Below are 144,179 nucleotides of genomic sequence, written 5' to 3'. Positions count from 1 at the left end.
TTCATTCATTCATTCATTCATTCAATCGTATTTATTGATCGCTTACTCTGTGCAGAGCACTGTACTAAGTGCTTGGAAAGTACAATTCGGCACCCTACCCAACAACGGGCTCACAATCTAGAAGGGGGAGACAGCAAAACAAAACAAGTAGACAGGTTTCAATACCATCAAATTAGAGTTATAGATGTATACACCTCATTAATAAAAGAAATAGAGTAATAAATATGTACAAATGTACACAAGCGCTGTGGGGAGGGGAAGGGGGTAGGTTAGAGGGAGGGAGTGGGGGCGATGGGGAGGGGAGGAGAAACAGAGGATAAAGGGGGCTCAATCTGGGAAGGTCTCCTGGAGGAGGTGAGCTCTCAGTAGGGCTTTGGGCTTCCTCCCTCCTCAGTAGATGTGTGGTCGGAGGGCATTCCAGGCCAGAGGTAGGATGCGGGCCTTCAGGAGTGGAGATTCTGCTGCTTGGATCTAGACTGGAAATCATTCTGAGCAGGGAAACATGTCTGTTAATCAATAATTGTGGTATTCATTGTAGTATTTGTTAAGCACTTACTTTGTGAGAGCTCCCCCTCTCCATCCCCCCCATCTTACCTCCTTCCCTTCCCCACAGCACCTGTATATATGTATATATGTATATATGTTTGTACACATTTATTACTCTATTTATTTTACTTGTACATATCTATTCTATTTATTTTATTTTGTTAGAATGTTTGGTTTTGTTCTCTGTCTCCCCCTTTTAGACTGTGAGCTCACTGTTGGGTAGGGACTGTCTCTGTATGTTGCCAACTTGTACTTCCCAAGCGCTTAGTACAGTGCTCTGCACACAGTAAGCGCTCAATAAATACGATTGATGATGATGATGATGATGATGTGTCAGGGACTGTGCTTACTGCTGGGATAGATATGAGCTAGTCAGGTTGGTCACAATCCATGTCCCCTGTGGGGCTCACAGTTCCACTCCCCATTTTACAGATGAGCGAACTGAGGCACAGAGAAGTGAAATGACTCACCCAAGATCGCATAGTAGATGAGTGGTGGAGCTGGCATTAGGTTATTCAGTGCTCACTATGTGCCAGACACTGAGGTGGATAGGAGTAAATCAGGTTGGATTTACTAATACCATGTCACCGTCCCATGTGGGGCTCACCATCTCAATCCCCATTTGACAGATGGGGTAACTGAGGGACAGGGAAGTCAAGTGATTTGCCCAAGGCCACACAGCAGACAGGCAGCAGAGCCCAGATTAGAACCCATGGACCTTCTGTCTCTCAGGCCCGTGCTCTATCCATGCTGCTAATTCTGTTGTATTGGACTCTCCCAAGCACTTAGAACAGTGCTCTGCACATAGTAAGGGCTCAATCAATATGATTCATTCATTCATTCAACCGTATTTATTGAGCGCTTACTGTGTGCAGCGCACTGTACTAAGCGCTTGGGAAGTACAAGTTGGCAACAGAGACGGTCCCTACCCAACAGCAGGCTCACAGTCTTGAAGGGGGAGACAGAGAACAAAACAAAACATATTAACAAAATAAAATTAATAGAATATGTACAAATAAAATAGAGTAATAAATATTAAGAGCTTACTATGAGCCAAGCACTACGGTGGATACAAGCAAATCAGGTTGGACACAGGCTGTCATTCATTCAGTCGTATTTATTGAGCGCTTACTGTGTGCAGAGCACTGGACTAAGCGCTTGGGAAGTACAAGTCGGCAACATATAGGGACGGTCCCTACCCGACAATGGGCTCACAGTCTAGAAGGGGGAGACAGACAACAAAACAAAACATGTAGACAGGTGTCATAATCCTCCCATGTGGGGCTCACAGTCTCAACCCCCACTTTACAAGGTGAGGCAACTGAGGCAGAGAAGTGACTTGCGTATGATTGATTGATTGGACCACTTTTCTAAAAATCTGTTCAGTCCATAACTCCCCACTGCTCAAGATCCTCCAATCCCCATCTACAGAAACTCCTTACTGTTGGCTTTAAAGCACCCCATCATCTTGAGTCCTGCTGGCTTACCTTATTGATTTTCTACTCCGACCCAGCCCTCTCTCTTTGCTTGTCTAATGCCAACCTACTCTTTTTACCTCAATGTCGTCTGTCTCACCATCGGGCCTTGCCTGCATCTTCCCTCTGACCTTCTATTCCCTCACCATTCATATACAACAGACCATCACTCTACCCGCCTTCAAAGCTGTATTAAAAATCACATCTCCCAGACTGAGCCCTCTCCCCCAGACTCAGCCCCCTCCTTCCTCTCCCCCCTCTCCCCTCTCCATCCCCCCTGCCTTACCTCCTTGCCTTCCCCACAGCACCTGTATATATGTATATATGTTTGTACGTATTTATTTATCTATGTATTTATTTATTTTACTTGTACATATCTATTCTATTTATTTAATTTTGTTAATATGTTTGGTTTTGTTCTCTGTCTCCCCCTTCTAGACTGTGAGCCCACTGTTGGGTAGGGACCGTCTCTATATGTTGCCAACTTGTACTTCCCAAGCGCTTAGTACAGTGCTCTGCACACAGTAAGTGCTCAATAAATATGATTGATTGATTGATTGATTGATCTACAAGAGACCTTCCCTAAGCCTTCATTTTCGCTAATAATAATGGTGGTATGTGTTAAGCGCTTACTATGTGTTGAGCACTGTTCTGGGGTAGATACGAGGCCGTCAGGTTGTCCCACGTGGGGCTCAGTCTTAATCCCCATTTTCCAGATGAGGGAACTGAGGCACAGAAAAGTTAAGTGGCTCTCCCAAGGTCACACAGCAGACAAGGGGCAGAGCCGGGATCAGAACCCACGTCCTCTGATTCCCAAGCCCGGGCTCTTTCCACTGAGCCACACTGCTTTTCTATTCCCTTTCCCTCTCCACTGCCCTTAGATCTATACCCTTTAAGCACTTGCTATTCACCCCACCCAGAGCCCCAGAGCACTTATACACAAAACTTGCATCTTCCCCGGAGCTGAGGGCGGTTCTTGCCTCCGAGTAAGAGCTTTTTATTATGACGGGAGGAGAAATGGGAAGCAGAAACTAAGTCCGACCCACCTCTGATTAGTCCCAAAGACGGGATTGAAACCGGACTGCAAGTGAGTCCAAGAAGAAAAATGTCTCACTGGAGAAGGACAGCTGAAGTATAAATAAAGTCAGATTTGAATTTTTCTTGACTGACTTGGTGGCAGTTCAAATAATAGTCGCAACTGAAATGGAGAATCCAATAGACCCCGGGCCATTAATTCATTTCGGCATCATTCGGCGGAGCAAATGACAGTAACGTTGTCGGGGATCGAAATCGAGTGTCCTCGGCTTGTCCCTGAAAGACAGGCAGGGCTTCAGGGGTGGCAGAAGGAGGGGGGAGAGAGGGGAAGGACGCAGATCAAGATTTAGCCCTCCGACTAATGAATCACTGAGATAAATTCAAGCGGCCAGGAAGCGAAAAGATAAAGGAGGATGAGCCTGGAAAGGGAAGATAATTGGGAGTTCTCCTGCAATTGCGGTAAATAGAAATACAAGTCTTGAAAGGGAGGATTTCCAAAAGCGTTGAGACCCAGATGGGTGAAGACACAGAGATGGTGGTTTACTAAGGATGGGTGTCACGGCAACAGTTATTCGAAGAATGTCAAAGAACCGTCTTCCGTCCTGAAAGAAGAATACCTCTCTTAGGTAGCGCTCTGACTTTCAGTTTAACACTCCACATCCAACTTGGCTTCCCCCGTAGGTGGCTGTCCCCGGGCTCCCCCAGGATACTACTCCTGCAACACAGGCTGATTAATCGATCCATTAATAGCATTTATTGAGCATCAATCAATCAATCAATCAATCATATTTATTGAGTGCTTACTATGTGCAGAGCACTGTACTAAGCGCTTGGGAAGTACAAATTGGCAACCTATAGAGACAGTCCCTACCCAACATTGGGCTCACAGTCTAAAAGGGGGAGACAGAGGACGAAACCAAACATACTAACAAAATAAAGTAAATAGAATAGATATGTACAAGTAAAATAAATAAATAGAGTAATAAATATGTACAAACATATATACATCACCTAAGCCCCCCGCTTTCCTCTTCTCCCACTCCCTTCCTCTTCACCCCGACTCATTCCCCTTCCTCTTCCCCCTTCCCAGCCCCACAGTACTTATGTCCATATCTGACATTTTATTTATTTGGATTGATGTCTGTCTCCCATCTCTAGACCGTAAGCTCCGTGTGGGCGGGGAATGTGTCAGTTCCTAGTTGTAGTGTACTCTCCCGAGCGCTTAGTACAGGGCTCTGCACCCAGTAAGCGCTCAATAAATAGGATTGAATGAATGAGTGTCAAGTACTGTACTAAGTGCTAGGGGAGAGTACAATAAGAGTCGGTAGTCACTATCCCTGCTTTCAAGGAGTTTGCAGTCTAGTGTTGTGGGGTGGAGGCGGACATTAATAATAATAATAATAATTACTATTATTATGATGGTATTTGCTAAGTTCTCACTATGGGCCAGGTACTATACTAAGCACTTGAGGGGAGAGGGGAGAATAGAAGCAAAAATTGCAGGGAGGAGAGGCAACAGAGTATAAGGATGGCTACTTAAGTGCTGGCGGGGGGGATGGTGAGAAAATATAGGCCCCCAGTTTCCCAAAATTCCCTCTGCCCTCTTCCTCCTCATTTGAGCAAACCGCTTTTTTGCCCTCTAATAATAATAATGATAATGGCATTTGTTAAGCACTTACTCTGTGCAAAGCACTCTTCGAAGTACTGGGGAGGATACAAGGTGATCAGGTGGTCCCACGTGGGGCTCCCAGTCTTCATCCCCATTTTACAGATGAAGTCACTGAGGCCCAGAGAAGTTGAGTGACTTGCCCAAAGTCACACAGCTGACAAGTGGCAGAGCTGGGATTAGAACCCATGACCTCTGACTCCAAAGCCCGGGCTCTTTCCACTGAGCCACGCTGCTTCTCACTGCCTCGGCTCTATAAAAGGAGCACCCAACAGGCGGCACAGCTAAATAGAATTGTGATAGACTGAAAATTGGAGAGAAAAGCTTCCCGTCACTGGCCGTAGGGGCAAACAACATGAACGGGTGAAAGAGATGGAGCGAGTGTGAAGGAAAAGATGACTGCTCTGGACCCGCTCCGCTGAGTCATCTGTTTTCACTTATCTTCACTGGAGCATCTGTTAGGAATTTAGGGGAGTTTATTAGTAGCTTTAGACATCCTTAAGCAGGTGAGCAGCTATGCCCCAAAAGCCATGAAGGGGGAAAAGAGTTAATGGCGGGGGGAAGGGGCTTTTGCTGTATTGTACTTTCCCAAGCACTTAGTACGGTGCTCTGCACACAGTAAGCGCTCACTCTCAGCTTCAAGGCTGTCCATCACCTCGCCCCCTCCTACCTCACCTCCCTTCTCTCCTTCTCCAGCCCAGCCCGCACCCTCCACTCCTCTGCCACTGACTTCCTCACTGGGCCTCGTTCTCACCTGTCCCGCCGTCGACCCCCGGCCCACGTCCTCCTCCTGGCCCGGAATGCCCCCAATCCCTCCGCCCATCCGCCAAGCTTGCTCTCTTCCTCCCTTCAAAGCCCTACTGAGAGCTCACCTCCTCCAGGAGGCCTTCCCACACTGAGCCCCCTCCCCATCGCCCCCGCCTTACCTCCTTCCCCTCCCCACAGCACCTGTATATCTGTTTGTACAGATTTACTACTCTATTTTACTTGCACATATTTACTATTCTATTTTGTTAATATGTTTTGTTTTGTTGTCTGTCTCCCCCTTCTAGACTGTGAGCCCGCTGTTGGGTAGGGACCGTCTCTATATGTTGCCAACTTGTACTTCCCAAGCGCTTAGTACAGTGCTCTGCACACAGTAAGCTCTCAATAAATATGATTGAATGAATGAAGCGAACGTCACTTACTGTGACTCACCTTCTGGTCCTGGACCAATCAATTCATTCATTCAATTGTATTTATTGAGCGCTTACTGTGTGCGGAGCACTGTACTAAGTGCTTGGGAAGTACAAGTTGGCAACAATCAATGACTGCCATATAGGGCCACAGCAGACATGCCTAAGCCAGATAAAAGGTGGTTGCTTTGAGGCTCTCATAGAGGTACCTGGATAATAATAATAATAATAATAATAATGGCATTTATTAAGCACTTACTATGTGCCAAGCACAGTTCTAAGTGCTGGGGAGGTTACACGGTGATCAGGTTGTCCCATGGAGGGCTCACAGTCTTAATCCCCATTTTCCAGATGAGGTAACTGAGGCCCATAGAAGTGAAGTGACTTGCCCAAAGTCACCCAGCTGACAACTGGTGGAGCCGGGATTTGAACCCATGACCTGGATCATAGGTATGCTGAGATGCAGAGAGAAGCAAGCACGGGAGTAGCAGAAGGCAGCAGCACTTGAAAGCAGAAAGAGGAAGCGTTGGCAGAACTAGCTCTTTTGACCACAGACTGATATTGGACCCTTGGGTGGTGGAGTGAGTGACTATATGCATGTGTCACTCCCTTGCATGTTGGTAAAAAACTTTTCACGATAACCTTGGTGATCAGCGGTGTGGTTTGACCTCTACTATCTGTCACTGAGGTGCCCCTGTATATATGCATATATGTTTGTACATATTTATTACTCTATTTCACTTGTACATATTTATTCTATTTATTTTATTTTGTCAATATGTTTTCTTTTGTTGTCTGTCTCCCCCTTCTAGACTGTGAGCCCACTGTTGGGTAGGGACCGTCTCTATATGTTGCCAACTTGTACTTCCCAAGTGCTTAGTACAGTGCTCTGCACACAGTAAGCGCTCAATAAATACGACTGATGATGATGATGATGATGATGATGATGATGATGTGAGCCCGCTGTTGGGTAGGGACCATCTCTAGATGTTGCCAACTTGTACTTCCCAAGCGCTTAGTACAGTGCTCTGCACACAGTAAGCGCTCAATAAATACGATTGAATGAATGAATGAATGAATGAATGAATGAATGAATGCCCCCTGTCCAGGAAGGTCTTGGTTGGTACAAATAGGGGGCTCATGACACTTAGCACATATCACTTATTATTATTGTTATTAATACTAATAATTAACTTGATCAGTTTTTGAAACTCAGCCCTGCGAGAAAAAAAGAAAAGATTGCCTATTTTTACAGGGAGAAGACCGAAGCAGTGTGGCTCAGTGGAAACAGCCTGGGTTTGGGAGTCAGAGGTTGTGGGTTCTAATCCCAGCTCCGCCACTTGTCAGCTGTGTGACTTTGGGCAAGTCACTTCACTTCTCTGGGCCTCAGTGACCTCATCTGTAAAACAGGGATTGAGACTGTGAGCCCCACGTGGGACAACCTGATCACCTTGTATCCCCTCCAGTGCTTAGAACAGTGCTTTGCACATAGTAAGCGCTTAAAAAATAGCATCAGTATTACAGGGGAAATATTGCCTTTTTCAGCAGCAAAACAAACCTTAAAAAGAGTATTAATAATTTCAGCTAAAAACAAAGGTGCCAAGTGTTGGCTACAAAAGATGAAAAATATGGTTCCAAGATAACCTAGATTTGACCTCGGGAGAGGGGAAAAAAAAACAAAGCGTTCGGTTGGATTCAGTATTCGGTTTTCTTCAGCCAGGGAAGACCTCCCCGCTGGGGAAAGATCCGGATCCTTTTCTCTCTTTCTTCTCGCGGGAGACACGATTGGGGAGCGAAGAAGCTAGTATCGCGTCCGGTCGGGTCCAGTGTTCGGTGGGTGGTGAAATGCTGAGCTGCTGGGGATGAACTGCAGGAAAGCCTCGTAAAACGGAGCCAGTGGACAGGCAAGTGGCAGATGACCTAGGGTGTGACGGAGTGTGAGGCGATGCAACGGGGGAAAATGAACAAATGGACGAATGCAGACTCCGACCGCATGATATGACGAAAGGCTCTGCTTTCGTTCATTCATTCAATTGTATTTATTCAGCGCTTACTGTGTGCAGAGCACTTGGGAAGTACAACTCGGCAACATATCAATCTCTACTCAGAAAAGATCTCAGGGTCACCTTTGATAATGATGATTGTGGCATTTGCTAAGTGCTTACTATGCACCAGGCACTGCACTAAGCGCTGGGGTGGATACAAGCAAATTGGGTTGGACACAGTCCCTGTCCCATATAGGGCACACAGCCTTCATCCCCATTTTACGGATGAGGTAACTGAAGCACAGGGAAGTGAAGTGACTTGCCCATGGCCACACAGTAGAGAAGTGGTGGAGATGGTATTAGAATCCATGACCTGCTGACTCCAAGGACCATGGTCTTTCCACTTTTCCATAATGCTCTTCCCTCTAATGACGGGCCAAACTGACAGTGACATTCATTCGCTCAATCGTACTTATTAAGTGCTTACTGTGTGCAGAGCACTGTACTAAGCACTTGAGAAAGTACAATACAACAATAAACAGCAGCCGTGACAAGGTCAGGGAAACTCTGGTTGCCATCGGGAAGGGGATAGGAAAGAAGAAGGGGGAAGAAAGCAGTGTCTGCCCACTTTATCATCATCATCATCATGATCAATCGCATTTATTGAGCGCTTACTATGTGCAGAGCACTGTACTAAGCGCTTGGGAACTACAAATTGGCAACACATAGAGACAGTCCCTACCCAACAGTGGGCTCACAGTCTAAAAGGGGGAGACAGAGAACAAAACCAAACATACCAACAAAATAAAATAAATAGGATAGATATGTACAAGTAAAATAAATAAATAAATAAATAGAGTAATAAATATATAATATAATATAATATAATATAATATAATATAATATATTATAATATAATGTATTATATATAATTATATATTCTATTATATATATTATATATGTATTATATTATATCATATATATAATTATATTATATATTGTATATGATATAATATAATGTAATATATAAAATATAATATATAAAATATATTTATATAATAAATATATAAATAAATATAAATATCCATGTTACTTCATTCATTCATTCATTCAATCATATTTATTGAGCACTTACTGTGTGCAGAGCACTGTACTAAGCGCTTGGGAAGTACAAGTTGGCAACAATTCATTCAATCGTATTTATTGAGCGCTTACTGTGTGCAGAACACTTCTCCCAGCCCTACGTTTACTGCGTGACTGGGGCAAATCACTTCACTTCCCTGGGTCTCACTTACCTCATCTGTAAAATGAGGATTAAGACTGTGAGCCCCATGTGGGACATGAACCGTGCCCAACCTGACTGTCCTGATTGAACCCCAGTATTTACAGTGCCTGGCGCCTAGTAAACGCTTAACAAATGCCATAAAAAAAAACTTACAGTACGGCCAAACTGGGAAAAATAAAATAAAAGCTTTTAAAATAGGCTGGGGGATGGAATGAAAATCAATCAGTTGATCAAGAGTATTGATTGAGAACTGACCGTGTGCCAAGCACTGTGCAAGATGCTTGGGTGGGAACAACATGGTAGAGTTGGTAGATGTGGCTTCCCACAAGGAGCTCCCATTCAAGAGAAGGAAAACATTCAGATTCTTAAACACAGAGACTGAGAAAACCGGTGTTAAGTCTCAAAGTCCTAAAAGGAGGACAGGACAAACACAGAGTTATTGTATTTATTGCACAGTTATTCCCTGTAGATGGGGAATGTGTCTACCAACTAGAGAAGCAGTGTGGCCCAGTGGAAAGAGCCCGGGCTTTGGAGTCTGAGGTCGTGGGTTCGAATCCCGGCTCTGCCACTTGTCAGCTGTGTGACTTTGGGCAATTCACTTCACTTCTCTGGGCCTCAGTTCCCTCATCTGTAAAATGGGGGGGAAGACTGTGAGCCCCACGTGGGACAACCTGATTATCTTGTAACTACCCCAGCGCTTAGAACAGTGCTTTGCACATAGTAAGCGCTTAACAGATACCAACATTATTATTATTATTATTATTATTATTATTACCAACTCCTTTGTTTTGAACTCTCCCAAGCTCTCTAGCACGCAGGAAGCGCTCGATAAATACCACTGACGGACTGATTGACCGATTGATTATTGCAAGCCACTGTAGGGAGCAGAACTCAGGGACCCTCACTAAAGCTTGAGTGTGGAGTTGAACCTGAGCAGATATCCAAATAGTCCTACAGAAACTTCCGAGTAATGGAGAGAGAGGCAACATTAACCAAAGCTGCTGCCCAGTGGCATTTTCTTAATGGCACTTAGTACATGCTACTATGTGCCGGGCACTGTGCTACGCACTGGGATAGATACAAGCTAATCAGTCAATCAATCAATCAATCATATTTATTGAGCGCTTACTGAGCGCTTGGGAAGTACAAGTTGGCAACATATAGAGACAGTCCCTACCCAACAGTGGGCTCACGGTCTAAAAGTCTAATCAGTTTGGATGCACACCATGTCCCACTTGGGGGCTCACAGTCTTAATCCCCATTTTACAGGTGAGGTAGCTGAGGCACAGAGAAGCAAAGTGACTTGCCCCAAGTCACCCAACAGACAAGCGGAGGAGCAGGGATTAGAACACAGAACCCAGCAAGAAGAGAGTCATGGTTAAGGGAAACCGTTCCTTCTGTCACCTGCCCGGCACTTGGGTTTCTAAAAGCCTGTTACAGTGTTCTTCATTAATTCGATAAGTGCTCGATCGATACAAATGATTGACTGGTCGATTGGTTCTCCTGGGAGTACAGCAAGAAGCCACCTGAATCATTCAATTGTATTTATTGAGCGTTTACTGTGTGCTGAGCACTGTACTAAGCGCTTGGGAAGTACAAGTTGGCAACATATAGAGACGGTCCCTACCCAACATTCATTCATTCATTCAATCGTATTTCTTGAGCGCTTACTGTGTGCAGAACACTGTACTAAGCGCTTGGGGAGTACAAGTTGGCAACATATAGAGACGGTCCCTACCCAACATTCATTCATTCATTCAATCGTATTTCTTGAGCGCTTACTGTGTGCAGAGCACTGTACTAAGCGCTTGGGAAGAACAAGTTGGCAACATAGAGAGACGGTCCCTACCCACCAGTGGGCTCACAGTCTAGACGGGCTTCGGGCTCACACCTGAAGCTCTGGAACTTCAGGTGACGCAACAGGAATTGTTTCTCCCCGGCTCCAGGCCGCAACTTTTGCTTCCTCGCCTCTTGATCTGGGGTGGGAGCGAGGAGAGGAAACAGTGAGCATCAGTCAATCAAGATATGTATTGAGCACTCACTGTGCACAGGGCTAGAAATTTGGGAGAGTACGTGCAACGTGCAAGGTGTGCATTCCCTACCCTCAAAACGCTTATGCTCTAATGGAGAAGACCCAGACAAAATGTATTTACAAAGAGTGGGAACAGGAAGAAAAAGCAGAAGTATATTCTAGGATGTAGCACAAAGGTAGCCGGAACAAATGAAACTCCAAAGCCAAAGTGAAAGTCCTGAACTAGGCTTGAGACACACTTTGTGCGGTCTCTAATTTAGACCACCTTAGAGTGTCAGCTTCCTTGTGGGCAGGGAATATAGACCTAAGAAGTGCCTAGTATTAGATTAAATTATTATGATGGCATTTATTGAGCACTTAGTGCACAGTGCTATGAATTTGGGGGAGAGTATGCGCAACGTGCAAGGTGTGCATTCCCCACCCTCAAAACGCTTATGCTCTAATGGAGAAGACCCAGACAAAACGTATTTACAAAGAGTGGGAACAGGAAGAAAAAGCAGAAGTGTATTCTAGGATGTAGCACAAAGGCAGCCGGAACAAATGAAACTCCGAAGCCAAAGTGAAAATCCTGAACTAGGCTTGAGACACACTTTGTGCAGTCTCTAATTTAGACCACCTAAGAGTGTAAGCTTCCTTGTGGGCAGGGAATATAGACCTAAGAAGTGCCTAGTATTAGATTAAATTATTATGATGGCATTTATTGAGCACTCACTGTGCACAGTGCTATAAATTTGGGGGAGAGTATGTGCAAGGTGTGCATTCCCCACCCTCAAAACGCTTATGCTCTAATGGAGAAGACCCAGACAAAACGCATTTACAAAGAGTGGGAACAGGAAGAAAAAGCAGAAGCGTATTCTAGGATGTAGCACAAAGGCAGCCGGAACAAATGAAACTCCGAAGCCAAAGTGAAAGTCCTGAACTAGGCTTGAGACACACTTTGTGCGGTCTCTAATTTAGACCACCTAAGAGTGTAAGCCTCCTTGTGGGCAGGGAATATAGACTTAAAAAGTGCCTAGTATTAGATTAAATTATTATGAAGGCATTTATTGAGCACTCACTGTGCACAGTGCTATAAATTTGGGGGAGAGTACTTGCAACGTGCGAGGTGTGCATTCCCTACCCTCAAAACGCTTATGCTCTAATGGAGAAGACCCAGACAAAACGTATTTACAAAGAGTGGGAACAGGGAGAAAAAGCAGAAGCGTATTCTAGGATGTAGCACAAAGGTAGCCAGAACAAATGAAACTCCGAAGCCAAAGTGAAAAACCTGAACTAGGCTTGAGACACACTTTGTGCGGTCTCTAATTTAGACCACCTAAGAGTGTAAGCTTCCTTGTGGGCAGGGAATATAGACTTAAGAAGTGCCTAGTATTAGATTAAATTATTATGATGGCATTTATTAACCACTTACTATGTGCAAAGCACTGTTCTAATTGCTGGGGAGGTTACAAAGTGATGCTAATCCTACCACTAATACTACTTCTTGTGCAAGGTACAAATTACCTATTTCAGGGTACCTCTTCCACTCTTCCTCACCCTTCGCATCCAGCAGACCACTGCTCTCCCCATCTTCAATGACCTTCTGAAATCACATCTCCTCCAGGATGCCTTCCCGGAATCATGGCTCATCTCCCCACTCCCTCTCTCCCCTACTACTATTTCCAGAACGCCCGTGACCCCTAAGAATTTAGTCTTCTAGACTACAAGCCCACTGTTGGGTAGGGACCATCTCTATATGTTGCCAACTTGTACTTCCCAAGCGCTTAGCACAGTGCTCTGCACACAGTAAGCGCTCAATAAATACGATTGAATGAATGAATGAATCGCTCATCCCCTCACACCCCAAACACACACTGCAGCCCTTTATCCATATCTTTTTGCCCCACGGCTTCTCCCTGAAATGTATTTTACTGTCTCCCCAAGTAGAGAAGCAGCATACTTAGTGAAAAGAGGACGGGCTTGGGAGTCAGAGGATGTGGGTTCTAATCCCGGCTCTGCCACTTAATAATAATGATAATAATAATGGAATTTATTAAGCGCTTACTATGTGCAAAGCACTGTTCTAAGCGCTGGGGAGGTTACAAGGTGATCAGGTTGTCCCACGGGGGGCTCACAGTCTTAATCCCCACTTTACAGGTGAGGTAACTGAGGCACAGAGAAGTGAGGTGACTTGCCCAAAATCACACAGCTGACAATTGGCGGAGCCGGGATTTGAACCCATGAATTCTGACTCCAAAGCCCGGGCTCCTTCCACTGAGCCATGCTGCTTCAGCCACTTGTCTGCTGTGTGACCTTCGGCAAGTCACTTCTCTGTACCCGTTACCTCATCTGTAAAATGGGGATTAAGACAATGAGCCCCACGTGGGACAATCTGATTCTTGTACCTACTCCAGGGCTTCAAACAGTGCTTGTCGCATAGTAAGCGCTCAACAAATTACATCATCATTATCATTATTATTAAATTTTACGTTCCTTGAGGACAGAGATATTACCCACTAACTCCCATGCGCTTTCCCAAATGCTTAGTATAGGGCTCTGCACAGAGTAAATTCTCAATAAATACTACAGATTGACTGATTGATGGACTAATTCTGATAAGGAAACATCAGTTTCCTAACCAGAGATGGCAGTTTATTCACTCGAGATTCCCGAAACACGAGTGCCTCTTTGCTTGTTTTATCAATTTTCCCCTTAAAAAAAATCACATGAAACATTCCTATAAAATTTTGATTGAATGTTGATCTATTTTCTTCCCTTCCATTTTTTTCTGTATTCATTTATAAGCTTTTTGGGAAGTTTTCATCAGCAGTCCATTAACGGTTACACTAACAAGTGTTACTCTAGTTCCTGTCTTCCCTCCTGAGAGCTTTAAAAGTGCAGTGCTTTCAGGATTAAGGCCCGGATATAAATCTTGGATCCAGGTGTTTTTAAATCACATCTCATAATCTGAAATGATACTCATCTTGGACGGCGCTGACTAAATTTCTTGAGAGCACAGTCCATGTTTGTGTTAAGCTAAAACTCTCTTCAGAATGCGCTTATAAAATAAAACAAGGCCCGACGACAAATTTGCTTTCCGGATGGCTGTGTCCTATGAACTTCCCGATCTTATTTGAAAACCCAGCTGTGAAAAGGCACGCAGAAGTGATAAACGCAATCTGAGGTTTATCCAAGTTTACAAATCGAGCTTGATCAGCGAGGAAAACCTCCAAAGCCAACATTAAAATAATTCAATCTACCCTTTAGAAGCCGTCACAGTTAGTCCTTCGGTGAGTAACAATGCCCTCGTTTACTTTTAATGCACATTTAAGGACAGAAAATCAATCAGTCAATCAATCAATCGTATTTATTGAGTGCTTACTGTGTGCAGAGCACTGTACTAAGCGCTTGGGAAGTACAAGTTGGCAATATATAGAGACGGTCCCTACCCAACAGTGGGCTCACAGTCTAGAAGCAATCCATCAATAGTATTTACTGAGCACCTACAGGGTACAGAGCACTATACTAAGCACTTTGGGGAGTTCAGTAGAGTTAATTAATACTATCCCTGCCCTTGAGGAGCTAATGTCTTTGTGATTGTTTTCTGATGAAGTGAGCAAAGCCCTCCGGGTAGTCAGGCAACATCAATGTCTGCTAGGGTAGCCAGTTGTCCAGTTTTATATCAGCCAATCCATTTTGCAGCTGGTCTGTCTACCTCCTAGGCCTGATACAGCACCCAACATTTTAAGTCAGAAAAAGTCCAAGACAGGGTGTTGGGAGCTACAGCACCCACCATTTTAACAGTCAGAAAAAGCCCAAGACACGGTGTTGGGAGACCCAGATTCTAATGCTGCTGTATGACCCGGGACAAGTCACTTAACTTCTCTGTATCTCATTTTCCTCATCCGTAAAATGGGGCTAAGAAACCCATTCTCCCTTCCCCGTAGACTGTGAGCCCCGGATATCATCTTTCTGGTATCTTCTCCAATGCTTGGCACATAGCAGGCACCTAAATGTCACGATCGTTATTGATTATCATTTCATCAACCAGGTTCCCTCTGGTGTCATTCCTACCCCTGAGGCATGGGACTTGTGCACATAGAGACCTGGGAGTGGGAGGTAAGGGGTCTCTAGACTGTAATCTTGTTGTGGGCAGGGAATGCATCTTTTATATTGTTGTATTATACTCTCCCAAGTGCTTAGTACAGTGCTCTGCACACAGCAGGTGCTCAATAAACACAATTAATTCAGTCACCTCTAGACTGTGAGCCCACTCTTGGGTAGGGACTGCCTCTATATGTTGCCAACTTGTACTTCCCAAGCGCTTAGTACAGTGCTCTGCACACAGCAAGTGCTCGATAAACACAATTCATTCAGTCACTTCTAGACTGTGAGCCCACTCTTGGGTAGGGACTGTCTCTATATGTTACCAACTTGTACTTCCCAAGCGCTTAGTACAGTGCTCTGCACACAGTAAGCGCTTAATAAATACAATTGATTGATTAAATACGATTGATTGATTCACTCAAATGTATTTATTGAGCACTTACTATGTGCGGAGCACTGTACTAAGCGCTTGGATAGTACAATTCAACAATAAAGAGAGACAATCCCTGCCCACACTGGGCTTAACTGCCTGACTGGCCCTGAAGAAAAGATTTAGGTCTGGGTAAAATCAATGCAACTGCTACATAATGGAGAGTGTGTTGGGGTGATGTGACGGTGGGAATTACATGGGATTGTTACATACATCAATTGATCGACAGTATCTATTGCGTGCTCGATATGGGCAATAAGTGTGACCGTTCATTCTGTGGTATCGTATTCTCTCAAGTGCTTAGTAATAATAATAATAGTAATAATGGCATTTATTAAGCACTTACTATATGCAAAGCACTGTTCTAAGCTCTGGGGAGGTTACAAGGTAATTAGGGTGTCCCACTGGGGGCTCACAGTCTTAATCCCCATTTTACAGACGAGGTAACTGAGGCCCAGAGAAGTGAAATGACTTGCCCAAATTCACACAGCTGACAATTGGTGGAGCCGGCATTTGAACCCATGACCTCTGACTCCAATTCCACTGAGCCACGCTGCTTCTCTAGTACAGAGTCCTGCACGTAGTAAGCGCTCAACAAGTACCATTGATCGATTGATTACTGTGCCCAGAGCAGTGTACTCTGCACTTGGGAGGGTTGACACAAGAGAAGCAGCGCGGCTCAGTGGAAAGAGCCCGGGCTTTGGAGTCAGAGGTCATGGGTTCAAATCCCAGCTCCCCCAATTGTCAGTTGTGTGACTTTGGGCAAGTCACTTCACTTCTCTGGGCCTCAGTTACCTCATCTGCAAAATGGAGATTAAGACTGTGAGCCCCCCGTGGGACAACCTGATCACCTTGTAACCTCCCCAGTGCTTAGAACAGTGCTTTGCACGTAGTAAGCGCTTAATAAATGCCATTATTATTATTGACACAGTCCCTGCCCTGAAGGAGCCCACGCTCCAGCTAAAATAAAATACAGGCAGAGGGGAAATGAGAAATAAATGGCTGTCAGGGGCCGCCCTTTGGCTTTCTAGTGGCACGATTAACGCTATCTAGTTTTCAGCCAGTGAAGATGTCCTCAAGCAGAACAGGAATATAAACAGTAAAGTCGAAAGCAGTTTTGGCAGCCAAGCTTGACACAGACTCCCTCAGAAAAACATTTGCCCGCCCCTGTCAGCTTCCCACCATGAGCAGAGTTCTCAAAGGGCCCTACACTAGGAAAGTCCGGCCTCATTAGGGTGACTGATTGCTTCAATTAACAAATGACTCCCTTCTCGAAAGAGGAATGGCCCTCCCGTCCTAGACCTTCGATCCCCAGGAAGGTAAAGGGTTCAGGGATATGTTTCAGGTCCGTCTAATTAGGAAGAAAATTACCTTTAATGCTCTGCTCCGAACAGAGTGCCCCAGCTGAATAATTGTCCAACCTGAATCTCGCCGGCCTAAGTCCCTGCTCTGAATCTGCCCCTGTTTACTTGGCAGAAAACCACCAGAAAAGTGGTTGTGATTAATGAATCTTACTGCCAGAAGTGAGGGTCGCTCAGAATGGGTGGACGCCCACTGCCATGATGAAGCCAACCGTAAGCCTCGCTCCTATTTTCCCGTTGAGACTCTTGAAGGGTGGGAGGGAGGGAGAGGGGGCGAGAGGCCCATTTCTGCTTTCCGGAGAAAGTGAGGAAAATGGATTTTATTTGGAGAGAAAAAGATGGCACGTAGTCACACGTTTTGACGAGCAGGAAGACCCATCCGTAACAGGTCTTTACAAACCTGTTTCATATCTTTGGCAAAAGACTGGCCTCAGGGAAGGATTATTAATAATTATGGTATTTGTTAAGCCCTTACTATGTGCCGAGCGCTGTTCTAAGCGCTGTGGTAGGTATAAGGTAATCAGATTGTCACACGTGGGGCTCACAGTCTTAATCCCCATTTTACATATGAGATAACTGAGGCACAGAGAAGTTAAGTGGCTTGTCCAAGGTCACACGGCAGACAAGTGGCAGAGCCGGGATTAGAACCCACATCCTCTGACTCCCCAGCCAGAGTGCTTCTCATTATTCTCATTATTATTATAATAATACTAGTGATGCTAGTATTACGAATTGTCAAGCTCTTACTCTGTACTACACTCTGTATTAATTAAGCACTGGAATAGATGACATGTAAATAGATCAGAAACAGTCGCTGTGGCACCTGGGGGTGGGGAGAGAGCATATATTTCATCCCCATTTTACATATGGGGAAACTGAGGCCAAGAGAAGTTAAATGACTTGCCCAAAGTCACACAGCAGGCAAGTGGCAGAGCTAGAAAAAGGCCTTCTGACTCCCAGTCCTGTGCTCTTTCCAATCAATCAATCGTATTTATTGAGTGCTTACTACGTGCAGAGCACTGTACTAAGCGCTTGGGAAGTACAAATTGGCAACATATAGAGACAGTCCCTACCCAACAGTGGGGTCACAGTCTAAAAGGGGGAGACAGAGAACAAAACCAAACATACTAACAAAATAAAATAAATAGAATAGATATGTACAAGTAAAATAAATAAATAGAGTAATAAATAAATAAATAGAGTAATAAAGTAAGCTGCCCTGCTCTTAGGGCTGCAGAATAGGACAAAATCCTTCCCCATTCGTTTGTTCTTTCAAAATTCAACGTGGTAGCAGAGTTAGCTGATGGGGATAGTGTCCGTTTTATACACTGTGCATTTTTGTTCTACATATTCATTCAATTGTATTTACTGAACGCTTACTCTGCACAGAGCACTCTACTAAGCACTTGGGAAAGTAGTACACAACAATAAACAGTGACATTCCCTGCCCACAACGAGCTTACAATCTCCACCGGGGGAGACGGACAACAATACAAAGAAATGAAATTACAGATACGTACATAAGTGCTTTAGTGCTGGGATGGAGGGAAGAGTAAATGGATAAATAAGATCACAGATATATACGTTTGTGCTTTGGGGCAGGGATGGCGGAACTGCAGAGGGAGCAAGTGATTGTGATGGAGAAGGGAGGGGGAGATGAGGGAAAGTGGGGCTTAGTCTGAGAAGGCCTCATGGAGGAGATGGGCCTTCAGTAAGTCTTCGAAGCGGGGTAGGGAGGTTGTCTGTCGGATTAGAGGAGGGACGGCATTCCAGGCCAGAGGAGGTAGAGCATTCCAGGCCTGAAGCAGGACGTGGGCTCCGTTTTCCCTTTTAAGTTCTGGTCCAAGGCAATAACTCACCCCTCAGGCGCTTCTGCAGCACTCGGTTTTCAGTCTTCTCTGCTGTCCTGGATATCAATCTGGTTTGGAGGGATGGAGAAGCACATAGGGGTGCTTGCACTTCCCAAGCGCTTAGTACAGTGCTTTGCACTCAGTAAGCGCTCAATAAATACGATTGATTGATTCTCCATCCCTTGGGAACCCTATGAAACCTCGGTCCACACAGGAAGCAGTGTGGCCTAGTGGATAGAGCGTGGGCCTGGATGGAGGAAGGACTTGGGTTCCCCCTCCCCATCCCCCCCGCCTTACTTCCTTCCCCTCCCCACAGCACCTGTATATATGTATATATGTTTGTACGGATTTATTACTCTATTTATTTATTTTATTTGTACATATTTATTCCCAAGGGGTGCTTGTACTTATACAAGGGGTGCTTGTACTTCCCAAGCGCTTAGTACAGTGCTCTGCACACAGTAAGTGCTCAATAAATACGATTGATGATTGATGATTTATTCTATTTATTTTATTTTGTTAATATGCTTTGCTTTGTTGTTTGTCTCCCCCTTCTAGACTGTGAGCCCACTGTTGGGTAGGGACCATCTCTACATGTTGCCAACTTGTACTTCCCAAGCTCTTAGTACAGGGCTCTGCACACAGTAAACGCTCAATAAATACCATTGAATGAATGAATGAATGAATTTTATTTTGTTAATATGTTTTGTTTTGTTCTCTGTCTCCCCCTTCTAGACTGTGAGCCCACTGTTGGGTAGGGACCACCTCTATATGTTGCCAACTTGTACTTCCCAAGCACTTAGTACAGTGCTCTGCACACAGTAAGCGCTCAGTAAATACGATTGAATGAATGAATGAATAACTCTTGCTCCACCACTTGGTCTCCTTTGTGACCTTGGGCAAGTTGCTTTGCTTCCCTGTGCCTCGGTTACCTCATCTGGAAAATGGGGACTAAGACTGTGAGCCCCATCTGGCATTTGGATTGGGTCCAACCCAATTAGCTCATATCTACCCCAGCGTTTAGTACAGTGCCTGGTACATAGTAAGCGCTTAACAAATACCAACAGCAGAAAAAAATAAGGCTCTGGGCCCAAGAACATGCACAGCTTTATTAACTCGACCCCTGGATGTCTGGGATTTTTCTTTGCTTTTTTGTGGAATCTGCTTCCAGATTCTCACCCACAGCCCAAACTGACTGCCCTCACTTTGAACAATACCTCACATTGGGGATAGAAAATGTAGAAGCAAAATCTTTCCTTGCTCCTAGCAGGGAAGCTCCAGCACCACAATTAAGGGACAGGGGAATCAGTGAAGGAGAAGGAGGTAACCTTCTCTGGGGAGTGCCATTATATTGTGTCATCCCCTGGAAATAGCAAATGGAGAGGAGGGGAGGGGGATGGAAGTGATGGAGACAGAGGGATGGGGAGAAAATCAAGACAAAGGCTTTTGGTGAAGGGTGACTCGCATCTTGGGAATTTTCCCCGCAGTACCATCATCAGGGGAAATCTCCGAGACACACAACCTCCTTTCACCCCCGCCTCAATCAATGATATTGACTGAACGCTTACCGTGTGCAGAGGAGCAGCCTGGCCTAGAGGAAAAACCTAAACCTGAGAGTTAGAGGACCTGGGTTCTAATCCTGACTCCGCCACTTGCCTGTTGGTGACCTTGGGCAAGTCGTTTAATACCTCTGGGTCTCGGTTCCCTCCTCCTCAAAATGGGGATTTAATACCTGTTCTCCCTCCCACTTAGACTGTGAGCCCCATGTGGGACAGGGACTGTGTCTGTTCATTCATTCATTCATTCAATCGTATTTATTGAGCACTTACTGTGTGCAGAGCACTGTACTAAGCGCTTGGGAAGTACAAGTTGGCAACGTATAGAGACGGTCCCTACCCAACAGTGGGCTCACAGTCTGTTCTCATCAGCTGGTACATATCCCAGCGCTTAGGACGGTGCTCGGCCCATACTAGATGCATTGGAAATACAATAATTATTATTTAAACAAAGATGAGATCACCGAGTCCGCGGCTACCTCTAACTCCTATGTGAGGTTGGAGTCGGTCAGCCAATCGTATTTATCGAGCGCTTACTGTGTGCAGAGCACTGTACTAAGTGCTGGGGAGAATACACTACAACAGAGACATTCCCTGCCCACACGGAGATTTCTCTGGTGCCAGGAAGGTTTGTTCACTGCATGGAGACAAGTGGAGTAATGTCATTTCCTTTCTTAAACCCTACATGTTTGAACTCTTCCCCACAACCATAGCCAATCAGATACAAATGATGGAGTTTTCAGGCAACTATAAGATAAGGATCTCTCTTCTCCCCCGCTCCTCTACCCAAATCTCTTTATTGGGTGGGTTTAGCATTTCCATAGTTTATCAGTTTATCTCACCCTGTAGGACCAAGGGGTGAGAAATGCCATGGTCCCGTTATTGAACAGGAAGCAGTGTGGCCTAGCAGAAAGACCAAGGGCCCTGTACTCAGAGGACCCGGGTTCTGATCCTGGCTCCACCGCGTACCCGTTGTGTGACCTTGGGCAAGTCACTTCACTTCTCTGTGCCTCAGTTCTCTCATCCGCAAAATGGGGATTCGATACCTGTTCTCCCTCCCACTTAGATCACGAGGTCCAGGTGGGACCAGTTTATTTGTAGCTACCCCAGGGCTTATTGCAGTGCTTGACACACAGTAAGCACTTGACAAATATCACAATTACTGAGTTTTCTAGACATTTTCACATATACATGGTCCTAAGTCACCTGATTTCCCAAATCCAAAGACATTAATGAGGAGGTATGAAGTTTCACTCGTCAAACCATACTGGGAATATTTCTTTGTGACAAACACAAGATTTTTTTTACCATGTCTTTCTAGAGTTCAGCTTGATTAAACATTCCTGGACATTTTTAAGGCCCCAGAATCATTTTTATCTCAGTGCTGAGAAATGGGTCTTTAAGATTAAAACTGTAACTCTGATGACTGACACTTCCAGCCTATTACTTGAAGCAGTAATTTATTCTCATAGATTCCTTTATTCTCATAGAGAACTGGAGCCTATCTCTTCCCAGATAACAGCCCAAATCTCCCTTATCTAGAAATAGGAATCCTACGGGAGAAAAAAAAATGTAACCCAAAGACTAAACTGTTTACACCATGGTAGACATTTCTATATAATATGGCCAACAAAGCAGATTGCAAGGGGGAAACTTGTATTCAAATGTAAATACTTCTTAGACACTTCCTGGAATCTACTTGCGGAAAACCCTTTTTTTTTCCTATAATGTTTAATATGGAAAAAATAACAGAGTTCTTAAGGCTCTTGGCTTTAAAAGCTAAGGTTTAAATAGTGTTTGAATGGATGGTAGATTCATTTTACACTGTTCAGGATGTTATTTTTCATTCCTCCAAATCAAACTCAGATTTTAACAGACCCCCTTGTAAAAATAGACTTCTGAACTGTCCTATCTGGAAAGGGGGACCATGATAACCTGAGGGTTAAAGAATGCATTTGTTGATGACTAAATTGGGCAGGAACTTATTTCCTACTTAATCTTATCCTTTCTTTTCAACCCCAGCACTGCACTCAACTACCTTTTGAACTCTCTTCCTTTGGCCGCATAAACTTCATTTTTTTTGTTCCCACGGGAAAACGAGTCGCAAGAAAAGCGAAAGAAAAGACTTCACTCATTAGGTTGGGAAGCAACATAAATGATAACTGTGGTATTTAAGTGTTTACTATGTGACAAGTATCGTCCTAAGCGCTGGGGTAGATAAATGATAATCAGGTCCCCGACCCGCATGAGGCTCACAGAGCAGCGTGGCTAGAGAAGTAGCGTGGCTCAGTGGAAAGAGTCCGGGCTTTAGAGTCAGAGGTCATGGGTTCAAATCCTGGCTCTGACAATTATCAGCTGTGTGACTTTGGGCAAGTCACTTAACTTCTCTGGGCCTCAGTTACCTCATCTGGAAAATGGGGATTAAGACTGTGAGCCCCCCGTGGGACAACCTGATCACCTTGTAACCTACCCAGTGCTTAGAATGGTGCTTTGCACATAGTAAGCGCTTAATAAATGCCATCATTATTATCATTATTATTACAACAGATGAAGAAACTGAGGCACTGGGAAATTAATGGAGAACTGAGGCATAGAGACTTATCCAAGGTCACCCAGCAGGCATGCGGCAGAGCTGGGATTAGAACCCAGGTCCTCTGACTCATTCATTCATTCATTTGTTCAATCGTATTTATTGAGTGCTTGCTGTGTGCACAGCACTGAACTAAGCACTTGGGAGACTACAACATAACAATAAACAGATACAATCCCTGCCCACAGTGACCGGCTCTGCCACTTGTCAGCTGTGTGACTTTGGGCAAGTCACTTAACTTCTCTGTGCCTCAGCTTCCTCATCTGTAAAATGGGGATTAAGACTGTGAGTCCCACGTGGGACAACCTTGATTACCCTGTATCCCCCGCAGTGCTTAGAACAGTGCTTGGCACATAGTAAGCGCTTAACAAATACCAACATTATTATTATTATCATTACAGTCTGGAAGGGGAGATGGACATTAATATAGATAAATAAATTACAGATAAGTAAATTCTAGACTGTGAGCCCACTGTTGGGTAGGGACTGTCTCTATATGTTGCCAACTTGTATTTCCCAAGCGCTTAGTACAGTGCTCTGCACACAGTAAGCCCTCAATAAATACGATTGATTGATAAGTAAATAAGTGATATGGGCTGGGAGGAGAGAATGAATAAAGGCAGCAATAATAATAATACTAATAATAATGATGGTATTTGCTAAGCACTTACTATGTGCCAAACACTGTTCTAAGTGCTGGGGTAGATACAAGGTGATCAGGTTGTCCCACGTGGGGCTCACAGTCTTCATCCCCATTTTCCAGATGAGGTAACTGAGGCCCAGAGGAGCTAAGTGACTTGCCCAAAGTCACACAGCTGACCAGTGACAGAGGCGGCATTAGAACCCACAACCTCTGACTCCCAAACCCTTGCTCTTTCCACTAAGCCACGGCAATGAAGAATGAGTGGGAGAAGAGGAAAGGAGGGCTTAGTCAGGCAAGGCCTCTTGACGATGTGCCTTCAATCAATTGTATTTATTGAGCGCTTACTGTGTGCAGAGCACTGTACTAAGCGCTTGGGAAGTACAAGTTGGTAACATATAGAGACGGTCCCTACCCAACAGCGGGCTCGCAGTTTAGAAGGAGGGAGGGCGTTTCAGGCCAGAGGCAGGATGTGGGCGAGGGGTCGGAGGTGAGATAGAGGAGACTCCCCAGGCTCGTGCTCTTTCCATAAGGCCACACTGCTTCTCAGTTGTAGGAACACGGAAATGGAGAGAACATCCTTGTTTTGGTTCCTCCAACCCCTCCAGTGTCTTGTCAGTTCAAAAATCTTTTCCTTTGACCCAGTTTACTCTCCCCCATAGACTAGGATTTGCCAGAGTAAACACAATAATGAGCACATTAAACAGGATGAGACCTAAAGAAGAATGAGACCTAGAAAGAGTCAACAACCAAAAGCAGTTAACTCTAACTCGTGCTGCAAGAGTGTCATTTGCACAACAGTCATGCCCCTGATCTCCAAATATTGTTCTAAGCGCTTAGTATAGTGCTCTGCGCCCTACCAATCAATCAATCGTATTTATTGAGCGCTTACTGTGTGCAGAGCACTGTACTAAGCGCTTGGGAAGTACAAGTCGGCAACACATAGAGACAGCCCCTACCCAACAGCGGGCTCACAGTCTGGAAGGGGGAGACAGAGAACAAAACCAAACACACTAACAAAATAAAATAAATAGAATAGATATGTACAAGTTAATAAATAAGTAAATAAATAGAGTAATAAATATGTACAAACATATATACATATAGACAGGTGTATATATATATATACCAAGCTTACCAACCTCAAGGTGAAGCGGTTGAATAGAATAGATATGTACAAACATATATACATATATACAGGTGTGTGTGTGTATATATATATATGTATGTATATATATGTGTATATATATATATGTATGCATATATATGTATATATATATATATATATATATGTATACATATATACCAAGCTTACCAACCTCAAGGTGAAGCGGTTGAATAGAATAGATATGTACAAGATACATAAATAAATAAATAAATAGAGTAATAAATATGTACAAACATGTATACATATATACAGGTGTATATATACATATATACATATATACCAAGCCTACCAACCTCAAGGTGAAGCAGTTGAATAGAATAGATAGGTACAAGTAAGATAAATAAATAAATAAATAAATAAACAAGCAAACAAATAAATAAATAAATAGAGTGATAAATATGTACAAACATATATACATATATACAGGTGTATATATACATGTATACATATATACCAAGCCTACCAACCTCAAGGTGAAGCGGTTGAATAGAATAGATATGTACAAGATAAATAAATAAATAAATAAATAAATGGAGTAATAAATACGTTCAAACATATATACATATATACAGGTGTATATATACATGTATACATATATACCAAGCCTACCAACCTCAAGGTGAAGCGGTTGAATAGAATAGATATGTACAAGTAAGATAAATAAAGAAATAGAGTAATAAATATGTACAAACATATATACATATATACAGGTGTATATATACATGTATACATATATACCAAGCCTACCAACCTCAAGGTGAAGCGGTTGAATTGCACTCCTACATTGGTAATAATAATAATAATTATTATTATGGTATTTGTTAAGCACTTCCTTTGTGCCAAGCACTGATCTAAGCGCTGGGGTAGATCCAAGGTAATCAGGGTGTCCCATGTGAGGCTCACAGTCTTAATCCCCATTTTAGAGAGGAGGCAACTGAGGCACAGAGAAGCTGAGTGACTTGCCCGAGGTCACACGGCAAACAACCGGCAGAGGCCGGGATTAGAACTCGCATCCTCTGACATCCAAGCCCGTGCTCTTGACACGAGGCCATGCTGCTTCTCTAAGAAACTCCTGGTGGGGAAGCAGGAGTTTTTGATCACCTAACAATCCTTTCTGCTTGATGTGAGAAGATTCTTGTAATCACTACATTTATCACTCGATATTTATTGAGCTTCCACCGCGGCAGAGCACTGTAACATACTCATGGGAGAGTAAAATTGAGTGAGGCATGGCTCCTACCACAGCGCTTAGAACAGTGCTTTGCACATAGTAAGCGCTTAATAAATGCCATTGTTATTATTACGTGACCTTGGACAAGTCACTTCACTTCTCTGGACCTCAGTTACCTCATCTATAAAATGAGGATTAAGACTGTGAGCCCCACATGGGACAACCTGTTTAGCTTGCATCTACCCCAGCACTTAGAACAGTGCTTGGCACATAGTAAGCACTTAATAAGTACCATAATAATTATTATTATTAGGCACTGTGGGAAGTTACAAAAGGAACACATCTCTGTCTTTCTCTTTTCTCTCTCTTTCCTCTCCCTCCCTCAGAAAGCACCTGTCCTGATAATTAGGGAATTGGCTATTGTTAATGAAAAGAATAGATTGGAGTGATCATTCCCTAGTGGATTGAGCTAGGAGGGAGGAGCGGTTTGGGAGGGAGAGGAAGGTTCCTTGCCAGGGCTAATCAGTTAAGCGATAATTATTTAAATCCAGAGGCAGCTTCATAGATGACCTAAGCAGCCTGACCTAACACGGAAAATCAATTCATCATCGTCATTAATCGTATTTATTGAGCGCTTACTGTGTGCAGAGCACTGTCCTAAGCGCTTGGGAAGTACAAGTTGGCAACATATAGAGACAGTCCCTACCCAACAGTGGGCTCACAGTCTAAAAGAGTCTAAAAAACAGTCTAAAATCAATTCACTCCAGACCCACAGGATATTTGACCAGGCCCTAATCTGGAGACCTGGCCCACTTTAAATAAAATCAAGCCTCGTTTAGCATTTTAACCACTCTCCTGGAAAATGCTGTGGCCCAGTCTAAAGAAACAATTTGCTAATAAAACCAGTGGGAGTTCCAGAGTTATCTTTTCATGGTCTCAAATTTTTCCCAATTTTAATAGTTTCTTTTTTGGCCGTTCCAGGTTTTGAACCATCAGATATAAACTGAGTTTGTCAAATCATGCCTTAGGGGGACGGAAGTTGGAATGGCCCGGAGTTTGGGGACTAACTGGGTTTATGCAGTTCGTTGGTAAAGTAGCATCTTCCGAAGACGTGCTCTGCGAGGCTTTCCAGCTCTGTAGTTCTGTTGCCAGAAAATGTAATAGTTCTTTCAAAATAATAGAAAGGCAACCTTAAGGTCATTTGGCACAACTCGCTAGCACTACTTCAAAGTGGATCCTCTGGCATGACACAAAGGGAGATTTACCCAATCTTTATAAAGTTCTGAGTTTCCCAAACTTTTCCCGCCGAAGACCCTTTGGTTACATCTGACTAAAATTTTCCACCGTTTTGATTTTTCACGTCTCTATTTCCCTTCCCCTCCTGTTCCGCAACATTCTCTACTTTCACAATACCTGTGAGCTCATTGTGGGCAGGGACTGTGACCGTTTATTGTTGTATTGTACCTTCCTAAGCACTTAGTACAGTGCTTTGCACATAGTGAGCGCTTAATAAATAAAACTGAATGAATGAACGGTTCTCATTCATAATAAAAGGTGGCCTGCCCCTATTGCTTACCCCTCGCCCTTCCCTTCTCTACTCCTGATGCTTTCTCGATTCAATTTCTGATTCCTCCCTCACCTCTTTTGCTTCTGGCTCCAGTCTGCTGAGCTTTCTCCCAGACTTTAAAGAGGCCCTAGGACTCACCGGTTGAATCCACTCCACTAATGAAGCGTGGGATGTCTTGTCCACTGACCTCTGCCCACGTCCTACCTCTGGCCTGGAAATTTATTTATTTAACTTGTACATATCTATTTATTTTATTTTGTTAGTATGTTTGGTTTTGTTCTCTGTCTCCCCCTTTTAGACTGTGAGCCCACCGTTGGGTAGGGACTGTCTCTATATGTTGCCAACTTGTACTTCCCAAGCGCTTAGTACAGTGCTCTGCACACAGTAAGCGCTCAATAAATACGATTGATTGATTGATTGAAAACCCTCCCTCCTCAAATCCACCAGACCATTACTCTCCCCCTCATTCAAAGCCTTACTGAAGGCACCTCTCCTCTAGACATTCTCCAAATGATTTTCTCTCAATTTCCGAGGCCTCTGGGCTCTGTTTCTGAAAACCACTCAGTGGGGCTCTGCAAATAGTTGAAAGTATAAATGGAGACATGCTTTAATTGGTGAGTGGACTCACTTCTTCCTCGGGTGTGATTAGGAATTTCGGAAACAGCCCAGAGCCAATCTCCATTGGTCTACCAAGAATCCTACGGGAAGCATACCAGGTTGTGCGTTGGTCCAGGACTCCGGTACTAATGCACTGCCAATAAATGTCCTCTGCTTCCCAGGTCCTCCGTGATTAGCAAGTGAAAAAAGGTTCTAATCTCTGGTTCAAGGCAGGGATTAATCATTCCTTTTTCAACCCATTTTAGGCCTTGTGTCAGGGTTATCCTGCAGTAAAGATAAAACATGCCATAATATTCTTCTCACCCCGAAATGACACTGTGAGAGTAATGATGGAGAGCATCAGAGAACGGAGGAGCAGAGAAGCAGCGTGGTTCATTCGTTCAATTGTATTTATTGAGCGCTTACTGTGTGCAGAGCACTGTACTAAGCACTTGGGAAGTACAAGTCGGCAACATCTAGAGACGGTCCCTACCCAACAATGGGCTCATAAGTCTAGAAGGGGGAGACAGACAACAAAACAAAACATGTAGATTGGTTTAGAGGAAAGAGCACAGGCTTGGGAGTCAGAGGACGTTGGTTCTAATCCCAGCTCTGCTACTTTTCTGCTGCATGACCTTGGGCAAGCCACTTAACTTCTCTGTGTCTCAGTCGCCTCATCTATAAAATGGGGATGAAGACTGTGAGCCCCACGTGGGACAACCTGATTACCTTCTATCTACCCCAGCACTTAGAACAGTGCCTGGCACACAGAGAAGCAGTACGGCTCAGTGGAAAGAGCATGGGTTTGGGAGTCAGAGGTCATGGGTTCAAATCCCGGCTCCGCCAATTGTCAGTTGTGTGACTTTGGGCAAGTCACTTCACTTCTCTGGGCTTCAGTTACCTCATCTGTAAAATGGGGATTAAGATTGTGAGCCCCACGTGGGACAACCTGATCACCTTGTAACCTCCTCAGCACTTAGAACAGTGCTTTGCACATAGTAAGCGCTTAATAAATGCCATCATCATCATCATCACATAGGAAGCACTTAATAAATACCATAATAATAATAGTTATTATTATTATTACCAATGTAGTAGAGCAATTTAACCCCTTCACCTTGAGGTTGGTAGGATTGTTAGGGTGACCAGACAACCTTAGTCAATCATATTTATTGAGTGCTTACTGTGTGCAGAACGCTGTACTAAGCACTTAGAACAATATTACAGACACATTCCCTGCCCACAAGAAGCTTTGGAGATCAACCACAGGATTGTTGTGCAAATGACACTCTTGTGGCTGCACACTGTCTCCATCAGCGCTTAGAACAGTGCTTGGCACATTCATTCATTCATTCAATCATATTTATTGAGCGCATACTGGGTGCAGAGCACTGTACTAAGCACTTGGGAAGTACAAATAGTAAGCACTTAACAAATACCGCAATTATTATTATTATTTTTATCTGGCAGCAGGAGAGTCAGGCCGAGAGCTGGCCAGAGGACGCTTTGGAGAGCGAGGGGGAGGAAGGCTGGATCTCCCGGCCTCTTCCCTCACTCCCCTGGGCAGGTTTATTCTGGCTACTTCAGCAGCCCCTCCCCACCATGCTCACTGTGAGCAGGGAATGTGTCTCTTTATTGTTTCATCGTCCTGTCCCAAGCATGCTGCTCTGCACACAGTAAGCCCTCAATAAATATGATGGACTATCTGACCACAGTGTCTCAGCAACTGCTGCTTCATCATTTGAAGGCCTCCTCCAGGAGGCCTTCCCAGACTGAACCCCTTCCTTCCTCTCCCCCTTGTCCCCCTCCATCCCCCCATCTTACCTCTTTCCCTTCCCCACAGCACCTGTATATATGTATATATGTTTGTACATATTTATTACTCTATTTTACTTGTACATGTCTATTCTATTTATTTTATTTTGGTAGTATGTTTGGTTTTGTTCTCTGTCTCCCCCTTTTAGACTGTGAGCCCACTGTTGGGTAGGGACTGTCTCTATATGTAGCCAACTTGTACTTCCCAAGCGCTTAGTACAGTGCTCTGCACACAGTAAGCGTTCAATAAGTACGATTGATCGATTGATTGATTGATTGTGGATCTTCTTCTCCAGCTCTGAGGTTCCACTCTGAAAATACATGGGGCCCTTGTTTGAGTAATTTACATCTCTTTATGTAGGCTTTTCCAACTTTCTCACCTTAACATTGGGTCTGTCGTCTTCCCGCTAGCGCTTAGTTATAGGAACGACCTGTGCGAGAAGTTTTCATTTCAATTGCTTTTTGAACAAATGGAGGAAAGCCATGCAGCTTATAGTCCTCTTGGGTCTGGGGGCCAGCTAATCCTGGCTTTGCCACTTGTTTGCTGTGTGGGGGCAAGTCACTTCTCTGTGCCTCGGTTCCCTCATCTGTAAAATGAGCCCAGACTGAGCCCCCTCCTTCCTCTCCCCTTTCTCCCCCTCCCCATTGCCCCGCCTTACCTCCTTCCCCTCCCCACAGCACCTGTATATATGTATATATGTTTGCATGGATTTATTACTCTATTTTATTTGTACATATTTATTCTATTTATTTTATTTTGTTAATGTGTTTTGTTTTGTTCTCTGTCTCCCCCTTCTAGACTGTAAGCCTGCTGTTGGGTAGGAACCGTCTCTATATGTTACCAACTTGTACTTCCCAAGCGCTTAGTACAGTGCTCTGCACACAGTAAGCGCTCAATAAATATGATTGAATGAATGAATGAATCAATCAATCATAATTATTGAGCACTTACTGTGTGCAGAGCACTGTACTAAGCACTTGGGAAGTACAAGCTGGCAACATATAGAGACGGTCCCTACCCAACAGCAGGCTCACAGTCTTGAAGGGGGAGACAGACAACAAAACAAATTAACAAAATAAAATAAATAGAATAAATATGTACAAGTAGAATAGAGTAATAAATACATAAAAACATATGTACATATATACAGGTGCTGTGGGGAGGGGAAGGAGGTAAGGTGGGGGGGATGGGGAGGGACAGAAATGTATCAGAAACAGAGATAAAGAAGATTGAAGGGATGTGGAATACCACAGGTACAAGAGGTAACCATGTTAAAGGAATGAGAAGCAACATGGCCTCGTATAAACTTGAGTTCTCTGTGCCTCAGTTTCCTTACCTGTAAAGTGAGGATTTAATACCTCTTCTTCCAACTTACTATGAGTCCCATGTGGGACCAAGGCTGTGTCCAACCTATCTTGTACCCACTCAAGCACTTAGTACAGTTTTTGGTATTTAGTAAGTATCACAATGATTTATTAAAGGAAAGGATTAAAAGAAACTACAAGGGGAATTAAGCACTTCTGACTTTACAAGGCCTCAGCTCAACCTCAGCTGACTGAAACTTACAGATTGTCGCATTTGTTCCAAAAGTGGAATCTTCTTGGTCCCTGCCTGATTCCACCCCTGCCAAAATCGATCAGAGATGCGATCAGAAAAGTCGATTAAATGCTTCCCAGGCTTATTAAGTTAGACCAGCAAAAACACTTTTATCTTGTGGCCTAGTGGAAAAAGCACAGGCCTGGGAGGCTGACCTGCGTAACTTTGGGCAAGTCACTTTACTTCTAACTATAATCATTATTTTTATTTTGGTACTTGGTAAGAGCTTTCTTTGTGCCAAGCACTGTTCTAAGCCCCGGGGCAGGTACACGTTAATCAGGTTGGACACGGCCCCTGTCCCACCTGGGGCTCACAGACGAAGTAGGAGGAGTAGGATTTAATCCCCATTTTACAAATGAGGAAACCGAGGCACAGAGAATCAATCAATCAATCGTATTTATTGAGTGCTTACTATGTGCAGAGCACTGTACTAAGCGCTTGGGAAGTACAAATTGGCAACACACAGAGACAGTCCCTACCCACCAGTGGGCTCACAGTCTAAAAGGGGGAGACAGAGAACAAAACCAAACATACTAACAAAATAAAATAAATAGAATAGATATGTACAAGTAAAATAAATAAATAAATAGAGTAATAAATATGTACAAACACATATACATATATACAGGTGCTGTGGGGAAGGGAAGGAGGTAAGATGGGGGGATGGAGAGGGGGACGAGGGGGAGAGGAAGGAAGGGGCTCAGTCTGAGAAGGCCTCTTGGAGGAGGTGAGCTCTCAGCAGGGCCTTGAAGGGAGGAAGAGAGCAAGAAGAGCAGAGAAGTCAAGTGACTTCCCCAAAGTCACACAGCAGACATGCGAGGAAGCCAGGATCAGAATCCAGGTCCTCTGACTCCCAAACACATGCTCTTTCCGCTAGGATGAACTGGTGTTTCTTCTCATTTCACTTCTTTGCCTCGATTCCCTCATCTGCAAAATGGGGATTCAATCCTTATTCTCCCTCCTACTTAAAACTGTGAAAACCTGATTATCTTGTATCTACCCCAGCGCTTAATACAGTGCTTGCCACATAGTAAGCATTTAACAAATACCACAATTAATTATTATTGTTATTTTACCTCAGTCCCTAATCTTTCTAACATTTATTTCCCAGCTGTCTCCATATTCCAGAGAAGTACTCAGTGGCCCTTTTCACCAGAAACATGATTAAAGCTCTAATGGCACTGCAATTAAAGTTTTAATTCTGTTGGAACTTTAAAGCTCGACACCCCCACCTTTACGTCTTTTCAAATCTTTTTGCTTTCAAAGAACGGAATCAGACACGTCTGGGGAGTGTTAAGAAGTAAAAATGCAACCCGCACTGTTATTTGAGCTCCCAAAGTGTTGTAGTTTGTAAAATTGACAGGGTTCTTTCGCTTTTTAATGCTTCCCTGAGTGCTTGTCAACCGTGTGAGAGGGTCAGGGAGAGCCAGAGAGTTGGCAGTAACAAACGTGGTCCTAAAAGCCTCCTTTTAAGCAATCTTCGGGTCAGGTTTAAAAAGCAGGAATTACCATGTGTTCTTTAGAGTGTGATGTTGAAAACCATAGAGGGAAGGATGAACCATTAGGCGTTTAATGATTGAGGAATGGTATTGTTTCCTTCCTCAGCCGACAACAGCGAAGCCGTGACGAAATCCTCTCTGAAAGCTCTCATGGTTGGAGATGATTTACGTTGAAGGTTCGAGGAAATATTTCTGCCTTTGAAGGGGAGAAGGTGCTCTCTCCACCCACCTTCTCTAGTTCCCAGCTGAGTGAGGTGTGAACAAAACACCAAAAACAGGGTGCTTTGGACTCCCAAGATGGGTAGCTCACCCTTCCCAAGAGAAGCAGCACGGCTCAGTGGAAAGAGCACGGGCTTTGGAGTCAGAGGTCAAGGGTTCAAATCCCGGCTCTTCCAATTGTCAGCTGTGTGACCTTAGGCAAGTCACTTAACTTCTCTCTGCCTCAGTTACCTCATCTGGAAAGTGGGGACTGAGACTGTGAGCCCCCCGTGGGACAACCTGATCACCCTGCAACCTCCCCAGCGCTTAGAACAGTGCTTTGCACATAGTAAACGCTTAACAAATGCCATCATTATTATTACTATTATTATTATCCAGCTCTCCTCCCACCCCAGATATGCCCTCCAAACTGGAACTGAAGCTTTGTTCATTGTCACCATGTGACGCTTCTGAACAGAAGCTAAAGGTAAAATCTGCCCCCAGTAGGTTTCAGACAACCCCCAATGCGTTTGCGGTTTTAAAGCTTTTTCCTTGGCAAAATCATTCACTCATTCCATTGTACTGATTGAGCACACACTGTGTGCAGAGCACAGTACTAAGCGCTTGGGAGAGTACAACAATAAACAGACACATTCCCTGCCCACAACAAGCTCGCAGTCAAAATCAGTGTGCAGCCTGAAAGGGTAAGGATGCAGAAGGCTTTACTCCATTGTGGATTCCACTGTGACCTTCGGAGAAGGAAGGAAGGGCAGGGAGCGAGAAGAGAAGAGAAAAGCGGTGAAGTGGAGAAGGGAGTGACATGTTTCGGTGGTTTTTAACTGCATCTTTCCCCCCAGCGAGGTGATTCAGCAGGGAAAGTCTTCAGGAGGCAATAATAGATTAGCTCAGATCCAGAAAACCGTCCCTCCCCTCTAAAGTCCTGTGGCTTGGGGACGTTGAGAGTCCAGGAACTCACATTTGGCAATATTGTAACTGCGGTTATTACAAAGCTGACGATGGAAGCACGAGGATTCTAGAGCTAAAAGGTGTGAGCAGTGAGGATGGAAAAAAAAGAGGTAGATCTATCTTTTTTATGGCATTTACTAAGCGCTTACTATGTGCAAAGCACTGTTCTAAGCTCTGGGGAGGTTACAAGGTGATCAGGTTGTCCCACAGGGGGCTTACAGCCTTTGCCTATCTCCACCTGATTCAGAGTTAAGACAGTTCCAGACATCATTTTCTTCTTCTTCTTTTTCTTCTTCTTCTTCTCCTTCTTGTCTTCTTCTTCTTCTTTTATAATGATAGCATTTATTAAGCACTTATATGCAAAGCACTGTTCTGAGTGCTGCGGAGGTTACAAAGTGATCAGGTTGTCCCACGGGGGGCTCACAGTCTTAATCCCCATTTTCCAGATGAGGGAACTGAGGCCCAGAGAAGTGAGGTGACTTGCCCAAAGTCAGACAGCTGACAATTGGCAGAGCCAGGATTTGAACCCATGACCTCTGACTCCAAAGCCCGGGCTCTTTTCACGGTACTATGCACTTAGTACAGTGCTCTGCACACAGTAAGCGCTCAATAAATGCGATTGATTGAGCCACGCTGCTTCTCCTCCCCTTGCGACAAAATCTGCCCCCCGAAAATCCTCCCACTAAAGGGGCACAGAGGCCTGGTTGTTCTTTTTCTTTATTTTCTGGAAAACCCGGTGTGGATGCCAAGCGCAAGTTGCTTTTCTTAGCCTGAGTCACACGGTGGTGCTATAAATCCACTGTGCTGCAGGCAGCTCCAGGCTTAATTCCCTTCCCTACGAATTCCTCTAGTTTTCCCAATTGGAAAAAGTCCTAAGACTCAGAGACAACATTACAAACAACAAATATCATTGAAAAGATCAGTTACTTCCTATTTAAGAGAAGAGAAGGAGCTTGGCCCAGTGGAAAGAGCACGGGCTTTGGAGTCAGAGGTCGTGGGTTCAAATTCCGGCTCCGCCACGTGTCTGCTGTGTGACCTTGGGCAAGTCACTTAACTTCTCTGAGCCTCATGCAGTGTGATCTTAAGTTAAGTCACTTAACTTCTCTGAGCCACAGTTCCCTTATCTGTAAAATGGGGATTAAGACTGTGAGCCCCACGTGGGACAACCTCATCACCTTGTATCCCCCCCAGCGCTTAGAACAGTGCTCTGCACACAGTAAGCGCTTAACAAATGCCATTATTATTATTATGGGTTCAAATCCCAGCTCCGCCACATAGCTGTGTGATTTTGGGCAAGTCACTCAACTTCCCTGTGCCTCAGTTACCTCATCTGTAAAATGGGGATTAAAATTGTGAGCCCCACATGGGACAACCTCATCACCTTGTATCCTCCCCAGCACTTAGAACAGTGCTTTGCACATAGTAAGCGCATAACAAATGCCATTATTGTTATTATTATTTTGTAAAAATTTACAATCTTTGAACCTATTTGCCCAAGTTTTAAGATTGATTTAGGGGTGAAAATTGCGGATGTTACTCACGTACACTTTGCTGTTTGCCAATAAGCTGGCTTTATGTTTCAGATTTCAAGGGGGAATATGTATTGAAATATATGAGCAACTTTGGAGGCGGGGGGTGAGGCGGGGTAGAAACACCTAAAAAGCTGCTGTCTTCATTTTCTCACTACGGTGGCCATCTTAAAAGACGACTGTGTATTCATCCATTTGTTCATTCAATTGGATTTATTGAGCGCTTACTGTGTGCAAAGCACTGTACTAAATGCTTGGGTCATGGCAGTCTTCCAGGGTTATAAAGTCTCTGTAGTGATTGTCTGCTTACAAAAGAAAAAAAAATGACAATAGAGTAAGAATTTTTTGTTTGGAGGAAAAAAAAAAACAACCAGCACCCCCTTACTTGTTTTCTCTGGGTTTGACTTCATGAGCTGGTTGTGGGCAGGGACTATGTTTACCCATTTTATTACCTTGTCGCTACACTGCCAGTTTGATGTGGACAGGGAATGTATCTGCTGACCGTCATATTGTGCTCTCCCAAGCACTCAGAGAAGCAGCATGGCTCAGTGGAAAGAGCCCGGGCTTTGGAGTCAGAGGTCATGGGTTCAAATCCCGGCTCCGCCAACTGTCAGCTGTCTGACTTTGAGCAAGTCACTTCACTTCTCTGGGCCTGTTACCTCATCTGGAAAATGGGGATTAAGACCGTGAGCCCCCCGTGGGACAACCTGATCACCCTGTAACTTCCCCAGCGCTTAGAACCGTGCTTTGTACATAGTAAGCGCTTAATAAATGCCGTCATTATCATTATTGTTACAGTGCTTTGCGCACGGTAAGCGCTCAATAAATACGATTGAACGAATGCTCTCCCAAGCGCTTAGTGCAGTCCTGTGCACACAGTGAGCGCTCGATAAACATGACTGATCGATTGACGGATGGTGACCTCATTCGCTCCCACGGCTTCAACTATCATCTCTACACTGATGACACCCAGATCTACATCTCTGCCCCTGCTCTCTCTCCCTCCCTCCAGGCTCGCATCTCCTCCTGCCTTCAGGACATCTCCATCTGGATGTCCGCCCGCCACCTAAAGCTCAACATGTCAAAGACTGAGCTCTTTGTCTTCCCTCCCAAACCCTGCTCTACGGCACTACCATCCTTCCCGTCTCACAAGCCCGCAACCTTGGTGTCATCCTCGACTCCGCTCTCTCATTCACCCCTCACATCCAAGCCGTGACCAAAACCTGCCGGTCTCAGCTCCGGAACATTGCCAAGATCCGCCCTTTCCTCTCCATCCCAACCGCTACCCTGCTCATTCAAGCTCTCATCCTATCCCGTCTGGACTACTGCACCAGCCTTCTCTCTGATCTCCCATCCTCGTGTCTCTCTCCACTTCAATCCATACTTCATGCTGCTGCCCGGATTATCTTTGTCCAGAAACGCTCTGGGCATATTACTCCCCTCCTCAAAAATCTCCAGTGGCTACCAATCAATCTGCGCATCAGGCAGAAACTCCTCACCCTGGGCTTCAAGGCTGTCCATCACCTCGCCCCCTCCTACCTCACCTCCCTTCTCTCCTTCTACTGCCCAGCCCGCAACCTCCGCTCCTCCACCGCTAATCTCCTCCCTGTACCTCGTTCTCGCCTGTCCCGCCGTCGACCCCCGGCCCACGTCATCCCCCGGGCCTGGAATGCCCCCAATCCCTCTGCCCCTCCGCCAAGCTAGCTCTCTTCCTCCCTTCAAGGCCCTGCTGAGAGCTCACCTCCTCCAGGAGGCCTTCCCAGACTGAGCCCCTTCCTTCCTCTCCCCCTCGTCCCCCTCTCCATTCCCCCATCTTACCTCCTTCCCTTCCCCACAGCACCTGTATATATGTATATATGGTTGTACATATTTATTACTCTATTTATTTATTTATCTTACTTGTACATTTCTATCCTATTTATTTTATTTTGTTGGTATGTTTGGTTCTGTTCTCTGTCTCCCCCTTTCAGACTGTGAGCCCACTGTTGGGTAGGGACTGTCTCTACGTGTTGCCAATTTGTACTTCCCAAGCGCTTAGTACAGTGCTCTGCACATAGTAAGCGCTCAATAAATATGATTGATTGATTGATTGACGGATGTAAGATTTCCATTAGCATCTCTTCACATCTCCAGATGAATTTACCAGTTCCAAATCACCGAACAAATAATAAAAATAGAGTACACACACACACACTCACAAACCCACCCCCTATCTCTAGAATACTGGAAGGCTTCCATCTGCGCTGCTCGTCTTAAAGAGGGTTGGGGATGAAACACTAGAGCACTCACCCCATTTCTCACCCGGCCTTTCGACTACCTCACCAAAGAAGAACCGGGTGATCAGAGTGACCTCCACTGTCTTCGTGTGCACTGAGAAACGTCCTGTGTCATCTGCTGCCTTCTGAGCGGGCGCATTTTCGGAAACCCACCCATTTGCGTTTACGGTGATACTTAAGCTCTCCTTAGGACTTCGCCAACGGTCCAGACGGCAAGACGGTATGCGAGGAGGCCTCTCGGGGACAATATGCAAGTCCCAGTTGGAACGATGCCAACAGGATGTTAACCGTGGCCCTCGATCCTGTGCTTTAAAAAACACATTACTTAGCGCACTTGCCAACAAATGTCAACACAGAAAGTACCTGGGTGGAATGACTTCACCCTGGAGAAGAAATCCATCTGAAGCAACGGGATTTTTTTTTTTCTTTTTTCCACAGACAAGTTCATCAGAGACGGGCGGTGAGAGGACATCTCGACAGAATTAAAAAGGGTGTATATTTAATAATGAAAGAAAAACTGCATACAAACCAAACGCGAACTCTCAGTGCCGACGGCGGAATCAACCCGGCATCCTTGAAACTGGGGCAACTCTGGTTCTGGGCTCCGAGCCCCTTCCGGGAAGTTCCCAGCGGAAAATTTTACGATGGGTTACTTGAATATTTCAACAGCTCGGCGGTTTCTTGAATCCTAAACACGTTTAATAAAAACGGATTAACCTAACATCTTCTCATCTTCCTTTGCACCGATCCTTTAAGCAGAAAAGGCAGTCTGGCTTGCTAAATTGTAAGTGGTACTTTTTAAGCACTTACTACGTGCCAGGAGCTGAACTAAGCGCTGGGGTGGATGCAAGGCAAACGGGGTTGGACACAGTCCCTGTCCCCCACGGGCTCACAGTCTTAATCCCCATTTTACAGATGCGGTGACTGAGGAACAGGGAAGTGAAGCGACTTGCCCAGGTTTGACACAGCAGATAAGTGGCGGAGCCGGGATTGGAACCCAGGTCCTTCTGATTCCCAGGCATGGGGCTCTATCCACTAGGCCACTAGCTCCGCTCTCTTGAAAGGTCCTTGAGGGCAGAAATGGTTGTCTACTACCTCTACTGATTGTCCTCTCCCCAGTGCTTTGTATAGTGCTCTGCACACAGTGAGTGCTCAACAAATACCATGGATCGATTAGGTGCTACTATTAAAAAGATGTCCCGATCAGAACGTGTGAAGGCCACATTTCTTCTTCGGAAATCTAACTTGTAGAAAACCAAATGTTTCGTAATTCTTCCTAAACCAGAAGAGTGGTTTGCCGATTCGCGGCACAGTGACGATGGTCATGGCGGTGCGTGTCAGCTGTATCTGTCGGGCACTAACTGTGTGCAGAGCGCTGTACTAAGCGCTAGAGAGAGTACGGCATAGCAATAAGCAGACACATTTCCTGCCCACGATGAGCTTCCTACAGCATTTAATTGGAAATGAGTTGGAGAAAATCATCTGTCATTTCAAAGCGCACAATTAGTGTTAATACGGAATCACATACGGAAGATGGAGAAAGAAGACAAATCTAGCTCTGCTTGGATTTAAATGTCGTGAACTGACTACCCGAGAATACTATTTAACGTTCCACTGCGTGGTTATTATCAAATGATAGATAATGTTCTTATTAATCACCAACCCAGAGTCCACACACTCTTTAATCCCCAGTTAATTCCATTAACAACCCTTTACCTCACTTGTTAGAAACCAAAACAGTGACTCATCCCACAAACGCATAACCGTAGGTGGATTTATTATCCACTGGAGTCGTAAGGAAATTCCACACCTGACGGGCGCCCTTTGAGGTTTGGAACACATATGCGCCTTCTACATGTGCTTTAGTCCAGTGCAATTCCCCGGGGAGAAATGAATTCCGCTGCCCTTTTCGAGGACTTACATTTTTCCTATCCTTTCCACTTTTTGCATTGTCGTCTCCTGCAATTTAAAAAGGCAAGAAATTAAGGCACTTCCACTTTAAGCATACATCCTTCAAAGACGCACTTGGAATGCACACCAATTACATTTCACTCTTAGATATCCCGAAAGATTTTTATGAGACAAACCGAGATTGGGGTTTGCACGGTTTTGCGGATTTTCTCGGTCGTGTACACAACTATAACTGATGCTTACTTGTTCTCTTGACCCGAGAGAGGAAATCAACTGAGGAGTTGCCAGTTTTCCTTACCTCTGAAACCTCTGTCAAACCGCTGTAATTAATGGGCGTAGTTTGGGGAGATGGGTCTGGGGATAAAAGCGAGCTGTATCCAGACGACTGAAGATGAAGGTTCTGTGGCATCTCCTCTTTCCTCTCTCGATCTGTGGAGAAATTCATTTTTAGGTCACCTTTGCCTTTCCGTTCTCCCAGCGGGGTCAGCGTTGGAACAGCCTGATTTACAGTGGATCACCGAAGAGAACGTAGTATTGTTAAAAAATAAAAAGGCTACTGGGACAGGTCCAAGGTGAGCTTCTTATAGTCTTTTAACATAACATGCACACAACGCGCAGTAACTACAACCTAGACAGTAGTCCCCCTGCCAAAAAAAAAAATGAAAGAAAAAAATTCCAGCTAAGATTAGCACAGGAATGTTATATTTATCATGGTTACAGTCAACTCTAACACTTAGGCAGGGAGAGTTGTGTAAAAGTAATACTTTCAAAAAGTAGCTACTTTCCAAACCAACCACCTGCTTAAGTGCACAAGTATACAATCGCTTGAGCCAGCCCTTAAAAATAGCCGATGAAACAGAGAAGCCGCTATTAATACCGAAAAATACTTTCTACGTGAGGTCTTTTTCTCAGTGATCTCAGCATCCCACTCAATTCCACAGAATCCTTTCTGAGGCAGGGGACCGGGATTGGAAGAACTGATATTAAGTGGCTTGTTTGAAGTCCTAAGAGTCAGGGCAGTAAACTGTTTAGAATTAAAGATTCTGCTCTATAAAGTAGAAAGTATCCTCAACAGCAAACTCGGTTACACCTGTATCAGAATTATACTTTTCCTTTTCAAAATGTGAAGTTGTTTTCCATATTTTAGATTATTGCAGGTGCCCACAGCAGAAACTGTGATTTGCTTTTTCTTTAACTGTTGAAATCACTTGGAGTGGAGGGGGTGGGGTTAAGAAAATCCCTGCATTGAGATTTTGGAAACTTCACGTGAGACTATCACTTTTCACCTTGGCAGCAGTGTGATCTGGTGGAAAGAGCACAGGATTGGGATGACCCGGGTTCTAATCCCAGCTCTGCCGTTTACCTCTGTGACCCTGGGTTAATCACTTCAACTTTCTGGGCCTCCATTCCCTCATCTGCAAAATGGGGATCCAACCTTGGTTCTCCCTCCAGCTTAGACTGTAGATCCATGCGGGACCTAATTATCTTGTATCCAATTATCTTGCAAATTGTATACCACAATTATTAAGCGCTTACTACATTGCTCTGCGCCCCTCTCATGACGGCACCGGAGAGTTTCCAGTACTCTACCAGTCTCGACTACAGGAGGGAGAGGCCTACCCATTCCATTCCTAGCTTGGACAGTGGCTAGCACGCGGAAGGCAATCTGCGACAAGTCAAAACGCACCTATGCTGGGCAGCGGCGGCCCGGGAGAGAGTCGAGGGTGGAGACTCAAGTTGACGGCGCGGAAGGAGGTGATGGTAAACCACTTTCAGATTTTTACCAAGAAAACTCTTTCGCTACACTACCAGAATTATGGCAGATGGAAGCGGGGCCTTTTTGGGAGAGATGTCTCCATGGAGTCGCTATGGATCAGAGACGGCTCGACAGCGTAAGACAAGACACTGCTCGGCAAACAGTAGGCACTCAATAAATATGACTGATTAATGGGGGCTTTTCCCAGACTAGATGCCCCTGTCAGGAGGGGCTTAGGAAAGCAGGTGGCATCCCCTCTGTGATTCTGCAGCTGTTAATTTAGCCGGTTTTCCCCAGCATCTTAGTGGTTTAGGGCACACCGGGCCAGCTGCTGCCTGAAGCAAACTCAGGGGGCCTGTTGACACCTGCCTAGTGGCAGGAGTCCACAGAAGATGCTCGTCAGGGGCTCCCGGGAATGTTTCCAGGCTCCGGGACCGGTCCTAATATCTCTGGAATATGAGGTCTGCAACAGTGGGATAACCCAGGGGTCCCCTCCATCCTGGGCTGGTTCACCTAAATAAGGGAAGGAGTCGTCGTCCCCGCCGTGCCGGGGTTGGCGGTTGTGTGAGGTGGATCTGCCTGGAGCTGACAGGGAGCTCTCCCCACAACTCCCCACTTCCCACAGAGGGGTGGCACATCACAGGCAACCCAATCTGGCAAGGGCTCCGGGTCTTAATAATAATAATAAGAATAAGAATAAGAATAATAATGATGGCGTTCGTTGAGCACTTACTATGTGCAACGCACTGTTCTAAGTGCTGGGGGGATACAAGGTGATCAGGTTGTCATTCATTCATTCATTCACTCAATCGCATTTATTGAGTGCTTACTGTGTGCATAGCACTGTACTAAGGGCTTGGGAAGGACAAGTTGGCAACATCTAGAGACGGTCCCTACCCAACAGCGGGCTCACAGTCTAGAAGGGGGAGACAGAGAGCAAAACAAAACATATTAACAAAATAAAATAAATGGAATAAATATGTACAAATAAAATAGAGTAATAAATCCATACAAACATATGTACATATATACAGGTGCTGTGGGAAGGGGAAGGAGGTAAGGCGGGGGGGATGGGGAGGGAAAGGAGGGGGAGGGGGCTCAGTCTGGGAAGGCCTCCCATGTGGGGCTCACAGTCTTAATCCCCATTTTACAGGTGAGGTAACTGAGGCTCGGAGAAGTTAAGTGACTTGCCCAAGGTCACACAGCAGACACGTGGCGGGGTTGGGATTTGAACCCGTGACCTCTGACTCCAAAGTCTGTGCTGTTTTCACTGAGCCATGATAACAAATGGTAAGAATGATAAGGGATCGCCTCCGCAGCCCCACTGGCACAACTGCCGCCATCACATCGGGACTCCCTGATCTGCCCTCAAAATCAATCAATCAATCGTATTTAATGAGCGCTTACTGTGTGCAGAGCCCTGTACTAAGCGCTTGGGAAGTACAAGCTGGCAACATATAGAGACAGTCCCTACCCAACAGTGGGCTCACAGTCTAAAAGGGGGAGACAGACAACAAAACCAAACATACTAACAAAATAAAATAAATAGAATGGATATGTCCAAGTAAAATAAATAGAGTAATAAATATGTACAAACATATACATATATACAGGTGCTGTGGGGAAGGGAAGGAGGTAAGATGGGGGGGATGGAGAGGGGGACGAGGGGGAGAGCAACGTAGCCTAATGGAAAGGGCAAATAATAATAATAATAATAATAATAATGATGATGGGTAGAACAGAGGGAGGGAGTTGGGGCGATGGGGAGGGGAGGAAGAGCAGAAGAAAGGGGGGCTTATTCTGAGGAGGCCTCCTGAAGGAGGTGAGCTTTCAGTGGGGCTCTGAAGGTGGGGGAGTGCGCTAGTTTGGCGGATGTGAGGAGGGAGCGCTTAAGGAATACCACAATTCTTCTTCTTCATCATCATCATCATCATCATCATCATCATCATCCCAACCCCCGGCCCGGCAAGCGGGTGGCGGCTCACTCAGGAAATGGCACCTGGCCCACTCAGGGGAAAGCCTCGGAGGGGTGGTCGGTGGACGGACCACGGATCCTTCCTTGGAAGCCGATTCGAGCCTGTTCTGTGGGCAGGAGGCTACTACAGGTGGTTCATCTCCCTCAGATAGTTGGGTTGGTCGGCTGCATTTACGGGGTGGTTCAGCTCCCCCAGGGAGTCGGTCAGTCAACTGTACTTACGGAGCGTTTGGGAGGGAACAACGTACCGCTCCAGTGATAGCCGCGGGGTCTAACTGCATGCTCCCTGTCTTCCAGAGAAGCAGCTTCAGCGAAGCAGCGTGGCTCAGTGGAAAGAGCCTGGGCTTTGGAGTCAGGGGTCATGGGTTTGAATCCCAGCTCCGCCACTTGTCAGCTGTGTGACTTTGGGCAAGTCACTCTCCCCCTCGTCCCCCTCTCCATCCCCCCCATCTTACCTCCTTCCCTTCCCCACAGCACCTGTATATATGTATATAAGCTTGTACATATTTATTACTCTATTTATTTATTTTACTTGTACATATCTATTCTGTTTATTTTATTTTGTTACTATGATTGGTTTTGTTCTCTGTCTCCCCCTTTTAAACTGTGAGCCCACTGTTGGGTAGGGACTGTCTCTATATGTTGCCAACTTGTACTTCCCAAGCGCTTAGTACAGTGCTCTGCACACAGTAAGCGCTCAATAAATACGATTGATGATGATGATGACTTCACTTCTCTGGGCCTCTGTTCCCTCATCTGGAAAATGGGGATGAAGACTGTGAGCCCCCCGTGGGACAACCTGATCTCCTTGTAACCTCCCCAGTGCTTAGAACAGTGCTTTGCACACAGTAAGCGCTTAATAAATGCCATAATTATTATTATTATTCCAGAAACCTGAGTTACGCGGAGACCTGCGGGCTCTGGTGGAGCAACCCAGTTTAGGTAAGAGACAGGGCAGATATCTTGCTTTATTTTCCTTTTTCAAAGGCAGTACAGTGCTCTGCACACAGTAAGCGCTCAATAAATACGATTGAAATACGACTGAATGGACGACACCCCCTTCGGAAAATACTGGACACCCCCTGCTCCGCCACCACCGTGACTTCGGACCATCAGGTGGTAGCTGCGCTCTAGCAAGTAAACAAGTTGACGAAATGCAAGTTTATTTCTTCATGGACCAATAGCTTTAGAAACCACATAAAAGACACAGTTATCAAATGGAAAAGCCATCACTAATGAATGTCAAAACTCACAGTCGGCACTTGCTGTGAAGGAAACTTCATACGGAAAGCACCGTTAAAAAAAAAATGCAGCACCTATTAAAAGTTACTTAGAAAACAGTTTACAATGCACGTTTTCTTCTCCTGAATTAGCTGACCACTCTTTCAAATTCAGAAAGAGGCATGCACGGATAACTGGCATCTTCTAGACTGTGAGCTCACTGTTGGGTAGGGACCGTCTCTATATGTTGCCAACTTGTACTTCCCAAGCGCTTAGTACAGTGCTCTGCACATGGTAAGCGCTCAATAAATACGACTGATTGATTGATTGATTTAAACAACTTTTGTATGTCACCAGAAATGTCACATTTTTTTTTTTTAATGGTATTTGTCAAGCGCACACTATGTGCCAGGTGTTGTACTAAGCTCTGGGGTAGAGAAGCAGCGTGGCTCAGTGGAAAGGGCACGGGCTGGTGAGTCAGAGGTCATGGGTTCAAATCCCGGCTCCGCCACTTGTCGGCTGTGTGACTTTGAGCAAGTCGCTTCACTTCTCTGTGCCTCAGTTACCTCATCTGGAAAATGGGGATTAAGACTGTGAGCCCTCTGTGGGACAACCTGATCACTCTGTATCCGCCCCAGTCAATCATCATCATCATCAATCGTATTTATTGAGCGCTTACTATGTGCAGAGCACTGTACTAAGCGCTTGGGAAGTACAAATTGGCAACATATAGAGACAGTCCCTACCCAACAGTGGGCTCACAGTCTAAAAGGGGGAGACTTTGCACATAGCAGGCACTTAACAAATTCCATTATTATTATTATTATTATGAGATACAGGATAATCAGAAGGAATACAGTCTATTTGGAGCTCCCTGGTCTTAATCCCCAGTTTACAGATGAGGCAACTGAGGCCCAGAGAAGTGGAGTGACTTGCCCAAGTTCACACAGCAGACAAGTTACGGAGCCGGGATTAGAACCCAGGTCCTTCTGACTGCCAAGGCCGTGCCCTAGCCGCTAGGCCATGCTGCTGCTCACTTGCACAGAAGCAGTGGATGTGGGCGTAGCGGTGACTTAATGCTGCCCACACAAGAAGGGAGGTAAGACCTCAGGCAGTATGGCGAGCTGAAGAGCTCATCTTGGCATGCCCAGCACTAGCCGTGTTTGACTGGGAAGTGGTAAGAGGGAGAAGGAATCAATCAATCGTATTTATTGAGCGCTTACTGTGTGCAGAGCACTGTACTAAGCGCTTGGGAAGTACAAGTTGGCAACATATAGAGACAGTCCCTACCCAACAGTGGGCTCATGGTCTGAAAGGGGGAGACAGAGAACAAAACCAAACATACTAACAAAATACAATAAATAGAATAGACATGTACAAGTAAAATAAATAAATAAATAAATAAATAAGTAAATAGAGTAATAAATATGTACAAACATATATCCATATATACAGGTGCTGCGGGGAAGGGAAGGAGGTAAGATGGGGGGATGGAGAGGGGGACGAGGGGGAGAGGAAGGAAGGGGCTCAGTCTGGGAAGGCCTCCTGGAGGAGGTGAGGTGAGGAATAGAAATGATCGGGAAGCAGGAGGATGCTAAGGAGAGGCAGGAGGATGCTAAGGAGAGGCAGGAGCAGAAAATTCAACGGTTTGGTTCCCTGTCCCCTGTCCAGCATGATAATAATAATAACAATAATGATGGCATTTATTAAGTGCTTACTATATGCCATGCACTGTTCTAAGTACTGGGGAGGTTACAAGGTGATCAGGTTGTCCCTCAGGGGGCCTCACAGTCTTAACCCCCATTTTCCAGATGAGGGAACTGAGGCACAGAGAAGTGAAGTGACCTGCCCAAAGTCACACAGCCGACAATTGGCCATGACCTCTGACTCCAAAGCCCGTGCTCTTTCCACTGAGCCGCGCTGCTTGTCCTCTAGACTGGAAGCTCATTGTGGGCGGGGAGTGTGTCGGTTTATCGTTCTAGCGTATTCTCCCGAGAGCTTGGTACAGTTCTCCGCCCACGGTAAGCATTCAGTAAATATGATTTACTGACTTAATTTCTAAAAACGGCCCCGGAAAGGGCCTCAAGTTCCGAGCTTCCTTATCAGTGTACTCTGGGCCACTGAGGTGAAATCTGGGGGCTCCCAGGTGCATCTTCAGATTTCTTGGGCTCCGATCATCATCATCGATCGTATTTATTGAGCGCTTACTGTGTGCAGAGCACTGTACTAAGCGCTTGGGAAGTACAAGTTGGCAACATATAGAGACGGTCCCTACGTGTATGTGAGGGTGTGCGTCTAGGCTCAGGAGTCTGTCACACCTGGGGCACTACAAGATAGCCTCCCCCACCCCCCAATCCACCGGTGGGTCCCCCCAACCAAAAAAATGGGTGTATGTATCGAGCGCTTACTGTATGCAAAGCACTGAACTAAGTACTTGGGAGAGTAGGACGTAACGATAAACAGACACATTCCCTTGCATGCTAAGAGGCTAGTCATTCTTGGGTTGGGTATATCTGCTTCATGAGAGCTCACCTCCTCCAGGAGGCCTTCCCACACTGAGCCCCCTTTTTCCTCTCCTTCTCCTCATCCCCCCTGCCCTACCTCCTTCCCCTCCCCACAGCGTGGCTCAGTGGAAAGAGCCCGGTCTTTGGAGTCAGAGGTCATGGGTTCGAATCCCGACTCCGCCACACGTCTGCTGTGTGACCTTAGGCAAGTCACTTAACTTCTCTGAGCCTCAGTTACCTCATCTGTAAAATGGGGATTAAGACTGTGAACCCCACGTGGGACAACTTGATCACCTTGTATCCCCCCCCCAGCGCTTAGAACAGTGCTCTGCACATAGTAAGCGCTTAACAAATGTCATCATTATTATTATTATTATGTTTGTACAGATTTATTACTCTATTTATTTGACTTGTACATACTTACTATTCTATTTTGTTAATGATGTGCATCTAGCTTTATTTCTATTTGTTCTGACGACCTGACACCTGTCCACAGGTTTTGTTTTGCCCCCTTCTAGACTGTGAGCCCATTGTTGGGTAGGGACCGTCTCTAGATGTTGCCAACTTGTACTTCCCAAGCGCATAGTACAGTGCTCTGCACACAGTAAGCGCTCAATAAATACGATTGAATGAATGAATGAATGCTTCTCCAGCTATCTTTAAGAGCTCTCGATGTGTGACGTCAGCATGGCTGTCTCTACTACAGCTATTAACTCCTGGAGAGCAAGAGAGGGTCTATTAATCCCATTTTAATAACCGTCTAGAGCAGTACCATCATCATCATCATCGATCGTATTTATTGAGCGCATACTATGTGCAGAGCACTGTACTAAGCGCTTGGGAAGTACAAGTTGGCAACATATAGAGACAGTCCCTACCCAACAGTGGGCTCACAGTCTAACCGTTCCCGGGGAGGCAGTGGATCGGTGAATCGATCACTCGCATTTACCGAGCGCTGTGTGCGGAGCACTGTACTAAGCGCTCTGCCCTTTGCCGAGCCCCGTTCGATACCTTCCAAGGATTTTCGTCAGAATGGGAACGAACAGAATTCAGATGAGAGGAAAACCGAGAGGACTGATTTGGGATTGTCCGCTTGTGCTGGTTCTTCTTCTAGATTCCCACCGGCTGACCACTCCAACTTGTACTTCCCAAGCGCTTAGTACAGTGCTCTGCACACAGTAAGAGCTCAATAAATACGATTGATTGATTGATTGATTGATTGATTGATTGTGATGCTCATTAGGGATGCGCTAATAACACTGCCCGAAAAGGGTCCTTTTGTAGGCTGCCCTAAGGGACAGTAGAAGCACTGAGACTACTCTGGAGAGCACTGGCCAACGTCTCCATTACTCTCAGCTCTTGAAGGAAACCATAAGCAGGAAACAGACAAATGAAAAATCACACACACACTCACATCCCACATTCTCTCCCCTGTGCCCCCAGCTCCTGGGCAAAACTGCTAAGCAATACCCCCGGGGAATAAACATTACCATTATGTGATTCGATTTTCTCCAACAAAACAGGCCATCTTAAAATTATGTGCTAACTCCTGGGAACTAGAGCGTGCAGAGTACAGACATTATATATTATTATTATGAGTAACTCTGTGGAAACCACTACAGGGATGGTCCACCTGCCAATCACTGTTAAGACAATATGAAGGATCAGAGCGGGGCCTGCAACAAAACAGTTGGAATATTCACAGAGAAAGGTCTTTTAACAGGACTCTCCCTAGGTCGAATTTCTGCCACAGAGTAGGATCTGAACTGGAACATTGACTGATGGCTCCAGCTATCCGGCAGGCGTTTTGGAAAGGAGACAGTTGCAGGCATGCCCTTGATTTAATAAGCTCCGGCAGCCCCAAAAGAAACAAGATATTCAGTCTCCTTCCCTGTAAGAAATGATATTTTTAGTTACTATTTGCTCAGTGAAACTGTCGCTGAAAAAGCTGGAAGGCGCAATCTGGAGTTGGATTTTTCGCCCGGCAGAACACAGTCTACTTGTGACGTGAAGCTCTGCTCAGAAAGCCGCCCGATCCACATGAAAGAGATCGGCGGACTGAATTAGGATCCTACCTTATTAAGGAAACTATAAAACAGCATCCCGAGGAAACTCGATAGAAAGGGAAACAGCTTCAGCTAATTAGAAGTTACAGTCCCTTTGCCTCTACAAACAAAAGCTCACAGTACACGGCGTCCAGAGTAATTCAGAAGCCCCATATTAACGTCCAAAGGCACTGAGATCAATTTACGAGAAAGTTTTAACCACAGAGAACGCTCTGGAATCGAGATGGATGGGAAAAGTCGGCATGCGTTTCCTCAGCGGCGTGGTAAGTATCTTGGATTCGGCAGAGGGTAACGTTTTCTTCTTCGAAGGGGTGCACTGCTCTAGCCGCGTTTGTCCGAGCATCGGGGGGGATGTCCGACAATTGAGCCAGATGTAAAACTTCTTCATCTTGGCCTCTCTGGGCTAGTAACAGGTGCGGTTATAGTACTTTTTAAGCGCTTGTGCACAGAGTATTAAGCGCTGGGAGGTCAAAAGAAGCAGCATGGTGGAGTGGATAGACACAGGCCTGGAGTCAGAAGGTTTTAATCCCAGCTCCACGACTTGTCTGCCACGTGACCATGGGCAAGTCATTTCATTTCTCTGTGCCTCAGTTACCTCATCAGTAAAATGGACATTGAAATTGAGAGCCCCACACAGAATACAGACTGTATCCAATCTGATTATCTTGCATCCACCCCAGCGCTTAGAACAATGCCTGACACATAGTAAGCGCTTAACAAGTACCATTATTATTACTACTGTTATTATTATTATTAACAAGCACCAAGACATAGGCTGATCAGCCGTGGTCAGTCTCCCAAATGAATACATGAGGCAGGGGAATTTTGATGCCATCAGAAGCATCAGCTGGGAGATCAGGGAGCAAACTAGTGACTTTGAAACTGACGAAGATGGGTTCTATCCATGAAGACAAACAAGAGCTATCTTCCTCTTTGGGGTGGGCCACATTCTGTTTATTGTTTTTTTCTAAATTTGTCATAGCTGGGGCTGGGATTTCATTTCTCCACATTCTGTAACGTCCTCGCGCGGTGCTCTGTAGGTCCACAATACTAAATTAATGCTACATCAAGAATATCTTCATATGGCCTGACAATGGGACACCTGAGGCCTGGTGGCCTATTCTGTTTCCTTCGGGCAGTGGTGAAATGGGGCGTGGGGGGATGCGGCTCTCCAGAATTAGCGGGGGCAAAATTAAAGTTGGTCCTTGGAGATTTTCCCCATACAACCAACCGCCCTGAAGAAAATCCCCAGGCAGCAACTTTACCTCTACAACAAAACCAAACAAAAACTCACAAATGCATTCCCGCCTACTGCCGTTCCCCAAGAACTAACTGGCACAGTCTTGCCTGTGCCCACTGAAAACCAACTCCATTTCTGAGACATCTTGCTATGGGAAAGAGTATCAGTCTCATGTGGCCTCTTGGTTACGGATACTGTTACCGAATCTACTGGCCTTGACAACAATTTCTGGTCAAATTCAGGATTTCCTAGGCACTCCTGGAAAAAAGTAATGACGAGATGAGAAATATCTCCCCGCAGCTTGAAAAGACGCAGAACGCAAGGACTCACCACTGGGCGTGAGATCCGTGTTCTTGATCGATGTACGTTCCTTTCTCCCCTCGTTAAATATGGACGGATCATTCTGAAATGAAACATCTGAATTCTTAATGGCGTAAAAAAAACATAAGACTGCGCTTAGAACAGTGCTTTGCACATAGTAAGCGCTTAACAAATGCCATCATTATTATTATTATTATAAGACTGCCACACTTCTTTTTTAGACTCATTTCTGAAAGGTCTAAACTGTATGGAAACTACATCCATTTGTCCAGCATAGGAAAGGTAACGGTCTTTCATATGCACAAGTAAGATAAAACTGCGGATCATTCCATTAGCAGAAGTAGGATAAAACTGTAATTCATTCTTTTGTCTACTTTTGGGGAAAAGGGCTCTAAATTAGTGTTTCAGGGCATACCAGGAAATGTGAATATCTGAATTTAGCATTCATCAAGTGCTTCTACAGACCTCACTGAATTCTCAAACCCTTCAGGTTTGACTGAGCATGAATAAATGAATGAAAGAATTGTAATCATCTTCTGAACAACGGCATAAGTCACAAGAGCAAATACCTTTTTAGGTTGCAAGAGCAGTTCCGTTTCAAGAAGGAGAACACGGCTTAGGAGATTATTCCAGGCTTTTTCATCTATGACCACTTTTCCTTTCAACTGGGCTTCCAAATTGTGTAATTTATCCTCTACCCTACTCAGTTTGTCAAGCTTTTCTTGGCATTCAGCAAGTCCTCTCTGCAGCGCTGCGATCAGAGTGCTGAATTCTGGATCCTAAATTGGTTAAGGAGAAAACCGATTTTACAATACACCAAACAAGCTGAAATTCAGCTAAATGACGATCGACATGCCTTTTCTACCTAAAAGAAATCTTTCCCCTCTTGAAGACTTTCCCTGTCAAAGAAAATTAAATCAGTATCTTGCTAAATGCATAAACCAATCAATCAATGATATCTATTTAGTGCTTACTGTGTGCACAGCACAATACTAAGTGATTGGGAGAGTACACTCTATCAGAGTTGGTAATAATACAATAATAATGGCATTTATTAAGAGCTTATTATGTGCAAAGCACTGTTCTAAGCGCTGGTAGATATCTTCCCTGCCCATAGCAACCCCAAAATAAGAACCATCCCCAAATTCGGTTAATCTAGCTTCTTACATCCCTGTTTGAGAACTCTCATCATTCATTCATTCAATTTTATTTATTGAGCGCTTACTGTGTGCAGAGCACTGTACTAAGTGCTGGGAAAGTACAATTCAGCAACAAGTAAAGACAATTCCTGCCCACAACAGGCTCACAGTCCAGAAAGGGGGGGGCAGGCATCAAAACAAGTAAGCAGGCATCAACAGCATCAGCATAAGTAGAATTATAGTTATATACACATCACTAATATAAATAGATAGGATTATAAATATGTACATATATATAAAAGTGCTGTGGGGAGGGGCCAGAGCAAAGGGAGTGAGTCAGGGCGATGGGGAGGGGAGGAAGACCAGAGTCTGGGAAGGCCTCTCGGAGGAGGTGAGCCTTATCCCCAGTGCAGCACCACAAAGAACGAATTTATGAGGAGAACGGAGCATTGGATCGCTGGAAAGAATCTGTCTTCGGGGGCTCACAATCTAATGCTAACAGGACCCCTCACATCCAAGCAGTCACCAAAACCTGCCGGTCTCAGCTCCGCAACATTGCCAAGATCCGCCCTTTCCTCTCCATCCAAACCGCTACCCTGCTCATTCAAGCTCTCATCCTATCCCGTCTGGACTACTGCACCAGCCTTCTCTCTGATCTCCCATCCTCGTGTCTCTCTCCACTTCAATCCATACTTCATGCTGCTGCCCGGATTATCTTTGTCCAGAAACGCTCTGGACATATTACTCCCCTCCTCAAAAACCTCCAATGGCTACCGATCAATCTGCGCATCAGGCAGAAACTCCTCACCCTGGGCTTCAAGGCTGTCCATCACCTCGCCCCCTCCTACCTCACCTCCCTTCTCTCCTTCTACAGCCCAGCCCGCACACTCCGCTCCTCCACCGCTAATCTCCTCACTGTACCTCGCTCTTGCCTGTCCCGCCATCGACCCCCGGCCCACGTCATCCCCCGGGCCTGGAATGCCCTCCCTCTGCCCATCCGCCAAGCTAGCTCTCTTCCTCCCTTCAAGGCCCTGCTGAGAGCTCACCTCCTCCAGGAGGCCTTCCCAGACTGAGCCCCTTCTTTCCTCTCCCCCTCGTCCCCCTCTCCATCCCCCCGTCTTACCTCCTTCCCTTCCCCACAGCACCTGTATATATGTATATATGGTTGTACATATTTATTACTCTATTTATTTATTTATTTATTTATTTTACCTGTACATTTCTATCCTACTTATTTTATTTTGTTGGTATGTTTGGTTCTGTTCTCTGTCTCCCCCTTTTAGACTGTGAGCCCGCTGTTGGGTAGGGACTGTCTCTATGTGATGCCAATTTGTACTTCCCAAGCGCTTAGTACAGTGCTCTGCACATAGTAAGCGCTCAATAAATACGATTGATTGATTGATTGATTGACAGATGACAAACCCCAACATGGAAAAATAAAAGAGTGAAAGTTGTATGAGGTTAGGGTTGATATAAACACAGGTACATGAAGTGTGGGGAAAAGCCCAACGTATCTCCGACTGATCACAAATTGACAGTGGCTCCAAAAATCCTTACTTGTTGCTCACACGGGCCTTCGATAACCTCCTTCCCAGGCATATCCGATTCTTTGTCATCTTCCGTTATTGAATGGGCTCTAGCACTAGGTAATTCCACATTGTCTTCCTTACCAGGGTGACGCTCCACCATAGCTTTTTTCTGTTGAAATAAAATAAAAAAAAAGTCAAGTGCATACAGACGCGCGCTAGAAAAGTTTCACCTCGTGTGAGTCAGAGCCCAGGCTTTTGCGAGAATGTCCCCTCTGAGGAGGACATTCAAATTCAGCACTTCAGGACTCCCTTAACTCTATTCCCGTGAACCCAAGCAATTTGATCTCGAAAGCATTGGAGGGCTTTTCTGAATTTAAGAGCAGATGGCTCTAATCCTTTCAGAGGAATGTAAAGATTATAGGAAACTTCAAAGAAAAAACATAATATGACTGAAATCTAGTTTAGCTTTTGATGGAGAAACAAACAGGGAGGAAAAAAAACCACACCCCAAAGTTTGAAAATCTTTAGTAGAGAGAATCCCACCTTGGCCAGGACTCTGGTTTTTCAGAATTCCCTCAAAATGGATGGATGCTTCACCCCTAATTTGCTTCGGGGTCGGAGGGCAGCCCTGACTGGTTAGTTGGGTTGCTGCTTAGCACTGGAGAGGGAAGAGCCCAGCCACTTTCACAGTCACATGAAAAGCAGCGTGCCCTAATGGACAGAGCCCGGGCCCGGCAGTCTGAAAGGCCTGGGTTCTAATTTCCACTCTGCCACTTGCCTGCTGTGTGACCTTGGGCAAGTCCCTTCACTTCTCTGGGTCTCAGTTCTCTCCCCTGTAAAATGAGGATTAAGACTGTGAGCCCCTCGTGGGACGGGGATGGTGTCCAACCTGATTATCCTGTGTCTTCCCCAGCGCTTAAGTACAACGCCTGGCACGTAGTAAGTAAGTTTTTAGACTGTGAGCCCACTGTTGGGTAGGGACTGTCTCTCTGTGTTGCCAACTTGTACTTCCCAAGCGCTTAGTACAGTGCTTTGCACACAGTAAGCGCTCAATAAATGCGATTGATTGATTGATAGTAAGCACTTAATGAATCCCCTTAAAAAAAATAGTCTCCACTTCCTTTTTTCTGGGGACCGAAAGATCCCGCTTCATTAGGCTTTTCCTATATTCTAAGATTTCAGCCGTTTAACAGCTCTTTGGTGAAGGGAGGGAGGGGTGTGCTTTCTCTGTGCTGAAGTACGCAATTGGAAGACAGTGCTAGACTGTGAGCTGAAGACCTACTCGGGGGTGCCGCTCGTGGTTTCTCCCCTGTGTCGACCCCCAGCCCATGTCCTCCCCCCAGCCTGGAATGCCATCCCTCCCTACATCCGCCAAGCTAGCTCTCTTCCTCCCTTCAAAGCCCTACTGAGAGCTCACCTCCTCCAGGAAGCCTTCCCACACTGAGCCCCCTTTTTCCTTTCCTCCTCCCCATCCCCCCGCCCTACCTCCTTCCCCTCCCCACAGCACCTGTATATATGTTTGTACAGATTTATTACTCTACCTTTTTGACTTGTACGTATTTACTATTCTATTTATTTTGTTAATGATGTGCATCTAGCTTTAATTCTATTTGTTCTGACGACTTGACACCTGTCCACATGTTTTGTTTTGTTGTCCGTCTCCCCCTTCTAGACTGTGAGCCTGCTGTTGGGTAGGGACCGTCTCTACATGTTGCCAACTTGTACTTCCCAAGCGCTTACTACAGTGCTCTGCACACAGTAAGCGCTCAATACAATTGAATGAATAATAATAATAATAATAATGGCATTTATTAAGCGCTTACTATGTGCAAAGCACTGTTCTAAGCGCAGGGGAGGTTACAAGGTGATCAGGTTGTCCCACGGGGTGCTCACAGTCTTCATCCCCATTTTACAGATGAGAGAACTGAGGCCCAGAGAAGATAAGTGACTTGCCCAAAGTCACACAGCTGACAATTGGCGGAGCGGGGATTTGAACTCATGACCTCTGACTCCAGAGCCCGGGCTCTTTCCACTGAGCCACACTGCTTCTCATGAAGTTCTTCTAGACTGTGAGCCCACTGTTGGGTAGGGACCGTCTCTATATGTTGCCAACTTGTACTTTCCAAGCACTTAGTACTTAGTACAGTACTCTGCACATGGTAGGCGCTCAATAAATACGATTGAATGAATGAATGTGGGCATTCCCTGTGGGCAGGGAATGTGTCCGCTGTATTGTTATATTGTACGCTACCAAGAGCTCAGTACAGTGCCTTACACACAGTAAGTGCCCAATAAATACAATAGACTGAGTGTACAATCTAACAGAGTTGGTAGATGTGTATCCCTTCTCATAAGGAACTGGCAACAGACACATAAGGAAATATGAAACCACAAAAGACCAACATAAAAGGCAAGGACAATGGATAAAAACAGATGAACTTGTTTCATGTCCTGGATCCCAAAGCACTTCTATTTAGTGCCAGGCAGAAAACATGGATTATTTGAAAATCACTCAGGCAAAATAATTTCTGGGCCTCTTCTTCATTCATTCAATCGTATTTATTGAGTGCTTACTGTGTGCAGAGCACGGCTTAGGAAGGATGGAAGAGTAGCGGAGGGGGTTGAGAACACGGGGGTTGGAGAGGGGGAGGAGAGACTTGGGGGAGCTGATTAACTTGATGGAGTTAATTTTAGTAATGAAATAGGAGGCTAGATCGTTGGGGGTGAGGGATGGAGGAGGGGGAGGAACAGGGGGCCTGAGAAGGGAGTTGAATGTACGGAAGAGCTGATGGGGATGATGGGCATGGCTGTCAATAAGGGAGGAGAAATAGTTTTGTCTCGCAGAGGAGAGGGCAGAGTTAAGGCAGGAAAGGATAAATTTGAAATGAACAAGGTTGGTGTTTCAGCAACATCTCCTAGTTCCAAACCTGTTCAGAAGTCATAATCTTGCCGACGATGTTGACGATAACAGGATCAGCAAAACGGTCTTCAGAATTTCCCTGGGAATCCGACTTAACAGAACCCCCCTTCTTTCTGGGATGTGATTTAACCTAAAAGAAACCACAGTAAAAAGGTCAATCTTTTCAAGTAGCCATTCTTGAACTCACCTCCGTGGATTTTTTTTTTTCCTTTTTATAGGGAGAACTAGTTTGTTTGGTTTTTTTGGAGGGGGGCGTTGTTTGTTTATACTTTTACATTCTGGTTTCTTAGCATTTCTTTTTCACTGCATTATCACCTGAAGTACTCTGGTGAAACTTGAGGCAAAAGCAAAAATGCCAGCGTTTGCAAAGGCAAGAAAAAAAAAAGTTTCTGATTCTCGAAAGCATGATTTTTTTCAACATTCTCCCTGACTCCAGTGTTTACCGTATTCTTTCACCCATTCTGATCCTCTCCCCTGTCAGTTTCATTTTAGCCGCCTGTTTGCCCTGACTCACCTTCCGCTCTCTTTTCACTCATTCACTCATTCATTCAATGGCATTTATTGAGCGCTTAATGTGTAGAGAGCACTATACTAAGCACTTGGCCTAGTGGATACAGCACAGGCCTGGGACTCAGAAGGCCCTGGGTTCTAATCCTGACTCTGCCACTTGTCAGCTGTATGACCTTGGGCAAGTCATTTCACTTCTCTGGGCCTCAGTTACCTCATCTGCAAAATGGGGATGGAAACTGTGAGCACCATCTGAGACAGGGGCTGTGTCCAACCCAATCTGCCTCTGCTTATGTAATAATAATGTCATTTATTAGCCCACTGTTGGGTAGGGACTGTCTCTATATGTTGCCAACTTGTACTTCCCAAGCGCTTAGTACAGTGCTCTGCACACCGTAAGAGCTCAATAAATACGATTGAATGAATGAATGAATAAATACGATTGAATGAATGAATGAATTTATTAAGCGCTTACTATGTGCAAAGCACTGTTCTAAGCGCTGGGGAGGTTACAAGGTGATCAGGTTGTCCCATGGGGGGCTCACAGTCTTCATCCCCATTTTGCAGATGAGGGAACTGAGGCACACAGAAGTGAAGTGACTTGCCCAAAGTCACACAGCTGACAATTGGCGGAGCCAGCATTTGAACTCACATCTGACTCCAAAGCCTGGGCTCTTTCCACCGAGCCACACTGCTTCTCTGTATATATGTTGTATATATGTATATATGTTTGTACGTATTTATTACTCAATTTTACTTGTACATATCTATTCTACTGATTTGATTTTATTTTGTTAATATGTTTTGTTTTGTTCTCTGTCTCCCGCTTCTAGACTGTGAGCCCGCTGTTGGGTAGGGACCGTCTCTATATGTTGCCAACTTGTTCTTCCCAAGTGCTTAGTCCAGCGCTCTGCACACAGTAAGCACTCAATAAATACGACTGACTGATTGATTGATTGATTGTACTTCCCAAGCGCTTAGTACAGTGCTCTGCACACAGTAAGTGCTCAATATATACGACTGATTGATGGATTGATTGATTCTCTGCTGCTTGTATCCACCTCAGCGCTCAGTAAGGTTCCTGGCACTTAGTCGGCGCTTAACAAATACCATTATTTATTATTATTCTGTTTCCTGGCGATTTATCCCTAATGGGGCTTCTCACTGATGCTGTTGTTCCTGCTGACGGCAGGTAGTGATACCCACTTGCCCACACGGAGGGTCTTAGGGGGAGGGGAGAACCACAGTATATATGTTTGTACATATTTATTACTCTATTTATTTATTTCTTTATTTTACTTGTACATATCTATTCTATTTATTTTATTTTGTTAGTATGTTTGGTTTTGTTCTCTGTTTCCCCCTCTTAGACTGTGAGCCCACTGTTGGGTAGGGACTGTCTCTATATGTTGCCAACTTGTACTTCCCAAGCGCTTAGTACAGTGCTCTGCACACAGTAAGCGCTCAATAAATACGATTGATTGATTGATTGATTGCTCTCTTCTCTGTTTTTCTCATTTTTTAACATTTCTCTCCTATTCGCCCTTCAATAATGAGAGTAATAATAACAGCAGTATTAATCAATCGTATTTACTGAGCGCTTACTGTGTGCAGAGCACTGTACTAAGCACTTATTAGTATTAGTATTTTTAAGTATTAGTTAAGTCTTTACTACGTACCAAGCACAGCAGTATTAGTTAAGTCTTTACTATGTACCAAGCACTGTACTAACCGCTGGGGTAAGTACGAGATAAACAGGTCTCACAAGGGACTCATGGTCTAATTACGAGTGAGAACTGGTATTTCCTTGAAGAACTCCCTTCAAAGCCCTATTGAGAGCTCACCTCCTCCAGAAGGCCTTCCCAGACTGAGCCTTCCTCTCTCCCTCCCCAAAAGCGCTCAATAAATATGACTGAATGAATCCCCCCGGCCCACAGAACCTGTATATATGTTTGTACAGATTTATTACTCTATTTTACTTGTCCATATTTACTATTCTATTCATTTTATTCTGTTAATATGTTTTGTTTTGTTGTCCGTCTTCCCCTTCTAGACTGTGAGCCCGCTGTTGGGTAGGGACCGTCGCTGTATGTTGCCGACTTGTAATCAATCAATCAATCAATCGTATTTATTGAGCGCTTACTATGTGCAGAGCTCTGTGCTAAGCGCTTGGGAAGTACAAATTGGCATCACATAGAGACAGTCCCTACCCAACAGTGGGCTCACAGTCTAAAAGGGGGAGACAGAGAACAGAACCAAACATACCAACAAAATAAAACAAGTAGGATAGAAATGTACAAGTAAAATAAATAAATAAATAAATAAATAGAGTAATAAATATGTACAACCATATATACATATATACAGGTGCTGAGGGGAAGGGAAGGAGGTAAGACGGGGGGGATGGAGAGGGGGACGAGGGGGAGAGGAAAGAAGGGGCTCAGTCTGGGAAGGCCTCCTGGAGGAGGTGAGCTCTCAGTAGGGCCTTGAAGGAGGAAGTGGGAGAAGAGGAAAGAGGGGCTTAGTCAGGGAAGGCCCCTTGGAAGAGATGGGCCTTCAATAAGGCTTTGAAGCGGCAGGGGAAAATCACTGCCTGGCAGATTTGAGGAAGGAGGGCATTGCGTGCCAGAGGGAGGATGTGGGTGAGGGATCGATCGGCGGCAGATAGACGAGATCGAGACACGGTGAGAAGGTTACCATTAGAGCAGCAGAGTGTGCCGGCTGGATTTAGTAGGCGAGTAACAAGGTGAGGTGACAGGGGGCAAGGGGATTGAGGGCTTTAAAGCCAACAGTGGGGAGTTTTGGTTTGATGCAGTCCATAAATACCACTGATTAATTGATTAAAATTATGTTGTACTTCCCAAGCGCTTAGCGGTACCCTGACAGACTGATTCAGCTCACCAGATTCACAATGCCAAAAAAGAAGAGGCGGTTTACATTAAACCGTCAGCTAAATTCAGCAAGTTGCAAATGCTAGTGGCTGACATCACAGTACTACGTTTCATTGGTTTGGAATGGAAAAAACTCATCAAGGAAGCAATTTTTCGTTCCTCGATCTTTAACTACAAAGCATTTTCACTGCAGAACATTTTTCTTACAGGGGCATATACTGTAACGGCAATGTATTGATTACTTTTGAGAAATAAAGGCAACACTTTACCATGAATCAATATCCAAATGCCCACCTTATTAAGATTGCACAAGTCCTTATGTTTCTTCATCACAGAGTTCATAATATCGCAAACGATCTGAATTTTCCTTTCGGCAAATCCACACTGGAGAAACTGATGCTTTGTTAGAACTGGTTTGTACTGAAATTGATCCCGAAGAAGCTGTAGAGGGAAAGAAAAATCAACATTCAATCAACTGCAAGTAAACAGAGAGATTCTCTTCCTGTTTGGAAAAAGGATGGTAATTTAGAATACAGGAGCGGAATGCTGAAACTGCATATGTGTCTCAATTACCATTAGCTCCCTAAAACTTTAATTATAGGGCTAAAGTCTTTATCACCCAACACTGATTGTTGCAGTGCATCTTATTTTAATTGGCTTGGCAACCTACCAAAAGGCTCTATAACCAAGCATACAATGACTAAATGGCGAAGTTCAACAAAAAGGCAACAAAAAAATTGGGAAATAAGTGAAATTAGTAAAACTTTAAAATTTACATTTAATTACAATTTAAAAGGCACTTCCATCCTTCCCGCCTCACACGCTCGCAACCTTGGTGTCATCCTTGACTCCGCTCTCTCGTTCTCATTAATTGACTGTGAGCCCGCTGCTGGGTAGGGACTGTCTCTATATGTTGCCAACTTGTACTTCCCAAGCGCTTAGTACAGTGCTCTGCACACAGTAAGCGCTCAATAAATACGATTGATTGATTGATTGATTAGGGGAGGGGGGAGAACCCCAATTGTCCATTCGCTTCGGTTTCTGGCTCAACCTTTGCTTCCGATCGCCTGGTTTGGAGTTGCACACCGGCATTAAGCAATCGACAGTATTTACTGAGTACTTACTGTGTGCAGAGAACACTGTACTAAGTGCTTAGGAGAGTACAATATAATAAAGGTGGTTGAAACGCTCCCTGTCCACAAGGCAAACAGCAGTGTGGCCTAGTACTACTACTAATAATAATGATGATGGCATTTGTTAAGCGCCTACTATGTGCAAAGCACTGTTCTAAGCGCTGCGGAGGTTACAAAGTGATCCGGTTGTCCCAAGACGGGGCTCACAGTCTTAATCCCCATTTTACAGATGAGGGGGGAACTGAGGCCCAGAGAAGTTAAGTGACTTGCCCAAAGTCACACAGCTGACAATGGGCGGAACCAGAATTTGAACCCAAGACCTCTGACTCCAAAGCCGGCGCTCTTTCCACTGAGCCACGCTGCTTCTCAGCCGGGGCCTGGGGGCCAGAGGATCTGGGTTCTAATCCCGGCTCTGCCATTTGTCTGCTGTGTGACCTTGGGCAAGTCACTCCCTTCTCTGTTCCTCAGTTTCCTCAAATGAGTAATGGGGATTCTCCCTCCTACTTAGACGATGAGTCCCATAAGGTTAGGGACTGTATCTGGCCTAATTAACTTGTATCTGCCCCAGCACTTACAACAGTGTTTGCCACATAGTACGTGCTTAAAAACCTTAAAAAAAGCGCTTGGAACAGTGCTTTGCACATAGTAAGTGCTTAATAAATGCCATTTAAAAAAAAACAAAAAAACAACAACAGAGCTTACAGATGAGGGAACTGAGGCCCAAAGAAGTGAAGTGACTTGCCCAAAGTCACACAGCTGACAATGGGCGGGGGCCGGGATTTGAACCCATGACCTCTGACTCCAAAGTCCCGTGCTCTTTCCACTGAGCCCGGGCCTGGGAGCCAGAAGATCTGGGTTCTAATCCCGACTCTGCCATTTGTCTGCTGTGTGACCTTGGGCAACTCACTCCCTTCTCTGTTCCTCAGTTTCCTCAAATGAGTAATGGGGATTCTCCCTCCCACTTAGATGATGAAAGCAGAAAGCAGCGTGGCTCAGTGGAAAGAGCCCGGGCTTTGGAGTCAGAGGTCATGGGTTCGAATCCCAGCTCCGCCACATGTCTGCTGTGTGACCTTGGGCAAGTCACTTAACTTCTCTGAGCCTCAGTTACCTCATCTGTAAAATGGGGATTAAGACCGTGAGCCCCACGTGGGACAACCTGATCACTTTGTATCCCCCAAGCGCTTAGAACAGTGCTTTGCACATAGTAAGCGCTTAACAAATGCCAACATTATTATTATTATTATTATGATGATGATGAGTCCCATAAGGTTAGGGACTGTATCTGGCCTAATTACCTTGTATCTGCCCCAGCACTTACAACAGTGTTTGCCACACAGTACGTGCTTAACCAATACCTTAAAAAAAAAAAAAGCAGAGTTTATAGTCTTGTGGATTGGAATCGTCAGTGGAAATTATCCAGATCACTGCAACTCCCAGGAGTCTTCAGGACTTTCCACCCTCTTCTTCCCTCACCTCAAATCCGCTGGCAGTAGGCCCCAACCCAGAATCAATCAATCAATCGTATTTATTGAGCGCTTACTGTGTGCAGAGCACTGTACTAAGCGCTTGGGAAGTACAAGTTGGCAGCATATAGAGACGGTCCCTACCCAACAGTGGGCTCACAGCCTAGAAGGGGATGTCCAGGGCCCACTTAGAAGTTGTTCTACTGCTAGCAGTGGAAATAAAAGCTCTCCCTTTCACCTCTTAAAATTGTACCTAAATGACAATCAATTGACACAACAGAGTTAAACGCACTATCAATCAATCAATCGTATTTATTGAGCGCTTACTGTGTGCAGAGCACTGTACTAAGCGCTTGGGAAGTCCAAGTTGGCAACATATAGAGACAGTCCCTACCCAACAGTGGGCTCACAGTCTAGAAGGGGGAGACAGAGAGCAAAATCAAACGTACTAACAAAATAAAATAAATAGAATAGATATGTACAAATAAAATAAATAAATAAATAGAGTAATAAATATGTATAAACATGTATACATATATACAGGTGCTGTGGGGAAGGGAAGGAGGTAAGATGGGGGGGATGGAGAGGGGGACGAGGGGGAGAGGAAGGAAGGGGCTCAGTCTGGAAGTTAGGCAAGTCACCTAACTTCTCCGGGCCTCAGTTACCTCATTTGTAAAATGGGGATTAAGACTGTGTGCATCCCGTGGGACACCCTGAACAACTTGTAACCACCCCAGCGCTTACAACAGTGCTTTGCACATAGTAAGCGCTTAATAAATGCCACCATTATTGTCATTAATAATAATTATAAATAATAATTAATAGATATAATTAATAATAATTATAATTGATTAATATAATTAATAGTTGATTATTATTAATAATGATTATGATTAGAGGGGAGAAATCAATCGATTTTATTTTGTTTTCTCCTAAGTGCTTATTACATTGCAGCCACTCTACTATCCAAGGGGGAAAAAACAAGCTGAGTAGGTTGAATACAGTGTCGAGGCAGGGGCAGGACTCCCCCTTTTAGACTGTGAACCCATTGTTGGGTAGGGACTGTCTCTATATGTTGCCAATTTGTCCTTCCCGAGCGCTTAGTACAGTGCTCTGCACATAGTAAGCGCTCAATAAATACGATTGATGATGATGATGATGATGATGAGGCAGGACAAGTTTTCATCCCCATTTTCCAGGTGAGATTAGTTAAACGCACTAATGGTGCATGTAATTAAATTGGTTTTACTGATAATCAATCAGTACTTACTGAGCATTTACTATGTGCAGAGCGCTGTACTAAGCGCTTGGGCGAGTACGCTGGGACTTGTATCGTCCCTAGCTTTTAGTACAGTGCTTGGCACATAGCGGGCCCTTCACGGAGGCTATCGCTATCACTACAGGTTTCCTAACAGTGAGGTTTTTTCTCTTTATCGGCCAGTTCTTAGGGGGAAGAACTCTGAACAACCGATACCTTGTAGACGGCATCTAGGAAGCGGACGTCGTTCTTCCCTATGAGTTCCACGCCTGAAGCCACGAGCAAATCTGCTATACAAGTTGAGTAGGACGTGAAAGCATAGCTGATGATGGGTAGAAAGGCTGCTGGATCTCCCTTGACCATTCTGTTGGAGAGGGGGAAAAGCATTCAAAATGACAAACACAAAATAAACAACTTGGATGAATTCCATTTTTCAAAATCGAATTAAGACTACCAAAAGGATGGAAAAGTTCTCCGAGTATCTGCCGCACATTTGGTGGCCCTCCCTCGGGGGAATCTCGAAATGAATCAATCAATCAATCAATCAATCGTATTTATTGAGCGCTTACTATGTGCAGAGCACTGTACTAAGCGCTTGGGAAGTACAAATTGGCAACACATAGAGACAGTCCCTACCCAACAGTGGGCTCACGGTCTAAAAGGGGGAGACAGAGAACAGAACCAAACATACCAACAAAATAAAATAAATAGGATAGAAATGTACAAGTAAAATAAATAAATAAATAGAGTAATAAATATGTACAACCATATATACATCTATACAGGTGCTGTGGGGAAGGGAAGGAGGTAAGATGGGGGGATGGAGAGGGGGACGAGAGGGAGAGGAGGGAAGGGGCTCAGTCTGGGAAGGCCTCCTGGAGGAGGTGAGCTCTCAGCAGGGCCTTGAAGGGAGGAAGGAAGAGAGCACGAATGACTGCGTCTAACCAACTCTCCCCCGTCACTTGCCTAGTCCATAAATGGGTTTCTGAAATTGTCTTGGGCAGCTCAAGAGCGTTCCCGAGACGGGGTTTAAAAGGATTATCGAAACCTCCTTCCCAACTGGGAAACATAAACTTTGAATTCTGTGATGCCAGAAAGTGTGTATGATCATCACCATCATCATCAATCGTACTTATTGAGCACTTACTGTGTGCAGAGCACTGTACTAAGCGCTTGGGAAGTACAAATTGGCAACATAGAGAGACAGTCCCTACCCAACAGTGGGCTCACAGTCTGAAAGGGGGAGACAGAGAACAAAACCAAACATACTAACAAAATAAAATAAATAGAATAGATATGATCAAAACTTGGCCTGAAAGGAATCACAGTACTACACTTCTAAGAATTCTACCGTATCTACCAATGATTTGTACAGACTCCGCAAAGAACAGAATAGAAAAATGGCATTTATTAAGCGCTTACTATGTGCAAAGCACTGTTCTAAGCGCAAAGCTCTAGCCCTTTTTCAAACAAAATCAAAGTAACCAAGTTACTTTATATAGGATCTACGTGGGTTTTCTTTTCATACGTTTCTCGATAATGAAGTTAATGCTTTCTGAAGCTAATTCTTCTGTTGCCGGCATCCCGAAGTGGAATTCCCCAAAGCAACTTACCCCGCATAATCTACCTCTCTGGGATAATTCAGCAAACGAAGTCCATGTTCCACTTTGCGTAAGCTTCCTTTCAAGTCTCCCGTTGCCATTCCTTAAAATGCAGTTCTCTTTTAAGCCTTGTGCCTCTTTATTTGCCCTTGATTCGCCTCACCTAAAAAAAATGAAGAGTCTATGAAGTCGATTTAAAACACATGAATTGCTAGGGAATTCTCTCATCTTCTGTTCCTATAACTCAGAGACTGTTTTTGAGTCTTTCTTAAAAACCGGGTATTTCTTACATAATTCTGGATATACAACTGGGAGTTTCAAATCCACTGGGCTCTGCATTTTGCTGCTTTGTTCAAGAATTAAACTAAACATTGATAGTTGCCCCAGGAAAAGATTCTCTGAAATTTAACATATTAAAAAAGGGAGATTACATGGGCAAGGCAGTAAATACCATTCTACAAAGAGTCGTAAGCCATCTATTATCTGTCTCACTGAATGACTGAGTTTATAACCCAAACGCACAAATAATGTAGCCTGGGCGACCTTAGATTTACACTAAAGATTTAGGTTTTCCTAGTTTTTCCTGTGACATAATTTCCCAAATAGTAAAACAATCACTTACGGATTCCGTGAGTTTTCACACACCCAGCGAAAATATTCACTCAACATTTCCAATGGAATAGGGTCCGAATATTCCCCCTTTCAGGGCATACATACGATACATAACTCAGTAGGTTTCATTGGTCTTTTCAGCCACATTTGGCATGTATGGTTAGAGTCTCACGCTGAATAATGTCTTTGTAATAAATAAATAATAAGGCAATGTATTGTAATGTAATGTAATAAATAAATTTATTATTTATTTATAAATAATGAAAAATAAATAAATAAAAAAATAAATAAATGAATGGATGAATGAATAAATAAATAAATAAATTTGTAATGTAATAAATGTGATTGATTTTTGGAAAATAAAGCAGTTGTATGTGCCTTCGGATCACAGAAAAATATGTACAGATTGACATCCCCTTTTAGACTGTGAGCCCAATGTTGGGTAGGCACTGTCTCTATATGTTGCCAATTTGTACTTCCCAAGCGCTTAGTACAGTGCTCTGCACATAGTAAGAGCTCAATAAATACGATTGATGATGATGATTGATGATGACAGTCACTGATGTTCACTACTCTGAATTTTTCATGTAATTCTTGTTTATGTCAAGGTGTACTATTTTAGAACCTCAAAAAACCATACAGTTCCTACCACCACCGATATAACGAAGGTTAAAAAAATATAGAAAAAATTGCTGTTGTGCCTTTCAAATGTAACTGTTACAAAATTCTACTGGGAGAAAGTCTGAATGAAGAATATGCTGAAGGAACAGAGGAATTGCGGGGGAAAAGAGCTCAAAAGCAGCTCGCAATCCAATCCAGGTACAAGGGCTCGGGGAGCAGGTCTGAACACATCTGTTTATGCTGAAAAACTCCGTAGTATGACGTCTGAACATAACTATTCTATTTATTCTATTTATTTTATTTTGTTAGTATGTTTGGTTTTGTTCTCTGTCTCTCCCTTTTAGACTGTGAGTCCACTGCTGGGTAGGGACTGTCTCTATATGTTGCCAACTTGGACTTCCCAAGCGCTTAGTACAGTGCTTTGCACACAGTAAGCGCTCAGTAAATACGATTGATGATTGATGATGATGATGATTAGGTGAAGTGTTATTTTACTAAGAGGATTAGATCTTGGCAGAAGCAACTGTACTTTTCACTGACGGCTGCTGGCAAGTTCTAGGTGATCAAACTTAATTCTCCTCCTGAATGACTCAACGTTGGAAGCCTAAACTGATGGTTACTGAATTACTGAATACAAATAACCGGTATATCAGGACTTTCATTAAATGATGATGATGGTGTTTATTAAGCGCTTACTAGGCGCAAAGCGCTGTTCTAAGCGCTGGGGAGGTTACAAGGTGATCAGGTTGTTGCATTTTAGGATTGTCACATTTGCCTTTTTGACCCGAGGGGGGGAATACTAAATTAGGGAAATTATTTATTGATGAGCCTGGGTCAGAAATTATTAGGGTAAAAGGTATTTTACTGGTTTCCTTAAACTAACCATGAGGACACACAATTGTTTACTGTCCCTCTAGACTATAAATCCCCTGTGGGCAGGGCATATGACAATAAACTCTACTGCATGGTGCTCTCCCAAGCCCTTAGTACAGTGCTCTGTACACAGGACTGTCCCTGTTGCTGAACTGTATCGTCCCAAGCATTCAGTACAGTGCTTTGCACACAGTAAGCGCTCAATAAATATGAATGAATGAATGTCTCTCCCCCCCCAACCCCCCCCACCCCAGACTGTGAGCCCATCGTGGGCAAGGACTGTCTCTGTTGCTGAACTGTATTGTCCAAAGCGCTCAATACAGTGTTTTGCACACAGTAAGCGCTCAATAAATATGAATGAATGAATGGTCTACCCCCCAACCCCAGACTCCGAGCCCACTGTGGGCAAGGACTGTCCCTGTTGCTGAATTGTGCTCTCCCAAGCGCTCAGTACAGTGCTTTGCACACAGTAAGTGCTCAGTAAATATGAATGAATGAATGTCTCCCTCCTCCAGCCTGTGAGCCCAATGTGGGCAAGGACGGACTCTGTTCCTGAATTGTATTATCTCAAGCACTCAGTACAGTGTTTTGCACACAGTAAGCGCTCAATAAGTATGAGTGAATGAATGCCAGGCCCTGGCTCTACCCAGTAGTGGGGACGGGGGAGAGGAGGAAGCGGAAGAAGAAGAGGAGGAAGAAGAGGAGGAAGAAAGAGGAAAAAGTGGAGGAAGAAGAAAGAGGAGGGAGAAGGGGGAGGGAGGAAGAGGAAGGAGGAGGAGAAGGAAGAAGGGGAGGAGGGAAGAGGAGGAAGAAGAAGGAGGAGGGGGGAGGAAGTGACAGAAGAAGAGGAGAAAAAAGAGGAGGAGAAAGAGGAGGAAAAAGGAGGAGGAGGAGGGAGAGGGAAGAGGAGGAGGAAGAAGGGGAGGAAGAGGGAGGAGGAGGAAGAAGGAAGAAGGAGGAGGGAGGAGGAAGGGGGAGGGAGAGGGGGAAGAGGAGGGAGAAGGGGGAGGGAGGAGGAGGGAGGGGCAGGAAGAGGAAGAAGGAGTAGGAAGAAGAAGGAAGAGGGGGGAGGAGAAGGAGGGGGAAGTGGCAGAAGCAGAGGAGAAAAAAGAGGAGGAGGAAGAGGAGGAAAAAGAAAGAGGAGGAGGAGGAGGAGGGAGGAGGGAAGAGGAGGAGGAAGAAGAGGGAGAAGGAGGAGGAAGGGGGAGGAGAAGGGAGAAGGGGGAGGGAGGAGAAGGGAGAAGGGGGAGGGAGGAGAAGGGAGGAGGAGGAAGGAGGAGGAAGAAGAACAAGGAGGAAGAAGGAGTAGGAAGAAGGAGGAGGAGGAGGAGGGGGAAGTGGCAGAAGAAGAGGAGAAAAAAGAGGAGGAGGGAGAGGAGGAAAAAGAAAGAGGAGGAGGAGGGAGAGGGAAGAGGAGGCGGAAGAAGAGGGAGAAGGGGAGGAAGGAGGAAGGGGGAGGAAGGAGGAGGAAGAAGGAAGAAGGAGGTGGAGGAAGAAGAGGAGAAAGAAAAAGGAGGAAAAAGAAAGAGGAGGAAGAGGGAGAGGGAGGAGGAAGAGGGAGGAGGAAGAGGGAGGAGGAGGAGGAAGAAGGAGGAGGAGGAAGAGGGAGGAGGAGGAAGAAGGGGAGGAGGACGAGGAGGAAGGGGGGGACGAGGAGGAAGGGGGGACGAGGAGGAGGAAGGGGGGAAGAGAAGGAGGAAGAAGGAGGAAGAAGGAGGAGGAGGAGGAAGGAAGAGGGAGGAAGAAGGAGGAGGAGGGAGGAAGAAGGAGGAGGAGGGAGGAAAGAGGAGTTAGGAGGAGGGAGGAGAGGGAGAAAGAGGGAGGAGGAAGGAGGAGGGAGGAAGAGGGAGGAGGAGGATGAAGGAGAAGAGAGGAAGAAGGAGGAGGAAGGAAAAGGAGGAGGAAGGAGACACCTGGGCTTGTTGTCTCGTCCGGTGGGTTCGCGCCCCGCAGGGCCGGGCAGGGCAGGGCCGTGGAAGTGGGGCCAGCGGGTCCCCCGCCCTTCTGCGCCTGCGCCGCGGGCCGCCCCTGGCGCCTACCCCCGCGGGCCGCTCTGCGCCTGCGCCCTGGGCCGCCCCTGGCGCCTACCCCCGCGGGCCGCTCTGCGCCTGCGCCCTGGGCCGCCGCTGGCGCCGCCGCTTCAGATGGGGGAGCGGTTGGACCCAATTCCGCCCGGCGCCCCCCGCCGCCCGATTCGACACCCCGCACCGCCCGCCCCCCCCACACACAAAAAACAAACCGCCACGTCCGGGAAACGAGACCGAGGAAAGAGTCGAAACAAACGAAAACATCGGATGAGCGGGGAGTTTCATTTTCCCTCATCCATCCCCGGGGAAGAGAAGCGAAAGTCGCGTCTAGAATCGGCGGATGCCAACCGGCGCTCTGCTTTACTCTCCGTGGGAGGGGGGGGGCGGGGAAACGGCGTGGTGACGTCATTTCCGGCAACAATAGGAAACGTTCAAAGGGGGCGGGCGGGTGTGTCGGTGCGGTCCGGTGTGTCGGCGGTGGCGGCGGCCCATGGCCCGCGCGGGCCGCCGTCCCGCTGGCTGAGGCCCCCCGCCACGAGGCCGAAGTCGTCGCGGCGGCGGTGGGCGATCGCGGGCGGCTGAGGTACGGACCGCCCGGGCGCCTCGCTCCCTTCCCCTTTCCCTTCCGCCTGGCGGGGCGACGAGGAGGGGCGGGGGGCGGGAAAAAAGATCCGGCTCCTTGCCCGGGAGGCGGCGCCGGCCAATGGGAACGCGGGGTGCCCTGAGTGACGGCCGAGCCGGCCAATGGGAGGAGAGGGGGGTGTCGGCCTCGCCGAGCCGGCCAATGGGAGGAGGGGGCGGGTGTCGGCTCCGCCGAGCCGGCCAATGGGAGGAGGGGGCGGGTGTCGGTTTCGTCGAGCCGGCCAATGAGGGGAGAGGGCGGGTGTCGGCCTCGCAGAGCCGGCCAATGGGAGGAGGGGGCAGGTGTCGGCCCTGCTGAGCCAGCCAATGGGAGGAGGGCGTGAGTGGCGGCGCCGCCGAGCCAGCCAATGGGAGGAAGGGGCGGGTCACCAGGCAACGGGGCGTCCTCCCGCCCCCCTCCCCTCCCCGCGCGAGGCCTCAGCTGCGTGCTTCATTCATTCATTCATTCATTCATTCATTAATCGTATTTATTGAGCGCCTACTGTGTGCAGAGCACTGTACTAAGCGCTTGGGAAGTCCCAGTTGGCAACATATGGAGACGGTCCCTACCCCACAGCGGGCTTCCAGTCTGGAAGTCATTCGGTCGTTCCCGCCTATGTACTAAGCGCCTACTGTGTGCTGTACTGAGCGCTTGGGAGAGGACACTGGCTTTGACGCCTTTCTACTTGTTTGGTTTTGTGGTCTGCCTCCCTCTTCCAGATTGGGACCCCTTTCTTGGGCAGGTTGGCTCTATTTATAATAATGACAAATGATGGCATTTATTAAGCGCTTACTATGTGCAAAGCACTGTTCTAAGCGCTGGGGAGGTTACAGGGTAATCAGGTGGTCCCACGTGGGGCTCACAGTCTCCATCCCCATTTTACAGATGAGGGGACTGAGGCCCGGAGAAGCGAAGCGACTTGCCCAGAGTCACCCAGCTGACAGTTGGCAGAGCCGGGATTTGAACCCATGACCTCCGACTCCAAAGCCCGGGCTCTTTTCCATTGAGCCATGCTGCTTCCCCATTTCCCCTATTTGCTGCCCAACTGCGCTTTCTGAGCGCTTAGTAATAATAATAATAATAACAATAATAATAATAATGGCATTTATTAAGCGCTTACTATGTGCAAAGCACTGTTCTAAGCGCTGGGGAGGTTACAAGGTGATAAGGAGCGTGGCTTAGTGGAAAGAGCCTGGGTTTTGGAGTCAGAGGTCACGGGTTCAAATCCCGAATCTGCCAACTGTCAGCCGTGTGACTTTGGGCAAGTCGCTTCGCTTCTCCAGGCCTCAGTTACCTCATCTGTAAAGTGGGGGTTAAGATTGTGAGCCCCCTGTTGGGTAGGGACCATCTCTATGTGTTGCCGACTTGTACTTCCCAAGCGCTCAGTCCAGTGCTCTGCACGCAGTAAGCGCTCAGTAAATATGATTGAATGAATGAACCCCAAGTTTGACCCTGCCCGTCCAGCTCAACTTGGCCGCACCTCCCAATTCCAATTCGGAGTTTGCTTTCCAGTCCTGTTCCTCCCTTCCTCCTCCACCCTGCTGCCACCCCAGCGCTTAGAACAGTGCTTGGCACATAGTAAGTGCTTAACAAATGCCATTATTATTATTATTACTATTATTATTATTATATCAGGGACGAGGACTAGGGGGGCTATGCATGTCTTCGGCAAATGCCATCTTCTCACCCCGGCCTCTGTATGTCCCTCATTTAGACGATATTCTCTTTCAAGTTGAGGTTGGACCGTTGTCTTTAGACTGCTGCGATAAGTGAGCCCTTTTAGACTGTGAGCCCACTGTTGGGTAGGGACTGTCTCTGTATGTTGCCAATTTGTACTTCCCAAGCGCTTAGTACAGTGCTCTGCACATAGTAAGCGCTCAATAGATACGATTGATGATGATAATGATAAGTGATCCCGATTGCTTTTGAGGGAAATAAAAGCTGATCTCCACCCTCTTGGGCCCTGAACAGTGTTTTCCCTTGGAATCGCATGTTTCGCTAATTACATGTGCAGGGCGCCGCGGTCGATTGCATCCAGCATTTTAATCTGGTAGGTGGTTCATAGTAGAAACGTCCCAGATGGTTTTGGGACGTTCCCCCTCGTCCCCCTCTCCATCCCCCCATCTTACCTCCTTCCCTTCCCCACAGCACCTGTATATATGTATATATGGTTGTACATATTTATTACTCTATTTATTTATTTTACTTGTACATTTCTATCCTATTTATTTTATTTTGTTGGAATGTTTGGTTCTGTTCTCTGTCTCCCCCTTTTAGACTGTGAGCCCACTGTTGGGTAGGGACTGTCTCTATGTGTTGCCAATTTGTACTTCCCAAGTGCTTAGTACAGTGCTCTGCACATAGTAAGCGCTCAATAAATGCGATTGATTGATTGATTGATTGATTTTGGGGGGTTGTTTTCCACCACCGTGGGCGATGGGTAACTGTCATCTCCACTGATGGGTTTCAGTCAATCAATCGCACTTATTGAGCACTTACTGAGCCCACTGTTGGGTAGGGACTGTCTCTAGATGTTGCCAATTTGTACTTCCCAAGCGCTTAGTACAGTGCTCTGCACATAGTAAGCGCTCAATAAATACGATTGATGATGATGATGATGATGCAGAGCACTGTACTAAACGCTTGGGAAGTACAAGATGGGAACATAGAGAGACATGTCCATTTTCAGTTGTTACGGGCTAATTCAGTCCGGAGGAGTAGCGTCAGTCCGAGTCCTCGATTCATCGTTCTTGGTTTAACTGCCCGCCCGACATCCTAAGCGACGATGTGGCACCTGTTTTCAGAGGAGGAAACTGAGGCATCTTGGCTGGCTTGCCCAGGGTAAGGCAGCAGGTTATTTGCCCACTGTTGGGTAGGGACTGTCTCTGTATGTTGCCAATTTGTACTTCCCAAGCGCTTAGTACAGTGCTCTGCACATAGTAAGCGCTCAATAAATACGATTGATGATGATGATGATTCGACTGCGCTTTTGAGGCTGCGGTTCCACACCGAACAAGCAGTTAAGATTTGTAACAACTGAAATACTTGGTGGGGTTAGTTGGCGGGGCAGTTATTAACTTTTAGATGCGCGTCCTTTTTTTTTCTTTAATGGCATTTATTAAGCACTTCCTATGTGCAAAGCACTGTTCTAAGCACTGGGGAGGTTACAAGGTGATCAGGTTGTCCCACGGGGGGGCTCACAGTCTTCCTCCCCATTTTACAGATGAGACAACTGAGGCCCAGAGAAGTGCCCAAAGTCACACAGCTGACAATTGGCGGAGCAGGGATTCGAACCCATGACCTCCGGCTCCAAAGCCCGTGCTCTTTCCACTGAGCCACGCTTCTTCTCTTTTTTTGAAGTAGCTCCTTATTTCTCCATGGCATAGTAAATAATTAATTGAAGATAACCCGCAGTTTGGGTATGAAAAGCAGTAGCCACACCACAGCAAATACGATTTTGTTCCACTCCTAAACTCGACCTTTGGGTCAGAGGTTGAGTTGGAAAAAGAGAATTCATCCCTGTAGGTTTGGTTTCGTTTTAAACTGGATTCATCAAGTTTCATAATCAATATTATGAGCCATGTGTATCCTTTAGTCTGGTCTCTTATCTCTCAGGGATTAGCAGCCTTTATTGTTCAAGTAGGGAAAACCAGGCAATACCCATTACCACTGAAATACCAACTTGGAAATTGCTCTCGTGATTTAGAGTCTACTAAATGCCATTTAGTTTTCTCTAAATTCCAAGGTAAGTTGCTTTACTATTTATTTTATTTTGTTAGTATGTTTGGTTTTGTTCTCTGTCTCCCCCTTTCAGACTGTGAGCCCACTGTTGGGTAGGGACTGTCTCTATATGTTGCCAACTTGGACTTCCCAAGCGCTTAGTACAGTGCTCTGCACACAGTAAGCGCTCAATAAATACGATTGATGATAAGTTGCTTTACTATTTATTTTATTTTGTTAGTATGTTTGGTTTTGGTCTCTGTCTCCCCCTTTTAGACTGTGAGCCCACTGTTGGGTAGGGACCGTCTCTGTATGTTGCCAACTTGTACTTCCCAAGCGCTTAGTACAGTGCTCTGCACACAGTAAGCGCTCAATAAATACGATTGATGATAAGTTGCTTTACTATTTATTTTATTTTGTTAGTATGTTTGGTTTTGGTCTCTGTCTCCCCCTTTTAGACTGTGAGCCCACTGTTGGGTAGGGACCGTCTCTATATGTTGCCAACTTGTACTTCCCAAGCGCTTAGTACAGTGCTCTGCACACAGTAAGCGCTCAATAAATACGATTGATTGATTGATCGATTTACTAGTGTAGCACCTGACGCTAAACACTTGGCATCACTCAGTTTTATTGAGCGCTCACTGTATGCAGTGCAGAATAACTATAATAATGATGGCATTTTAATAAATGCCTTCAATCGCTTAATAGCGCTTACTATGTGCCAAGCACTGTTCTAAGCGCTGAGGAGGTTACAAGGTGATGAGGTTGTCCCACGGGGGGCTCACAGTCTTATTCCCCATTTTACCGATGAGGGAACTGAGGCCCAGAGAAGTGAAGTGACTTGCCCAAAGTCACACAGCTGACAAGTGGCGGGGCCGGGATTTGAACCCACGACCTCCGACTCCAAAGCCCGGGCTCTTTCCACTGAGCCACGCTGCTTTCAGCACTTGGAAGAGTTCGGTAGTGTAGAGTTAGTTGGTTGACACAGTCAATCCTATTTATTGAACACTTACTGTGTGCAGAGCGCTGTACTAAGCGCCTGGGAGAGCACGGTGTAACAGAGTTGGTAGACTAGTTCCCTGCCCACAGTGAGTTTACAGTCTAGATGGGGATGTAGGCATTATAAATAAATTATGTGTGTGTGTGTGTATGTGCATAATGTAATATAATGTTAATAAAGTGTTTATGGATATGTGTGCACAAGCGCTGTGGAGCTGAGAGAGGAGTGGATGAGTGCAAGCGTGTTTCCGAAGGGAGCAGAAGAAGAGGAAATGAAGTCTTAGGGAACGCTCAAAGTAGAGTCTACAGGGGAGGGAGTTATTTGTACATATTTATTCATTTTATTTTGTTAATATCATCATCAGTCGTATTTATTGAGCGCTTACTATGTGCAGAGCACTGTACTAAGCTCTTGGGAAGTACAAATTGGCAACATATAGAGACGGTCCCTACCCAACAGTGGGCTCACGGTCTAAAAGGGGGAGACAGAGAACAAAACCAAACATACTAACAAAATAAAATATGTTTTGTCTTGTTGTCTATCTCCCCTTTCTAGACTGTGAGCCCGCTGTTGGGTAGGGACCGCCTCTATATGTTGCCAACTTGTACTTCCCAAGCGCCTAGTACAGTGCTGTGCACACAGTAAGCACTCAATAAATACGATTGAATGAATGAATTAGGGGTAAGGGAAATAGTGGGGAGGACTCAGCTCACCCTCATCCCCATGTACATGTCTGTTCTATTTATTTTATTTTGCTAGTATGTTTGTTTTTGTTCTCTGTCTCCCCCTTCTAGACTGTGAGCCCGCTGTTGGGTAGGGACTGTCTCTATGTGTTGCCGACTTGTACTTCCCAAGCGCTTAGTACAGTGCTCTGCACACAGTAAGCGCTCAATAAATACGATTGATTGATTGATCCCCACCGACCTTGTATTTACATATCCTTAAACACTGTTGTTGCCCTGCCTGTAATTGATTTTCATTTTTGGCTCCTCAGCTACACTGTAAATGCCTCGAGGGCAAGGATCACTTATTCCTACCCTACTATACTTTTCATTCATTCATTCATTCAATCGTATTTATTGAGCGCTTACTGTGTGCAGAGCACTGGACTAAGCGCTTGGGAAGTCCAAGTTGGCAACATCGAGACGGTCCCTACCCAACAGTGGGCTCAGAGTCTAGAAGGGGGAGACAGGCAACAAGACAAAACATATTAACCAAATAAAATAAATAGAATAAATACGTACAAATAAAATAAATAAATAGAGTAATAAATATGTACAAACATACATATATATACAGGTGCTGTGGGGAAGGGAAGGAGGTAAGGTGGGGGGAGGGGGAGAGGAAGGAGGCGGCTCATTCTGTCCGTTTTTATTCATTTTGTGCGTATTTACTATTGTACGTATTTATTACTCCATTTATTTCACTTGTACATATCTATTCTATTTATTTTATTTTGTTAATATGTTTTGTTTTGTTCTCTGTCTCCCCGTTCTCGACTGTGAGCCCGCTGTTGAGTAGGGACCATCTCTATATGTAGCCAACTTGTACTTCCCAAGCGCTTAGTACAATGCTCTGCACACAGTAAGCGCTCAATAAATACGATTGATTGATTGATTGATTGATTCTGGGAAGGCCTCCTGGAGGAGGTGAGCTCTCAGTAGGGCCTTGAAGGGACTTTTCCAAGTGCTTAGTACAAGGCTCTTCACACTGCAAGTGCTCGGGAAATAGTACTGATGGTTTTCGGCTGAATTTTTCAGTAAATTGTATCTCCGCCGCTGTTCTTTGGAAAGCATCTCTTCACCCATACGCAGTTAATGCAACAAGCAGCATGGCTCAGTGGAAAGAGCCCGGGCTTGGGAGTCAGAGGTCATGGGTTCAAATTCCAGCCCCGCCGCTTGTCAGCTGTGTGACTTTGGGTAAGTCACTTCTCTTTGCCTCAGTTCCCTCATCTGTAAAATGGGGATTAAAACTGGGAGCCCCACGTGGGACACCCTGATCACCTTGTAGCCTCTCCAGCGCTTAGAACAGTGCTTTGCACATAGTAAGCACTTAATAAATGCCATTATTATTATTATTTCATTTTCTTAGCCTCTGTTGTGGTCTACTTTCCAGGGCACCAGCCCGTTGTTTCAGACTGCCTTAAACAAAAGAGAATGTGTTCATATGCAGGCCGCCTGTTTCCGTCTTTCAGGTGACGGCTTGTTATCTCTATCAATCAATCAATCAATCGTATTGAGTGCTTACTGTGTGCAGAGCACTGTACTAAGCGCTTGGGAAGTACAAGTTAGCAACATGTAGAGACAGTCCCTACCCAACAGTGGGCTCACAGTCTAAAAGGGGGAGACAGAGAACAAAACCAAACATACTAACAAAATAAATAGAATAGATATGTACAAGTAAAATAAATAAATAATAATAATAAGTAAATAATAATAAGCGCTTCGTACAGTGCTCTGCACACAGTAAGCGCTCAATAAATACAATTGATGATGATGAAATAGAGTAATAAATATGTACAAACATATATACAGATCTGTATCTCTAGCTCAGTACAGCACCCATACATGGAAAGACCCCGGGCCTGGGAGACAGAGGACCTGGGTTCTAATCCCAGCTCTGCCACTTACCTGCTGTGTGACCGTGGGCAAGTCACTTAACTTTTCTGGGCCTCAGTTCCCTGATCTGCAAAATGGGATTCAATACCTGTTTGCCCTCCTACTTGGAATGTGAGCCCCATGTGGGGCATGACTATCTTGTCTACCTCAGTGCTTAGTTCAGTTTTTGGTACATCAATCAATCAATCGTATTTATTGAGCGCTTACTGTGTGCGGAGCACAGTACTAAGCGCTTGGGAAGTGCAAGTCGGCAACATATAGAGACGGTCCCTACGCAACAGTGGGCTCACAGTTAGAAGGGGGAGACAGGCAACAAGACAAAACATTAACAAAATAAAATAACTAGAATAAATATGTACAAATAAAATAAATAGAGTAATAAATATGTTCAAACATATATACATATATACAGGTGCTGTGGGGAGGGGAAGGAGGTAGATACATACATAGGTTCTCTACTTTATTAATCAGTAGTATTGAGCACTTTAAAGCATTGTGCTTGGTGTTTGGGTGAGCAGACTAACTTAATCACTGGACTCTTGACTTTTTCCTTTCGTTTCTTAATCCTTTTTTACCTTTTCCTAAAAAAAAAAAATACATCGTTTTTTCCTATAAAATGGCAGTTGCATTCTGAAGGCTCCTGAATTAAGGAAAAATATGTTTGCAGTATTTAAGCCTTGACCAACATGCGTATGTACGTGTTCTTTCCATCAGTCAGTGGTATTTATTGAGAGCTTACTGTGCGCAGAGCACTGTGCTGAGCACTTGGGGAAATACAGTCCAATAGAATCGGTAGACAAGATCCCTGCTCGGAAGGAGCTTACAGTTAAAGGGAAATCTATTATTTCTCTCCAGACAAAAGAGCATTGTTGCAAGAGCATTCACTGCTTCCTCGACAGTGTTCTGTTCAAACCACAAATGAAAACACGCATTATGGTAAAAGTGACCTTATGCTCCAAAATTTAAGCCGGGGCATCTATTTTCTGCCCACAGTTCTTTCTATATCCCTTCACCTGAGCTTGTAGTGACTGTATTCATTCAATCATATTTATTGAGCGCTTCCTGTGTGCAGAGCACTGTACTAAGCATTTGGAAAGTACAAGTCAGCAACAGAGATACAGTCCCTGCCCACACCGGGCTCACAGTCTAGAAGGATGGAGGCAGACATCAAAACAAGTAAACAGGCATCTATAGCATCAGTTTAAATAAATAGAATTATATATATATATATGTGTGTGTGTGTGTGTGTGTGTATATATATATATATATATATATATATACATCAGAGCAAGTAAAGAGGCATAAATATAAATAAATAGAATTATAGATATGTGCATATCAGATACCCAAGTTCTGTGGGGTGGGAGGGTAGAGCAAAGGGGGTGAGTTGGGGAGATGGGGAGGGGAAACTGAGGAACTTAAGTACTTAAGTAGGAGCTGAAGTAGGGAGCTTAATCTGGGAAGGCCTCCTGGAGGAGGTGACCCTCAGTAGGGCTTTGAAGGGGGGAAGTGTGATTGTTTGACTGTAAATTCGTTTGCAGGTACTATGTTTTATTGTTGTGTTACACTCTCCAAAGTGCTTAGTACAGTGCTTTGCCCACAGCGCTCAATAAATATGACTGACTGAGGAGGCCCTTAGAAGAACAGTTGAAGCACCATGGTAGAATAGACGTCAGTGACTAGCTGTAATGAGTGTTGTTGTTTTTGACCTTTTTAGTCAATATGTATGTCTAGGAAGTTTCCTAGTATTTTGGAAAATAACCTGTAGTATTTTGGAAAATAAGACCTGCTATTCTTCTTCCCCAACACCTTACGTGAACATGTGTTTCAAAAATGTTTACCCCTCCCTCTGTTTTCCTTCATTCTTGGCCACCTTTTCCCAAGAGTTAAAGTATATAGATCAGCTATTGTTCTTTTATTCCCCAATAATACCTGGGTCATAAAACACAGTGAAGGAGATGAAGACCCTCCCCCAGCCCCCTAGCCGAATTTCCTTGATTTGGAGGATGACTAAACGATTCCTCTTAATTGACTTTTTTATTTCTGACATTGTTGTCCTCACACTGTTTTCCTCACACTGATTGTCGAAGAGTAAAATTGTATCTGAAAGTTAGTATCTCGAGTACTGCCAAGTTTGTGAAAGAAAAAGATAGATGCTAGGAGCACGTCCTTTAGAAACAAAACTGCCTTTGCAGAACCAGACATTAAATTTAATGAGGTTTTTTTCCCCCCTATGTTGAGTGCACCTCATGACCTCTTTGTACTTAGCCATTTCCCTTTTCCCCTTCTAGAGACCCCCTTTGTGGACTTAAGCTTCTTTCATTTGTCCAGAGCTGTTGCTTTTAAAGTTTAGGGAGTGACTGGCTACCACTTTTTTTCCCCCCCCTTTGCCTGTCTGTTTTGGACTACTTTGGTGGTCTGCTGACTGGGGGAGGGAAAAGTGAAATGCTAGACCTCCTCTTTGACTCCAAATGTCCCTTTTGTAGCTTTATCCCCTTGCTTGCTCTTCTCTTGTGCAATCCCGTGGTGTGTTATCTAAAGGTGAACAAATCACTGCAACTGCGAGAGTCACTTTGCCAAGTTCCCAAGATTAAAGCGAGTCACTTTGCCAAGTTCCCAAGATTACCAAACACCGCAAATGTTAAGAATAAAAACAAAACTCCTTCATGGGGGAGGGGGGAGAAGAAAGAGATCCAGGTTTTTAGTCTTTGTAGAATTTGTGTTGATGTGGTGTTGTAGAGTTAGTACTTTTAAATCAAAAGCTAGTCTAATATCATCTAAACTCACTAGCTTCAGAAATGTATGGTGGCAGAAATTGGTTATGACGCTATCTTGGATCAAAGGCATGTAAGAAACAGGTTCATAATAATAATAATGGCATTTATTAAGCGCTTACTATGTGCAAAGCACTATTCTAAGTGCTGGGGAGTTTACAAGGTGATCAGGTTGTCCCACAGTCTTAATCCCCATTTTACAGATAAGGTAACTGAGGCACAGAGAAGTTAAGTGGCTTGCCCAAAGTCACACAGCTGACAAGTGGCGGAACTAGGATTTGAACCCCGACCTCTGATGCCAAAGCCCGTGCTCTTTCCACTGAGCCACGCTGCTTCTCCAGCTGAGTGGTATTTAAGGATATCTGTAACCAAGCTGGAGATCACAAGTCAAAGATTTAATTCCGGTATATTAGCAAGGTGACAGTGAAGTGGGATTATTTCATTGTAATGTTTGCAGGGATGTATTTTTGTAATATAGTCCCTTTGCCTCTATCCATAATCAAGAATTTAAGACTTATTTTCGCCCTTCACATTCATTTCCTGGAAAGGGGAAACACTGTAGTAAATGCAGCTGCCACTTGCCTGCTGTATGACCTCGGTCAAGTCACTCCACTTTTCTATACCTAGGCTACCTCATCTGTAAAATAGGGTTGAATCAATCAGTGGTATTTATTCAATGCTCACTATAATAATTATGGTATTTGTTAAGCACTTACTATGTGCCAAACACTGTTCTAGGCGCTGAAGTCGAAGCTGTCAGAGGTGTGGAGAATGGCCACTTAGAAATCCTAAGGCATGTCTTCAGTCTTCCATTTGGTGAAGAAGGTACTAAGCGCTTGGGCGAGTACAATACAACATAATAAGCGGACACATTCCCTGCCCATAACGAGTTCCCAGTCTAGATTAAGACCATGACCCTCATGTGGGACTGGAACTGTGTCCAATCTGATTACCTTGTATCTACCCTAGCGCTTAGTGAGAACTAGCAGCAGAACTTTCAGTAACCGTGTCTTAGTGTAAAATACCCCAATAAATTTGAAAATACAGTCTGTGAGGCTGTGTTAATTCCAGGTGCTCGTTATTTTAGTTCTGAGTTGGTATCATGACCTTGCTCCAGAATAGCTCAAAGCACTGTACAAAAATCTTTTTTTAACAATGAACAATGACTAAAAGCACAGAAGCAATTATAAACTTGTCAGAGTGGGGAGAGAAACAGGAGAAGAGTAAGAAAGTCCAAGAGGGATAAGTAAGGTCTTAGAAATTGGAAAAAGCTTACAAAGCACCGTAAAATTTTGCAAAAAAATCTTAGAGCCCATGTTTGTTTTATATTCACCAAAGCACTTAGTTCAGTGCTTTACACACAATAAGCACTCAATAAATATGATTGAATGAATGGAGTCAGAGGCAAAGCAGCATGGCTTAGCGGAAAGAGAATGGGCTTGGGAGTCAAAGGACATGGGTTCTAATCCTGACTCCGCCACTTGTCTGCTGTGTGACCTTGAGCAAGCCACTTCACTGTGCCTGTTACCTCATCCGTAAAATGGGAATTAGGACGAGAGCCCCACATGGGACACCCTGATTGCCTTGTATCAACCCCGGTGCTTAGAACAGTGCTTGGCACATAATAAGTACTTAACAAATGCCGTAATTATGATAATTATTATTACACTACAGTGCCTGGCATAAAGTAAGCACTTAATAAATACCATTAAAAAAAGAAAAACCTCTCCCCAAGACCGGATGCCAGTTGAGCATTCCAAGAAGCAGTTGACAGTTTTTGCCAACCGATTTTGGGCAGTCACCTTTGTCCTGTAGCTTGCATGAACACTGTCATTCATTCATTCACTCATTCAATCGTATTTATTGAGCGCTTACTGTGCGCAGAGCACTGTACTAAGCGCTTGGGAAGTACAAGTTGGCAACGTATAGAGACAGTCCCTACCCAACAACGGGCTCACAGTCTAGAAGGAGGAGACAGACAACAAAACAAAACCTGTGGACAGGTGTCAGGTTTATTCAGAATAAATAAAAATAAAGCTAGGTGCACATTATTAACAAAATGAATAGAATAGTAAATATGTACAAGTAAAATAAATAGAGTAGTAAATCTGTACAAACATATATACAGGTGCTGTGGGGAGGGGAAGGAGGTAGGGTGGGGGGATGGGGAGGAGGAGAGAAAAAAAGGGGGCTCAGTCTGGGCTCAGTCTGTCATAATTGAGCCCATGCCTAATTTGTTATTTAAGACATGCTCCGACAGATTAAACAGTTGTTTTAAAATAGGTGCCTAATATTTCACAATAGGATTAGGTGACAGGGTGTTGTTTAATCCGAGGCCCAACCAGTCTTATAAAACAATTTCTGAATGTCCAATGAGTGCATTCAAGGATGTCTAGTGTAGAATCAAAACTTGGTGATCGGGAGAATACTAACAGAAAAGAAGGTAGGAATGTTTCTGTATAGTTGAGTCACGGCATAATTATTTTGTATATTGAGTCTGATAGCAAACCAATGTAGAACTTTATATTGGGCGATGCTGTAGTAATTCTGCAAAAGAAGGTTGATTTTGTTTTTCTTTAACAAAAGGTCAGTCCATCTTAGAATTCCATCTATTGAATATAAGTAAAAGAATATTCTCTTTGGTAGAACTTTTATGAGCTAATTAGCTTGACTGTATGAGTGTTTGTAATTTTAGAACATAGTGCAGCGTACAGCACTTAACTACACCTGCTTTAACCAGCCTTTTGATTTGTAAGGTATGTCTGTCTTTACCTTTTTATCCCCCCCTGGCTTTTTAAAATTAGCCTTTTATTCGTATTTAATGAGCAAAGCCACAGATTCCCTCGTGGTGAATTTCACCATCTGTGGCATCATCTTTAAGCCCGAAGGACAACTCTGTCTCTGCCAAGATATTGGAAATTAGGTTTATGACCGTTTCTACAAGAAAAAACCATGGTGAGTTTGAGTTCTAATAATCTGGCTGTGAAAAGAACATCTTGTCCAGCTCATCACCACTTACTGAACCAGAGACTCCTACTTTACCCTCCATCTAGCTTCATTTGATGCAGATGGAAAGATGAGCTGAGGGGAGTGGAACGTTTTTATCCCCATGCGAATCATCTTCTTCCCACCCATTTCCTAGGAGGAAGTCATAATCACAAGAACCTTTTCTATGGCAAGGTTCAACGAGTAGATCATGGAGTCGAAGGTGAAGAGGGAAATAGAGATATTAGTTCAAAAATGTAGGGGGGAAAAACAACTATCCTTTATTTTTCTCCCCGAAAACTATTCGGGGTTTTGCAAGTACTCGCTGCTGTAGCTGAAGCCTACAGCTGATGTGGACTGTTTTTCTAATGGCGTGGAATAGGGGTGTTGGTGGTCTTCCCTGCATTTCTTCTCTCTCGTACGCGATCAAAATCCGCTGTGCTGCAAAGCAAGCTGACGCCACACTCCAATTCCCCGAAGTATTTGGTCATGCAAGCTCCCCATTAGCTGGTTCACAAGGACCTTAGGGGAAACTCGGAACACCGGGTTTAACTTTCCCTCAGAGAGGTGTCGATGATCACCTCTTAGAAAACCCAAACCATGTCTTCAGTCGTCCATATGGTGAAGAAGATCCCATGCAGATAGCAAATGGTACATTTCTTCCTGTCTTTATCTTTTTTTTGTGGTATGTGTTAAGCACCGACTGTGTGCCAGGCACTGTACTAAGCACTGGTGTCGATACAAGCTAATCAGGTTGGACGCAGTCCAGGTCTCATGTGGGACTCTCTGTCTTAATCCCCATTTACGGGTGAGGTAACTGAGGCACAGAGAAGTGAAGTGACCTGCCTAAGGTCACATAGCAGACGAGTGGCGGAGCTGGAATTAGAACCCTGTTCCTCTAACGCCCGGGCCCGGGCCGTATCCACCAGACCACGCTGCTCCTTTTGTGTTATTGGATCATTTCTGGGATCCCTAGTCATTTTTTATGGGTCTGACTAGAATGGGCCTTCTTCCACAGTTGGGTTGTTGGGAAGTTTTCTACCTACTGTATGCAGAATGGCTTCTGGGGGAGGAATATTTGCAAAGAAAATTTACGACCCTTTTTTTAATGGTAGTTGTTAAGCACTTACTATGTTTCAGGCACTGTACTAAGCACTGGGGTAGATTCAAGCTAATCAGGTTGGACACAGTCCATGGCCCTCATGGGGCTCATGGTATTAGCCCGCATTTTGCAGATGGGGTAATTGAGGCACAGCTAAGTGACTTGCCCAGGGTCGAATAACAGACAAGTGGCATCGTTGGGATTGGAACCCAGTCCTTCTGATTTCCAGGCCCGCGCTCTATCCGCTAGGCCCCCGCTGTTTCTCCCCGGCCATGAATTTACAATCTAAAGACAGACGGAACTAACACAAAATGAGATTTTTACAAAAGGGCAAGCGCCGAGGCATAGAAGTGAAGACTGCAGTAATGAAAATATATCCAAAAGATTCATAGAGCTAGACTTGGATTGTTCCAGTCATGGGAATCGCCAGCGTGAAGGACAGAAAATGGCATTCTGGGAAGTCTTCCCAGAGGAAGATGGACTTTAGTATGGATTTTTAAAGAAGAGAAGGAGTGTAAATCTGGCGGAGTGAAGCAGCAGTGCATTCTAGGTTGGGATGGGAAAGCAGTTTGTGAAATGGCTTGGTGGCAAGGGGCAGGAGCACGGGATTTCTCGAGCTGAGCTGTAGTGGGAAAAGAGAGCAGCTAGGTAAGTGGGCCAATTGTCAAGGAGCCTCGTAGCCCATTTTTAATCATTTTAATTTGATGTAGGAAGCCACCACACTTTTACTCAGGTCAATGCTTAAAAATTTATTTTCGTTGCTGTGAGTTTGCAGTAATCCAGGCAGCAGGTGGTAAGGGATTCTACTAAGCCTGTGGCTAGAAGAGTGGGAAAGATTGGAAAGCGTTTTAAAAAATATCAAAGAGAATAATCCCAGCTCCGCCAATTGTCAGCTGTGTGACTTTGGTCAAGTCACTTCACTTCTCTGGGCCTCAGTTCCCTCATCTGTAAAGCGGGGGAATTAAGACTATGAGCCCCACGTGGGACAACGTGATCACCTTGTATGCCCCAGCGCTTAGAACAGTGCCTTTCACATAGTAAGCGCTTAACAAATACCATCATTATTATAATAATCAAGTAGACTTGGTGACAGATTGGATTGGTGAGAGATTTGAAGGGGTTTTTTTTTGCTTCTGTTTTGAGGGTTTTTTTATGGTATTAAGCACTTACTCTGTGCCAAGCGCTGTTCTAAGCACTGGGGTAGATACAAAGTCATCAAGTTGGACACAATCCATGTCCCACATGGGGCTCACAATCTAAATTCCCATTTTACAAATGAGGTAACCGAGGCCCAGAGAAGTGAAACAACTTGCCCAAGGTCACCCAGCAGACAGGTGGTGGAGCTGGGATTAGAACCTAGGTCCTTCTGACTCCCAAACCCATGTTCTTTCCACTAGGCCACACCGCTTGGACGCACGAGGATGGGGGAGAGAGAAGGCATTACCAAGAATGATTAAAAAAAAATGCTGGGAAGAGGAAAAAATGTGATTCGGTGGGATTTTTGTTATTAAGGACACCGTGACCCTCTGGCTAGGGTCTTTGTACTCTGGGAGCTTGACATGGAACTGGGTAGAGGGCTTGGGTGTCACTTTTTGATACATCGGTGGTGTCAATAGCAGGAGTTTGGAGTAGATCAGACCGTTCAACGCTCAGTGCCTTGAATAGCTTCAATAATTCTTTCAACTTCTGCTGTTGCATAAATAGAAGCAATGAGATTACCAAGTGACCATAAAGTGGGGTTCTCAGGGCTCTACACCAGTTCTCTCCTTACATTGTCAATCAGTGGTACTTGTGGAGTGTTTACTGTGTAGAGCGCTATACTACCCCGCCTTACCTCCTTCCCTTCCCCACAGCACCTGTATATATGTTCGTACGTATTTATTACTCTATTTATTGATTTATTTTTACTTGTACATATTTATTCTATTTATTTTATTCTGTTAATATGTTTTGTTTTGTTCTCTGTCTCCCCCTTCTAGACTGTGAGCCCACTGTTGGGTAGGGACCGTCTCTATATGTTGCCAACTTGTCCTTCCCAAGCGCTTAGTACAGTGCTCTGCACACAGTAAGCGCTCAATAAATACGATTGAATGAATGAATATACTAAGTGCCTCCTAGCAGGACCCTTCACAAATTCCCAGCCCTTGCGTTTCACTCTTTACTCCTACTAAGCCATCCATCAGGTTGCCCCACGTGGGGCTCACAGTCTTAATCCCCATTTTACAGATGAGGTAACTGAGGCCCAGAGAAGCCCAAAGTCACACAGCTGCCAAGTGGCGGAGGCGGGATTAGAACCCACGATCTCCGACTCCCGAGCCCGGGCTGTTTCCACTAAGCCACGCTGCTTCTTGCTACGTCTTCCTACTGTGCCTTACTCTTGACTCTCACCACCCCCGTATCCCTGGCTCACGCTGTCTCCTCCAAGTCTGCCAGTCCACCGCTGGCCTTGACTTCAGCGCTCTCCTGAAATTCCCCCTCCTCCAAGAAGCACTCTATCGAACACCTCGGAGGGGGCTACTACGCCCAAACTGGGAAACCAACAACCCCTTTTAGCACTGAAGTTCAGCCCATTCTGCCATAACGTGTTTTCACTACCACTCGGGTATGTGGTTCTTCTGACAGCGTGCAGTGTCTGGTTAAAATGTCAGGTAATGTCAGCGCAGGACATTGAGCGTGTGAGGTAGAACACAAAAGTTCCTTAGGAACACAACCCTTATTCAATCGTATTTATTGAGCGCTCACTCTGTGCTGAGCACTGTACAATATCAGCGCAGGACATTGACGCATGTGAGGTAGAACACAAAATGTCCTTAGGAACACAACCCTTATTCATTCAATCGTATTGAGCGCTTACTCTGTGCCGAGCACTGTACTAAGCCTTATTTTATTTCCTTATTCAGACTTGTTTTATTGTGATTTACCGTTTTGTGACTTAAGATGTGTAATGGATCAAAGTGTCTCTTCACTACAGATGTAAACTATTGTATACTTATCATCTAAGAACGGCATTCCTGATTCACAATAGCTTTCCCCACAGAAATAACATTTTGTGATGAAGAGGCTAACTGCAAAATTTCCTAAATGGGAACAGGTGTGGTCTTATCTTCTTGAAGGACCAACATAGTATCATCCGCTTTTACAAGAAGTGAAGCATAGAGTTATCCCCAGGTTTAGAAGTGACCATTTATCTTTGAAAGATTCTCTGCCAGATTGGCCAGAGGAGTTTTCATTCATTCATTCAATTGTATTTATCGAGCGCTTACCCGCATTGTATGACAACTGACTGTGTGACTGTGTGTGCGCGCTTGTGTGTGAATATAGGTGTATCTGTAGATGAAGCTTGTTGCGGGCAGGGAACGTGTTTACCAACTCTGTTACTGCTGCTCAGTACAGTGCTCTACACACAATAAGTGCTCAATAGATAGGATTGATTGATAAATAGATGTACTAGTCTACATGCATTATTTACCTTTCCATACTCTTGAAGTTATCAGTTCTATCTTTGCTTTTTATCTTGCTCCCATCATCTGTCAGCCTGCCTTTTCCTAGTATATTGTCAGCTCCTTAGAGTAGATGGATTGTATTTACTGGTCGCCTACTGTGTGCCGAGCACTATACTAAACACCAGTATAACAGAGTTGGTAAACACGATCCCTTCCCACAATGAGCTTACAGTCTAGAGGAGGAGACCGATATAAATTGTAGATATGTGCATAAGTGCTACTGGGCAGAAGGAGGAGTGAATCAAAGGTGCAGATTGTAGTGCAAGGGTGACACAGAAGGGCGTGGGAGAGGAGGAAATGAGGCCTTAGGGAAGGCCTCTTGGAGGAGGTGTGCTTTTAATAAGGCTTTAAGGTGTGGAGAGCGATCGTCTGTCTGGTACGAAGAGGAAGGGAGTTCCAGGCGAGAGGCAGATTGTGTGGGGGGTTGGTGAAGAGATGGATAAGATCGAAGTTCAGGGGGTAAGTAGGTGGGCCCTGAAGGAGTGAAGTTGAGGTCAGGGTTGTAACGGGAAATCGAGGAAGTAAGGTAGAAGGGGGCTTCAAAGTGTGGGGGTAAGGAGTTTCTGTTTGACATGGAGGTGGATGGGCAACTACTGGATGTTCTTGAGCGGGGAAATATGGACTAAGCAGTTCCGTAGAAAAATGATTCACGCAGCAGAGTGTAGTATGGATGGAAGTGGGGAGAAACGGGAGGCAGGGAGGTCAGCGAGGAGGCTGAGGCAGTAATCAAGGCAGGATAAGGTAAGCAATCGGATTATGGTTACAATTTGGATGGAGAGGAAAGGGCGGATGTTAGCCAGGCCGCGAGGTTTGAACTGACTGGATATCGAAACTTTTTGAGGTTGCACTTTCCCAAGTGGTTTTACAGTGCTATGCACACAGACACTCAGTATGGCCTTTTGATTGGGGGTGTTCATCATGTCTTTCTTTTAAAAGCGAGCGTTGGTGATCTTCAGAGGTCTGCCAAGAAATTCAGTGTGCAAGAAATTCAGTAATTAGGAACCATAGAGCCATATTGGGATTCATTGAGCACTTACTGTCTACTGTACTAAGTGCATGGCAGACTAAAGTATAAAGTTAAAGTATAAAGTTAAAGGCTGATTCCAGGCACCGTCATCAAAACTACTTAACGGAAGCCTATTTTATGCAGAATACTGTACAAGATGCTTGGAGCGTCCAATAAAAGTAGAAGACTAGGCTGTTCTAAAAGACGTTGCAATATAACCTTTGGTAAAATCATTTTGCTTATTAATTTTTGAAAACTAAAGGTGGTTGAAACATAAAAACTGTACTGAAATGCTTCAAGATTGAAATGGCTCCCAAGGGTAAATTTCACCATTGGTGGTATTATCTTCAAATGCAAAGGATGAGCAAATATATAACTGTAGTAAGATCCCCACCACTGCCCGATGCACTTCTCAAGTGCATTTGATTTGATACGAAGTAATAGAAATATATTGGGAAACTTTACAGTCAGCGCTTCCATTCATTATAAAAATCATTTTTATTTTGCAGCATTCATGGTTTCACACCTTCAGCACCTGTCTCAGATATATTATGCCATAAAATACCAGTAATGTAATGTAAATCAGATATGACATTCATTAAAATCAAATTAATAGATTATAATCTTAGAGTAACTGAAAAATACAAAATGATTTACTACTTTTCAAGTGTTTCTCGTGGTTTTTTATGTGACTAATCGAAAAACACTCATGCCTCTCTAAAAGAAAGAAATGTGATATCCATGTGAACACCAAATAAATGCATCAGAATCTTTGTTTCAGTAATTAATCCCAAATGATGTGCTCTGTAAGTATTAACCAGATTTAACACTTTGCAAACTTTAGGTGATTTTTCTGATGTAGTTTTTATTTTGCAGTTTAATACTTTCACCGGGTTTTTAAGGAATGAATGAATCGACTTGCTTTTGTTAAGCAAGTTTATGTTTAATTCACATCAATTCTACTTTTTAAAAGCATGTTGGGTGTTTTTTTTGGTTTTTTTAAATTCAGTATTCCCAAGAATAGAAGGGCCTCAAAAAGGGGTTCCTTTAGAATAAAGGGCAAAGATAATTTTGGTTCCTTTTTTTTATATAAACTGGTGATGCTCTTCATTATATGTTAGGGAGGGAAAAATGTGTCTCCTGATAATGGTTCTGCAGAAGAAAACATTGAAGATCCCTTTAATTATTTCAGAATGGCTATCTTTAAAAAAATCTAATTTTATTTTCCTAGGGGCAAATTGTGATAGGAGGGTTTTTTGCTTCTAATGGAAAAACAACTTTCTCCCGTGTCTTCAGAGTGCATTGCTGCTACCTCTGTGGTGCTTGTGGTTAATAAATTCAGTGCCTTTTCACGCAATAAGCAAATATTACCAAAGCAGTACTTGTACATTCATTCAGTTGTATTTATTATACCTCCATAGGGGCTATTAGCTATCTGGACCAGGTGTCTTCTTTCCCTTGGGAGGGCCTAATGACAAGCTTTTTAAATCCAGCCTGTATTCTCCACTGTCACCATCACCGTTTGTGTTCCTTAAATATAGCTTTAAAAACAACTCAAAATAAAAATGTTACTTAAAGGGATATTATAATTTGTTTTTAGTATAATCTTGTAAACAATTCAGATCATTGCTGAGTGACATGAAGGTGCGAACTTGAAGTCTCTCATTGCGTCGGTATCAGAATTTTTCAGTAGAATATCTGAAAAGATCATCGTTCTTATTTGTGTAACTATTGTGAGAAATCTGGTAGCAAGAAATCCTTGCTTAGGCTGTTACTGTTTCAGTTTTTAACTTGGTCCCACGTTTGGACTGAACTGGCGTATTACCCATTTAGCAAGAACAAGGCATCACTGATATAGTCGTCATTGCAATCTAGGTGTCTAATTTACAGGGTTACTGAATTAGACTTCAGGGCCTATGTTACATTTTATTACAGTCTACACCATAAATGTAACTGGCAAGAATTAAAATAAAAGCCAGCTACACAGCTGTTACACATCTGGCCTGTTGGTATAAAGCGGGTAGCTTAGGTTGTGATAAAAAGCAGGGTCTGGAGGCCTTTTAACTGAAGTCTTGTGCTGCGATCAGAGCTGAATTTAATACTAGCCCATAAGCCCGTCTAATAATAATCTGTAAGAGTCTTTAGGCCATCACTAATTTTCAGACCTTGCCAGATGAAAAACGGTGTCTGCCGTGCGCTTTAAAAAGAGCGCGTTAGCATCCCGGCGGAGAGGTGATGATAAAATCAGTGGACATCTCTAAAGCGCTATCTTTTTTCCCCTCCCTAAACTTGGTAATGTCCTCCCTCAAGTCTTCCAGCTTCGAGAGGGAAGCTTTAAAACTCCTCACGCCGTGGAGAAGGTGCGGCACTCTGGCGTCGGTTCGTCCATCGATCGTAGGAGAACCCGGGCAAGTAACTTGGAGCCGACTCTTTATTACCGGTGTGGGTTTTTTTTGTTGTTTCTTTTCCGGCAGACTTGCAGATGGGTCAGGGGCTGTGGAGGGTGGCCAGAAACCAGCAGCTGCAGCAGGAAGATTTCAGCGAACAAGGCTACCTCCCCAGAGAAGCGGGCCGGAGGATGGCCCCCGGCCACCATCGTAAGCAGGCCCCCGCGGGCATCGACCTCCACCACCTCCTGAAGACGAGGAAGGCGAAAGAACAGGAGGGCTTCATCAACCTGGAAATGCTGCCTCCCGAGCTGAGCTTCACCATCCTGTCGTACCTGAACGCAACTGACCTCTGCCTGGCCTCGTGCGTCTGGCAGGACCTGGCTAACGACGAGCTCCTCTGGCAAGGGTGAGTTGAAAGGGCTCAGCCCGCCTGGATTTGATTTGAAAAAGCTTGGCGGTGTAGCATGATCGCGGCGAGCTCGGAGAAACAGAGTGTCCAGGGCGGGGAGGAAGCCTGGGTGCGTGCCGTCGAAAGGACCTGCCCCTTTTATCATGTCCTGTTCGTCGGAAGCCATGGGGCCGTAGTCAATCTAATCCTTCTGCCCTTGCGGAAAACACGGTGACACAAAAGCAAAGAATAATCCTTTTTCACTTAAAGGAGGAGTGACCGATCAAGAGCGGGATGGGACCTGTCACAGCCGATTCTGGCCATCTCATATGATAGCTGGTCTCAATTCCAAAATTCCCTGGCTTTTTTTTTTTTTTTTAAGTTTTGTTCTGCTTTGTTTTCAGGTACTGAGTCTTTGCAAAAAACAGGCACAACAAGTCAAGGGTTTCAATTTGGAGGCCCTTCAGAAATCTCGGCTGGTTTTCCTGGCTCTGATCATCTCCCTCTTCTCTCCATTATTAATACTCAATTCCTCGCATGTTTGGTATAATTCATTCAATCGCATTTATTGAGCGCTTACTGTGTGCAGAGCACTGTACTGTAATAATGATCCAAGTCACGCCAGGCTTAATTCAGTACTTAAATCTGAATAAACTTCTATTTAGAATAGGTAGATTTGGCTCTGATCATCTCCCTCTTCTCTCCATTATTAATACTCAATTCCTCGCATGTTTGGTATAATTCATTCAATCGCATTTATTGAGCGCTTACTGTGTGCAGAGCACTGTACTGTAATAATGATCCAAGTCACGCCAGGCTTAATTCAGTACTTAAATCTGAATAAGCTTCTATTTAGAATAGGTAGATTTGGCTCTGATCATCTCCCTCTTCTCTCCATTATTAATACTCAATTCCTCACATGTTCTGTATAATTCATTCAATCGCATTTATTGAGCGCTTACTGTGTGCAGAGCACTGTACTATAATAATGATCCAAGTCACGCCAGGCTTAATTCAGTACTTAAATATGAATAAACTTCTATTTAGAATAGGTTGATTTGGCTCTGATCATCTCCCTCTTCTCTCCATTATTAATACTCAGTTCCTCGCATGTTCTGTATAATTCATTCAATTGCATTTATTGAGCGCTTACTGTGTGCAGAGCACTGTACTACAATAATGATCCAAGTCACGCCAGGCTTAATTCAGTACTTAAATCTGAATAAACTTCTTAGGTAGATTCTTCGAAATGGGTAGGTTTTACAGTTCCACAGTCTCCTCAGAGTTAACAGCTGAATTACAGTACTAAAGGTCGCTCATTCTGGTGTTTTCACGTGTGTTTTAACTATCCCTCCTGTAGCTCTCTCAATAAATAATAATAATAACAGTAAATAGGAATGAAATTTTGTCATTAAAACTAAAATCCAGTTACTTCACCAAAGTGAATTATAATAATAATAATAATAATAATAGCATTTATTAAGCACTTACTGTGTGCAAAGCACTGTTCTAAGTGCTGGGAAGGTTACAAGGTGATCAGATTGTCCCACGGGGGCTCACAGGCTTCATCCCCATTTTACAGATAAGGGAACTGAGGCCCAGAGAAGTGAAGTGACTTGCCCAAAGTCACACAGCTGGCAATTGGCAGAGCCAGGATTTGAACCCCTGACCTCGGACTCCAAAGCCCGGGCTCTTTCCACTGAGCCACGCTGCTTCTCAGCATTAGCATTATGGAATGCTAATCAGGAAAAATGGGTCAAAGGTACAAGGAAATGCAGGTTACCTAACTTGAAATGCCCACCTTCCTTAAATCAATTTGTTTTCACGGTAAAATCGTTTTACCTTCCTCACTGATGCTCTATAATAGACCAATACCATGGAAAATTGAAATCCACAAATAATTCAAAAAACTAAGCTTTAGCCAGTAATCGCACCATCCTGCATAAAAACCTTTTTATCATTCATTCAGTCAGTCATATTTATTGAGCGCTTACTGTGTGCAGAGCACTGTACTAAGCGCTTGGGAAGTCGAGTTGTTACCACTGCAAAATTGTTCTTCTTATTTCCCCTGCCTACCCTCCAGTCGAATGGTTAATGAGAAGCAACATGGCCTATTGGAGTCAGCACCAGTTTGGGAGTCCGAAGACCTCGGTTCTTCCTTCCTCTCCCCCTCGTCCCCCTCTCCTTCCCCCTCATCTTACCTCCTTCCCTTCCCCACAGCACCTGTATATATGTATATATGTTTATACATATTTATTACTCTATTTTACTTGTACGTATCTATTCTATTTATTTCATTTTGTTAGTATGTTTGGTTTTGTTGTCTGTCTCCCCCTTTTAGACTGTGAGCCCACTGTTGGGTAGGGACTGTCTCTATATGCTGCCAACTTGTACTTCCCAAGCTCTTAGTACAGTGCTCTGCACACAGTAAGCGCTCAATAAATATGACTGATTGATTAATTTGATTGTTCCAGGCTCAGCCACTTGCCTTCTGGGTGACCTTGGACAAGTCACCTAGTCCTTCCAATTTAGATCGTGAGCCCCATGTGGAACAGGGGCTTCATGTATCCTGCTCCAGTGCTTAGTGCGGTGCCTGGCGTACAGTAAGTGCTCAGGAAATCAGTCATTCGATGGTATTTATGAATGGTTTTAGAGAAGCAGCGTGGCTCAGTGGAAGGAGCACAGGCTTGGGAGTCAGAGGTCACGGGTTCTAATCCCGGCTCCACCTCTTGTCAGCTATGTGACATTGGGCAAGTCACTTAACTTCTCGGTGCCTCAGTTACCTCATCTGTAAAATGGGGATTAAGACTGTGAGCCCCACATGGGACAACCTGATTTCCTTGTATCCCCCCCAGCGCTTAGAGTAGTGCTTGGCACATAGTAAGTGCTTAATAAATGCTATTATTACTATTATTGTTATTATTATTATGAAGCTTCTAGAAGTCCCCCTTCTAGACCGTGAGCCCGCTGTTGGGTAGGGACCGTCTCTATATGTTGCCAACTTGTACTTCCCAAGCGCTTAGTACAGTGCTCTGCACACAGTAAGCGCTCAATAAATACGATTGAATGAATGAATAAATGAAGCTGCTTACTGTGTACAGAGCACTGTACTATGCACTTGAGGAAATACAACACTACAAAGTTGGTAGACCAGATCCCTACCCAAAGGAGCTTACAATGTACAGTGGAAGACAGCCATTAAAATAGTATTAAATAATAAGAAATACAGTTATTATCACTATTTTGGTATTTGTTAAGCACATACTATGTGCCAGACACTGTACTAAGCACTGGGGTGGATACAAGCAAGGTGATTTGGACACAGCCTCTGTCCCACATGGAGCTCTCAGTCTCAATTCCCATTTTACAGATGAGGTAACAGGCACGGAGAAGTGAAATGACACGCCCCAGGTCACGCAGCTGACAAGCGGAGGAATCGGGATTAGAACCCATGACCTTCCAACTCCCAGGCCTGTGCTCTGTCCACTACACCTAATAGATTAGGGATAGGGGAAATGCCATTATTTATTGTTTTTATCATTATTATTGTTACTGTTATTTTTAGAGGGGGAGTGCCTAAATGCTGGATTGTCATCATAAATAAATAGAAGTAGATGGAGGTTGAGTTAAACTTGGAAATCCTTCTGTCACGGAGATCTAACTAAGCATCCAACAGAGAAGTTAAAATTTAAACTCTAAACCTGGAAAGCTTGTCAGAGCACATAAATTGTCTGAATTATGGAACTATTCTGGTCAGTCGCTTTGTGTCGAATTTTATATTCTGCCCAGAGACTTCCCTTAATGTCTTTTAATCATTTATACGCAAAGCTCATGTTTTTTTCTCTTCAGGACCTAAATTTGCTGGCACCCACTAAAGGATCGTTGAAACTGGGTTTGTATACGTTCCTTTACCACCAAGATGTGATTAAGATTACTTTTCACATTTAACCGTCAAATCAGCCGCACTGCCTTGGAGCCTTTTGTGGCTAACTTTGAGGAACGTATTTTAGGTAGTCATTCCGGGAGAAATCATTAGACTATCAAATGGACCTCAGCACAGTCCATGGTCGGGGTTTCCTCCAGCTATATTATGATCCCTGTAATAAATATAAGTAGTTCTGACTTCTTACCACCCCCAGCCCTTTTCTTTTCGTATCAGCACTGCCAGAATCAGTCGGTGGTGTAAAAGGGCTTCCCAGCTCAGTAAACAGATATAACCATCAGGATCTCTCTCCCTGTCCTTGAAATTCCGTGTTTTGGTTAAGGTACTGTACTTAAGAATTTCCTCCGTCGGATAGGGTGGGAATGAGGGAGGAAGGTTAGAAGTGCCAGGAAATGAATCCCTTAGTAAGTGGAACAACAAGTGAAAACTTCAGTAGTGACGTGAATGAAAATTAGTTTCCTAATACGTACGCTTTACTCCTCCACAAACTTTAAAAAGATTTTTTTCTGATTTTAAAAGTAGAAGGCAGAATCAGGATCAGTAAGGGTGGGTGGCTGAAGAGTTGGACGTTTTAAAATATATTACGTTTTCACTTCAGACAATTAGCTAATTCCGGGCTTTCTGGTCTATATCTAAGTGCTTCTGGCAGATTTGAGATTTTTTTTTATGAATTTCATTTTGAAGGCTACCCGGATTCATTTGGGACTTGTCTGCCTTTTGAGGTTAAACCTGGCATGTTTACTTTTGAAAAATGCCATTTCTATTTTCTTAGAAACAGTTTGCTTAATTTTCTATCCTGGCCTAGAAAAATGAATGGTGTGTTTGAACATTGAAAAGGTTGTATTCTTTTTGGACACAGTGACTTGGTTGATAAATGGTGGGATTGCCGCCTCGCTTTTTTTAGTTTTCATTTTTTTAACTACGTAGTATTTATGGATAATTAGTGGTAATCTTTCTTAAATATCTTTAAGAAATCAGTATTCACAATCATGGTGATTGAGTGAATTGGTATATCAAGTGATGCTTATATTTTAGAGACATCCATTTTAATTGGGATTGGGGAAGGAGAATAATGGAGAACCAGTTTTACATAAAAATTGGTTCGGAATAACTTGTTAGGACATATTATGACACAGAAAGATTACAACCAGAGATTGGTTAGTGTAGAAAATGGTAATATAATATCTTTCAGTTTGCAGAGACTATTGCTGGTGCATTTTGCCTTGTCTTTGTTTCATTGTGGGGTAAGATTCCGAACAGAAATAAGGGGATAGGGGCAAGAGTAAGAAAGGACAATTTCTGTTCTCTGGGCATCGTGTGGCTTCTTCGCTTGGGTTTAAGACTATTAAAAGTGAAAACTTTGTCAAAAACTACAAGGTTTAAGATTGGCGTGTTAATCATGAAGCTTAAATGAATTGAGACGCTTTTCAGCCTCTAAAGAAAACTTCCAGAAACTACATGGAGTTTTATCAAATGTCTGTTGTTGCCTGCTCTGTGTATAACTCGGTTTTTCTGGTTAATACTGTACCATCGGCTACGCCTTCATGTCTAATGATAAAAGTTCATTAGTTTCCAGATCAGTTATAACCAATATTCCATTTCTTTGTATGCGGTTGGAAACCCTCTTTCACAGCGGGGCTTTTTACAGATGTGAAGTTTGAAATACTGCGTACTAGGTAGAAGGACCTGGGAACAAATCTTTCATATCGTTTATAGTTCTGTGGAAAACTACTCTGTAACATAAAATAACTCGGTTTTAAGTCTACCCGTTAAAAACAACTAAACATAAATGTATGTGCTGAATATTCTCGCTGCTGCTATATTTATTAACACGCTCTTGAAAACCCAGAGTGCTCTCGTACACAGGGACCTTGGTCGATATAGATCTGAAACCTCGTTCTCAGCAATAAAAAATGGTTAGTATTTTTAAGTAGGCTTCCAAAAAAGGAAAGTTATTCCAACCCGAATTTCAAATTCTTAAGCTTCCAAGTTAACCAAATTCCAGAAATTAATCTGATAGCATCCACTGTGACCTATTTTGGCGTTTGCGTACACGTTTAAGTGAGGAAATGAAATAGGGTGACATGTTTTCTTGCTTGATTTGCTCGTATTTTTATAGGTTGTGCAAATCCACTTGGGGTCACTGTTCCATATACAATAAGAACCCACCTCTAGGATTTTCTTTCAGAAGATTGTATATGCAGCTGGATGAAGGCAGTCTCACCTTTAATGCCAACCCAGATGAGGTAAGTGGAGGGCTTTAATATTAGTAACAGTTGTAGTCATTTTATTACTGTGTTGCTCCTGTATGTGTCAGCATTCCTGTATAATAAACTTACAGGTAAAGTTACAATGCATTGAAAGAGCTTAAAAACAAATCTCACGACACCTAAACGCTATTTTATTACTCTTATTATTTGGCCAGTTTACCTTACTTCTCCCCGTCACGCCTGTATGATGATCTCGCCTTCACTCATCTCCACGTGAAGGAAGACTCATTTGACAGCAGTGCCGCACACGTGCTCACAACGATTCCTCTGGTGCTATCCAGACAGCACATGTTGGCGGAAGAATGTTCCCAAGTTTCCCAGCAGTGTTCCACACACGACGTTTTGGGAAAATGTTGCGGAAGACCTGACTGTAAACGGTCTTTTCCCAGCCCAAAAGGGCAACCCTCTTAAAAAGAGTTCATGCCCCATATAGAAGCAGAAGGTACTTTTGTCAACTATTTTTCATATACAGTAATAGGATTTTACTTCATTCTGGTCAAATTATATTGACTAAATAGCTGGTAGTGAATGATTGGGCTGTTTTTATTTAGGAGAATCACCTTTTGGTGATATACCATCTAAGTGCCAAAACTGTAGGTAACTTAATACCATTAGCCATGTAACTCCAAATGGAAATATTATTTTAATGGATTAGCTATTGCCTGGCATTCCTAAATAATTCATTTATTCATAAATGATATATTTTTTTTTTACTGTGGTAAGTATAAAGTCATTAGGTCAGACATAGTCCCCGTCCCATTTTACAGATGAGGGAACTGAGGCCCAGAGAGATTGAATGACTTGCTCAAGGTCACTCTTCAGGCCAGTGTAGGGATCTGGGATCAGATAGATATCTCCTGAGTCCCATTCCCATGTTCTTTCCATGCTCCCTCCCTGTTTTGGGTTTTTTTTTTTTTAAGAGGGTCTAAAAAATTCTCCAAATTACAAAATCAGTTCTCATTTTCTTAGTGTCTGTTTGTAAAAATTGCCATTTTTAAAGAATAGACTAGCCTTATACCATCTATTTGAATTCTTAATCCAAATTTCTCCCCTTTCCATGAGAAAAATAAACCAATAAATGATTTTAGATGCTTTGATTTTTGTAATACACCAAACACTTTAGAGTAAAATTGGCATGTTAATAAATAGCCGCATCTTCTGAAAGCCTCACTGTTGCTAAATTTTATAAATGGTATAGTTACAAGTAGATCACTACTATCACACCATAAAAATACAGTTGGGATTGCTTGAAGGGGTTACATGGATAAATGCAAAAGTATAACAAAGAGAATTCTAGTCTAAGCAGTCATTTGATTCTAATTTGACACAAAACAGTTTTCGTTGATATAAACTATTTTCTTTCACATACAGTCAGATATTTGTTGAAGTACCTGATAATCATTATGAAAAGCGTGGCTAATGAATACTTCAGATTTGCAGCTGTGCCTATTTAAAACCAATACAATTCTTCCTTTCTGAATATATGGTCTCTTGAATCGTGAGATAGACCTGACCCCTCTGTTTGTTCTGTATCCCTCCTCGGTCTCACAAATTTAATCTGGGAGTTTAAATCCTGCTATTATCACAGTATACAAATGCCATGGGCCTCTTTAATTCTTTATGGGCTCATTCAAATCTATTTCTGCCTTTGTACCCTTGTAGAAAACACCTATGTTTCCGCCCTGGGACTGGGCATTTTCTTCCTTTTTTTTTTTTTATGGTACTTGAGAGCTTACTATGTGTCAGAAACTGTGCTAAGTGCTAGCAGAGTAATCAGGTTAGACTCAGTCTGCGTCCCACACGGGGCTCTCAGTCTTAAACCCCATTTTACATAAGAGGTAACTGAGGCACAGAGAAGTGAAGTGACTTGCCTAAGGTCACACAGCAGACAAGTGGCAGAGCCGGGATTAGAACCCAGGTCCTTCCAACTCCCAGGCTCGTTGCTTCTCTAAGGACCGTACTGCCATAACCCGGGAATGATCCAGGGCCCCTTTAGATTCATTTATTAATTTAGGACCACGACAAGCACGTGATGATAAGGTTTGTGCTTGCCTTGTGGCATAGCTGCCCTGGCAAGAGGCCTTAAAGGTTTGTTTCTGCTTCAGTCCTATATTTGAAATGGCCAAGGGTTCCGGAAGATTTTAGATTGCATTTTTACCACTCTTTGGTAATAATGATGGCCGCAGTCCGATTCAGGCCCGGGAGGCAGAAGGTCGACGGTTCTAATCCCGGCTCTGCCACTCGGCTCTGCTGGGTGACCTTGGGCACGGCACTTCACTTCTCTGTGCTTGTTACCTCATCTGGAAAATGGGGATTGAGACTGTGTCCAGCCCAATTTGCTTGTCTCCACCTCAGCGCTTAGTACAGTGCCTGGCACATAGTACGCGTTGAACAGCTACCACAATTATTATTATCATCGAAATCAGGTGAGGTTTTGACACTGACCATGCGGGGTCAGCTCTTGATCATATTCAGGACCAAAACTTCCCAACCTCTAATTTTCCCTTTCTCACGCTGCCATATCAGTGCTTTGCAGGAGACAGTGTTCAGAGATAAAGAGTGAAAATATGACTAATTGAGCTGGTTCTATTTCTTATTTCTAGCTCGGGGGTAAAAGGTGGCTAAAACTGACTAATGAGGGAGCTCAAATTATCAGCTACCTGGAATGATCTGCCCCAAAGTCAGGAAGGAGACTTAAAAGTTCTGAATGCTTTGAATCCCTTCTATTAATTTTCTTATGAAAGCCCAATTTAAGCCTAACCCTTGCCCACTGGATTTCACTTCAACTATTGAGAATATATGTATGAGAGGTGGAGGTGACAATAAGGAGACAGTGAAATAACCCTATTTCCCCTTTTAACTGGGAAGAAATGTTTGGGGAGTTGGTTTAAACACTGGATGGAAAGCTAATTCCATACTTTTTCAGTCTTAAAGAGTCCTGAAACATTTTAGTTCAGAATTTATCTCCTGAAACAATAACGATGTAAATGCTGGAAGAACCAGGATTTCTGATCTCTACATTAGCCCAATCATTTGTTTGAATTTTGCCACATCTGCTGAGCACTGTAAAAATAGTGGCGCCTCCTGTATCCTGTTACTTGCTTCCAGTGGAGCGACTTCTCAGACATCTATTATTCTCAGATGATTTGAGAGAAGAAAATTGCTTTTGATAAAAAAAAAAAATTACAGGAAGTCCTCGCTGTAAGATGAATAGCATGTGCAAATTTCGATTTTTACCCCTTGTTTCAGCTTTCCCAAGACACTGGTCTTAACTTTCCAACCCTAAGATGGAGGTCCATGGTCCTGGGGGTGGGATATGGGGAGGGGTAGGGATGCCACTGGGGAAATGGAGAGAGGATTTTAACCACCGTGAGGGAGATGATAGGGAATATACATTCATTCAATCGTATTTATTGAGCGCTTTCCATGTGCAGAGCACTGTAGTGAACACTTGGTAGTGTGCAGTGCAACAATAAACAGACACATTTGCTGCCCACAGCAAGCTTACAGTGTAGAGGGAATTTGGAAAAGGGTGGGGTGGGGAGGAAGCCAGACGGGCTGGGGTGAACCCAAGTACCAGGGGAGATGGACACATCCATTTGACTTTGATCAAAGTAAAACTTGGCTTTATAATAAGGATGGCATTTATTTAGCGCTTACTATGTGCAAAGCACTGTTCTAAGCGCTGGGGAGGTTACAAGGTGATCAGGTTGTCCCACGGGGGCTCACAGTCTTAATCCCCATTTTACAGATGAGGGAACTGAGACACAGAGAAGTGAAGTGACTTTCCCAAAGTCACACAGCTGACAATTGGCGGAGCTGGGATTTGAACCCCTGACCTCTGACTCCAAAGCCCGGGCTCTTTCGACTGAGCCACGCTGCCTCCCTGGCTCAATAAAAATGCATTCATTTAGCTAAAATGCTCATGTAATTGAATACACAATTCTGAGGAGTTTTGTTTAAAAAAAAAAAAAAAATAGGGCAATCAACCCTGGTTCTCCTCTGCCGTTTAGACCATTCTTCCTATGGGAAAAGTGGGCTCCGACTTCCAAGATTTAGATGCGGTTTTCCCGACCCGTACCGCCTGCACTGTACCCGCGGTAGCGCCAATTATCCCGTGTAATAAGATGTCCGACACCTCTCCGGTCGCTTAAAGGTTTTCCTCTCCCACCTTTCCAATTCTGTACTTGACATTTTGGACGCACACCTGATTAAAATATCATAAAAATGAGAATACTTGCGGCCACAGGGAACAAGATTCTCCAAAGGACATGTCCCGGAAATGGGTAACCAAACTCCGGACTTGGCGGTGGCTCACGGGGTGGGGGAGAACACCTGCACAATTTGTGGTAGGACGATCTAGCTCGCTGTTGTCGTGTGCATGGCATCGTGAATCCAGGCGTGTGTGCCATCTGGATCTCGTGCATGGCTTGTACGCTCGTGGCAGGTGAACACATTCTAGCGGAAGAATGTGCAGGAAACCGAGAGTTCCCTTCAGCCCCTTCGCCCCCCGCCCCAGCATGCAAAGACCGTTTGCACCGTGTTTCTATCACTGGCATCACACTTCTAGACAAAACCTGTTATTCCTTGGCCATGATCGTTTCTTTTTCTGATTTGTTCCGTTGTGTCCCTACAGCATTTGCTTGGCATGTTCATTTCCTAGCCTAAAGTGTTACTGCACAGTCTTTGAAACGTGTCATGAATGTGGTTCTGCTTTACTGTCTTGGGTGTTATTTGTTTTTTTTGTTCTTTTTTTTTTTTTTTTGCTGTGTTAAATTAACTACCTACTACGGAAACTATGGATGGGGAAGACCAGAGGTGGCCTCTTTAGAAATAATTTTAGCCCAAAACAGGAAACAAACGGAATGGATCGCAACATTCGTTCATTCATTCATTCAGTCGTATTTATTGAGGGCTTACTGTGTGCAGAGCACTGTACTAAGCGCTTGGGAAGTACAAGCTGGCAACATATAGAGACGGTCCCTACCCAACGGCGGGCTCGGTGTCTGCCTGCAAGGGTGAGCTCCGAACGCTTTGTGAGTTAGTGCTGTCACGTCATCTGAGGGAAACGGTTTTCAGTAATAAAGGTCGTTTGGGCAGTTATCGTTTGCGAGGCAGGTTTGGATCTGCTAACTAGTTGGGGAAAATTTTAAGGGACAGCACCATGTAAAACAGAAAATAATAACTGGGATTAAGCACTGATTGTACAAAGCACTGTGCTGAGTGCTGTGGAAGGTATGGTTAATCAGATCATTCATTGTCGTATTTATTGAGCACTTACTGTGTGCAGAGCACTGTACTAAGCACTTGGGAAGTACAAGTCGGCACCGTATAGAGACGGTCCCTACCCAGCAATGGGCTCACAGTCTGGAAGCCCAGTCTGGGCTCACGTCATCCCCCAGTCTGGGCTCACGTCATCCCCCGGGCCTGGAATGCCCTCCCTCTGCCCATCCGCCAAGCTCGCTCTCTTCCTCCCTTCAAGGCCCTGCTGAGAGCTCACCTCCTCCAGGAGGCCTTCCCACACTGAGCCCCTTCTTTCCTCTCCCCCTCGTCCCCCTCTCCATCCACCCGTCTTACCTCCTTCCCTTCCCCACAGCACCTGTATATATGTATATATGGTTGTACATATTTATTACTCTATTTATTTATTTATTTATTTATTTATTTTACTTGTACATTTCTATCCTACTTATTTTATTTTGTTGGTATGTTTGGTTCTGTTCTCTGTCTCCCCCTTTTAGACTGTGAGCCCACTGTTGGGTAGGGACTGTCTCTATGTGATGCCAATTTGTACTTCCCAAGCGCTTAGTACAGTGCTCTGCACATAGTAAGCGCTCAATAAATACGATTGATTGATTGATTGATTGATTGGAAGGGGAAGACAGACAACAAAATAAGTAGACGGGTGTCAGCCTTCCCAGATTGAGCCCCCTCCTTCCTCTCCCCTTCCTTCCCCTTCCCATCATCATCATCAATCGTATTTATTGAGCACTTACTGTGTGCAGAGCACTGTACTAAGCGCTTGGGAAGTACAAGTTGGCAACATATAGAGACAGTCCCTACCCAACAGTGGGCTCACAGTCTCCCCATCCCCTCTGCCTTACCTCCTTCCCCTCCCCACAGCACCTGTATGTATGTATATAATAATAATAATAATAATGGCATTTATTAAGTGCTTTACTATGTGCCAAGCACTGTTCTAAGCACTGGGGAAGATACAAGGTAATCAGGTTGTCCCACGTGGGGCTCACAGTCTTAATCCCCATTTTCCAGATGAGGGAACTGAGGCCCAGAGAAGTTGTGACTTGCCCAAGGTCACACAGCTGATCACACATGTATATACGTTTGCACGTATTTATTACTCTATTTTATTTAATTTGTACATGTTTATTCTATTTATTTTATTTTGTTAATATGTTTTGTTTTGTTGTCTGTCTCCCCCTTCTAGACTGTGAGCCCCCTGTTGGGTAGGGACCGTCTCTAGATGTTGCCAGCTTGTACTTCCCAAGCACTTAGTACAGTGCTCTGCACACAGTAAGTGCTCAATAAATACGATTGAATGAATGAATGAAAACCATCAGAGCAGATAACATCCCTGTCTCGGCCGAGGCTCACGGTCTATGAGTTGGGGACAACAGCTCCCCATTTGACAGATGAGGAAACCGAGGCATAAGGCAGAGCTGAGATTAGAACCCAGGTGTTCTGACTCCCAGCCAAATGCTCTTTCCAGCGGGGCGTGCTGCACTTGGTGATTCGCACCCAATCTGATCGGTCCAAACTTCAGGTATTAACTCTCCTAGAATGTTGAGCTTTTAACTAAAGCAACAAGGGGATGAGGAAGTACACTTGTGTCAGTTTGGGGGAGAAGCGGAGATGCTTAAAGCTCTGTGATTGAGAGTTTGTGGTGGGAATTAGCATCCGCTTTTGGATGCCCCATTTTATTCAGCATTTCAGAACCATTGGAAATCAACAGCGAAGAGCCTGGAGACTGGCAGGGCACCAAGCACTTACATTGCACTTCTGGTAATAATAAAAATAATAATAACGATGGCATTTGTTAGCGCTTACTATGCGCCAAGTACTGTTCTAAGTGCTGGGGATGGGGGGGAATACAAGGTAATCAGGTTGTCCCACATGGGGCTCACAGTCTTAATCCCCATTTTCCAGATGAGGGAACTGAGGCACCGATAATCAATCGTATTTATTGAGCGCTTACTGTGTGCAGAGCACTGTACTAAGCGCTTGGGAAGTACAAGTTGGCAACATATAGAGACAGTCCCTACCCAACAGTGGGCTCACAGTCTAAAAGGGGGTGACGGAGAACAAAACCAAACATACTAACAAATAGAATAGAATAGATATGTACAAGTAAAATAAAAGTAAAAGAGAAGTGACTTGCCCAGAGTCACACAGCTGCCTAGAGATGGAGTGGGATTAGAACCCATGACCGCTGACTCCCAAGCCCGTGCTCTTTCCATCCCCCCATCTTACCTCCTTCCCTTCCCCACAGCACCTGTATATATGTTTGTACATATTTATTACTCTGTTTATTTATCTTGTACATATCCTATTTATTTTATTTTGTTAGTATGTTTGGTTTTGTTCTCTGTCTCCCCCTTCTAGACTATGAGCCTACTGTTGGGTAGGGACTGTCTCTATATGTTGCCAACTTGTACTTCCCAAGCGCTTAGTACAGTGCTCTGCACACAGTAAGCGCTCAATAAATACGATTGATTGATTGATTTTTATGTGTGAATTTGTATATATGTACCAAGAGACTTAGGAATGCTTGTGTCCTCTTTTTACTGCCACGATTTTAAAAGAAATTCTGATTTGTGTTCAGTCTCCCTTCCTGACTGGTCTGTATACTGCTAAGAAAATCATCATTTTCTCGTGGGCCATATCAACCGTGTCCATTCCCATCTCGAAATGCTACTCTGTCTTTCTCCTTTGCCTCTCAAGGGGAGTCCCAGACAATGACTGTGGGGAAATCTTAGAACGAGGGACATCAGTGAATTCATTTCAAAGGGTGACAGGGACTTTTCAAAGAATGCTAATCAGATTAGCTAACTTTATGATCAGGAATTATTTAAATTAGTCACTAGTTCTTTGGTTAAGAAAAAAAGTAGTGTTTCGATTTACAGCCGTAACAGAGCTTTAAAATTGGCCCGTGAGAGTAATCCTATAATCCCTGTACTCTCCCATTAAAATCATTTCTTTCTAGTGGATCAAAATCAGGATGTAAGAGTCCTTCTTATAATGGTTCAAGCAATCATCTCTATTCAGCACTTCCTGGGTACAGAACACTGTACTAAGCGTTGGGGAGAGTACAGCGTAACAAAGTCGGTGGGCTCGTTCCTTGCCCACAACAAGTTTACAGTCCAGAGGAGGAGAGAAACATTAATCAATCAATCAATCGTATTTATTGAGTGCTTACTGTGTGCAGAGCACTGTACTAAGCGCTTGGGAAGTACAAGTTGGCAACATATAGAGACAGTCCCTACCCAACAGTGGGCTCAGTCTTAATTTATATTTATTAATATAAATGAATTACGGATATGTACTGAAGTACTGTAATGATTTCAACAGAGAGCCAATTGTTCAATCAAGTTGAAACTGGGAAAAGTTTGGTTAGACAAATTTATCTGAAAGCCAAACTTATCTCCATTGTGTCTGAATATCAGTACTAACTTTGGAATAAGTGATTGGTCAGGGAATATTTGACCAGCTACCGTATTTCTTTCTGCTCTCCCTTGCACATTCATTCATTCAATCGTATTTATTGAGCACTTACTTTGTGCAGAGCACTGTACTAAGCGCTTGTGGCACACGTGTGGCTCCTCTTTCTTTGCGTCTGTCTTCATCAAGTGCTTAGTACAGTGCTCTGCACACAGTAAGCGCTCAATAAATGCGATTGAATGAATGAGCTACACCTAACCATTACCATCCTTTCAGTAACCGTGTCTTAGTGTAAAATGCCCCAATAAATTTGAAAATACAGGCTGTGAGGCTGTGTTAATTCCAGGTGCTTGTTATTTTAGTTCTGAGTTGGTATCATGTCCTTGCTCCAGAACAGCTCAAAGCACTGTACAAAAATCTTTTTTTAACAATGAACAATGACTAAAAGCACAGAAGCAATTATAAACTTGTCAGAGTGGGGAGAGAAACAGGAGAAGAGTAAGAAAGTCCAAGAGGGATAAGTAAGGTCTTAGAAATTGGAAAAAGCTTACAAAGCACAATAAAATTTTGGAAAAAAAAATCTTAGAGCCCATGTTTGTTTTATATTCACCAAAGCACTTAGTTCAGTGCTTTACACACAATAAGCACTCAATAAATATGATTGAATGAATGGAGTCAGAGGGAGAGCAGCATGGCTTAGCGGACAGAGCCCGGGCTTGGGAGTCACAGGTTGTGGGTTCTAATTCTGGCTCTGCCACTTAGCTGTGTGACTTTGGGCAAGTCACTTAACTTCTCTGCCCCTCAGTTACCTCACCTGGAAAATGGGGATTAAGAGTGTGAGCCCCACATGGGACAACCTGATAACCTTGTATCTATCCCAGCGCTTAGAACAGTGCTTGGCACATTGGAAGCACTTAACAAATACCATCATTGTTATTATTCCCATCACCTGGACAGGAGGTAGCTCACAAATCTAGTCTCCTCTTTACCACTGATGCAGCTATTCAGAAAAAAAAAACAATTTAATGAGCATCGGGAAGGAGAACCAGTTTCATTCTGACTTTCCCTATAAGCTGTCCCATCCGCTGTTCTAAATCCAGGGCTACAGAGGCGTCATGTTCATCCACACTGGATCCCATCTAGACTGTAAGCTCCTTGTGGGCAGGGATGGTGTACTGTATTGTACTCAGAGAAAGAACTCAGATACCATTGATCGGTTGGATAACTCGCTCCTGGAGGCATCCCGTTATCCCATTTGGACCTAGTGGCCCCAAGCCTGAATCTGTTTTGGGACATGGCCCGAAGGTGGGATGAGAGACCCAACATCGGCACGTTTTGGAGACCTGAAGTCCAGTGACACGCTGGAAGGCCACCTGCTCTGTCTCCCAGTAGTCGGGGTGAGGCAGGGCAATTCCGGGAGCCGAAATGTGGTGATGGGTTTGGGTTTGGGTTGGTTTTTGTTTGGTTGTTTCGACCCACTAATTCAGAGTTCAAGCGAACTCCCTTTAAACCTCTCTGTATTACAGAGCTATCCAGATCATATCTTCCAGACTCTCCCCACATCAGTCAGCTGTTGCCCTAAGTTGCTTCCTCCCCTTCTTTCCTCTAAGAGATTAAAGCCTAGAACAACATAAAATATGCATACATGTAAAAAAAAGTTTGTAGAACACTTGAAATGTATGCAAGGAGGAGCACAAGATTTAGATATTTAAGTAAAAATGCCCTATTATCCAAAGGGGAAAAAATGTATATGTGATCCTTATTTGGAGGACATGTAATTTTTCAGAGGACTTGCCTCTCTGAGCATTACACTTCCCTATTCATTCGTATTTATTGAACGCTTACTGCATGCGGAGCAGTGTACTAAGCACTTGGGAGAGTGCAATGCAACAATAAACAGCCACATTCCCTGTCCACAATGAGCTTACAGTCTAGAAGGGGAGACAGACATTAATATAAATAAATCAGTTACAGATAGGTACAGAAGCGCTGTGTTATAAGTATAAAATTGAGTATATTTGAGAGGGGAGAAGGGAGAGTCAGAGGAGGTTTGCATTGAGGTTAATCCTGAGTTTTAAAAATAGGACAAAGATGTAAAGTCCCTGTGTTGCTTATAATGAAGTAATGAATTTTCACGTGGCATCAGAACATTGCTTACGCCAAAGACACCATTTCCCTTTCCCTCCCTGAGCGCTGTTACCCAGACGTAAGAATCCATGCGCATGCGTGTGTCTAGATATCTGCATGTTGAAGTGAACACACCTGCCTCATTTCAAGGACTGCACATTCAAATCTACTAGGAACATTGATTTGAATGTGACCTCCATGTACAAGTGAAAGCATCGATTCAATGTTCGTCCTTTGTTTTCGTCTCTAAAGAAACGAGGTGCAAGAAATAGCATTAATGCCCCTCTAGCAAGGTTTGCATGCACAGGACAGGAAATTCAAAGGTGAATGCTTTGGAGCCAGTGATGCTGTCCTGCCTTAAGAGGTGTGCATATTGGAGTTATCACACCTTACTGTGACTTTTAGCGGTTCTGTTTGGTATTTTGTCTGCCCTCATACTGATAGGCCAAACGAACCAGAGTATTCCTGTTTCTGGACTGCGATCGGTTCAAATTGAAGTATTATTTTCTATATTCCTCCCCCCCACGTATATCTACTAGGACCCATGCTTATTTGTTGACCAATATCATCCACAGCAGCATTGAACACCTACTCTTTGCATATTGCTGGGTCTTTAGATCATGCTGCAAGACTTCTCTGTATTAAGGAAAAGGATCGGTATCAGGAATGTCCTTGGAGAGGGTGAGATTTTTCCTCTTCGTAATGAGCCTGATTTTCCCTCTGTCATTTGCAGTTCAGCCAGTTATCACAGTGGATGCCCAGCTGTGGATATCCTCAAGGATATTTTGGCTTCATGAGTGAGAAAGTGGCATTCTGTTTGCTGTAGGAGCCATAACTTTGAATTTCCTACCTTATATTGCATGTAAAATACCAACCATAATGTTGCAGTAATGAGTTAAGTTGAGCTTGTATTTTGCATGTTTGAATCCAGTTAGAGCAACATGCCAAAAAACAATTGGTAGGTAGTGTTCTACTACTGCTCTGTAGTAGCAGCCTATAAAAATTAAGTTTAAAGGCCAGTGTTTTGTTGTTTGTTTTTTTTTTATTAATGTAGCTTTGTGTCTTTCCACCTTAGGGAGTGAACTACTTTATGTCTAAGGGCATCATAGATGATTCACCAAAAGAAATAGCCAAATTCATCTTCTGCACAAGAACACTAAATTGGAAGAAGCTGAGGATCTATCTCGATGAAAGGTGATTTTTTTTTTCTCCATTAGAATCTCAAATTACCTCTAAGATTTGTGTAAACTTGTCGTGGGCAGGGAACGTGTCAACCCACTCTTTTTTGTATCATACATTGCTCTGCGCAAAATAAATACCGTTGAATGATTTTTGAGCTGTGAAATGTCATAGGTCATTTGACCAGTGGTCTTCATGTTCTTTAGATAAGTAATTGCCTGCACACAAAAAATGCAATGTCTGCGTATCTACAAGATGGAAAAGAGGGAATAGGTCTGGGAAAGCCATTTCACTATATCCACATGCAACCTCAGACTCAGATTCATCACCAGATAATAATAATAATAATAATACCATTTGTTAAGCGCTTACTATGTAGAAAGCACTGTTCTAAGCACTGGGGAGGATACAAGGTAATCAGATTGTCCTACGTGGGGCTCACAGGCTTCATCCCCATTTTACAGATGAGGTAACTGAGGCCCAGAGAAGTTCAGTGCCTTGCCCAAAGTCACACAGCTGACAGTTGGCAGAGCTAGGATTTGAACCCATGACCTCTGACTCAAGCCCGTGCTCTTTCCATTGAGCCACGCTGCTTCTCTAACCAGATCAGAGCGAATTTTGATTATTTTCTTACTCCAGGAATTAGGCACCAGTTGTAAATTGCAGTGATTAAAACTGCCTAAATAACTATGGAATTCCAAACCTTTGTGTCTGTGTCCATGATATGTCTGTCATAGAAGGGAAAGATCGGGTGTACAGGGATCATCACCAATGGCATATAGTTTTGTTTAGCTATTTTAATGGGTTTTTTAAGTGCTTACTATGTGCCAGGCACTGTGCAAAGCGCTGGGGTAGATACAAGCCAATCGGGTTGGACACAGTGCGGGACCCACGTGGGGCTCACAGTCTTAATCCCTATTTTACAGAAGAGGTAACTGAGTCACGGAAAAGTGGAGTGACCTGCCCTTGTTCACAGAGCAGTATAGTGACAGAGGCGGGATTAGAACCCAGGTTCGTCAAACTCTCAGGCCCGTGCTTCACCCACTAGGGCATGCCGCTTCTCAATTTGTTGAGTTTACTGTCTGCAGAGCACTGTACTAAGTGCCTGATGATCTCCATGACTCATCTGTATCAATCAATCAATCAATCAATCGTATTTATTGAGCACTTACTGTGTGCAGAGCACTGTACTAAGCGCTTGGGAAGTACAAGTTGGCAACATATAGAGACGGTCCCTACCCAACAGTGGGCTCACAGTCTAGATCTAGAATCTGTATGATTCTAGTCATTTGGGAACCATGGACCACTCAGTAGGTTAACTGATGAAAATGATGTGTTTCTCAGGAGTGCATTTGGCAATACAGGGGGCTTAATGTTAAACTGAACATAAAACTCCTGTTGGAGTGTTTACCCAAGGTGACCAATGAAAAAAATATATCTCACTTCAGATTATTTCTGCATTCTGTGATTATGTAATCGCTGAACAGTATTTTTCAAGCAACTCCTCAGTGAATGCAGAGCACTGCACCAAGTGTTTGGCAAGTTACAAAAGATATATAGTTGCCCTCAGAGCACAAACTGTTGGCATTTTACACCATGCACCTATTGAAAATCGATATTTGTGTGGGTTTGGGGGTTTGCTTGATATTTTTTTTGGGGGGGGTGTTCTGTGAAATTGTAGAATTTCAGTTTCAAAAATTCTAGAGAAAAGGAAAATGACTCGTCTCTCTTTTTCTTCTAGGAGAGATGTTTTGGATGACCTTGTGACCTTGCACAACTTTAGGAACCAGTTCTTGCCAAATGCACTGAGAGAGTTTTTCCGACACATCCATGCCCCCGAAGAGCGCGGCGAGTATCTTGAGACTCTAATAACAAAGTTCTCACACAGATTCTGTGCTTGTAACCCTGATTTGATGAGAGAACTTGGCCTTAGTCCTGGTAAGAATTTCTAAGCCTTAAATCAACACAAAGCTCCCTGGAGATTTACCAAGTTTGGGGTATCACAAATGAAACCCGAGGTCAGGCCGGCTTCTCCCAAGAGATGCCAGTACAGGGTTCACGTCAGCGGACGTTGCAGTTGATTTTAGCTGGGACCGTTGGCTGCGAATAATACCTCAGGTCACCTAGTTGTCTGAAAAAGGGCACGGGCTTGGGAGTCAACAGACAAACGGGAGAGCCGGGATTAGAACCCAGGTCCCTCTGGGTGACCTTGGGCCAGGCACTTCACACCTCTGCCTGAGTTACCTCATCTGTAAAATGGGGATTGAGGCTGTGAGCCCCCCTTGGGACAGGGACTGTGTCCAACCTGATTAGGATTAGAGAAGCGGCGTGGCTCAGTGGGAAGAGCACGGGCTTTGGAATCAGGTCATGGGTTCGAATCCCGGCTCTGCCAATTGTCAGCCGTGTGACTTTGGGCAAGTCACTTCACTTCTCTGGGCCTCGGTTACCTCATCTGTAAAATGGGGATTAAGACTGTGAGCCCCACGTGGGACAACCTGATCCCCTTGTATCCCCCCCAGCGCTTAGAACAGTACTTTGCACATAGTAAGCGCTCAATAAATACGAATGAATGAATTAGGTTGTATCACCCCCAGTGCTTAGAACAGCGCCTGGCACGTAGTAAAGCGCTTAGCAAATACCACAAAAAAAAGAGACTCTCAGGCGTGTATAGCGTAGTTGAATAAAGGTAACTGCAGAGACCACATCACTGCTGCAAAATTTCCCCCGAGGTGCCTTTCTGTAGCAGCTCAATGTGTCTGCTTTACCACGGGTGTGTGCATTATTCATTAATGTGGCTGCAGTGACCAGCCCGTAAAAATGACCAAACTCCTTCACTTCCTCCCCCTTACTGTAAAATGTGTCATCAATTGTATTTATCAATCGTATTTATTGAGCGCTTACTGTGTGCAGAGCACTGTCCTAAGCACTTGCCGGTCAGTGTCGGTGATGGCTTTTAGCCATTGATGGCTTCAAGCCCACTTCTCCCAGCATTAGGGTAGGAAGACCCTGGTTTCAGCCCAGCTACTTTATGTGGTTCATTTTTAAAGCCTTCCTGAATAAAATGTGTCACTCGTCGTAGTCACTGTCCATAGACAGTGTCCTGGCCCACTGCTGGAGTAGAATTTGCCAGGGAGGCCGGAAGACTTTAAGCAGGGGAAGTCATTAAAGTCCTCTAATGCCTTGGAAGGTTTACCTGTGATCTGGGATGAGTTCTTCTGCCTGTCCAGATGTTTTCATTTGTAACATCCCTCTGCTATTCAGTCTTTAAACTACAGCATCACACCTCCCTGTGAGGGCATATAAATATCATTCTCAGCTGTATTGGAGTCATGGGGAAAACTCTCACTATGTCATGGTCTGTCTTGAGAGATTTGTAGTGCTTTGTACGCCTGAACAAGCACAAGTAGACTTTATGTTTTTTTAAGGGCCTAAGACATGCAGAAGTACTAGAGGTTCTATAATCTGAGTAGCATAAAACTAGGTGTGATGACCTTTCACTGGTAACCAATAAAATGTTATATGCCTGTAATCATGTAAAGTGGGGAAATAAAATTACGTATGTGTATTTATGTTGCATAGCTGCCCTTAATGCTCTGGTTAAACACATTACCAATTCTTTCTTACTTAAGCTTGTTTTTCAGTGAATCTCTTAGGAGTAATATCAAACCATCTTTACCATCATGAAATCCAGAGATCTGTCGGGCTTTTCTGTAATGGGAAGAGTCATGTATTGCTTTCCTTTCTATAAGAATATTTTGAGCATCAGATATCGTCTTCCTTAAGATTCTGCTCTTTTTTTGTCATTAAAGGCTCTTGTAAATTAAAATATTTGAAAGTTTCATCTGCCTGTGCCAAATTTTGATTTTGAGAATGGGTACAGTGTTGCACTTTCCGCTACATGTACCTCATAATCCATTGATTGGGCACCTCACTGGGAGAAAAAAATAGATTAATTTATTTTAAGATCTTATTTCAATGTCTTTAACTTCTCACCTGAAAGAAAAACACTAAGTGTAGGCTAGTGTTCAGTTGGACCTAATCCTGATTTGGCCCCATATATTTAATCCCACCAGAATGACATCTGCAACAATGTTTTTAATTTCAGGCTCTTTTTTCCTCCCCCCTCAGATGCCGTCTACGTACTGTGCTACTCTTTGATTCTGCTTTCCATCGACCTCACTAGTCCTCACGTGAAGAATAAAATGTCCAAAAGAGAATTTATCCGAAATACGCGACGGGCTGCTCAGAATATTAGTGAAGATTTTGTAGGTCACCTTTATGACAACATCTACCTTATTGGCCACGTGGCTGCATAAAAGCACAATTCTTAAGACTCTGACTTTCCCGGTGAAAACAACCGAATTTTCCGAGGAATGACTTCATCGGTACTGGGGTTCCATTAAGCGCTGGTCATTCTAAGCCCCGTCTACAATCGAGTATAAGTATACAGCCCTTCTCCAGTGATTATCCCATGGGACCCTAAGGATTTTTGCAGAATTTTTTCCCTAATTTTGCTGATCATGTTTTGCACAAAGCAGAGCCATTAGCCTGACCCAAGCGTTTAAGAATGTTAAACTGACATTACACTCTAAAGCTGACAGGGTGGTGGATTTGTGCATTAGATTGCTTGAAGACCTTAACCAATACCAGTCTTTTTTTAAAAAAAATACATGTAATGTGTACATATTTAACTAAAGAGATTTATAATCATAATTATTTTATTGTAAAATATTTTAACTAAAGGTTTTCCTTTTTCTCTCTAAAAATGAGTTCTGTATTTTTTCCATTCCGATTCTAAGAATGCCTTTATTTTCATAAAAGTTGGAATCAAACTTGTGTGAGTGGTTAATCATCTACAACAAACTTTTTTTTGAACCTTATGCCAGGGACTAATGTTTTTTATTTCCATCCCGACAGTGCATTCATATTCTGTGGGCAAAATAGCTGGCTAAGCATATGTCAGTTTTGTGTGAGCAACTGGCAATTCCCTCTGAGTGGAGGATTTGAAAAAGTTTAACTTATCTTCTTGCTTTGCACGGATTCCTTTGTCTTTAGCAATTTCTACAGAGGCCTTTGGGTGAATCGTAAAAACAGAAATCAGTTGGGTACAGTAACTCTCAGGTGGATATTTAGCCAGGCCAAATATCTCTTTAATAATAATAATAAAAATTATTACAGTATTTGTTAAGTGCTTATTATGTGCCAAGCACTGTTCTAAGTGCTGGGGTAGATAGAAAGTAATCAGGTTGCCCCATGTGGGACTCAGTCTTAATCCCCACTTTACAGAGAAGCAGCGTGGCTCAGTGGAAAGACCCCGGACCTGGGAGTAAAAGGTCATGGGTTCTAATCCCGCCTCTGCTGCTTGTCAGCTGTGTGACTTTGGGCAAGTCACTTAACTTCTCTGTGCCTCAGTTACCTCATCTGCAAAATGGGGATTAAGACTGTGAGCCCCATGTGGGACATCCTGATTACCTTGTATCCCCACCAGCCCTTAGAACAGTGCTTGGCACATAGTAAGCGCTTAACAAATGCCATAATTATTATTATTATTATTATTATTATTATTATTATTTAGAGAAGCACCGTGGCTCAATGGAAAGAGCATGGGCTTTGGAGGCAGAGGTCATGGGTTCAAATCCCAGCTCCGCCAATTGTCAGCTGTGTGACTTTGGGTGAGTCACTTAACTTCTCTGTGCCTCAGTTATCTCATCTGTAAAATGAGGATTAAGGCTGTGAGCGCCCCGTGGGACAACCTGATCACCTTGTAACCTTTCCAGCGTTTAGAACAGTGCTTTGCACTTAGTAAATGCTTAATAAATGCCACTATTATTATTATTATTACAGATGTGGTAATGGAGGAATAGAGAATAATAATGGCATTTGTCAAGCACTTACTATGTGCCGAGCACTGTTCTAAGGGCTGGTGGGGATACAAGGTATCAGGTTGTCCCACATGGGGCTCACAGTCATAATCCCCATTTTACAGATGAGGTAACTGAGGCCCAGAGAAGTGAAGTGACTTGCCCAAAGTTACACAGCTGACAAGTGGCGGAGCCGGGATTAGAAGCAATGACCTCTGACTCCCAAGCCCGGGCTTTATCCACTGTGCCATGGCCTTTTGATCCTCTGCCCCCTTCTCCCTCCCTTACCTCCCTACCCAAAACATTCTCTCATTCTCTCTCTCTCTCTCTCTCTCTCTCTCTCTCTCTCTCTCTTTCTCTCTCTCTCTCTCTCTCTCTCTCTCTCTCTCTCTCTCTCTCTCTCTCTCTCTCTCTCTCTCTCTCTCTCTCTCGAACCCAGGTCCTCTGACTCCCGTGCTTTTTCTGCTAGACTAAGGGGCTTCTCTGGATTTAGTGTAGGAGATGAAAGTCAAGGAGAAATGCTTACCCCAGTGACAGCAAAATGAGAACACTTTTTTTACACAGTAGTCTTGCTTAATGCGTGCCTGATCAACAGTTAAAAAATAATCCCTTTCTCTTCATTGATGCCACAGGATCTGGGGAGTGGAGAAACAGCTTGGCCTAGTGAAGAGAGCACAGTCCTGGGCAGCAGAGAATCTGGTTCTAATCCCAGCCTCCTGTGTGATTTTTTAGAAAAACTACTTAATTTCTCTGGGCCTCAATCTCCTCATCTAGAAAATGGAGATTGAATGTCTGCTTTCCCTCTCCCGTAGACTGTTAACACTATGTGGCACAGGAAAGGTGTCTGATCTGACAATCTTGTATCATACCCCAGCGTGTTAAGATGCACTCACAAATACCGGTTATTACTTTTGGTAATACCAGTAATTACCGGTTATTACTACCGGTTGAGAAGCAGCGTGGCTAATGGAAAGAGCCCAGTCTTGGGAGTCAGAGGTCATGGGTTCTAATCCTGGCTCTGCCACTTATCAGCTGTGAGACTCTGGGCAAATCACTTCTCTTTGCCTCAGTTACCTCATCTGTAAAATGCGGATTAAGACTGTGAACCCCATGTGTGACAACCTGATTATCCTGTATCTACCCCAGTGTTTAGAACAGTGCTTGGCACATAGTAAGCACTTAACAAATACCATCATTATCACTGCCATTATTAGTTGAACCCTCTTCTAGGCTGTAAGCTTGTTGTGGGCAGGGAATGTGGGTGCTTATTGTTCCATTGTACTCTCCCAAGCATTTAGTACAGTGCTGTGCACACAGTAGACACTCAATAAATACGATCGAATGTATAAGATATTTCCTGGAACCACTTTCTCTAAGAACTCTGGTAATTTATGCCAGTGTGAATGACAGATGGCTATCTCTGGAGAGTGATCATTTATGACCACCACTCACCCCTTAGACTTTGTCCAAGTCTTTGCACAGATGAAATGCTTCATTACATCTTTACCTCCACAAAGAAGCGGCTACTATTCCCAATCAACAACACCAACTTCCTCAAAAGTTATTTCTACTCATAATTCACCTTCCACCATGAAGTTGGGCATTAAGTTCCTTCTCCGCATAAGATTTGGACCCTTTAATAATGAACCCCCAGCGTTGCAGAGGGAATCCTTTGTTTGTGAGTTTGAATTCACTTAGAGCTAGAAACAGCTTAATAAATTAGATGTGCTGGTTTACCATATGCTTTTCATATGGCTAAAAATAACAAAATTCAAATATGTGTACAGAAAGATCTCCTGAAAGCCGTTCCTCAATGGAATTCTGGGATTCAGTTGGATTTAATGAAATATGTTCTTAATGTCAGTATCTGCAGGAACCGATTTTCCATTGGGGTTTGTACATTTTTTAGACTAGATTTGATCAAAGTTCTTTCGGGCTCTCCTGTTTGCTGCTTTTAAATCTGTTACCCTAGAAAGTTCAGTTGGTGAAAGAAGGTACCATCTGAATAGAGATATTGGTTAAGAGAACTTTGATAATAATTTGAGTACAGGAGCAGACATGAGATTGCCTGAATCCATTGCCATATGCTTCCACCCACATAAACAAAGATCCATCATTTCACTCAAAAATGTTGCATTAGTAGATCACTAACTATCCTGAGGGAGTCTTTGGAACAGAGTGAATGGAGTAATTTATCTCCCTTTTCTATTCTCCCTTTTCTCTTATCTTTGCGTGAGTGTCAAAGGACAGTGATGGGACATGTTGGAGAAAAGTCTGAGGCCAAATCTTCAGCCACCTCAGAATAAATGACACTGTAGAAACCAGAAGCAGCTTAATCACATCTGACATTTTCTCATTTCCCTAAAAACACGCAGTGAAGTCCACCTCATCTGCTTTTCTCTCACTGTAACAATTACCGTAGCCAGATGTATGCTGCGTAGCTTTTCTTTGGGTGTAAACTTCATTTCTACCAACTCTTGTTTTCTACTTTCTCAAACACTTATTACACTGCTCTGCACACAGTAAGCACTCAATAAATACCATGATTGAAAGGGGAATTCTTTTTTTTCCCCAGCAGTCTACATTCAGGAACACACGGTGGTCATCATAGTTTTCTGGACCATCTGGGTAACTTTTATCCTTTAGCTAGTGTTTCTTCCCCCCTGCCACAAAGTGATGTAAATTCCTTCCCAGGAGGCTTAGAATTATAATAGTAAGTCATCTTAGAAGAATCTAGGCCAGGAGAAACTGGGCTTTATGAGGAAATTCTCTATGCCAGCCCAAGGAACAATATATTATGATCTCCTACAGCTAACTAGGAACAGGGGCTCAGTTTCTTGCAGCTGGAAAAAAAGGTTCTCCTTCCCAGAGTTAAAGGCGATGACAGGGAAACACATGGTGCGGATATAATAATAATAATAATTGGCATTTGTTAAGCGCTTGCTATGTGCAAAGCACTGTTCTAAGCGCTGGGGAGGATACAGGGTGATCAGGTTGTCCCACGTGGGGCTCACAGTCTTAATCCCCATTTTCCAGATGAGGTAACTGAGGCACAGAGAAGTTAAGTGACTTTCCCAAGATCACACAGCAGACGTGGTGGAGTCGGAATTCGAACCCATGACCTCTGACTCCAAAGCCCGGGCTCTTTCCACTGAGCCATGCTGATACATAGTTGTAACATCTTCCTAAGACTCTTCAGGGCAGTAAATGCCTGTGGAGGCCCGGAGATTTGGAAAAATAAACCACCTGGTGGTCACCATAGTTGCTCAAGAGGTGTGAGCAAGAGATTATCTATAAAAATTAATTAGTAGGTTAAGGGGAAAATGTCTCAGCCTTTGTGGGCTTCTTGCAGTACTCTGGTTTACTCCATTGTACTTTCCTCATCTGTAAAATGGGGATTAAGACCGTAAGCCCCAGGTGGGACAACCTGATCACCTTGTATCCTTCCCCAGCGCTTAGAACAGTGCTTTGCACATAGTAAGCGTTTAACAAATGCCATCATCATCATCATCTTCCACTTAAAGACTGGGAACCCGGTGAGGGACAGGGACTGTGCCTAAACTCATAAACTTGTGAGTTCTCACTATGCGTGGGTTTTCCTTGGAGTAGAAATGTGTAATGAATTTATCAAAGAACTAGCCGAAATAATCACGTACTGCATGGATATTAGGGGAAGGTGTCGACAGTATGAATACCACCACATGTGCTTTGCAAGCTTACCCCCAGGCTCCCTTTCCTTCCCCAACTCTTCATCATTCATTCATTCATTCATTTATCATATCATTTATCATATCATTTCAATTGCGAAGCAGTGTGGCTCAATGGAAAGAGCACGGGCTTTGGAGTCAGAGGTCATGGGTTCAAATCCCGGCTCCTCCACTTGTCAGCTGTGTGACTTTGGGCAAGTCATTTAACTTCTCTGAGCCTCAGTGACCTCATCTGTAAAATGGGGATTAAGACTGTGAGCCCTCCATGAGACAACCTGATCACCTTGTAACCTCCCCAGCGTTTAGAACAGTGCTTTGGACAGAGTAAGCACTTAATAAATGCCATTATTATTATTATTATTCACTCAATCATGTTTATTGAACGCTTACTATATGCAAAGCACTGTACTAAGCGCTTGGAAGGGTACACAACCCGGGGCATCCTCCAGACGATCAGGTCAATGTGGCCAGAGAACATCTCTACCAACTCCGTTAGATTGTACTCTCCCAAGCGCTTAGTACAGTGCTCTGCCTATCATAAGCATTCAATAAATATGATCAATTGATCTATTCCAGTGCTTAGAACAGTGGCAAACAAATAGGAAGGGATTGGTGGATAGAGCCCAGGCCTGAGAGTCAGAAGGTTATGGGTTCCAATCCTGACTCCACCACTTGTCTGCTATACGGCCTTGGGTGAGTCACTTGATTCTCTGGGCCTCCTCAGTTACCTCCTCTGTAAAATGGGGATTGAGACTCTGAGCTCCATGTGGGACAGGGACTGTGTCCAACTTCATTTGCTTTCATCCTCCCCAGTGCTTAGTACAGTGCCTGGCACATAATAATAATAATAGTAATAATAATGATGGCATTTATTAAGCGCTTACTATGTGCAAAGTCACTTCACTTCTCTGTGCTCAGTTGCCTCATTGTTAAAATGGGGGTTAAGGCTGTGAACCCGATGTGGGACACGGACTGTGTCCAATGGCATTTGCTTTTATTCCCCCCAGCGCTTAGTACAGAGCCTGGCACATAGCAAGTGATTAACAAATACCATCGCTGTTGTTGTTAACGAATACCATAACTGCCAGCCCGGGTGCCTAATGCGGTGATTTGAAGTGCTCAATTAAAACCATCGATCCATCTTCTAGATTGTAAAACCGGCGTGGGCAGGCATTGTCTCTATTTGTTGCCGAATTGTACTTTCCAAGAGCTCAGTACAGTGCTGGACCCACAGTAAGCGCTCAATAAATACGACTGAATGAATCTTGAGGCAACAATGTCGAAGAGACGACAGCTGCTCGTCTCCCTTGAGATTTCCTGCTGGAGTTGAATCCGGGGGTCTCTGAAGAAAAACCCCCCAATCTGCTGGGGGCCCACTGGGGCTAGCACATACAATGCTCAGCAGGGTATAATCGAGTGAGCCGACACGTTTGCCCTCAAAGAGCGTACGGTCTTGTAGCCATCACAGAACCTCTCGCAAAACCCCTGCCACCTCATTAGGACGCTCAGCCAAATCTCTGAAGCTGGCCTAAGGCTAGAGGCCGAACTGTCAGTCAGTCATATTTATTGGGCGCTTACTGTGTGCAGAACGCTGGACTGAGCGTTTGGGAGAGTATGGTAGAAGAGTAGACTGTGAGCCCATTGTTGGGTAGGGACCGTCTCTATATGTTGCAAACTTGTACTTCCCAAGCACTTAGTACAGTGCTCTGCACCCAGTAAGCGCCCAATAAATACGATTGAATGAATGAATGAACGAATTAGGACGCTCAGCCAAATCTCTGAAGCTGGCCTAAGACTACAGGCCGACCTGTCAGTCGTATTTATTGAGCGCTTACTGTGTGCAGAAAACTGGACTGAGCGTTTGGGAGAGTATGATAGAAGAGTAGACTGTGAGCCCGTTGTTGGGTAGAGACCGCCTCTATATGTTGCCAAATTGTACTTCCCAAGCGCTTAGTACAGTACACTGCACACAGCGCTCAATAAATTTACTATTCTATTTATTTTGTTAATGATGTGCATTTAGCTTTAATTCTATTTGTTCTGACGACTTGGCACCTGTCCACATGTTTTGTTGTCTGTCTCCCCCTTCTAGACTGTGAGCCCGTTGTTGGGTAGAGACCGGCTCTATGTGTTGCCAACTTGTACTTCCCAAGCACTTAGTCCAGTGCTCTGCACACAGTAAGCGCTCAATAAATACGATTGAATGAATGAATGAATAAATGCGATTGAATGAATAAACAGGCACATTTCCTGCCCACAAGGAGCTTACAGTCTAGAGGGGTTGACGGATATTAATAGAAATAAATAAATTACAGCTATGGACAGGGGTGTTGGGCATCTGGGAGGGAGGCAGGAGGGAATTGGAGAGGTGGGAGGACCCAGAGAGAACCCTGGAGCCCCCGTTCCCCTGACAGCAGAGTTTCCAGACATGCCCAGCTCTCTGTCTCTGGCCCTGCGCTCCCTTTCAGACACTACGAGTTTCCACAAAAACATACACATGACGTTGATGTCCTGTGATGTTTTTCAAGTGTTTTCTCAGTTTCGAGTACTGGGTTCTTTCTCTCACATGAGTTCACAGGCTTCATCAACCCCTGTAAAGGAAGGAGATCAGATGCGCGCTTTGTCTCAAAAGTCATCTGAGCAAGGTACATGACCACTTTTGCTAAGTGTGGGGTAAGGGGTAGAGTAATAATAATTGTAGTCTTGGTCACACACTATGTGCCAAGCACTATGCAAAGCTCCGGGGTAGCTCTGGGGAACAATCAGATCAGACACAGGCCTGTCCCAAACATGACTCACAGTCTAAGGGAGAGTGAATACAGACTTTAAATCCCCATTTTAGAGATGGGGAAACTGAAACACAGGGAAGTTAAGTGACTTGCCCAGGGTCACATCATAGGCAAATGACAGCTGAGATTAGGCTCCAGGGCAGGCTCCCGACTCCCAATTCCATGCTTTTTCCCCTAAGCCACATTGCCTTATGGCAGTGATATTTAAGAAGCGCTTACTATGTGCAGAGCACTAGATGAAGCATTTGCGACTACAATAGAGCTTTCAATCTACAAACTACTTTATGGTCTTACCAATTATGCAGTGCCATCCTTGGATTGTTCTTTGTGAACCTAGGTTACAAAACACCCTCTTCCAGCCCCACAACATTTGTGTACATACCCATAATGTATTTATATTAACTTCATCTCCCCCACTAGACTCTAAACTTGCTGTGGGCAGGGAATGTGCCTATTATCATCTTGTACTCTCCCAACCATTTAGTACAGTGCCCTGCACACAGTAAGCACTCAGTAAGTACCATGATAATACTGCATTGACTGAATTGACTGATTGCCCATGTGTATATTATGAATATTTCACATAGTAAATCATGGGACAGGATTATATTCACAGAGTCAAGGCTGCAAGTCTTTCCGTCACCAAAACCTGCCGGTCTCACCTCTGCAACATGGCCGAGATCCGCCCTTTCCTCTCCATCCAAACCGCTACCCTGCTAGTTCAGTCTCTCATCCTATCCCGACTGGATTACTGCATCAGCCTCCTCTCTGATCTCCCATCCTCCTGTCTCTCCCCACTTCAGTCTACACTTCATGCTGCTGCCCGGATCATCTCTGTGCAGAAACACTCTGGGCATGTTACTCCCCTCCTCAAAAATCTCCAGTGGCTACCAGTCAACCTACACATCAGGCAAAGACTCCTCACTCTGGGCTTCAAGACGCTCCTTCAGCTTGCCCCCTCCTAATTCACTTCCCTTCTTTCCTTCTCCAGCCCAGCCCGCACCCTCCGCTCCTCTGTCGCCGCTAACCTCCTCACTGTGCCTCATTCTCGCCTGTCCCACCATCGACCCCCGGCCCATGTCCTCGCCCTGGCCCGGAATGCCCTCCCTCCGCACATCCGCCAAGCTAGCTCCCTTCCTCCCTTCAAATCCCTACTGAGAGCTCACCTCCTCCAGGAGGCCTTCCCACACTGAGCCCCATCTTTCCTTTCCCCCTCCCCATCCCCCCGTGCTACCTCCTTCCCCTCCCCACAGCACCTGTAAGTATGTTTGTACAGATTTATTACTCTATTTTACTTGTACATATTTACTATTCTATTTATTTTATTTTGTTAATATATTTTGTTTTGTTGTCTGTCTCCCCCTTCTAGACTGTGAGCTCGTTGTTGGGTAGGGACCGTCTCTATATGTTGCCAACTTGTACTTCCCAAGTGCTTAGTATGGTGATCTGCACACAATAAATACGATTGAATGAATGAATGAATGACAGTCGAGCGAGCATAAACCGATGGGAGATGAACTTTCCGGAAAATGGCAACCTGCAGCATCTGGATTTTCCCACGATTCATTCCTTCCTTTCAAAAAGGAGGGAAAAAACTCCCCACACCTTTTTGTGTTTTGCCACTGTGATTCCATCCCTCACCCAAGGGTTTCCATTTATCCATTCAAGTATTTAAGGGATACAGATAGATTCATTCTTTCTTTCAGGCCCATTTATTGAGTGCCTACTGTGCGCAGAGCCCCGAGAGCGTTTAGGTGAGATTGCTAGCAGATGAAGGATTATGAAAAGTTTCCCTAGAACCAGTCCTCTCCCCATCTTTGTGTCCATAGCTAATCCTCTCAGGGCCAGGCTTCTTTCTGTTAACAACTATGAGCCCCATGTGAAGCAGGAGCTGAATCCGATATGATTACGTTTTATCTACCCGCCCCCCCAGGCGCTTAAGAAGCGCTTAATAAACACCTATTTTACAGATGAGGAAACTGAGGCTTAGAGCAATGAAGTGACTTGCCCAAGGTCACACTGCAGACATGAGGCGGTGCCGGGATTAGAACCTAGGTCCTTCTGATTCCTAGGCCCATTCTTTATCCGTTAATAAGCCACGTTGCTTCTCCTCACCACATCGAAAGGGGCTCCTCTCAGTGCGTATTAATTAGCGGCGTTCTTTTCCTGCTAATAGCGTTCAAGTGAGGGAGTATCAGGTTGGTAATGCTTAATTACTTATGTCATCTCTGTGGAATCCTCTTCCCTTTTTGAAAATCCTTTTTCATAGAAACAGTTTATAATACAGCACTCCGCCACCATGTGTCTGGCATTTTTGTAATTCAGAACAGGCTCAGCAAACAGGCGTTCAGAGGGAACGTTTATAAGAGTCAGATTTACTTGTCTTTTACTGACTCACAGTTCAGAATCTAAAAACAAATTGTTAGAGTTGTTTGCATTTTAAATAAATACTTCAAAGTATCATGACTAATAAGCCAGAAGGTTGATTGCTTGTTTTTTGCCTTTCTAAAATCTTCCTCTCCAATCTCCAAAGCGCAATTATACAGACAAAGGACAGGCTCGGTGGATTTCCTGTTTCCCTCATAGACACCTTCTTTTTCATTTTGATTGAAAGAGAAATCACGTTCAGAGTTCCAGAATTGAGATGCACTACTGATTGCCCGTGTGTATATTATGAATATTTCGCATAGTAAAACATGGGCCAGGATTATGTTCACAGAGTCAAGGCTGCAAGTCGAATGAGCATGTGCCTTACTCATTCATCTCTTTTATCAAAAATCGCCTTGAGAGTTTAAATCATGGGTCATAACCCCCAAGATATCATTTGGGGAGTTACGTCCAGATTTCTGGTCTGAAATTTAAAAAGAAACCAGAAATTTTTTAGTTATTTTCTTTTCTGTTTCACGCAGTTTCTGATATCAGAAATGCCTACATTGCCTGAACTCAAAAACATTAATTTTGTAGTTTGGGGTTAGATTTAGACTCACTCCTGGGGGGGGTGGAGGGAAACAAACCGATGAATGGATAAAAACAATGCCCCCGTCATGACTTATGTGGAAGTGTGCGTGTGTTATTTTACTTTGTTTTTGGGTGGGTTTCTGATGTAGCTGAAGGTGGAGGATCTCAAGGTACTCTGGTGACTTGCACCCCAAAAATCCAGAATCGGAAAGTCTGGGTTTTCTTTGCGGCTTTGCGTGGCCTTGCTTTCTGAACTTGAATCACTGGTTTCTCTATCAGTCAATCAATTAATCCAGCATATTCCCTGAGGGCCTTCTCTGTGCAGAGAGCACAGCACTAAGCATTTGAGAGAATACATATGAAATTAGTAGACATCCCGGCCCTCAAAGAGTGTGCAACCTTGCAGGAGGAGGGTCAGACACTGAAATAGCGAGGTCTAATGGGTAGAGCCCGGGCTTGGGAATCATAGGGACCTGGGTTCTAATCCCGGCTCCGCCACTTGTCTGCTGTGAGACCTCGGGCAAGTCAAATAACTTCTCTGCGCCTCAGTTCCCCCATCTGTAAAATAGGATTAAGACTGCGAGCCCTGTGTGGGACAGGGACTGTGTCCAACCCAATTAAGTGCTTAGTACAGTGCTCTGCACACAGATAGCGCTCAATAAATAGGATTGAATGAATGAATTAGCTTGCTTGTTTCCAACCTGATTAGCTTGCATCTACCCCAGAACTTAGTACAGTGCCTGGCACATAGTAAGCGCTTAATAAATACCATAAAAAATACCTAAAGGAGATGTACCAAGAGAAGGAGGCATGTATGCTAATTAGTTCTTTAATTCCAATATCTACCTGTTGCATTTTGCAGTCTTTACCCTTTCAAAGTCCCTTGCAAATGCACTGTTATCACATAAGCTGGTTTAAATTCCACTGAATTTTTTTTTTGAAAATTACGTATTTTTTCCATTGCTATGAGTCTAAGCGAGGTGTAGCAACAGCGGAGAACAGTGCAGTAATAGCAGGAACAGCTCTGTCAGTAATTTCAGGACTTTGGAGACATTTTCTCTCAACCCTTAATTAAGAGTTTGGGTCCCGAGAACGTCTCTGGTTTATAAATTAAAAACGAAAAAAATCTTATTCATTCATTTAATCGTATTTATTGAGCTCTTACTGTGTGCAGAGCACTGTGTTAAGCGCTTGGGAAGTGCAAGTTGGCAACATATAGAGACGGTCCCTACCCAACAGCGGGCTCAATCTTAGAGTTGGTTTCTTATCGGGGCAATAAATATCAGCATCTAATGTTAGAGATCAACTTTCCGTCTTCGACACCATTAGGCACTGCACCGTGTTCATTGTCTGTTTAACAAAAAAACAACTTCCAAGTTCCAATTTGGAACCCATGAGTTTGAACACTCTAAAGGTCAGGTGACACCAAAGTTAAGGCAATCAAACATTAAAACACCCAAATTGCATAATATTAATATATTGGATTACAAATGAAATGTTTCACCCCATCCAATGACTTGGACAGCTGTATCATGTGGGGGGGGTTCTGTGGTTTAAATACCCCTCACTTTTTCTTTTTCTGACTTCTGTGGATAAGGCCCATACCTAACCTTCGAGATCATTTAAAAAAACTCCTATGTAAATAGGAAACCAACTTAGAAGAGTTAAAGGTAGCATTTGGGCTTCATTACTCAGCTATTATACAGAAATTAGATGACAGTTATGTGAAAGCTTAATTTTGTTGATGTTCAGTGTGCGTAAGTGGATATACATCAGAGCAAGTCCATGGGGGAGATATGAAAAATAGATTTTTCCTGTGTTTGAAATGTAGGAATTCTTAGATATCTGCTATTAATATTGGAACGGCGTCTAACGTCTTTTAATCTTTCAAGAAAACAACAATGGTCATTACCTCCCAAGGTAGATTCCATTCCCCCAAATGGACTCTGTGCCTTTCCTGAACTTTTTTTTCCTCAGGCCTATTGTTGTTCAGTTAAAATCCCAACTAGGCAAACAGTTTTTTTTTTGTTGTTTTTAAGGTTAGAAAAGTATATTGGGTATTGTTCCTCCCGCTGGGTACGTGTTTGTGTCTAATGTAGTTAGCCAGCGGCAGGAGAAAGATTCCAAATCTTTTCAGAGGGAATTTTCATTTGGAAAAAGTTGGCTTTCTTCTTGGCATAGTTGGACAGGAAAGTTGGATTTAATTTAAAATGATTAATGAGATTTTGTCAGACTCCCTGACATTACCACCACTGCAGTTTGTCAGCACAACAACCTGAGAAATCGCAACGCCAGTCTGTCGCCTGAACCACTTTCCGGGAAAAACTAACCTCCAGGTCCTGGTGCCATTGTCTCTCAGCTGTTGACAGTTTAACTCTGCGCTGGGACTCTCTCCACCCTGCGGCTCTGAGGACTTGAAGCATTATTTTCCGCCTGGGGGACTTACACCGTATTTCCAATAGGTTGTTGACATATTTGACTTTTTCCAAAGAAAATGTAGGAAGGAAGGAGCTTTCCTGCTTTACCTCCCCCCACCCCCGACCCCCGAAACAGTTTTTAAATTAAAAAGAAGAAAGAAAAAAACCCAGCAGACACCGAATTCTTTTCACAGAGTGGAAATAGACCTATAGGTTTGTGAACGGTCCCTCTTCAGACGTTTTCCATACACACTTGAGCCAGTTACTGGTTCACAATGGTAACTTGCCTATTTGCACTTTTCCACGCTCTTGAATGCTAAACCAAAATTATGACTATAAGATACAGTAGTCCCACATTTAGTCTTGAATACTAAACCAAAATTATGACTATAAGATACAGTAGTCCCTCTGTGGGGAAGCTTAAATCAAACTTATGTCTTTGCTTGTTTTGCATTTCAGTCTGTTCAAGAACAATGTGAGTAATGTCATTGCCTATTGTTTATTGTTTCTTCTTGGGTTTTAGAAGATACGGCCTCAAATGTTTATTCTTCCAAAGGATTTGAGACTTATGAAGTGCTTTGAGATCCAAAATTTTGCACGAATCTTACACTGTAGAGTTTTAGCCAGAGGCCAAATTTAGAGAAGAAATGTCACCAAAATGTGCATATCCTCATTGTGAAAATGGAAAAATATGGAGTGGTCCTTTTCTCCCATTAAGAGAGAGCTAATTCAGGTTCTTCCAATATTGATGATAGAGATTTGTCTAATCCTTTCAAATACCCGGTCAGGCCAAATCTAGAGATTAGATTAGTTCCTGCATAAATGTAATTATTGATTAAAGTAAAGCATTGAGTGGCAACAAATAGTAAAAACTGAAGCTATCCTAATGAAGCTTGAAGCTTTCAATATCCTTACCAACCCATGATATTTTTACCTGGAAAATGGGATTTATGCAAAAATAATTTATCTAATGCTCTAGACGTGTTTTGTCAGAGCTGAACAAATAGATTTCCTTGTGCCCCTCATTATTCAGTAGGACAAGGGAAATACAAGAACTAGTATGTTAAAACAATTGTTTTTGTATCGCTCTCCAAAATACCAGAATTGGCCCATTAACAGAATCCATAAATGCTGTCTTTAATGTTGATTGACTCAAGAACTTAATTTCAAATGGTTTATTGTTTAAGCTAAGTATGAGCCATTTTACTGAGTAGCAATCGATACACCTGAAGGACCAACTCGCAATTAAATTTTAAAATTTTGATTTTTTTTTAGTTGTTGTTGGGGGTGAAATCCTGCTAGTGAATCAAAATTGCCAGAAGAGCTGACCTATTACTCTCCAAACCAGAACGCTGAGGCCCTACGGTTGCTGTCTAAGACAACTCTCGTGAGCTCTTTTCCATCACTGAGCACTAAATGCCTTACTAACATCTTCGAGATGGATCCGCAGTTCAAACCTTCTCCAGGGATGAGCTGCGCAACTCACCAGTATCTCACCAGTAGAAGCAGCGTGGCTCAGTGGAAAGAGCCCGGGCTTTGGAGTTCAGAGGTCATGAGTTCAAATTCCCACTCCGCCAATTGTCAGCTGTGTGACTCTGGGCAAGTCACTTCACTTCTCTAGGCCTCAGTTACCTCATCTGTAAAATGGGGATTAAGACTGTGAGCCCCCCGTGGGACAACCTGATCACTCTGTAACCTCCCCAGTGCTTAGAACAGTGCTTTGCACATAGTAAGTGCTTAATAAATGTCATTATTATCATTGTTATTATTATTATTATTATTATTATTATTATTATTATTATTATTATTATCTTGCTTGTATCCACCCCAGCACTTAGTACAGTGCTTGGCACATAGTAAGTGCTTAACAAATACCATCATTATTATTATTCTAGACTGTATTTATTGATTCTATGCGCTCAATAAATACGATTTATTATTATTATTATTTACAAGATTCAGGGGAAAAAGAACCAGCCTTCATGTTTGATCGGTTACAACGCCCTCTGCTGGTAGACAGGAGCAATTGGGAAACAAGTTAGAGTGCATTATTATTATTATTATTATTATTATTATTATTATTATTATTATTATTGATTAAAATAACGATGATAGTATTAAACACTATATTGCCAAGCACTTTATTAAGCACTGGGATAGAAGATAATAATAGACTGTAAACTCGTCTCTAGACTGTAAGCTCGTTGTGGGCAGGAAATGTGAGAAGAACCTGGGTTCTAATTACACCTCCACCACTTGCCTGTTGGGTGAGCTTGGGCAAGTCACTTCACTTCTCTGTGCCTCAATTATCTCATCTGTAAAATCAAGCAAAAACTCCTCACTATAGGCTTCAAAGCTGTCCATCACCTTACCCCTACTCCCCTCCCCTCCCTTCTCTTCTTCTCCAGCCCAGCACACACACTCTGCTCCTCTGCCACCGCTAACCTCCTCACTGGGCCTCCTTCCCTCCTGTCCCGCCGTCCACCCCTGGCCCTTGTCCTACCTCTGACCTGGAACACCCTTCCTCCTCAAATCCACCAAACAATTATTCTTACCCCCTTCAAAGCCCTTCTCCAAGCGCTCACTTCCTCCAAGAGGTCTTCCCAGACTAAGCCCCCCTTTTCCTCAGCTCCCCCTCCCTTCTGTGTCACCTCGACTCACTCCCTTTACTCTTCCTCCCCTCTCTCCACCACACAGCACTTATGTACATATGACTACATCTATAATTCTATTTACTTACATTGATGCCTTCTTACTTGTTTTGATGTATATATATTTATAATTCTATTTATTTATATTGATACCTGTTTTCTTGCTTTGATGTCTGTCTCCCTGCTTCTAGACTGTAAGCCCAGTGTGGGCAGGAATTGTCTCTATTGCTGAATTGTACTTTCCAAGCTCTTAGTACAGTGCTCTGCACACAATAAACACTCAATAAATACGATTAAATAGATAAATAAAATTGGGGTTTAATCCTGTGAGCCCCAAGTGGAACAGGGACTGTATCCAACCTGATTAGCTTTTATCTACCCCAACGCTTAGAACGGTGCTTGACACATAGTAAGCCCTTAACAAATGCCATCATCATTATTATTGTTGGACTGTACTGTCCCAAGTACTTAGTACAGAGCTCTGTGCACAGTAAGCGCTCAATAAATACGATTGAACGAATGTGCTCTGCACACAGTAAGTGCTCGATAAATATGATTGACTGATTGACTGATAATAATAGTATTTGTTAAGCACTTAGTATCATCATCAGTGGTATTTATTGAGCACTATGTGCAAAACGCTGTCCTAAGAGCTTGGGAGAGTATAATACAACAGAGTTGTTAGAAATGTTCCCTGCCCACAACGAGTTTCCTGTGTGCCGCGTATTGGTCTAAGCCCAAGAATAGATACAAGATAATCAGGCCAGACCCAATCCCTGTCCTAGCTGGAGCTCAGAATCTAGGATAGAGGAAAAATGGCTATTTTATTTGATTTTTAAAGATGGGAAATGAGGCACAGAGAGCATAAGCGACTCTCCCAAAGTCACACAGTGGGCCAGTGACAGAACTTGGACTCAATCCTAGCTCTCCTGACTCCCCTACAGTGCTCTTTCCACCAAGCCCTGCTGCTTTCATTTAGAAGCCAGTCTGAACTCTGGCAAACAGGCAGAGCCTGTACACTATGCTCCTGGGAGTAAAGTGATTTTTTCATGCGAGGGAACTGACCTCTCCCCAAACATCAGTTCAGTATCTCCCTCTCGACTGGACCATTTCGCCCATCTGAACAGGGTCTCTAGTCCATTCTAGTCGCTCTGATTCACCTGGGAAGTATCTCCCTGAGAGACAAGTGGACACAGGGTGATCGGTCATCTGGTTTTCAGCTGGTCCGCTTTTGTCTGATTCCACTTCAGAACCTAAACACGTTTCTGTCCGGGTTTTTATTTTCAGTATCAAGCAACCCTCTCCTGTGCCTCCTGCCGCCAAGTTCCGCTGTCCCAATGCTGTGCCGGATTTCACACTGTCCTGGCAGCTCTAGACTGTAAGCTCTTTGTGGGCAGGGAAAGTGTCGTTTATAGTTGTATTGTACTCTTTCAAGCCCTTAGTACATTACTCTCCACACAGTATGTGCTCAATAAACACGATCGGCTGACTGACTAGCTCTAGAAGTACAGATAGTTCACAATCTTCCAGAAAATGTCACTGGGAGTCCAGGACAGAGAAAGGCCCGGGTACCCGAAGGTCATGTGCCAGTTCCACCACTTGTCTGCTGTATGACTTAGGGCAAGTCACTTCACTTCTCTGGGCCTCATTTACCTCAGCTGTAAAATGGGGATTGAGACTGTGAGCTCTAAGTGGGACAGGGGCTGTGTCCAACCTAATTTACTTGTATCCACCCCAGTGCTTAGTACAGTGCCTGCCAAAGAGTGAGAGCTCAACACATACCATATTTATTATTATTATTATTATTATTATTATTATTATTATTATTACCAAGAGCATCAGCACAGAGTCAAGCCTGGCTTTCCTCCCCACTCCAGGTTCCTTTATCAAGGTTATGACTGCTCCACCAACATGGTAGCCATGTTCTGCCCATACAGCTCTGAAGCAATGGAGTCCTACTTCTCCCCTACCTTCAACCACCTCTCTATTTCTCTCACTCTCTGCTTTTACCTCTCCCTTTGCTGTCCTCTCAATTCTTTCCTCTATTCTCTTTCTCTTTTATCAGCTCTCTCTTTTTCCACCTCTTTCCTTTCTCCTCATCCGTTTCCTTTTCCTTGTCACTCTCTTCTCTCCTTTCCCTCTCCTCTTTTTTTGCTCCCTGTGCTCTCTTCTCTTTTCTTCAGCTCTCCTCCTCTCCCTTCCTTTTCTCTCCTTTCTCCCCTCTTTCATCTCCTTTCTTGTCTCTCGTTTCCCTCTCCTTCTCTCTTTTCCTCTCTCCTCTCCCCTTTCTCTCCTTTCGCTCCTCTTCACACTTGCCCTATCCCCATAAGTATTGTCTTTTGTGTGGAGGAAAAGAGAGGCCGCCTGCAAGCCTGCAGAATTACCCTATGATTGCTAACCAATTCAGCTCTACCCTACCAAATCTGAGATCCTGAGGCTAAGACCTCCATAAAAACCCTAGTTTTTATCATTCATCCATTGTCACTTTTAATTGGATTATAAATAAGCACATAAAAACATTTTTTCTTGATTATGTATGATCACTGATGACCATCTTGATAATTAATTCTTCATGATTATGTGTAAAAACAAAATCTGTACTGAATTTCTTCTATTTAATTTACCCTGTTCCACGTCACTCTTGACAGGCTGAGGTGGTTGCTCCATTCTTGTGATGAGGAAATGTCTGAGAGTAAATTTGCTATTTAATTTAATAATCGGTTGTTACGGAATGTTCCTTCTGAGAAAACCAAACTATGTTAGTGAGGCTATTCTAAAGAGCTAATTTATCATCATTCCGTGTGACCACATCTAATCCAGGCAAAAGCACCAAACCTCCCACACACCATTAACTCAGTTTTAATCTGATTTTAACTTGGGTTTTTTTTTTTAAGTTTTGAACACATTCCTAAGGTGGACATTTGACCGGTTAAATAATCTACACGAATGTGAACTATTTCATCCTGTGTCTACACCTATGCCCACACCATCAACTTTAGCCCTAAGAGCAAAAATTTCCCAGCAACTTTTACTACCCACGCTGACCATCTCTCTTTTTTTCTTTTTTTTATGGTATTTAGCAAGCGCTTTATGGTCCGGGCACTGTTCTAAGCACTGGGGTAGATCCAATGTAATCAGGTTGGACACAGACCATATCCCAAATGGGGCTCACAGTTTTTATCCCCATTTTACATGAGGTAACTGAGGCACAGAGATGTTAAGTGATTTTTCCAAGGTCACTCAGCAGAGAAGTGGCAGAGCCGGGATTAGAATCCAGGTCCTTTTGACTCCTAGGCCCAAGCTCTATCCACTAAGCCACACTGCTTCTCAGAGGATTCAGTCAGAAGCAGTAATTCTTCTGCAAAGCAGGATTTTTCTTCAACTGGAAGGGCAAGGGGGGAAACTCAGGCTTTCCATGGGATTTCTTAGTCCACAGAAAAGTCAGAGTTGGGGATGAAGAGAATTCAGCTTCAACCCTGGGATGCACTGTCCTCAAAATCTCCAGGGGATTTTCCTTTGGAAGAGCTTCCCTTTTTATCATTGCCAGAAAATGATTTCCTCCCAGTTCTCCAGAGGCAAGTAAGTTCTCCATCTGGGAAGTTTGAGTTCTGCAAAGCTCTCCAGGTGGAAAAAGAGTGGGGAGAAGAGAGAAGGAGAAGCAGGAAAGGGAATTTTGCTCAGGAAACACAATTCATCATCACCATCAGGACTTGACTTAGAGTCTGCCTCCTACTCTGTCTAGATTAGGCACTGAGGGAGGATAAGAAGTGTAAGCCATGAACCCTGATCTAACCTGTCCTTGATTCCCTTCCAACTCTTCCTCAGGACACCGGGAAGAAGCGGCAGAAGGACTGGGAATCAGGAGACCTGGGTTCTAATCCCAGCTCTTCCTTTTGCCTGCTGTGTGACCCTGGGAAAACCACGTGCCTTTTCTGGGCCTCAGTTTCCTCATCTCTAAAATGGGGATTCTGTATGCGCTCTCACTTCTCCTAAGAGTGTGAGCCCTAGCAGCGTGGCTCAGTGGAAAGAGCATGGGCTGGGAAGCCAGAGGTCATGGGTTCTAATCCCGGCTCCGCCACTTGTCAGCTCTGTGACTTTGGGCAAGTCACTTCACTTCTCTGGGCCTCAGTTTTCTCATCTGTAAAATGGGGATGAAGACTGTGAGCCCTACGTGGGACAATCTGATTACCTTGTATCTACCCCAGTGCTTAGAACAGTGCTTGGCACATAGTAAGCGTTTAACAAATACCACCATTATTACTATTATTATTAGGGGGGACAGGGACTATGTTTGACGTAAAACCATTTATCTTTCCCATGGTATTATTAAGGACCTTGCTTGGCATATATTAAGTCTTTCACAAATATCACAAGACAGCAGTTACCAGACTTCCCTGGCTTTTCCCTCTTCTCAATCAATCAACCAATCAATAGTATTTATTGAGCTCTTGCCCTCTGCAGAGCACTGTACTTTAATAGAAGTAGTCTCCTAGACCGTGAGCCCTTCTATGAGCCCGTTGTTGGGTAGGGACCGTCTCTATATGTTGCCAACTTGTACTTCCCAAGCGCTTACTACAGTGCTCTGCACACAGTAAGCGCTCAATAAATACGATTGAATGAATGAATGAATAATAACAATAATTATGATATTTGTTAAGTGCTTACTATGTGCCAGGCACTCTACTAAGCAGTGGGGTAGATACCAACTTATCAGGATGGACACAGTCTCTGTCCCACTTGGGGCTCACAGTCTCAATCCCCATTTTGCATATGAGGGAACTGAGGCACAGAGAAATGAAGTGACTTGTCCAAGGTCACACAGCAGAGAAGTGGCAGCTCTGGGATTAGAATCCATGAGCTTCTGATTCTCAGGCCAGTGCTCTATTCACTTGTCCATGCTGCTTCTCACTTAGCATCATAGACAAATACAATAGTGTGGGTAGAAACCATCCGTGCCCTAGAGGAGTTTATAATCTAGTGGGGAATTCAGTCTTTAAAATAAAGTCAGGTAGGGAAGTTGTAAATGTGGGAAAAGAGAGAGGGGTAAGTACCTAAATGCTTAGGTGGTAAGGTGGTAATAATAAGAATAACAATAATGGCATTTATTAAGCGCTTACTATGTGCAAAGCACTGTTCTAAGCGCTGGGGAGGTTACAAGGTGATCAGTTTGTCCCACAGGGGGCTCACAGTCTTCATTCCCATTTTACAGATGAGAGAACTGAGGCCCAGAGAAGTGAAGGGACTTGTCCAAAGTCACATGGCTGACAAGTGGTGGAGTCTGGATTTGAACCCATGACCTCTGACTCCAAAGCCTGTGCTCTTTCCATTGAGCCATGCTGCTTAAGTGCAGAGGTGACAAAGTAGGAGGGAAATAGGTGGTGAGATAAGAAATTCTGAGCATGGGCCTGGAAGACTGAAGTTCTAGCTTCTAATCCCAGCTCTGACACTTGCATGCTGTGTGTTCTTGGGCAAGTCAGTTGACTGCTCTGTGCCTCAGTTTCATCATTCATAAAATGGGGAGTAAGTACCTGTTCTGCCTGCTACTTAATAATAATGATGGTATTTGTTCATTCACTCATTCATTCAATCATATTTATTGAGTGCTTACTGTGTGCAGAGCACTGTACTAAGCGCTTGGGAAGTACAAGTTTGCAACATGTAGAGATGGTTCCTACCCAACAGTGGGCTCACAGTCTAGAAGACTGTGTTAAGCACTTACTATGTGCAAAGCACTGGTCAAAGTGCTGAGTAGGTTACAAGGTGATCAGGTTGTCCCACGGGGGGCTCACAGTTTTAATCCCCATTTTACAGATGAGGTAACTGAGGCCCAGAGAAGTTAAGTGACTTGCCCAAAGTCACACGGCTGACAGTTCACAGAGCCAGGATTTGAACCCATGACCTCTGACTCCAAAGCCCGGGCTCTTTCCACTGAGCCACGCTGCCTGTGAGCCCTGTTTGGGACCGGAACTGTATCTGATCTGTATGTACCGTATCTACCTCAGTCCTTGGCACCTAGGAAGCACTTAACAAATACCACAGATACTAAATATTTAGACGGGAAAAGAAGTGGTCTGCTGGATGTGAAGGGGGAGAGCATTCCAGGCAGGAGGGAGGGTATGAGCAAGTGTTCCATGGCCAGAGAGAAGAGATCGAGGCCCAGTGAGTAGGTTGGTGTTAGAGGAGCAAAGTGTGTGGGCTGGGCCTCGATGACCTCATCTGTAAAATGGGGGTTGAAACTGTGAGCCCCTCGTGGGACAGGGACTGTGTCCAACCCGACTTGCTTGTATCCACCTCAGCGCTTAGAACAGTTCCTGGCACGTAGTAGGTGCTTAACAAATACCAGAATTATTATTATTGCCCATTCCCCATCTCTGGATTATACACTTGAGGGTCCGGCTTGGAAGACAGAGAAGAATCCTTTTGTAGCCCCCTTTCCACCTGCAGCAGGTGAGGGATGGGAAGAGGATAAGGATACTGACCTTTTGATGGAGAACTTCTTTCAGATGAACTGATGATAGACATTAACTCTTATCTCTCCCCCTCCCCATCCCCCCCACCCTGCCTCCTTCCCCTCCCTACAGTACCTGTATATATGTCGTTACAGATTTATTACTCTATTTGACTTGTACATATTTACTATTCTATTTATTTTGTTAATGATGTGCATCTAGCTATATTTCTATTTATTCTGATGACTTGACACCTGTCCACATGTTTTGTTGTCCGTCTCCCCCTTCTAGACTGTGAGCCCGTTGTTGGGTAGGGGCCGTCTCTATATGTTGCCAACTTGTACTTCCCAGGTGCTTAGTACAGTGCTCTGCACACAGTGAGCACTCAATAAATGTGATTGAATGAATGAATTAACCCAGCCATGCTATCTAGTTTGGACCAATTACCTCAGGTGCAATTTAGCTTGGGACCGTCTCCTTTCTAAAAAGTGAATCCAAATGCAACACACCCATCAATCAATCAATCAGTGCTATTTTTTGACTGCTTACTGTGAGCAGAGCACTGTATTAAGAGCTTGGGAGAATATAATACAAAAGAATTGGAAGGCATGTTCTCTGCTCACTAAGAGCTTACAGTCTTGAGGGGGAGACAGACATTAAAATAAATTATGGATTCTTTTCATGGCTCTTGTAAAGCACTTATGATGCCTGGCACCACCTACCCCAGCTACTAAGCACTGGGGTAAATACAAGGTAGAATGCAGTCCATGATTCAGTCTTAGTCCCATTTTACAGATGAGGGAAGTGAGGCACTGAACAGTTAAGTGACTTGCCCAAGGTCACTCAGAAAGCATGTGGCAGAGCCAGGACTAGAACCCAGGTCCTTCTGAACCCTAGGCCCATGTCAATCCATAAGTGATAATAATAATAATAATAATAATAATAATAATAGCATTTATCAAGCGCTTACTATGTGCAAAGCACTGTTCTAAGTGATGAAGAAAGGAGAGGGAAAAGGGAAAATGAGGGCCTAGCAGGGAAAAAGCTCCTTATCAACCTCCAAAAGCTACCTCCATTCATTCAGTTGTACTTATTGAGCACTTAGTACTGTGTACTAAGCTCTTAGGTGAGTGCAATACAACAATGAACACACACATTCCCTCCCCACAATGAGCTCACAATTTAGGGGGGGAGACAGATATTAATATACGCAAATACATTGTTGCTACCTGTGCTTCTCTAAATAAAAGAAAAACCATAAAAGCATAAAACCGGGTCACACCAGTCTGCTCTCTGAGAAGCAGCGTGGCTCAGTGGAAAGAGCACAGGCTTGGGAGTCAGAGGTCATGGGTTCTTATCCCAGCTCTGCCACTTTTCTGCTGTGTGACTTTGGGCACGTCGCTTAACTTCTCTGTGCCTCAGTTACCTCTTCAGGAAAATGGGGATTAAGACTGTGAGCCCCATGTGGGACAACCTGATTACCTTGTATCTCCCCCAGCGCTGAGAACAGTGCTTGGCACATGGTAAGCGCATCAGGCAGAAACTCCTCACCCTGGGCTTCAAGGCTGTCCATCCCCTCGCCCCCTCCTACCTCACCTCCCTTCTCTCCTTCTCCTGCCCAGCCCGCACCCTCCGCTCCTCCACCGCTAATCTCCTCACTGTACCTCGCTCTCGCCTGTCCCGCCATCGACCCCCGGCCCACGTCATCCCCCGGGCCTGGAATGCCCCCAGTCCCTCTGCCCCTCCGCCAAGCTAGCTCTCTTCCTCCCTTCAAGACCCTACTGAGAGCTCACCTCCTCCAGGAGGCCTTCCCAGACTGAGCCCCTTCCTTCCTCTCCCCCTCGTCCCCCACTCCATCCCCCCCCCCCATCTTACCTCCTTCCCTTCCCCACAGCACCTGTATATATGTATATATGGTTGTACATATTTATTACTCTATTTATTTATTTATTTTACTTGTACATTTCTATCCTATTTATTTTATTTTGTTGGTATGTTTGGTTCTGTTCTCTGTCTCCCCCTTTTAGACTGTGAGCCCACTGTTGGGTAGGGACTGTCTCTATGTGTTGCCAATTTGTACTTCCCAAGCGCTTAGTACAGTGCTCTGCACATAGTAAGCGCTCAATAAATGCGATTGATTGATTGATTGATTAAATACGATTGATGATGATGACTCCCAGGCCCGTACCCCAACCCCATGCAGCAGACAAATGGCAGCAAACCTTGTGACTCAATCAATCAATCAATCAATCGTATTTATTGAGCGCTTACTATGTGCAGAGCACTGTACTAAGCGCTTGGGAAGTACAAATTGGCATCACATAGAGACAGTCCCTACCCAACAGTGGGCTCACAGTCTAAAACTCCAGGCCCATGCCCCGTCCCTATGCGGCAGAAACTTTGTGACTACCTTTTAGACTGTGAGCCCACTGTTGGGTAGGGACTGTCTCTATATGTTGCCAACTTGGACTTCCCAAGCGCTTAGTACAGTGCTCTGCACACAGTAAGCGCTCAATAAATGAGTAAGCGCTCAATAAATGCGATCGATGATGATGATGAACAAATACCAAAATTATTATTATCATTATTATTGCACCCAAGTTCATTCTCTTCATTCCTTCCAAGCAAACCCCCCTCGCTCTCAACTTTACCACCTCAAAATCCACTGTGACGTCTTTTCTTCGTTTCCAGTTTCCTGTGTTCTCAAAACTGAAATCTGGAAACTCTCGTCGAACTTTCATGTGAAATATGTTTGGGGCTTGATGGAGAGAGGCTGACATTCATATTAAGGAAAAAGTTCCAGAGGCTGACATTCATATTAAGGAAATAATATTATAAATTATAAATATAAGTAAATATAATATTAAGTTCCAGAATGCATATCTGTTATTAGAAAAAGGTCCAGAATACATGCCTGTTAGTTGCATATCTCCCTTCCCCATCACTCCTGGCAGACCGCTGCTGTAGCCATTCTATCATTCATTCAATCTTATTTATTAAGCGCTTACAGTGTGCAGAGCACTGAACCAAGTGCTTAGGAATGAACAATACAATAAACAGTGATAATCCCTGCCCACAGTGAGCTCCCAGTCTAGGAGGCAGGGAGACAGACATCAATACAAATAAATAAAATGATGGATATATACATAAGTACTGTGGGTCTGTCAGGGAATAGGGGAATGCAAAGGGAGCAAGTTAGGGCAATGCAGAAGGGAGTTGGAGATGAGGAAAAGTGGGGCTTAGTCTGGGAAAACCTCTTGAAGAAGATGTACCTTCAATAAGGCTTTGAAGCTAAAGTAAACAGTACTGTCAGATTAGCAGAAAGAGAGGTTTCCAGGCCAGAGGCAGGACGCGGGCCAGGATTTGGCGGCGAGGCACAATGAGAAGGTTAGCACCAGAGGAGCGAATTATGCCATATAAAATCGCATCTCCTCAATGAATCAATCAATCAGCCATATTTATTGAGCACTTACTGCATGCAGAGTACTGTACTTATCAAGAAAAGCTCCTCACTACTGGCTTCAAAGCTCTCCATCCCCTTGCCCCCTCCTAACTCACCTCCCTTCTCATCTTCTCCAGCCCAGCCCATACCATCTGCTCCTCTGGTGCCACTAACCTCCTCACCGTGCCTCGTTCTCGCCTGTCCCGATGTCGACCTCTGGCCCACATTCTCCCCCTGGCCCGGAATGCCCTCCCTCCACACATCCGCCAAACTAGCTCTCTTCCTCCCATCAAAGCCCTACTGAGAGCTCACCTCCTCCGGGAGGCCTTCCCAGACTGAGCTCCCTTTTTCCTCTCCTCCTCCCCATCCCCCCTGCCCTACCTTCTTCCCCTCCCCACAACACCTGTATTTACTTGTACATATTTACTATTCTATTTATTTTGTTAATGATGTGCATATAGCTATAATTCTATTTATTCTGACGATTTTGACACCTGTCTACATGTTTTGTGTTGTTGTCTGTCTCCCCCTTATAGACTATGAGCTCCTTGTTGGGTTGGGACCGTCTCTATCTGTTGCCGACTTGTGCTTCCCAAGCTCTTAGTACAGTGCTCTGCACACAGTAAGCGCTCAATAAATATGATTGAATGAATGGATGAATCCCAACTCTACCTTTCTGTGTCTCCTAAACACTTAAGTACCCAAAACCTCATGAATCATATACTTTTTTTTTCTTCTATCTGTAATTTGTCTCTCCCTGCTGATAGAATGTAAGTTCCTTGAAGGAAGGGATTCTGTCTAGAGAAGCAGCGTGGCTCTGTGGAATGAGCCCGGGCTTGGGAGTCAGAGGTCATGGGTTCTAATCCCAGCTCCGCCGCTAGGCAGCTGTGTGACTTTGGGCAAGTCACTTAACTTCTCTGTGCTTCAGTTCCCTCATCTGTAAAATGGGGATGAAGACTGTGAGCCTCACGTGGGACAACCTGATTACCTTGTATCCCTCCCCCAGCACTTAGAACAGTGCTTTGCACATAGTAAGCACTTAACAAATACCATCATTATTATTATTATTATTAATAATAATAATTCTATTGAAGATTGTTTGGGTTTTTTTAAAAGACATTTGCTAAGCACTCATTTCGTGCCAGGCACTGTACTAAGTGCTAGGGTAGATACAAGGCTGCCAGGTTGGATGGAGTATAGTACACAGTAGCCACTCAATTTATGAAGGTGATATTTATTCAACTTTACTATAATAATAATAATGATGGCATTTATTAAGCACTTACTATGTGCCAAGCACTGCGATTGATACATGATAATCAGAATGGACACACTCCCTATCCTGCTCAGGGCTATAAACTTCAGTTTGAGAGGGAGGAAGAAGAAATATTTTATCCCATTTTACAGTTGAGGAAACTGAGGCCTAGAAAGGTTGGGACTTTCCCCAGGTCAAACAGCAGGTAATTACCTGCTTGATTGATGTTTGTGCATATATAGATAGTATCTCATAGTCAAGAATATTATTGTAAATTTTAAAAAATTAGCCTTATTTAAAACACATCTCCAAGGGGTCTTCTTCAGTTTAATTCTCCTTTCCACATCTCCAAGGGGTCTTCTTCAGTTTAATTCTCCTTTCCTCTTCTCCCACTCTTTTCTGCGCCACCTTTTGCCATCACCCCCTTCATTCACCCCACCCTCAGTCCCACAGCACTTAAGTACATATCTGTAATTTATTTCTTTACATTAATGTCTGTCCCCCCTCTAGACTGTAAGCTCACTGTGGGCAGGAAACATGTCTACCAACTCTGTGGTACTGTTCTCTCCCAAGTGCTTAGTACAGAGCTCTGCACACAGTAAGAGCTCAATAAATCCAACTTCCTCCAAGAGACATGTCCTGTCTAATCCTTAGATTAGAACTAATCCTAAACGCTAATCCTTAGATTAGCGCTTAGAACAGTGCTTTGCACATAGTAAGCGCTTAATAAATGCCATTATTATTATTATTATTATTATTATTATTATTATTAATCCCAAATAGTCCCACTATGCCATCCCATTACCCAGTTCCACCCTCAAGTATTAACTGCTCAAGTATTTAATGGCTTAAAATGTTTTAGTATTTATTAAGCACTTATTATGTGCAGAGCTGTATTTATCACTGGAAAAAATATCGATATCTATTCTTTTATACTTTTAAATTTGTGAATATCTGTTCTTGCCCACTATTAAGCTTTTTGAGGGCAGGAAGCCCATTTTTTCTTCTATTCTACACTCATTCCCAAAGCACTGTACTGTTTTGGGGTTTTATATTGTTCTTTTTTATGATATTTGTTAAGCACTTACTATGTACCAGGAACCGTACTAAGCTCTGGGATAGATACAAGTTAGGTTGGACACAGTCCGTGTCCCACTTGGGGCTCATAGTCTTAATCCCCATTGCACAGATGTGGTGACTAAGGCACAGAGAAGTTAAGTGGGTTGCCCAAGATCACGCAGCAGACAAGGGGAGGTTTGTTCTGTGCCCTGCAGGTTAAATTAAAAACGGATGCTGAAGATGTCTTATCTGGGTTAATATGGACAGAACGGCCCCATTAAAGATCCCACAAGAAGATTCTAGTTCCCTATTAATCAATCAGTAGCATTTATTGAACACCTGCTGTGTGTCAAGCACTGCACTAAATTTTAAGGAGTGCACACTAGATGTGAAAGACACAATCCCTGCCCTCAAAAATTTAACAGTCTAGCCGGGGACACAGACACAAAATAATTGACAGAGAGGAGGAAGATGAGTAATTTCCTTTTGGCAGGGACTGTATCTACCAACTCTGCTTTTTTGTACTTTCCTAAACAACTGATATAGGGTTTTACCTACTACACATCTATATATTATTATAAATTATTATTATATTATACATAATATTATTATACCTACTATTTATTCTAACGGTTTTGACACATCTACTTCTGTTATTATTATAAATTATTATATTATAGTATGTTATAATAATCATACCTTCTATTTATTCTAATGGTTTTAACACCTGTCTACATGTTTTCTTTGTTGTCTGTCTCCCCCTTCTAGACTGTGAGCCCACTGTTGGGTAGGGACTGTCTCTATATGTTGCCAATTTGTACTTCCCAAGCGCTTAGTACAGTGCTCTGCACACAGTAAGCGCTCAAAAATACGATTGATTGATTGATTGATTGTTGGGTAGGGCCTGTCTCTAGATGTTGCCGACTTGTACTTCCCAAGCGCTTAGTCCAGTGCTCTGCATACAGTAAGCGCTCAATAAATACGATTGAATGAATGAATGAATATACTTTAAAATGCTCAACAAATATCATTGAAAGATAGATGAGTAAATGAGTGCTTAAATAGTATTGAATGTGTATTGGCATGTTGTACTCTCCCAAGCTCTTAGTATAATGCTCTGCACACAGTAAGCACTCAATAAATACAATTGATTAATTGATTGATATACAAACGTACTGTGGGATGTTATGAGTGTAAAAGTTCAGGGGTGAAATAAATCTGGACTGTTAGGCCCCTATAGACTGTAAGCTCCTTGTGGCAAGGAACATGACTACCAACTCCGTTGTAATGTACTTTCCTAAGTTCTTAATACAGTGCTCTGCAAATAGTAAGCGCTCAAAATATGCCATTGACTGATTGATTGCGGATTGGGAGGAGATAACCCGGCTAGAAGAACAATTCATTTATTAATTCGGATCAAGAACAGCAAATCTCCAACTCCACTATAAAATAATTCTGAGAGGAATGCCTCAGAGAATAACCCAGGTCTGGGTTAGCTCAGCACAAAGGCTGGTTTATATGCAAGTGGTGTTTCAAAGAGGAGAAGCCTTTTTTTTAATCTTTTGGAAAGAACCGAAGAGAGAAAAGATCCGATTTCAATTCAAAACGGTCTCACTGTTCTC

General features: G+C 44.1%; 2 protein-coding genes across 6 annotated transcripts; one reads left to right on the top strand and one right to left on the bottom strand.

Moving 5' to 3' along the window:
* Positions 1-38,573: 38,573 nt before the first annotated feature.
* Positions 38,574-70,031, bottom strand: CEP44 (centrosomal protein 44). 4 transcript variants are annotated; one of them, XM_038754981.1, is made up of 11 exons: positions 70,012-70,031; positions 65,543-65,693; positions 64,146-64,293; positions 60,370-60,516; positions 56,685-56,807; positions 53,786-53,926; positions 51,659-51,868; positions 51,099-51,171; positions 40,305-40,435; positions 40,017-40,054; positions 38,574-38,783 (listed from the first exon to the last, which is right to left on the bottom strand). In XM_038754981.1, exons 2-11 carry the CDS (start codon positions 65,629-65,631, stop codon positions 38,735-38,737), a joined length of 1,149 nt encoding a protein of 382 aa, XP_038610909.1. In that variant the 5' UTR covers positions 65,632-65,693; positions 70,012-70,031; the 3' UTR covers positions 38,574-38,734. The 4 variants fall into 4 exon arrangements, with proteins under 4 accessions (XP_038610909.1, XP_038610907.1, XP_038610908.1 ...); XM_038754979.1 differs by lacking the exon at positions 70,012-70,031 and adding an exon at positions 69,876-70,000; XM_038754980.1 differs by lacking the exon at positions 70,012-70,031 and adding an exon at positions 69,547-69,614 and having other exon boundaries at positions 65,543-65,680.
* Positions 70,032-70,157: 126 nt separating this feature from the next.
* FBXO8 (F-box protein 8) lies at positions 70,158-114,735 on the top strand. Of its 2 annotated transcripts, none has more exons than XM_038754983.1 (6): positions 70,158-70,246; positions 91,468-91,789; positions 97,834-97,960; positions 109,866-109,984; positions 111,711-111,817; positions 114,098-114,735. In XM_038754983.1, exons 2-6 carry the CDS (start codon positions 91,476-91,478, stop codon positions 114,283-114,285), a joined length of 855 nt encoding a protein of 284 aa, XP_038610911.1. In that variant the 5' UTR covers positions 70,158-70,246; positions 91,468-91,475; the 3' UTR covers positions 114,286-114,735. The 2 variants fall into 2 exon arrangements, with proteins under 2 accessions (XP_038610911.1, XP_038610910.1); XM_038754982.1 differs by having other exon boundaries at positions 70,162-70,246; positions 111,711-111,907.
* The last annotated feature ends 29,444 nt before the right edge of the window (positions 114,736-144,179 follow it).

Source organism: Tachyglossus aculeatus, chromosome 12, assembly GCF_015852505.1.
Source record: "Tachyglossus aculeatus isolate mTacAcu1 chromosome 12, mTacAcu1.pri, whole genome shotgun sequence".
NCBI classification, from domain to species: domain Eukaryota; kingdom Metazoa; phylum Chordata; class Mammalia; order Monotremata; family Tachyglossidae; genus Tachyglossus; species Tachyglossus aculeatus.
This window is presented reverse-complemented; position numbering and strand designations above follow the sequence as displayed.

Coding starts and splice junctions, on each gene's coding strand:
- CEP44 (XM_038754981.1), bottom strand. CDS start 65,631: ATGGCAACGGGAGACTTGAAAGGAAGCTTACGCAAAGTGGAACATGGA. Junction 64,294..65,542: donor AGAGAGGTAGATTATGCGGG/GTAAGTTGCTTT, acceptor CCTCTCCAACAG/AATGGTCAAGGGAGATCCAG. Junction 53,927..56,684: donor AGATTATGACTTCTGAACAG/GTTTGGAACTAG, acceptor TTATTTCAACAG/AAAAAAGCTATGGTGGAGCG.
- FBXO8 (XM_038754982.1), top strand. CDS start 91,476: ATGGGTCAGGGGCTGTGGAGGGTGGCCAGAAACCAGCAGCTGCAGCAG. Junction 97,961..109,865: donor TTAATGCCAACCCAGATGAG/GTAAGTGGAGGG, acceptor TTTCCACCTTAG/GGAGTGAACTACTTTATGTC. Junction 109,985..111,710: donor AGGATCTATCTCGATGAAAG/GTGATTTTTTTT, acceptor TTTTTCTTCTAG/GAGAGATGTTTTGGATGACC.